General features: G+C 41.8%; 2 protein-coding genes and 1 long non-coding RNA gene across 7 annotated transcripts; 1 reads left to right on the plus strand and 2 right to left on the minus strand.

Moving 5' to 3' along the window:
• Positions 1-58,777: 58,777 nt before the first annotated feature.
• Positions 58,778-101,496, minus strand: dock4b (dedicator of cytokinesis 4b). Of its 5 annotated transcripts, none has more exons than XM_037243198.1 (52): positions 101,304-101,496; positions 89,874-89,957; positions 88,828-88,868; positions 88,440-88,592; positions 88,026-88,171; positions 87,689-87,773; positions 86,537-86,688; positions 84,995-85,076; positions 84,858-84,918; positions 84,629-84,761; positions 84,419-84,507; positions 82,640-82,765; positions 80,570-80,694; positions 80,070-80,232; positions 79,754-79,860; positions 78,717-78,870; positions 78,081-78,178; positions 77,933-78,016; positions 77,313-77,413; positions 77,142-77,223; positions 76,895-77,065; positions 75,809-76,001; positions 75,612-75,748; positions 75,071-75,205; positions 74,634-74,732; positions 74,348-74,442; positions 74,116-74,191; positions 73,901-74,001; positions 73,778-73,836; positions 73,552-73,700; positions 73,296-73,381; positions 72,685-72,711; positions 72,472-72,567; positions 72,329-72,389; positions 72,157-72,250; positions 71,671-71,819; positions 71,498-71,584; positions 71,313-71,417; positions 70,949-71,090; positions 70,684-70,850; positions 69,017-69,103; positions 67,727-67,903; positions 66,232-66,315; positions 65,198-65,317; positions 64,995-65,116; positions 64,083-64,203; positions 63,408-63,489; positions 62,486-62,598; positions 62,073-62,145; positions 61,200-61,316; positions 60,777-60,838; positions 58,778-60,559 (listed from the first exon to the last, which is right to left on the minus strand). In XM_037243198.1, exons 1-52 carry the CDS (start codon positions 101,338-101,340, stop codon positions 60,125-60,127), a joined length of 5,925 nt encoding a protein of 1,974 aa, XP_037099093.1. In that variant the 5' UTR covers positions 101,341-101,496; the 3' UTR covers positions 58,778-60,124. The 5 variants fall into 5 exon arrangements, with proteins under 5 accessions (XP_037099093.1, XP_037099094.1, XP_037099092.1 ...); XM_037243199.1 differs by having other exon boundaries at positions 64,083-64,194; positions 88,026-88,174; XM_037243197.1 differs by having other exon boundaries at positions 88,026-88,174.
• Positions 101,497-103,958: 2,462 nt separating this feature from the next.
• On the minus strand, positions 103,959-107,834 carry LOC119117326. The gene is made up of 2 exons (XR_005096492.1): positions 107,503-107,834; positions 103,959-104,808 (listed from the first exon to the last, which is right to left on the minus strand). It is a non-coding gene; the product is annotated as an uncharacterized LOC119117326 (long non-coding RNA).
• Positions 107,835-108,963: 1,129 nt separating this feature from the next.
• ifrd1 (interferon-related developmental regulator 1) lies at positions 108,964-112,522 on the plus strand. The gene is made up of 12 exons (XM_037243419.1): positions 108,964-109,197; positions 110,069-110,173; positions 110,232-110,313; positions 110,372-110,496; positions 110,561-110,718; positions 110,788-110,838; positions 110,903-111,081; positions 111,146-111,254; positions 111,513-111,647; positions 111,713-111,841; positions 111,911-112,006; positions 112,081-112,522. Exons 1-12 carry the CDS (start codon positions 109,167-109,169, stop codon positions 112,165-112,167), a joined length of 1,287 nt encoding a protein of 428 aa, XP_037099314.1. The 5' UTR covers positions 108,964-109,166; the 3' UTR covers positions 112,168-112,522.
• Positions 112,523-120,149: the final 7,627 nt, after the last annotated feature.

The raw sequence follows: 120,149 nt of genomic DNA on the forward strand, positions 1-120,149 counted from the left end.
GTCGATTTCATGTGTGTTCACAGACGTTGCTAGCAATTTTTTATGTATCTTTTAAAAACATTTGAACAGTAGTGTCTGATTTCAAATGAATAATTTGTAAACAAATCAAAAGTGAAAACAACCCAATCGTGGAGGACACACCGAGTTTTTTTTCTCCCCACAAAGCAATCAGGAAGAAATATCCGCGTCCGCGTCTGGCCATTTTGTGTCAGGATTGTTTACACCGATATTTTAAAGTTAGTCGAACGCAGCAAATGAACACAAATGGCGGCGCGCCGCCATCAATCATCCTGCCGGCCCACCGGTGGCTTTGAAAGGTAACTGCACGAGTTCACGCCGTGCGCAGCGTGCGCAGCTTGCAGGCGCCAGCCACTAAACAAGCCTTCAGTTCATTACACGCTTCCCTGCAAACTGTAACCACCATCCTGCTTTTGATCTTCATTATACTTTTGATAGATTCCTTCTGTTTCCCACTGATTTTTTTTTTTTTTTGCTTATCCCGTCCTCTAGTGCCTCCTTATTTTTCTTCCTCTGTCGTGAGACGGAACGACCATTTCTGACTGATGATAATTGAATTCCGCATAAATAATGACACTGGAGTATTTACATGGGAAATGAAGGCAGCGGGGTGGCTAACAATCGGCTAGTCTGCATAATGTACGCATCGGCGAGGATGTTTCTGGATTATAGCTTGTTGGAGTGAACAAAACAAAATAAATTGCATCCTGTTCAACGGGACTCTCCGATACTGCCATCTTCATTACTGTCAGGGTAACAAATGATCCCACCTCGAGGCAATGTACAGGAATGAAAAGATGCCATTTAGTTTTGGGGAAGGCTCGCTACAGAAGATCAGTGAGCAACATAGCAAGAAAAAAAAAATGTCTGAAAAAGACGTACAAGCCTTTTATTTACATATTCCGACAGTCGCGCCAAAAGAGACATCAGCAGAAACGAACATGGGTGATAACGAGGAACTGCTTTTTGATGTCAAGGACTGCCGGGGTCATTAGGGGGATCTTGATTCGGAAAATGTTTTTTTTCTTGAGAGGCTTTTAGGTCAGAGTTGTCTCTGCTGGCTTCAAACGGTTGGTGTCAAAATGGAGAAAAGAGCCACATAGTGGGATTAACTCCTTCACTGACGTAAAAAAAAAAAATCACTTTGTACTGAGTTAACAAGGTGAGTGAGGTAAAATCAATCAAAGAAACAGAATTACTCTCCGAGCTAAGAGGCCTGAACTATATTAGTGTCACATTCAGATAACATCTTTAAAATTCACGGTTTAAGCTTCCTTCACTCAAAACCATAGGAAACCTTTTCCCTCTCTCTCTCAACTCCATCATATGCTTGAATTGTTGTGCTTTTTTTCTCCCATCACTCCAACAGCTGTTATTTTATTTTTTTTGTCATCCGGCCGCCGCAGTGTGTTTTCATAGTCGAACAATCCAAAGTGGGTGATGTTCACGCTGCGTGATATTGAAGGCACTTCGGAGGTAGCGCCGGAAGTCTTAGAGTGACTGAACAAGCGAAGGGATGCGAGTGAGTTTTTGTTGCCGGGCGGAGATGTGCGGCTTCCCGAGCAAAACAAAGGGATATGTTTTCAAAATTGATGCCACCATTGAAGTGTGACAACTATTGATCACCGTGGGCAAAAATGGAGGCCATGCTAGCACAAAAATATTCCAAGGTTATAAAAGAAACTAGATTTTTTTATTTTTTTTTTAAACCCTGGCAATGGCAGCCAAAAGGAAATTCACCCTGTTTTGTTTTGATTGACCCCCCTAACCGAGCCTAATTTAAAAATCACTCTTTTCAGTCAAGACGTGCAAGTATAGGATGCGAAGCATCGATCGCCGCTACAGATCGATTCCGTTTTGTCGTGATTGGAAATTTCACCGGCAAATAGCCGCTGCCGAGGAGACAACAATCTAAAAAATAACGACGAGCATCAGCGGCGGGGAGAAGACAATGGCAATTGATCAGGCATTGGATGAGAGAGGTGGCATCGCTCCGATCAGATTCATTAGTTTTCCAGCCACTCTGACATTTCCATTTGCACACTTCAATTGGCAAAATAAAATAGCCGCTTGGCTCTCATTCCTCAGCTCCGTGCCGGGTAATCACTTCTGCACGGCATCATATATTCTCCCCCCCCCTTGCTTGCACCATCCCTCAGAGTGCAGCCTCATGGTGACCGAGTGCCAACGCATGTCATGTTTATAGCAGCGTTTCCAGCAGTCACTGGAATTTGATTCATGCATTTTGGATGTCACATGTACCAAATTAACCAAGGCATCCCATTTTTTTTCATCCGGTTAGTGGTTGTCACTGTTTCAATAGGTTGACTGGCTGATTACAAGATGGGAAGACCTGTGTTGCTAATTACTGGACACACTTTGGTCAGTCAAAATTTTTAAAACATTATTATTACTAGATATTTTTTGTTTTAGGATTTTTATGATTTGTATTATTTTTCATTATATTATTATTCTTTTAATATTTTCATTTTTTATTAGTTTTATTTTTTATTTTCAACTGACCAAGATTTTTTTTTTATTTTTATGATTTTTATGATTTGTATTATTTTTCATTATATTATTATTCTTTTCATATTTTCATTATTTTTTATCATTTTTATTTTCGACTGACCAAGAATTTTTTTAGCCAGCTGTAGCTATCGCCGTCATTCCTCCACACCCCTCCATGGAAACACGAGAAAAACATGTGCATGTTGTAGTGAGCCACGCCACACAGCATCCCTTCCTTCAGGCTGTGGTCACTCCTTTACATCTCCTCCCCCGGGGGAAGGGCTTCTTTTCAATTTTTCATTTCCTTCCCATCACATCTCCTCCCTCAGTCTTGCTCTCCCTGCATACCTAAACAAGTCCTTTTAAGTTCGGCCATCTCCTAGCATCATCATCAGTGTCGCCTCACCGGCCTATTGACTGGCATGCGTTCGCCAGGAGTCTCTCAGCCGTCCGTTCCATTTAGACGTAACTTTTTGACTTTTCCGCGTTGCGGGTCAAGCTGAGCCCCCCCCTCCACCCTCCCCCAAATGGAGCCTGGAAACTGAGGTAAATTAAACAAATTGAGTGACAGGCGGGATGGAAGTGAACCTCCGTGGCTGTGTGAACCCAGAAGATCTCCGGTTCGCTTAATGATGTCTTCTCCGAGCCAGACAGACACACATTGGCTGATCTCTTTCACTTTTTCCCTTTCTACACCCACAATCACCCAGTTTCCCTTCTCTCTCCATCTCGCTATACATTAATATTCCCTCTTCTCTCAGCTCCCCACTCCAACTTCTCAATGCATCCATCTTCAGTCTCCCAGACTGAGTCAGGAGTGAATTCATCCATAGGAGGCAACACATGGGTCAAACCCGATGATGCTCTCTGGCAAGAATGACATTTAATCAATCCAAATCTTATTCTAGAGATGAGCGGAAGTTTTTTTTTTCCACGAGCTTCGCCGTAATGGAATAAAAGAACCAGAAGCCCAGATCCCTCATCATCGGAGACACTATAGATTGAGTTGTTGGTGCATCACTTTTGAATGCCGCCTACGTTTCCTGGAAAATGCTTCCCTGCTGTATTAGATTTTAAACGACTCAATGGAAAATTTAAGAGTACGTCAGATATTTGAAGGGCTTAGATAAGAGAAAAATTGCGAGACTGCATCAGATGTGCCATCTGACGACAGATGGACATGCTTCACTGTACGGCAGAAGCTAGCTAAAAAAATAAATACACGTCTTCGTGCATTACCAGAGATTTAAATACGACCCATAAAATGTGTGGATAAAAATCACATTTCTGTCTCAGGGCTATAAACAGATGGAGATTGATGCGGCTTTGCCTATAATGATGATGACGTCCGACCGTTTGGCCGGGTCACGCACGCAGATGGCGGACACCTTGCGATTTCACTGGCGTGCTGCAGCGTGTTACATTTTGCACGATTCTCGCTGCGTCCTCACACAAAAAAAAAAATCCCCAAGTTTGGTGGGGGGTGTTGGATATCCTTGACAACGTGGATTACCAGAGCAGATGTCTAAAAAAAAATAAAGTCTTTAAACTTTGTGACTGAAGAACATTTTTCTTCATAGTGTGGTAGAATTTGCATTGTCTCCCTTGTGTACTTAATAATTTGTTCTTTGCAAGACTTCCTGCTCAATGTTTAGGTCTGTATACGCTCCATGAACAAAGATAAAACTATTACCCCATCTGATCCATCCTAAATAAGTATAACATCGCCGCTAAAGAGCCGTAGCCTGGATTTATTGATGTAGCACAACATGTTTCACCTTGTTCTCTCCAGACACGGCATGTACTATGAATAGAGAATTTTGGCTGAGCAACGTTCACAGTAGCGATGACCTTTGTTGTATCGATTCTGGCTGGGCTTGCACCCGGACATACCGCTAGCCCCATTGTGCGTCTAGCTAGCCTGCCGGCGTATACCCAACAGAGATATGAGACTTGGCCTTTTGTAGAAACAGAAAAAAAAAGAAATGTCCATATTAGGATGTGCGGCATGAGGCAGCAGATAGAAGATAATTGAAGAATGTCACATAATGGCTTCCCCAGAAGGCTTGTGTTATTTGAATATCCATCCATCTTAAACACGGTGACAATTCAGCGCAAAGAGATAGTACAAGTTGTAATGACAATTTAAGGGAAAATAGGCCAAAAAGCCCCAAGAGACAACTCGGAGAGATTCCAGCGGAAATGAAGAGTCAATAAAGGCCATTACGATGCCGATGCTCTGTGCTGTGATTACGACACTGGTTAACATCGTCGCCGATGGGGCACGACGAGACATTATGCATTAGCGTTATGATCGTGAGCACCATTTAACTCATTCACTGCTGGCCCAGTTAAAAATTTGACGTCTATAGTCATCAATGGGACACGGAAAAGGACACAGGAGGGATTTGATAAAATAATCGGAATAATTAGTAATTATCCCCTCGATATTGCAAACCGAATCCCGTTGAATCAAACTGAATCAAACCGAATCAATAGGACTGAGAACAATTTAACTCATTCACTGTTAGAAATTAGGAGGAGAGATTTGTTAAAATAATTAGAATAATTATTAATAATGATCCCCGCGATATTGCAAATTGAATCCCGTTGAATCAAACCGAATCAAATGGTGTGAGCACGATTTAACTCATTCAACTGCTAAAAATTAGGAGGAGAGATTTGTCAAAATAATTAGAATAATCATTAACAATGATCCCCTCGATATTGCAAATCGAATCCCGTTGAATCAAACCGAAAATTGCATTCTAATACGTCGCGATGGTGATTTCAACCGAAAGTGGGTTAAATGTGAACATAATGCCCTTAAAAGAAATCCACGATACATGTGGAGGTCTTCAATGAGCCTGTCAGATGTGTAACCAAACAACCCTGGCGCTAAGCTACTAATTAGTTTGATTCGTTTAAAGCGCTGTGGTTTGTTGTTTTGCAATTATCACTTCTGCTCTGCTCTTGCAGCGTGCCATCTGAAGCTCCCGCCCTCAAGTAACAACAAAAACACTGCTTTTTCTTTCCTTTCAAGCGCTCTCCTGGTGGAGAAAGATAGCAGGAACCACGGTGGCTTGAAATTAAACTTTTCTATCGAACAAAGGCAAAAAAAACAAAAAAAGTTTGGCCACATAAAAGGGGCTTGTCTAAGCCGTGCATTACTGAAAGGCGGTCACAACATATTATTGGGAGGAAATGGAAAGAAAGGAGAAAGAGATAAAAAAAAAGCTGAATGAATGGAAATTAATGGAATTAATCTGCATTGTGTTGAAGTCGCCTCTTGAGGAAAAAAAAAAAAAATCAATGGCGTTTTGGCTGCAAGAGATTGTTCATAGTTCAATACTCTGCTGATCAATAATGTAATAACCAACTGGAGCGTTTATATTTGTTTTGCAAGTTGGTGCCAAAGATTAAAGATGCTATTGTATAATTTCTAAAAGTAGGACTAATTTGTCAACGCTGGACATGTCAACTGGTTTTGTTTCATTAAATGTGATTTCAGTAGGCTTGGGTTATAGAAAGTTCCATTAAATGTAAATGTTAAAAGAAAAAAAAAAAGGTCAGGTCAACCTGAGGCCACGTTGATGGCTTGCGTTTGTGCGCAAATGGAAAAGGATAGAAATAGACACACGTGACTGGGGAAAAGGAATTTTCGATCCGAGAGCGAGTTTGTTGTGCGCGCTGGCGTTTTAGCGAAGAATAAAAAGCCGAATAATTCAAAGGCCGCGCGCTCCGTAGAGATGTTTGCATTAATAATATGCACAAGTTTAAATTAAAGATTGCCGCTGCTGCTTTTTTCCGCCCCTGACGTCCCCTCCTTTCTCAGTTCTAGGAAAGACCCAGAATCATACTTGATGAGAATACGCGGAACTGATGCGTTTAAAGAGCGTGGAGGATTTATTTTTATTTTTTTTGGCTGTGGCGTGCTTTTTATTTATTTTTTTCTCCGAAACGCTGCACGACGTCTATCATGATGGATGCTGAGGTTAATCAGGAGAGAGATCGCTTTGAGTCATGCAGTGCCAGGTTTCAAAACAAGGACCTGGAAATCCAGACTCGGAATATAAGGCGGCAACAAACAGCAGGACAGTGCACTGTGTCAAACCTAAGGCCCGGGGGCCAGATACGGCCCGCCACATCATTTTATGTGGCCCGCCAAGACAAATTGTGCATCAACATGTGTCGATACTAAAATTACAAATTGTCTTTAATTTAAAAAATATTTTTTGTTTCGTACTATACATCGTTTTAAAAATATTTGAACCGTTTTTACTAGTTTGACAGTAAATTTAAACAGAGAAGCAATAAACATTTTTCTGCCATCAGACAGAGATAACTCATGTTTCTTGTATCTGACCACTATTTATATTTCTTGATAGCAATAATCGATTGATACACCGTGCATGATTCTCAGCAGGCAGCTATTTATCAGCAATAAGCTAACAAATGAAGCGTTGCAACTCTTCTTGGTTGCTCCCAAGGCAGCCATTAATGATTTGTATTTCACAGCCATGCTCTTTCTCTCCTCGCGCCGCCCTTTCAAGACCCCTAACTCATCAATTGGCCTAGACGGGATTGGGAGTTGCGCCCCCCCCCTCCCCTTCCACCTGCACTATTCTGCCGTCATATGACCCGCGACCTGAGCATCCATCTTCTCCATGGTATGACAGGCGCCACGGTGTGCATTTCTTCCCGGAACATCATTTGCTTGCCGGGTGGTCTAAAGCTCAAGCGAGAGCAAAATAAAGTCCGCCGTGCTCGCGGCTTATTGCGGGCGACGTCGCTGGAGAGCAAGACTTGGAAGCGCACATCAAACGATGACACAATTTGGACTGATAATTATTCTCAGACAATTATTTCCATGTTGTGGAATGATGTTCCTGGATTTAAACTTTTCTCATTTGTCACATTTACACCAAATGAAGAGATCTAATCAACTTTCCCTGCTTGTGGTTAAACACGATATTTCCCCGATTATTCCGATTATTACTTTTCCATTTCCAATTATAAGGTCGCATTCTCTTTCGTTTGACCGAGTGCCTCTAATTCGGACAAATCGTCTTTTTGTTCTCTCATCTTAACTCATTCACTGCCAACCCAGTGAATATCTTTGACGTCTATAACCGTCAATGGCACTGAATGAGTTCATCTCTAATTGTTTCGCCGCTGATTGCTTTCGTCTTCTCATCGTTTTATTAATTGCATACATAACAGCCTCGACGCCGTCTTGACATTAAATTCATGCAAATTGGAATGTAAAATTCCGCACCACGCCGAGTCCACCGACATACTTAAGCGTCCGCACGCTGCACCATATATAATTTCCTTGAAGATGATTGGGAGCAAAGAAAGCGCCTGCGGCAAGGATGGCCGGCCAACTCATCAAAAGGTGCTTTCAGTTTCTCACAGTACACATGACGCAACACAAGGAGTCAATTAAGAAGATGCGTCGTCTGAATGTTGTTCCAAGAGTGCGCATTGGCCCCGGGGAATCTTTTTCTTCCGGGTAATTACGGCTAATGTCGCTTGACAGACAGGCGCGGCCATTTATGCGGCAACAATATCCACTAACACAACGCAGACAAAGACGAGCAAATTATTTTCCGGAATATTCGCAGCTGACACACATACACACACGCTCAAGTCACTCGGAGGTCACGGAAATGCAAATACTCGGCTCATCACAGCGGCACGCTGAAATTGTGCTGTGTTAGAAAGCAAGCAGAATTCATGTGTACAATACAAATAAAAATGTTTACAGATGACATCTTTTAGGCGGGGAAGTAATAATAAATGCAGTTGCATTAGTGTGCACACCCCTTAGGAATGGGAAAGTGGCTGTGTTCAGGATGCACTACATTTTTGTCAGTAGGGTAAAGTTTTTTGAAATGTATTACTTTTAATTTTATTATATTATATTTCATTTTAAACAATATATAAGTAATTGTAAAGAGATATTATGGTCGAATGTGCAACCAAGTTGGTCACAATGCGAAAACAGATTTTTTAAAAATGTTATTTTATTTTTTGTGAAATGTTGTGAGCACATTTTGGAGCAGATTTGTATTTTTTTTTAAATATATATTTATAGATATATTTATATACATTTTTCATTATAGATATTTTTTTCTTATAATAATAATTGGACAAAGGATGTTTTCTCGATTGTATTGTTTCTGAAATTGCTATTTAAAATATTGTCCTTTCTATTTTTATTTTGACTCTTTGACGCAATGTGACCTTTTGAAACCAGCATGACCTCCAGTAGCTTTCCCCCCTTCCATTCTCATCACTCCTTTCAGCTGTCTACCAATGAAACCATCACTACAAACCCCCCCATAGAATCCCACAGAGAGACAGTACTGCATTTTCTGCTGCTTTGTAGCTTGCGTTTTTTTTAAAGCAACATAAAAGCAGCGCCGGTTCCTCCTCTAACAAAAAGCTTTCAATTGCACTCTCGCCATCTAATTACTTCCAAAGTGCTTACAGGTCTTGTTGTACTGTACGACGTTCCCTTGGAGAGCAATAGGCAGCCTTCCTGTTTGCCTGCTGCATTAGCACTAGGAATAAGCACATTAGGCAATTTTGTGCTCTATAATAAGTGACTGCCGCACCTGAGGGATGTTTCGGAATAAAAAAAAGGAAAGAAAACAGCTTTCCAGCACAGATGTCTACCGTCCTTCTTTCCCGTCTGCTCTACGCTCGCTGATCAGTGAACACCCAAGAGAGATGAGTTTCATGATAGAAAGGCCTTGCTTTTGTGCCGGACACCTCTCGCCTGCTGATTGCTTGGCCATTTTACAATTACTGGAAAATATAGGACAGCTCATCCCTTCAGGAAATCATTTCTCTTAGATTCTCAGAGTCAGGTTGCTTGATGTCACCGTTGAAACAGAATCGAGCACATTTTTATGTTCAAGACGGAGGGAGCTGAAGCAAGAGCCTTATGATTTATTTATTTTTTTTACACTCGCGCACATCTTTGTGCGCTCCAGCTGTTCACCCAGATTAAAGTAGTTGAAGTCGAACAAATCCACTGTGCGATTGAGACTGTCGGAGCAAAAATAGGAGCCGAGCCGACAACTTTAACCGTACGTCGGCGAGTGTGTATTTTCAGAGCTAACGTGTCATTTGAATAAAAGTAAATAAATAAAATAAAAAAATAAAAATAATGGAAAAAATAAATAAATAAAACAAATAAATAATAATAAATACAAATAAATTAAATCCTTGAGCTCAAACTTGGAAATGATTGCAATAAAATTCATATGTTGCAATTACCTATAAGCAATTGTCTTCCTTGCCTTGTCATTAAGCCAAAAATGGATTTTCCTTTTTGCTATACAAAAGGCAATAAGTGTGAAATATGACATTCACACCTTGTAATGACTCAAATCAAACGACACACCGTCTCTGAGTGGCGCCCCTCACATGTGGAAATGTAGAGAACACCCGGCAATGTGTTCAAGGGCCTTGGCAATGCCAGGGGACTTCCACTTCATTAACTCCAGTAAGGGTCTCTGTTTGGGAGGCTCGGCGGAGAACAAGGTGCTCTGGCACGTGCACGAGTCTAATGAGGCGGAACCTTCGGGCTAGATAATGTGTGCGTGTGTGTGTTTGCAGGATAATCACCGTTCTCTGGATAGTGACAAAAAAAGATTTGATGGAGGGCAAGCCAGTTTGTGTTTATTTGTGTCGACCGTGCAAAGTATACTCCCTAGTTTGACCTACTAGTATATTTTGCTTTTAAATAATTTTAGCACCCTCTATGAGTAGCATTTTGTAGCCATTTATGCTAGTAATGATCAATTAGCTCAATGTAATTTTGCTCTTTAAAGTACGGAATTGGGATGAATATGAATGAATATATGATATAGGAGAAAAAAAAAGCCTTTGCAATGAAAACCTGTACTTTGTACGTGCCATTCTGAGGGAGTACACAAATTGGTGCTGCCTGAATAAAATATTTCCCAGGAGGCCCTGGGCTTGGTGCATTGCTGGGGGAAAGCCCGGAGCATCTTTTCAATACGGCCCTGAGAGAGAGCAAGGCGCTTTTAAAAGGAAACGGATGAATTGTCGTCCTGTTTTGACTCGGAGGGAACGCCGAGGTTTTTGAAACTGATCGTGCAATGTCTGCGTGATGAAACGTGCTCGTCCTTCCACGTCGGGTTATTCGCTCGCATTTTGTAAATAGCGCTTGGGAAAAAGAAAAAAAAAAAAGGTTTTATAGTTGATTCTTTGAAATATTCCTCATCAAATAACCATCAGCCTCCAGCAAAGATATGAAGGGGATGTCAAAAATCAAAGCGGGGAAAAATGCAACATTTCCTCAGGCTACATTAAAACTTTCAAAAACAAAATTCAAACACATTTGAGAAAATAGTATTAATTGATAGCAGCCACTAAAAAATGAAAACATTTGTTACTTTAATCAAGGTGACTAAGGTGTGTCTGGAAATGTGACAAGACAATCAGCATCCACTTTATCTCACATGTAATTTGTTCCCTAAATGAAAAAGGAGCAGATGGTTTTAGCGTGACGCCGTCACGGCGGGTCATCTCTTTCCAGGGCGAGCTTGGAAGTTGGATGCTGTGCCACTTCCTGTTGCGTGCTTAATTACACCGCCATACAAAAAGAGCGCGACCTGATCGAGGAGGGGCAGGAGATGGAGCAAGGAAGGGAGGTGGTCACAATGTCGACGGTAACGGCATCAATGTGCTAGTAAATGTTGGCCAGGTATCCTTGAGTTGAAGGTGCAAGTGATGTGTGTGTGGGGGGGACATTGAATCATAAGGATAGGCAACATATTCGGTTAATGGATGTGCCGCAAGAGGAATGGAAAGGCAAAGTAGTCATATTTTTTAAAATGATCCTTAATTTAAAAAAAGGTGACCACTTTTCATTTGAATATTTTAAATCATTTAAAAGCTGCCCTACATTGAATATGTATTTAATCTTTTTAATAAAAAAGCACTTCTAGGACCATTTTAAAAACATTTTTTTGTTTTTATTTCGAAAAATGAAAATGTGATATTGCTGAACATTTATTTTAAAATTTGAGGAAAATGGCACATTTATATTTTTTAACAATTTAATATTTGTGATGTGTACTAACAGTTATCCTACTTGAATTTATTATTATTATGATTATTATTATAATACGTGTTATTGTTATAGTATAATATATTATACTATAATTTATTTATTTATTTTTTATTGAGTGGAAGAAAAGTAGAGAAAAAAAACCATCACAAAAAAGGCTGCTAGCTAGGAGCGACGCAAGCCTAATCAGAAAGTCAGCACGTGTGAATGCAGATAAATAAAACACACTGCACGTGGCGGCGTATAAAACTTCCCCATCGCATTTTTGCACCTGCCACTTTAGAACCTGGCACAAGCACTGCCACCGCTTGTGTGTGTGTGTGTGTGTGATTATCCCATTATTCCTTTAAGGGCAAACATGCTAAACAAAGATTGCACTCCACATGTCATCCACGGTTGCAAACCTACATGGAAGCAAAAATGCATCACCTGACAACCAAACGTCTGTCCAAGGTATGGGGGCCATCTGATCATTTCATTCAGCCAATCAAACGGCTCCATCCCCCGTGTTTATTTAAAGCGAGAACACACGGCCGTGACAGGAAAACAACACACATCTCCAAGAAGAGGGATAATGAGGGATTTAAATGCAACTTCCTCTCAATGCACAATTGGGCTCAGGATAATAAAAAAGAAAACAAGGGACAGCCGGGGAGTCGAAGCATCTTGCTGGCTCATTGCGTGCATTTTTGGTGTTAATTTATACAAATGCCGTCTATTTTTACACCTCTTTAATGTTGAGTGGGTGAAAAATATTCAGAGTCACTCATGGAAGCAATTTATCATTTAGCCCGAGATATTAACGGGATAGCAAAGTTATGACGTTCAGATAAGTGAGAATGTCTGATTTGACTTCAAAATTACACAACTTGACCTCCACGTGGCGCTTCCAGTTTGACACACACAACTACACACACACACACACACACACACAACACAGCGGAAGCTCATTAAGGCCATCTCGGACCTGAGGCTCCATGACCACCGAAGGACGGAAGAACCCGAGGTTGTAGGAAGTCTCTTCATCTTTATGCCTTCATCTTGACTCTTAAGAAATACCTCCCCTGCGTTGTACGGTGGCGGCCATTTTTCTTATTATCTTTAGTAGCTGCGGGGTCCAAATCCCGCAATGACCCAAACACGCACACACTCCAGAAGTAATTAGGCTTAACAGGGATAATACATCTAGCAAGATGATACGAGAAGCCCGGTAAATTGCAGCCAAGAGGATACTTCATGAGGACACAAGTGTTGATAATAAATGGAAGGACCTGTCCAGAACCAACTGGGTCATTCCTGTGCAATATTTTAGTTTGGTTGTGGGGGAATTTCTTAGGTGCCAATGTTGCTCTGTGCCGCAATAATTGGATTGATAAAAAAAAAATTGCTGGGTCCAAAATAAGCTAAAGTAGGGAAAAGATGAAATATAAAATATTCTATATGTACATATATATACCGTATTTTCCGGACTATAAGGCGCACCGAACTATAAGACGCACCTTCAATGAATGGCCCATTTAAAAACTTTGTCCTTATATAAGGCGCACCGGACTATAAGGCGCACCATTAATGCATCATGTCAGATTTTTAATCCAAAATCAAATCATTCTCCATTTTATCTTTTTTATTTCAACTTCAGACGCAACAATAGTCTTTTTGATTCATGATTCATAGTCTTCAGCGGGCCACTTATGATTGATTTCATGACACAATGTTTGGGCCAGTTTAAATTTAGGAATCTGGTCCATATATAAGGCGCACCAGACTATAAGGCGCACTGTCGGCTTTTGGGAACATTTTAGGTTTTTAGGTGCGCCTTATAGTCCGGAAAATACGGTAATATAATAATAGAAAATAACAGAAATGCATCCAAAAGGGACTCAGCCAATATATACTTAGCGTATTGGATTGAGGATTAAATCCAATCTTCAACCCAATCTGCTGGATCAAAATAATTAACCCTAATCTTGGATTAAAACTAAAACAATCCGATCCAAATCCACACAGCTATTTTTTTCTTTGACTATTCTACAATTGACCACATTTACTGAACAGCAATCATACTCCATAGAGATGTGCCAGATGTCCAATTCTAAATTCAGAAATGAACTCGGTAGCACCTCTACGTGGGAGGTTATGCAAGAGCCTTTTCCTACTTGCAATTCTATTATCCTGCGCAGAATGCAAGCCAGCCCACACTTCTTGTTTAGTTGCTTTTATAGATTTTTTTTTCCCCCTAATGGAACTCACAACCAGCACCACCTGCCAAATTGTGGTGGCACCAAGAGAAGAGGCAAATAAAAACAGGTTGTGTGTGTTTGAGGCTGAATGAAAACAACTGTACGACCTCCTAAAACTCACAACAGTGACATTTTTTTTTATGCCTGTGGTTGAAATGAGGCAGGAGGAGCAAACATATTCAATTATTTTTTTTCATGTTCAGTTCAGCATTTTCTTTTTTAAGAAACCGGCTTCCATCGTAGCAGGAAAGAAATGTGCAAATTGCAGTTTGAGAGACATGAAGAAAAAATGCCAAGCTTGCTAAACAAATCTCACAAGGGGGGGCACTGCACACAGATCTCAACATCCCGCCATTATGGTGAGGGTTCCTTTTTACGGCCCTCGCTTTCCAAAAGTGACCACTGCACACTTGATTAGTGCTCAACTGAAGTGGGCTAAACAGAGGCCCAGTTGATGTTTATTTATTATGGAACAATGTACCGGAAAATACAGCTCGAGACTGAACACGCAAATGAAAATGAACCGAAAAAGGGCAAATAGGGTAAGTGATTGCGTTGCAATGGACAGATGAGAGTTTCGTGAACTGGGATTATTTTTTGGTACGTTAGCCGAGTAAGAAGTAGTGATGGGAAAATGAAGCTTCAAATTTGCTTCATGAACCGCTTTTAGTTTTGAGGCCTCTAGTTGAAATTAAGGGTTTAAGTCAGTCATTGAACATAACATAACATTGAACAAATACAAGTGGTTCATGAAGCTTCATTTTCCCATACAATTCTATGATAAATAAAAGGCTCTATGACAGAGTTAAAAGACCAATAACGCAACCATGCCACGAGTCTCTTATCGCTTTGGGGCCTGCATCAGACCGGAATGCGATAGGACTGTGACAGGGTGAGGCAGCGAAGGTCAGGACAAGGGTAACGACCGCCTGCAAAGAGTCGCCGGGCAGGGTTCAGGGTCAAAGATGATGTGATCAAGGCAAAACATCCGGCGATTTATCGCCTGTGTGAACACTTGCGGCATTGAAGGTAACCCGAGAAATTTGAGCTAGGGCAATTCGATTACCAAGAGTATTTATGCAGGATTAAGGGTGCTCGCAACGACTCGGTTGCTTTTAATTGGAGGAGACGTTCCATTTGTCTTCAATTGCCCTTTAATGTAATCTTGATGTCACACTATTCGGCAAGGTCACAGAGGAGTAGAATGCCCCTGCCAGATCCGTCACGCTCACATTGTCAAGTTAGGGAGACGAAAAATAAGCAGGAGTTGGACAGGCATGATGCATAGTGATATAAAAGATTTATGGCCTATTCCAGACGTGAAATCAAAGAGCCCTGTTCCGGCAATTCTGTCTAGCTCTTTGACCCGAAAACTACTTCTGTCTACTCTCTAGCTGTCATTGGCAAAAAAAATAAATACAAATAAACAGCACAACTAATAGAATATCGGATGATGTCATTGTCTGAGATTATAGCTATAATCACACAGCTGCAGAATAACAGAAGGTGTTTTATTATTCTTTTGTACATAAAAAGAGAAAAAATAAACCTGCTTTAAATAACCGTTATTGCCGCCTGGTAACAAACGCGGCTGGATATTTTTACATTTACGACACACACAATTTAGGAGTTTCAAGATCCTATACGCTCGTAATCACACCTTGGCTTAGCAGTTGCGTTACTATGACGACGATCTAAAAGCAAGCCTCATATTCCACGAGCAGACATTTCTCGCAACGGTTGAACTTTGGAACCGATTCTTCTTTGGATATCATTCATTCCATGCTACTTCAAGTGATCGCTAGCAGATGTAAGGAGAAGCGTACACACTGTACACAGTAAAGTGGGGTGACCAGGTGGGGGGGGGGGGGGTGACTTGGTTAAAGACGTTCTGGCAGTGGATGTAGGTTGCAACCATGGCAACTTGACATAAGTGAACTGAAGTAGCGATTTAACCCAAGCCACTGTTTTCATGGCCTGGAGGTAAAGTGTTCATTATAAGGTTGCGCCCATGAGACTTGAGTAGCATTTTTGTACAAAAACATAATAAAAATAAAATAATTACGTAATTTATATATAATATGATATAAATTGTATTCAATTTATATATAATTTTATTTCATTATTATTATTAGCTTGGTGTAATTCTGTGAAAATGTTTGCCGCCAATCACACAACGACGACACCGCAACTGAATTTCCATCCCAAAAAATAAAAAAAAATGGAAGGCGGAATTTCCGAGGAGTTTAGAGGAGACATTTCAAGCTCAATCTCACCACAAGGTCACAGCCTGCAGGCAGCAATAGCGTCTCTCCATCTCTCTGCCCCATTTAACTGACTGATGCTTTTTGACATGTCAGAGCGATGGAGCCAGTTAGCCTCCGGCACGCTTCAATTAGAAGCCGGACTTAAGGCGGCGGGGATCTTTGCACGCCACTGTTACCAGGACGCAAATCGATAAGAGGCGGGCGGGCGGTGTTCGGGAGCTAATCGAATGTAGCGTTTATTACAAATGATGCACTTCAAAGTCAAGTTTCAACTCACAGACAAACCGGATGTCTTCTAATATGACGATGGAATAAAAGTAGCTGAGGTGTGAGTGACACAGCAGCCGCACTATTTCAAAACCTCTCCGACAGGTCCATTTCATTGCAGCGGGTACGCAATTGGGCCGGGCCGGGCCGGGCCGGGGGATCCTATATAACTGCCACGGCTACCTTGCATCAGCCCTATGAAGCTGATTTATGGATAAGTTGCGTGCCGTTACACACGCCCTCGGGGATCAAGCCTATTGGATTTTGTCCGGCGCAATTAAACACTCACGAAAGGGGGCTTGCAAATTGCAATATGATGAACTATGAGATACGCATTTCTTCGACAGGTTGGGAGAGGTAATTCCCACTGCGGTAATTTGCATTGAGAAATTGTGGTGGGTTTGATGGAGGAGGAAGACATTTAGGCTCGGTAGACCTTGAGGTTAGCTGGATATCAATTTCTCCTCACGCAGAGAGGGTATCATTGTCTGGGCGGTCACAAAAATGACAACAGAGGGTGACATGGAAAGGTCCCGAGGTGAAGCTGGCTGAAAATATCAGTGGGATGTTTCTGACAGCGGGGGTGCAGAGAGTGACAAAAAAAATGAACTGTGAAGTACTGGAGAACTCTAAATCAAGAAAACACACACACAAAAAAAAGAAGATTTTTTTTTTTTCATTGAAACTAATAGCCCGAAATTTTTGCAAAATATTTCTTTTTTTTTAAATAGTTGCCAGCTCGACTTACAAATAAAAGAAATTAAAAAAACACCTTGCAGCTATTGTAAAAGCAGAGTTGTAAAAAACAAACTTGCTAGCTCATTGTATTGAAAACAAAAAACAATTTCGTCTTTTATCCGGGCTGTGTGTCACAACGCTTATTGGCCGCATAATAGTCCCGGAGTGTCTGCTGGTTGCCTAGCAACTGCTTCCAGCCAATGCCTGCCCCCCATCCCCTTTCCAAAAAAAACAAGTGGGTGGTTTACGTGTTAATTGACGAGTCTGAGTGGCGCCGGTGGAGGTTGGTCATGTTTGGATTGAATTAAAAACATGTTTATATCAAACAGGGACTCGCTAATTATTTTGCAAACTAAATTATGATGTTTTGACTTTTCAAGTATTAGTCGTTCTCGCTCTTGGCCAACATAAGACTGAGAGAAAAAAAAAAACACTCGCAGGTATATATGCATGTTACCGTGGCAACTAGAGTGGCAGATTAAGTTACAAATCTCTTTATGGCAGAGATTAAGCAACTTTATTTTGAGTGAATGTCTTTAAATGGTTGGTCGCCTCCAATGATGGAGAGCCATCTTGCAGATGTTCCGGTCACAAGTCGACGCCTGGCTGACCTTGCAAGGTATCCGTCTTCATGAGAACGCATTAGGAAATGACGGATAATCGCTTCCGCCTGGATGCGCAGCTGTATTCATTGCCGCCGCTGTTGTTTAACTGCAATCGAAATGAGGCGGTGGTAATTATAATGAAAAATTAAAAAAAATAAACTCCAGCTAACTGCAAGCGGTCCTACTAATTTGTGAGCTGCGAGCCAGAACCTGTCAAAATATAACGTTTGTAAATGTTTGACAATTTTCATTTCTAAAACAAATTTTAATTTAATTTAATTTAATTTACTTTAATTTAATTTAATTTAATTTAATTTAATTTAATTTAATTTAATTTAATTTAATTTAATTGGGACGTCGCTGCGTGAATGAAAATAAAGATTGCCAGGATCTATCGCGGGTTAATTTAAGACTCTTGTCAGGTAATTGGATTTAAAAAGAAGTGCAGCAAGAGTGTCATCCTGTCATCGGCGTCCAAACGCAGCAGCCGTGCGGCAGCGTCACGAGCTGCCAGTTCAATCACAAATGCTCAAGTCAGCCTGTTTCCCTCTCATATTTTGGCAGGCAAAAAAGGAAAAAAAAATGGCCTCCCGGGGGGGATCTCATAGCTCGCAGCTAGATGTGAGAAAGCTCGTGAAGAAAGAGAAGTTGATATATGCAGAAAGACGGTTCGGGAAGTTTGCATTCGAAGTCAAAGTCGATGAAGAAAAGCTTTTTAAAAGGATATCAAAATATATGATCAGGTTTTATATTAAAACTCCTGCAATGCTCTTGAAACCAAAACAAGTTTAGCAAACGTTAGGCATTGAAACAAAAATAATCTCTTAATATACCGTAATTTTCGGACTATAAATCGCGTTTTTTTTTCATAGTTTGGGTGGGGGGGCGACTTATACTCAGGAGCGATTTATATACATATATATGGTTTTTTTTCACTTTTCTGGGCATTTTATGGCTGGTGCGACTTATACTCCGGTGCGACTTATAGTCCGAAAATTACGGTACTGTCCTATCTACTGGAGAGAAAAATGGCAAGCTCTTATTTTCAAAACCCCGGGAGCTGGTGAGCATAAAAAAAAAAAAAAATCTAAAACCTTATCAGGTCTGGAGATACACTGAGGTTGGCCTGATAGTGTCATAAGCATGTTGGAAATAGTCAGCTCTTGCTATAAGTGAAGATTAGCATCCCAAGTATGTCTTTTTTCCCCCCCATTAAAAATATATACATATATATATATATTTTTAAGCTGAGACCTGCAATTTTTCCAATAAGTCTACATCTCCTTGGGATGGATGTCTTGATGAGCGAGAGGGGAGGAACAGGAGGCTGGGAAAACAGCATGTACAGCTGGCATCATCAGCCTGAGCATTGGCAGAGTGGCAGCGCTTTATTACTTGTCTAAGTAAATGTATAATTGAGTCGCCTCATCTGCGCTGAGCAAGAGCGACAGCCGGCAAATTCATTTGAATGCAAATGGAAAGGAGCTGAGTGGTGTACTGTACCTGCAAATATGTCCTACTTTTGTGGGAAATTAAATAATATAATAAAATATAATATAATAATAATATTTTAGAATATAATAAATAATATAATTAATATAATATAATATAATATAAAATACAGCTGGCATCATCATTATATATAATAAAAATGAATGTGAGAAAAAAAAAAAGAAAAGTCATTCATAATACTAACCGATAAAGCGAAACCTGTGCACAAAGGTTTTGGAACACCTTGTGAAAATCTAAGCCTGTCCTCATATTTTTATCCATAGCTTTGTAATCTGCCCCCTCCGAGGAAAAAAAAGCGGAACAGATGGCGTTTAATTTCCACCATGCTTCTAGCGTCATTAACAATGCTCTTGATTAATGGCCCACGTCGACCCCCAAGCCCCGCCTGTGAGGACCGCAGGAGTAGATGACCGTCTTCCATCACGCCAAGCTCCGAGAGGACACGCATGGGACTCAATTTCACCAGTGCTCAACTTAGAACTGGTGGTGTAAACATTGTGACTTTTCTAATCAGCATTTTTGGTACCAGTGCAGAAAGAAGTACATGTAAGAGGCGTGGCCCCTGCATCCTATTTCCTACCGACCCTTTCACTGTTTGCAATTTGGCGGCCGCGTAATCCATCATGTAGACATTAATTATGTAGCCCGAGTCTTCCAGGACAAAGAGTCTAATGAAGAGCCTGTCAACACAGGCAGAAGATGTGAGGGTTTACCTGAGTGGCTTGGGCGTGACACTGAGAAGGGAGTTTAGAGAAGCCGTGTTGCCATAATGCTTGCTCTCCCGTGAATACACAAGGGCCGACGTGTCAGCTTGAACTGACTCACAAAAGCGCCTGCGCAGAATTCAGACCTCAACCCGAATGAACAATCATCATCATCCGAGACTCCGGGTTTGGCCGAGCTCTGAAGCCCGCCAGGTAAGGTGTCAAGGCCCGTTGTTTGGTGGCTCTTATCGTCCTACATTTCACGGCGACCCTCCTCCCGCCATCGGTCCTGTCTCGGTGTTCGCCGGTGGAAAACGTATCATTAATGACAGAAGAAGGTTAGCCAATTTATCTTTCACAATTTGCTCTCCTTGTGTCCCAGCAGTGAGATCACAGGACACACACACATACACGACAAGGCGAAACAAAGGTCATCTCTATCTATCCGGCTTTGATTACGCTTTTCATTCATTTCTCGTTTATTTAGAGTCATACAATAGGCAAATTCCCATGAAAGAAGCAAAGACCAAAGTTGGAAGCCAATCATTTTTCAAAGGGCACCAAAGCCGATGGAAGAACGAGTCCAGCCTCAGAGCAATGCAGGGATGAATATGATGACCACGCCTTATGATGACTAAAATGCTTTTTAATCATATGAGGCCAACTCCAGCAGGTCATCAGGATTTAATCTGCTCCTCAAAAGGGCAGAGATGTAAAAACACTAGCCAGTGTTAGCAAACGTGGATGGGGCAAAAAAAATAAAAAAATCTTGTCCATCTACTTGCTTATAATAATTTTGCTCAGTTTTTTAATAAATAAATTATAATAAAATAATTCTTAATAATTTTAATTATAATTATAGTTATTTAAAAAAAAAAAAAATTCCTTTTAATAGGTCAGACATAATGGAAATGTTCTTGATCGTTTATATACACCAGTAGATTTATAGCAATGAGTTCATTTTTATCACATAGTGATTTAATATGCTCCAAAAATATTCAAGTTAAGCTGTGTGGAAAAAAAAAAAAATCCAAACACGGTCAAGTCCGCGTCGGTGGCATTTTACAACATCTATGAAATGTGAGTCTGCTGTCCATAAAAAATAACCACAGTAAAAGTAATATATGTAAATGATGGGAAGGTTTAGAGTGGCCTTAAGACAACCCATTTCATGACTTTTTTTATTTTTCCTCCACACATTTTGACATAATTGCAAGCTCTTAAATCTGATTACGACCTTTACGCAGAGAGAAAAAGTTCATTTTGACCTCCACGCAATGTGGCCTGAGGATTTAATAAGGACTGTTTGCTGCTGATCCAGCTGGGCAAAAGACGGACTTCTAACGGCGCCACACTGTCAAAAGATGAAGACGTTCCAGGATGAATTTTAACGCTCCAGCTGTGGAGGTAGGAAATCCACCATCTTTAAATGATTTCACTTCACGCCGCACAAGCGTGCTAGTCATTTAAACTGACAAGGCGAGAAAAGGTGATCCAGAAATCATTTGGAGCACATTAGAATGAAGCCAGGGGAACAAAAGTGAAACCAAGTCTGTTGTGTAGCTGGAGATGGCGGATGATGGTCTTGGCAGAGCTATTGGAGCAGCTGGAGCATCTGTGAGCAGCAGTTGGGAACATCTGTCTTTGTCGCTTTGCCCTTTGCAAACTCTCCACCACAAGTGTCCCTTTGATGGGCTTGCGATCTGAGCGAACCCGAAACGCCGATGCGGCGTGATGGGATTATTCCGCTGGCCGTGGTTCGAAAAAATGCCTTATTAAAAAAGTGAGCACTCCAATAACCATTTTTCTTTTCCACAAAGATGAAATGAAATTTTAAATCAATTACATTTTTTATTGTATTTATTGATTTCTATTTTTGGAACTGAAATATATATATGTTTTTTATTGTATTTATTTATTTTTATTTTTGGAACTGGTGCAGCAGCACACAAAAAGTATACAACATTTATTCTGTAGAAACTGATTTTGTAATTTGTACATTAATTATAACTGTGACTAGCTTCTAGAGATCTTTTTTTTTTTTTAATAAATAAAGTGCAACACAGGATGAGTGCATCACGGGTGACATATTTTGACGAAAAATCAATAAACGAGACAAAATAGCCCCTTCTCCCGTTTATTGGCGTGAAAACCTCTTCCAAGAGTCTTAGTCGTTTTGACTTATTGACTTCTTAATTAATTTATTGAAGCATTAGGATCTCATTAGAGCGCTTCACTTCATCGGAAGACCATAAAGCCCAATGACGCACGACTGTTGTCTATGTCTTTCCAAAGTGAACGAGTCAGGCAAAAAAAATATTGCTCAGTTCTTTCTTGGAAAAAATGGCTCCACAGAACTTGTAGCGGCAAAACTATGAGTCACAACAGCAGCTCGTTAAGACTACAAGCTCATTTGGGCTTCTCACGCGGCGCTTACTCACAGGTTACCATTGCGGTCATTGCTCAAAGCTTTTTCAGGGGGGGGGCGACGGTCTTGGTGGGTCCGTGTCAGCAATTTCCCGGTTTGTACTTTCATCTTGCCGTTGAACCCGCCTTGCAACAGGCAAAAGTCCAAACTATATCGCTCTCCTATGGCAATGGAACAGGAAAATTATATTGGACACACTGATGTTGGAGAAAGGTATACCCTGGCACTCTTTGGTCAATTTTATTGGATTAAAAAAAAAAGCTGTATGGTTCCGAAAGCCTCGGGCCCTGTTGGCAGACTGCAAACACTTTGTCCTGCCAAAACATCCATTCAGCTCTCCAAGTACCCCATTACAGACGAGAGGCACTTTTAAAATGCTACTTCTGAGTCACTTCCGCAAACTCTCCAAGTCGTCTCGAGATGATGGATGCAGTTAGCGTTGAAATAAAGAGTTTTGGTCAGGGTTGAGGCGTTGACCTTTTTCCAGAGTACTGGAGTTGGTCGAATATGATAAATTTTAATACATGAATAAGAGCTAAATACGAGCTAGCTTAAGTGGCGATAGTCCGCGTTGACAGAAGATTGAAGTGACGAGAAGATAAAAAAATGGAAAAAACGGTTTCAGTCAAGTCAAAAAGATGAAAAAAGACAAATCAAGGTTGTTCTCGAGTTCTCCTTTCTAAGCTATCCCGCACCACTTCGGGGCACCTCCCCTGCTGCCCCTCATGTGCAGTCATCCTCTTTGCTCTCCACAAGAACAGATGGCCCAGGTGAACATTTGCTCCAGTTTGCCTTCTGGATTCATTTTCTGCTCTGACAACTTTTCTCATTTACATTTGCAATTATGCCTCTTTTTTGCATAGCGGGCCTATTTGGCGCTTCTTTTTGAGCCTTGGCCATTCTTTGTGTGACCTTTGACAAGCAATCCCAGGCGAATGTTCTCCTGGCTGTGACCAGGCAGGGCATTTATAACAAAGCGACGTGAACGCCAGAAACAGCATGTCGTAAGAGTCAAAATGCAGCTATGCACTGGGAGACGCTGCCGGTTAAATTGCATTATCAGCGTGTGTCCCTTTAAAAGCTTACAAAGGTCAAAATGTGTCATTAGCAGTTATTGATGACAGTATTTCCACAGTGTGAGAAAGATTTAGCCAGTGTCTTAAAGGAACTTTTACAATAAGTTACGACACTAGTCTGGATTTTGCCAGAGAAACTTCAAAATACGACTAATAAATTACAAAAAATAATTTTAAAAAAATGTCATGAATATATATTTGCCTGAGCAACATCAAGCTTCAAAATCCAACTCAAAAATAAAATAAATAAATCTGTTGCCATCAATCAAGATGATCCAATTCATCAGTAACTAGAACAATAATGATATTTTATGGGCGGGTTTAGGTTTTTACGTCCAACGGTACATTTTCGTAGCCTGGATGCAACTGCCTTCATTAATTTGTTCTTTTCTCGTCTTGATCCACCGATGCAGTCTTGCGGCGAGATCATTAAGGCTGCACCTGCGAGCTCGTGTGACTGACAGTCTTAGAAGTGTAATTAGAACGCAGACTTATCGCGCTCTCCGTCGTGAATCAATACCCCGCCTCCCTCCGACCGCATTCGTCTCCGTGCAAAGCAATTAGTGGGAAAGAAATCAAAGTTCCATGATACAGCCTACCTGTCAGAGCGGCAGTGCGGGGGTCAGCGGCTGAGCGACATGAAAGATTACATATTTCAATAATACATTCAGACAGAATGATTCAGTGAGGGTGGGGGCGCTGAAATGAGGCGTCGGCGCCTTGTCACATTAGGGAACAGGTGTGTCACCGCAGAAGCTTCCGTCCCGTGGCATAAGGCCCTTATATTTGGCATGTCAAACGAGCAGGTGTTGTGTATAATTCATCTGTGTTTCCATTTTTCATGCTCGGGAGCAGGACAGTGGCTCTGGGAGTCAGCATTGTGAAAACGCTCAGTGTGCTGCACTGCTGAGACAAGCTTGCTAAGCCCTCAAAAATACATGACAGCCTTTAAATCCTGAGTCTCAAACTCGAGGCCCGGGGGCCAGATACGGCCCGCCACAACATTTGATGTGGCCCGCAAAGACAAATTGTCCATCAACTTGTATCAATATCAAAATTACAAATTGTCTTTAAAAAAAAAAAAACTATATTCCTAACATAATTGTTACCATTTATCTTTTTAAAATGTTTTTAAAATATTTGAACATTATCACTCATTAGATTCTTAAACTGTAAGTTTGAAGCAGTTCTGTAAAAGTCAAATGTTTACACTCTCAACAAATAATTCACTTCAGTTAAATAAAGAAACATAATCAAATGCGTCTCTGGAGTGCACAGACTGAAATGTATTCCGGCAATTATCACGGGTCCACTGTAATGCTAAACAGAATCACGCATTCTCTGATTAAGCGCTCCTAAATTTGACAAAAGAGCCAGATCACAATTACTTTGGAATTGCTTGGCTTTGTAATGACATCATACAAATCTCCACTTCCAAACGCACGCCGGCGTTGAGATTTCAATGGGATCAGACATTTACACAAACAACAATTAAAAGCTTAGTTTGTTCTCTGTGATTACCAGTGAGGTCGCCGGATGCATACAAAGCATATGAATAAGCCCCGCCCCCCCTCAGCAAGTCAGGTTATGTTCAATGCCGCCACACTATCGACTTAAACAAGGTGATACATCTCGATTGGTTGACATCAAAAGGCTGCCAGGGATCATCCGGAAAATAAACATGGCCGCCCTCCTCTACCAGTCACGTCTATTCTTCACGCTTCCAGCAGAGATGGGTCACTAAGATTGCGAGGTGCTGCCGATGAAGACAAATGGAACACCTGTGATAGGTTACGGTTGTTGCTGAGCCGCGTGGTGACAGGAACAAGCGTAAATGTCAAGGGGAGGCTAAAAGGACCCCAGTTGACAATTCTGATACGTTGTTTGGGATTCAGCGAGTTAAAACTATGACCTAGCTTGAGTAGGAGGAAAGCATCACTCTCACAAAAAACAAATTATACCAAACACTTAATATGCATGGTTATGTGTCAATTAATTGAATTTTACGATGCTCTTTGACGCTGTATTGTAAACTGCAAATGGACTTTGTGTCCTGACGCCGCTGTTTGTAAACTGTTAATTAGCCGGCCGTGACCTCCGAAGCCTCGCCGGCCGTGACTCATCTGTCTGGAATGCTAACTGCAATTTCTGTGTTATATTTCTCTGACACAGCAATGAGTGTGCCGCCCGCCGCTATGATGTAAAACAATAGCGGCGACCTAACACGGCAAGACCTCGGGATACGATATCAAACAAACAAAGCTATCTAATTTCCGGAAACGGCACACTGATCACTTTGTGCGTGGTCGGAATTGAATTTCTCGGGAAAGGGATATATGACATGGTGGGCAGTGTCCATAAATCATTCCTTGACATTGCTGCTTCATTCCCCAAAACCACTGTCTCAATGGAGGCTTGTTCCGTATTTGAATATAAACGATTATGCAGCCGATGCGACTGCAATCTAGATGCTCAGTCTGACCTACATCATGAATCAAATGTGCACTGCATGTCAACAAACAGCACAGGGACTGTTTTCAATATATTATATTTATAGATACATAAAATAATAAATATAGACTTGTTTATATATATATTTTTTTAAATTAATCTTTCTGAATTTCTGATTTTAGTGGAAATTTATTGATATTTATGAAGATCATTCCATCCCGTATAAGCGCTAGTGGCGGTAGCTGTCCGAAGTGCTGAACACAAAGGGAACGTGTCTGTGGTGCTGAACGCACAGGGAAGCAATCAATTTTATTCAGGCCTGTTTTATGAGTTTGTTTTGCAATTAATTCCAATACAAATGTAATGTCTGATTTTTGTTTGGACTAGTTGCTGCAATGGGAATTTATTGATATTCATATAAAATAAAATTAAAATAAAATATTTTTTAAATTAATTCATGAGTTATTTTTAAAATTATTTCTTCTGAATCCCAATACAAATATGTCAGATTTTTGTTTTCACTCGTTGCTGTAATGGGAATTTATTGATATTTATATAAAATAAAATAAACATTTATTTTTTTCATGAATTTTTCTGAATCCCAATGCAAATGTAATGTTTAATTTTAGAATTTATTTATATTTATAAAGATCATTCCAACCTGTTTTTTGTTAGAGAATAGGCTATAAGCGCTAGTGGCGGTAGCTGTCCGTGGTGCTGAACACACTGTATCTCCGCCATGTCACTAAGCCCATCTCCCCAAGGCAGACGGTGTGAGCACACATTCCTAAAATCACTCCATGCTGTCAATACAAAGATGCCTACCTGATGAAATACAGGCTCCTTTTTACTGTTTTAATAAAAACTCTAAAAGAAACATTTGGGGTAGGATATGTACAAGACAACAGCCGTGACCCATTCAGATGGGTGTCAGATCCATTGGCGCAAACATTGGCCTTTGTTATCAAACCTATCTTCCATCTTGGTGTATCTGTGTGGTGGCTTATTGGATTGGGGATGTCTGTTAAAAGGAAGCAGCTGACTGACAGCCCAGCACCGGGCAATCTGAGAGATATATTGTTTCCATCGGCTGGCTCGCTGCAGTCACACTGGGGAATGAAGACTGAGATCTTTTAAATAGTGCAAACACAAGAATTCTGCCTGTGCAGCAACAGTACACAAGCACAAGGCAGCAAACCTGCCAATGAAAACAAAGATAACATTCAAATCTACCGGCATATTTTCAAATGTTCCAACACGGGTGAAGTGAAACCGACAGCATCTTGCCTTTACGTTATTCATGACTGCGCACGGATTTTTATTTTCATAATTGAATTTTTCACAGCTACACTACTGTTGATTTTATCCTCACTGATTCATTAACTCGTCAAGAGCTTTCTCTGTGTCGTCGGCGGCGGGGAGAAAAAAAAAAAAAGAGTGTTTTAGTTTTATCTTTTCTTCCACCAGAAATACCGCTCTGTATTCATGATGTGAAAGAAAAATCATAACTAATCAAGTAGTGCAGAGAAAAGAGAGAAGTGGTTTTAATTTTGCGGCAAGACTTTAGCAATAAACAAAGAGTCGTTTTCTTAAAATGATTTCACTGCCTGATTTGACACGTGGCTTTAAATATATGCCTGCTCCTATCAGTAATTCAATTTTATATCGCTTCACTAAGGACCTTTTATGCCTTTATATAATATTCATTTCACACATTTAAAAGGAGGCCCACGGCCTTTGACTGTTCCAACAGTGTGTTCAGCGGTTAGGAATTCTAATTCTCATCTTCACTGACTTGAATGAATCTTAAAATGTCCCTCTGGTATTCGGGCATCAATTAAAGATGGCTGCAAGTTCAGTGCTCTGGCTTTTTTTTTTTTTTTTTTTTTTTATTAAGCGAGTCACTTTTCAAAGTTGACATGCGGAAAAATAACTTGCACTCTTATACGACCGTTGGCTTTTCTTTGGTCAAGACTTGAATCCAAAAGAAAGGCAGACTTAAAATCAGATGATCAAATCAGATATTTTTAAAAAGATGACTGTATTAAAAATTGCCAGCAATATCTTTTTTTTATTTTTATAAATAAAGACAATTTATAATTTTAGTATTACACAAGTTGATGCACAATTTGTCTCCGCGGGCCACATAAAATGATATGATGGGCTGTATCTGGCCCCCGGGCCTTGTGTTTGACACCTATGACTTCCATAACCATTTCCATCCAATGCCTTTGCTCACAAATTCAATTTAGTTAAACGTGAAGCCAACCAGGACCTTACATTTGTTCAACTCCTGAGGCTTTTTTTGTTCACAAAAGGAGATGACAGCTTTTGATGTTGGGGCCTTGTCTGCCTTCAGTTACACTAGCCACTCAAATTTAAAACCAGCGTTTTTTTTTTCTCATCACGGACAAGCCCGAACGCTTGTGCGTAGAATTTTCACCGAAAAGACACAAAGTGGAAATAAATGAAGATGGTCTGCAGTGGCAGCACTCTTCATATTGTCACATCCACTTTATTAGGGATGCCAGGTTCCTGCGAGGAGCAATTTACTTGTTTTCCCTTAGGGGGCCCCGCGACGCCGATACCTTCCGGTGCACCCAAATGAAGAAGCCTCTGCTAGCTGGGGGAAATTACCTCTCATTCCAGCTTTGCCACTCCCAGATCCCCTCATCTCCCACATAACCTCCAAAAGCGCCCAGCGTGCGGCTATTACCCAGCGACTGAGGCTTGATGATGGATCGAAAGGACGTCCCCGGCGCCAAATCCCTTCCCGGCTTTCCGATGTCTCTCAGTTGCTCAAAGGCTTATTTTTTTTGTTTTGGTAACCGCTATGGCTGTAAAAAGGTAGACATATCTGGAGGCATGAGGCCACATCCAATAAAGCAAAGTGATGAGAGGGCTTGTGACAGGCCATCACGCCATTTTGAGGATGGCGATTTATTCGCTCGGTTAAGACCGGACTCGGCCCAACGGAACCATGTGATGAATGGGTGGTGGGGTTCAACGTTAGAATTTGAAATTCTAAAAATGGCGAGTGTGAAGATGTTTTTTTTGGGGTGGCTGTAAAAAATGCAATTAATGAGGAATTCTTTTTTTGCTTCCATCGATTTCGAGCTGCTTTCCTCATAATCTTACAGTTCATCGACGCAATGACCATTTCAGCAAAGTCGGCGGAATTACCGAAATCAGCACAATCATAGGGCATTATCCGCTTAAGAATATAATTGTCCAAGTATTGGACTTTTTGAGTGGATTAACAAATCAGAATCTTACTTGCATCTCAATGAATGTCCAAGTAAACCTCAAAAAGCTTGAAGCGAGTCCGTGACCTTGTCCCATGTTTGGCACTTTCCAACTTCCATCGTCTGGCTCAAGGAGCAGACACTTTGAAAGCTACAGACAAAAACACTAATGGAGGAAGTCAGGGGGAAAATGTAAGTACTGTACTACTAATTGACCTGACACACACCTCCAGTGTGTCTCGCCGGTGGTGGCTTGGCACGACAATCTGACAAGCTGCAATGTCGCCGGCATTTTCTTTTTCCACAACCTTCTATGCATCCATGCTCTTTCCACATTCTATTTTTTTGCAACACATCAGGTCACATACAGCAGCCCATTTCAGAGGTTAGATTTTCGACCCGTTCCCCGGAGAGCTGTCCTCAAAAAGTCGCCTCCGTCACACTGCGTCCAAGTGCTCGAGCTGATATCAGACTGTGTCGCTTGACCCGAGAAGGTATCAAAAGCCCAACGAATGGAAGAAAAAAATGGAAACACTACAACAGCTTGACCAGATAGAGGCAATTTTGCAACAATCAAATCGGAGGAGCAATGATGGCAAGCTTTCAAAGAGAACCTAATTGTGATTTATGTTTCCATTCAGCCCATGCTTTATAGTGCAATCTCGTTCTCTACTTTCTATATTTTGGAAGGTAGTGAGAAGAGATTATATTTTTTATTTTTATTTAATCATTTTATATGTTTTTATTTTTTATTTATTTATTTATTTGCATATTTGAAATTCATATATCTTGTTATTTTATCAATGTTTTATTTGATTCATTTTTATATTTTTATTTGCATATTTGAGATTCATATTTGTATACTTTAAAACGCCTTAGCCCAGTTCACAATACTGAGGCATGGCGTATTTTTGCTCGTGCATCACCACAGCTCTCGGGCATAAGAGCAATGAGATGGCAGAATTATATGATATCTTTCCAACCAATGAGAAGCCAAACATTGATTTACGATACCTTGACAACATTGAATACTTACATACTACCTGGTTTTGTCATTGTAGCAGTGGCAGGTGGTGTATTTCAAACATGGGACTTTAGTGGGAATAAAAATAAAGGATTCAAAGTGGCATACACAGAAAGGTGATATTTTATTTAGATGTGCTTCTCGGTCTCGCCTGTTTAGTTGCAGGCGCGCCTGGTGTACTACATATTGCTTACTCTGAAATCCATTGTTAAAATAATCATGGACAGGCCAATGTTGAAAGAGCAAGCAGCAGGAATGTGATTACGGCCCGATACGGAGAAGCTTGTCAGATGGAATAACATCATTCTCAGCACTTCCCGAGCCACCAGAAAGTCACAACCCATCGGGCCTCTACCCGGTGAGATGCCGCGTTAAAGAATACATCACCGCGAGATCGGAGGGAGCGAACCTTTCAAATGGAAATACAGTTACTAAAAGTGTCGAGGAGCATAAGCAACAAAACCCGTTGATTTCCCCGATGAATTTCATTTAGATACGTTTGCGTTGAGAAAAATTGTATGCGAGAAAAACGATAAGCGAGGGAAACGGCAAAATGGGCGCTTCCTGTTCATTTTGGGGCACTTCCTGTTCACTTCCTGTTCAATTTGGGGCACTTCCTGTTCGGTATATTTCAAACATGGGACGCTTCCATCGCTCAGGTGCCTCACAAAACTCGAGCGGCTCACATCAAATTCAGAAAAACAGGTCTGGCACACGTTGACCTTTCAAACTAACGTATCGTCGCTTAACTCATTTGTATGCAGTGGACCATACACGTGTTTTTTTTTTAATCATCTTGGAATTACTACTGGGAAAACACAAAATAAAGAAATTGCTTTTAGCTGTTCCACACAAAAACAGACTGAATGCAGGCGATAGTAATTTATGGCTGTTGAACCAAAGCTGACTGATTTTTGAGTCTGGGCTTCTTTTTAGAATTGGTGAAATGACTACGTTGCTTAGACAACTTCCTCTGTGAATAGAAGGGGGGCGACATAATTAAAAGTGAATTGGAATTAATCGGAAGTGGTCATTTATTAAAGTCCGCCATGTTTTGCATTTAGCAGCGCTCATTACGGGAGCTCTTCATTAAAAGGCAAGCAGAATTCGAGAGTTGGAAGACAATGCGGCGCTGCTCGCTGCAAAAAAACGCTTTGCTCGCTGACAACCCTACGCCGCAAATAGCAATGGGTCCCCTGCTGATTATGTAAATAGCAGGAGATCCTAATCTACAAACACCATTAATCATGTCCATGTGGTGTAATATTTTTTTTTCTCCAAGATTCACATGAGGGCCTCAATTTAGGAGTGAAGCTAGTCAATTGCGTATCATTAGCACACCATGACGCGATAGAGTTGTTACTTGGAAGGCGGAGCACGGGTGGCCTGCGATACATTTATAATATTGATTATTAATCTTTGCATTTAGTCTGATTTTAGGGTTTTTTATTTTTATATATTTTTTTATTATTATTAATTTATTTTTTACATTTTTATAAATAACTTGGAGTTCATATTTTACTTTTTTTTAAATTTATGGATAATAATTTTAGCAACATTTTAAATATAGGATTGCTTTCTGGGTGTCAATTTTAAACTTTCGATAAATGCTAGTCTGATTAAATTAATTTTAATTAACATGAAATGAAAAGCATGGTGAGTTTAAATTTGCCAGGTACAATACAATACACGGTGCCAATACTAATGACACTTTTGCCTGATAATTGTGCAACTATTTATTTATTTTTTTAATTAAACAGTTGTGCAGCATCCTTTTTAATGGCTGTTTTAATAGAAATGCAAATTAATTGTGTACACGTTGCCCCTACGCCACATTGAAATGATCCCGGGAATTGGGATAATGAAGAATCAACGGAGCAACATATTGGATGTAGATGTTCATCAATATGGAGCTAGCGTGCGCTAGCGCATTCACGTCACAGGAGTTTGTGTTTTTCATTACGCTGGCATTTTCCATAATAAATAACAGCATTTAAAATGACGCTGCTCATGGGCCAACTTTTATTTTTGTTGCTTTGCAGAGAGCTAATTTGCATACATATGACTGGAACACGTCCTTTGGCACTAAAGTCAAGAAGAGTGCAGCGTCTAGATGCGAGTAGGAAATGATTCGCATTTCCGAGAAGACGGACGGCCCAGGAGAAGAACATTTGACTGCTTATCGTCCAGACATGTCTACCCTTTTTCCTGGGCCTGCCAATTGCTTCTCTCTTGATGGACAGCACTTCCCCACATGTGAATTTACATCTCTGTTGCCTTGCAGACAGGCTAATTTAAAAACATGCGGGGGATGAAAAGCGATTGGTGACACAGACGCTGATCGTCATATCGTCTTATTTCACAGATTTGGTGCCAATTAAAGACAGGAAGTGCTCAAATGTCAGGAGACTTGGCACACTTTAGGGAAAAATCTGACAGGCCTAACAGATTACGGTGTGCTGAAATTCGGGGGGAGGAAAACGACAATAAAAAAAGATCAGGAATTTAAATTTATTGCCTGATAATTTATGTGACATGATAAAACTGGCACGTGTAAATGAATAGGCCACAACTACGAGTGAGGTGAAGTCACACTGTTCAATTATCTTGATGTGTAAATGAGTTTTATTAGCGCTGTAAAAAGATTTTTTTCTTCTTCTTTTTTTTAATATAAAAATATAAAACATAAATAATATATTCATATAAATATATTTCTTTATATAAATATATATATTTATAAATTATTTATATGATATATTTGTATATTTAAAAAAAAAAAATATATATATATATATATATATATACTAGCTTTTGCTTTATCACAGATTTCTACTACATGTAATATTTTGACATACGCTGCTGTGGCAGTGGAGATAAAGTTCATGGCAAAAAACAAACAAAGCCTCGTCTTTAGTTGTCCCAAAATAAAGCCAGATGGTTTGCATGTTTGCTGATGTGCTGGTAATCCTGTTTCATGCTCTCCTGGAGAGGAGTCCCACCATTCTCCCCGGGCATGACAATCCCACCTACAGGAGTGTATCAGCAACCTCCGCAACACCACTATGACTGATGTGTTTACGCTTTTTTTCCCCTCATCACATTTAGCACCCCCTCCCCTTGCTACTCACAGGACTGACTCCTCAACATACACAACCAATGAGTCACAGCACAGTAAAAAAACAGAACTTGCATGATTTGAAAATATTTTTCTTCATTGAAGAAAGAAAAGTGTCAAAAAAAAAATGGTCCGAAATACTCATGGGGGTGAAAATGAGAAAGGAAAAACGGGGCCCTTACCTTGTGGCTTGATAGTGAAAAAATGTGTGGCAATGACATCAGGCTGGTGATAAATTAGGGGAAGCTCTCTTCCAACTGATGGATCCTCTGAAAGAAAGGCAGAAAGATGGAGAGATGAGATGGAGATGAAGAAGTGGCGGGGGAGAGAAGGCAAGGGGAGTAGCTGTCTATTGACGCTGCTGCAAATGTTCCCCTGGCTGCCTCTGACAAAAATGGATGATTTTTATTAAGAGCCTTGGCTTTGTATCTTCCATCTCATATATCTCCTCTAACAGAGGAAGGCCATCTCGGAAGCTGACATGGAAGACAAGTAGTGCGGGGCTTTTATTTGGAGGGCTTCGCTTGCGTGCATTTAAAACCATCTCGCTTCCATTTAAAAAAAAAAAAAGACATTTTTGGCCAGTTTCTATCAGATTGGACCAAGAGTTTATGGACATACAACCAGGAAGCCAAAATGAGAGAATATGCAAACCTTTGCACCAACCCAGCACCAATGGCGAGCTGAAAATCAAACCAATATGTCAAAGTTAAGAATTTACAAACACTCACCATTACAGTCCAGAGAAATCTTTACATGACTAGTTACAGCAACAACCAACAAACACAAACTGAAAACAAACAAATTACCAGGACAAGATGGCACACCTGGTCAAGCCACAAGCTGGTTGGTTGGGAAAGAAAGGCAGGACTGAACCAACCATGAAATGGGACAACAAATCTAAAATAAAAATACTAATCATGAGAAATTCAAAAATATCTAAGAAGCACAGTGACAAAAAAATCCCTTAATTCTTCACAATTTTAAATGGTTTGGACTGAGATTTGTTCCACTGGGGGCGTGGCCAAGAGTGGGTTGCTCCACCCCTGCTCTTGGGATCTCCATGCTAACCTTTGCACTAATGCTGCCCAATGTGAGTGACCCCAAAATAAATAAATTAATTAAAAATAATAATAATAATGCTGTCCAAACATAAATGGCTTTTTTGGGCATGAAAAAAAACAATTGTGCCCTTTCAACCAGCAATACACATAAGTAGTGTGAAGACAATTATTATTGAGTTGGACAGATTATTCTAAATTTGCCAAGTAGAAAAAAAGAGCAGTTTCGGAAACATAATATTTCCTCCCATTGACATTTTGCTGCAGACTGCCGGTCTAAATATCACAAGTGTTGTGTTTTTGCAGCTTTTATCAACTCGTCAATGTAGCTACCAATTGGAAGCTAATTCGTCGAGCATTACCTTGTGTGTCGGACACCTGTATTGCAAATCATCAGCAGGTAGTGCACAAGCGTTTTGTGTTTGTTTGACCAACGCGAGGGTTTAGTGAGCCCAAGACATGGAGTCACATCCGGATTGCACAAATAACTCACAGCAGCCTCTAACAATGTCGGCCCACGGTGGCTTAACCGCCTGCGTGGCTGTGAGCATTTGTCAGCTTAACGCAAATTGATGCAACTAAAGCTCCGTTTCCAGCGAGTTGCATCATATAGTTTGGCACAATCTGCAAAGGTAAACCCTCGGCCTGCCACCAAGGTGTGTAGGCGGGATGGAGATATCTGCGCCGTACAGTGCTACGAGTCATACACACACCAATATATTTTTTGAAATTGTATTCTGCTTTCTTCAGAACCCTGACCTGTTTTTTTTCCCATGGAAGCAGGAACTTTATTTTTATGTATTTATTTATTTATGTATTTATTTATTTAATTTTTTTATTTATATAAACAATTCTTCTACAAGGGGGAATCAAATGCCCAGTTGAAGAGTAAAAACTAGAGTGAGCCCAAAATACTGTTCTTCCTGTTTTTATTTGTCTTTAATCAAGTTTAGTGTCAAACTAAATGTGGGGCCATCTAGTGGCCAACTGTGGAATTACAGCGAAAAGGGAAGCAGAACAAAATACTTTCTTGAATTCTTGAATGAATTGCTTTTACTTTGCGAATATACAAACAGTAGTCGTTATTTAGATGCTCACCTCGTCCCGACAACAAGAACAAGATGACTTGCACAAACACACTTTCTTATTTCCATTCCATCCTGAATTTTTCGCAAACTGTTCTACACCCAGAAAGCAACCTTTGACACCCAGCTCAGCAACTCATCCTTCCTAGGGGGACTCTTAGGGCTCAGCTTCTTGTTGTGGTACATACACCTCCGCATACCAATGACAGCTGCCATAAACCACAATCGAACAAGAAAGTAGCAGCGCTACACACAAACACACACTTGAAAGGTGTGTGCAACTGCCACCGGAGAACAAACAGGGGACAAATCGGGTCTTGTGCTGATCAATAAAGTGTTCTCCGCGCCACCACTCTGTCACCTCCATTTCTATAAAAACAACACCGAGACTAGATTTGTTGCATCCAGTGAAGGATAATAGGTGATAACGTCGCCTTGGCAACCGTTCCGCTGCATACATGCCATAAGGGGCTCCGGCACTTGCTATTCACACCTGAATGTTTATTCTCATATTGGCAGACTGTCAGTGTAAACATCCTTCCTATGGCTGACAATAGATTTGTTTCTAGACACACACAAAAAAAAGATAATAAAAAAAGAAAATATTGAAGGTTTCGAGGGCGTCAATATAATAACGTCACTCCCCACGTTTGTATGAGTCATCTTGCAAGTCCCACATGGATGGGACCTTGAATGCATGAATTTCATCTGCTTTGAATGCAGTAAACACATTGAGTTATAAAACGTTATGGATGATTGGATGCTTCATCGCCCATGTATGATTATAGTGGTGGGATGTCGTCCCTCTGTTGTTCTATTAGGAACTCAATTTACTCTTTGCTTATGTTGTAGCATAGTCCATATTTCAACGTTGACACGCTATTTTTTTTAGGAATTGCTAAGTCCATTGCTTTGTCTGTAGACCTATTGTCATTTTTTTCTCATTATTTTCATGTATTATTATTATTTTCAATTATTATCATTTTGGAATTGCTAAGTCCATTGCTTTGTCTGTAGACCTATTGTTATTTTTTTTCTCATTATTTTCAATTATTATTATTATTTTCAATTTTTTTTTCTCTCTCATTTGTTTCAATTATTATTATTATTAATTTCAATTATTATTATTATTATTTTCTATTATTATTATTATTATTATTACCAGTGCTTATAAAATTGAGTAAAATATTTCAAATGTCACGATTACCAGCGGTCATTATTTTTGACTTGATTTCCCAAGATTGAAAACCAAGAATCTCGCATGCACAACATTTCAAATCCCCTAAATTCTCCCTCTCTTTCTAATGATTAATTTATTCACTGTTTGGAAAGTGAAAAATAAATCTTTGATGTATTATTTATTTAGTCTTCCATGTCATCAGGCTCTTTTCAATATAAGCCTCCATTGGAATTACTACTTGTGGAATTCCACTTTCATCCAAGCATTTATCAGGAAATTAAAATTAAATAATAAAAACCTCTACATGAAGTCAACACAATAAGGTTTGAAGACAAGGAGAAAAAAAAATTGCGAACATACAAAATGTAGTTTCCCCCCCGCTGTGCATCACAGCACTGCGGCTAGATTTGAACATTAAATGTTCTATCGCTTCAAAAATGAAAGGGAGCTGGCCAAACAGAAATTTGCTAAAGAGATTTTTCACAAGCCTTTGAAAAAGATCATCCATATGCTCTGAAAGGGAGAGTGACTCATAAAAGTGCTTAACTATTGAACAGTGCTGTTCAAAACACAAGCGCTGGATCCACATAAAACTTCAGACAACGCTCTCCTCGACAATTTCATCATTTTTGCTCTTCAAATTAATTAGAGGAGATTAAAAACAATGAAGTCGGAATCGGAAACGCAGTTTTTTTATTTTTTTAACAAAAAACGTGGAATTCATTATAGCGTCTGTTATCTTTGAAGCTAAAAACATCTTCGATCCACTGAGCCCGGCATGGAATCAGACAAAAAAAAAAAAATGTCTCTCTCAGTTTCTTGACAGTTAAATTATTTTAGAAACTAATGAGCTCTAAATGGCCAACAAAATCCAAAGAAAAGAAGTCACTTTGATTTGATGGGTCGATGGCGCCAGGTAAAAGCCTCAAGGACCAATTACTGAGCTGGTCACATGACAGCAACACGCATTGAATTATTCCTCCTGGCTAATAATATATTTGAGCTCAAATCCAATTTGGAGAAGCTTTAGCAAATCAAAGAAGTGAGGTTTGTATTTTATCTGCCACTTGTTTTGGTCTGAAGGACAGCGTCGAATAAGATCAAGTGGAATCCCACAGCGGCAAAAAAAAAAAAAAGGGACAGAAACAAAGATGGCAAGAGGACCAAAGGCTAGCAGGGGCTCAGAGAAAGAAATGAAAAATGTTGAAAGTTAATGGAGGTTGAGAAGTGGGATCAGGACAGAAGAGGGGAGAACAAATGGATTCCACGCCGTCCATTACAGCAACCGCCGTGCGCTGGAGTGCCGCGAGCCAAAATGCCCGATTTATTCCGGGCATAATGAGGCGCCGCCGACGCCCGATGCGAGGTTAAGTCGATAGGTAGCCCACATTTAAAGTAGCCGTGTCCTGTAATGGCATCTCCAGGCGAAAGATTCCAATAAAGCATCTCATCTGTCATCATAAAAATTTAGCTTGCCATTTTTTACCGCCACTCTATTTGCCATCCCGCCGGCTTCACACAAACAGAAATTTGGATCATTTCTGAGGACATTACTGAAATCCTGGAGACTTCTATCGACTTTACCTTAACCCCAAGATAAGCCTTCACCTTGAAATGTGATTATTTACATAACTCCAATTGCCTTCCTTTCCCGCAAGGAAGCAGGTCCAGATTTACGTCCTCATATGTACTTGATGTCACCGGGCTCATATCGATTACAGAACTGTACCAAGCAATTTAATTACTGCATCTAAAATATCTTGCCAAGCAATCATTAAGATGAGCCAAGTTAGCTGGAGGTATCTTACTGAACAATCCTGTTAAGGCTTTTAGTGCTTTGGATCACACTCCGTTATGCCACAATCCTTGACCCAGCCATTTGTCTTTTCTTCATTTTGTCCATTTCTATCCAACCGCAAGAATGTATCCTTAAGCTGGCCAAATAAAAGTCTATGGAAAGTATTGGTTTTATATTACAGAATGTAATGGCAAACATATTTTCCAAAGCCATATATCATAGGTGTCAAACTCGAGGCTCGGGGGCCAGATACGGCCCGCCGCCTCATTGTGTATCGACTTGTGTCAATCATAAAATAACAAATTGTCCTAATTTAAAAAAAATAAAGATATTGCTGGCAATCTTTAATACCATTCATCCTTTTAAAATATTTGAACCGTTTTTACTAATCTGTGATTTCAAAACTAGTATTTGTTGTGTAGTCTATACTACATTTAAGGTGCTGACAGTTTGACACCCCTGCCATATATCCAAGCAGATTGATGACTTTAATTGCGTGATCTTGCTGATTTAGTAACACTCTAATTGTTTGTGCCCAGGTGTACCCCCCAACACCTAACTACCTTGTTAATCTCAGTCATCAAGTGCAAAGCCATCACCGGCTAATGGTGCACGCACAGTAAATGGTAGGAAGGGCCATTATAAGCCATCCAACAAATCTCCGCTCACACAATCATTGTTCCTGAAAGTGTGGTGAAAAATCCGCTGGCCGCACCAAAAGTGTGACTAGAATTCACATCGGATAATCAGAAAGGACCTTCATTGATTAAAAGATAATTATCTGCTTAACCGCACCCAATCAAAGAGCATGAATATTTATGAGACAAACATCTGAAATAGTTTTTTTTCCACAGACTTTGTTCCAAACCTGAACATTTTAACACCATTGATTTTTGGATCATTTGTGCTCCTATTGCGTTTTGTTTGTTTCCGCGTTGTTGCGAGATTCGACTCATCCTTCTTTGCCTTTTAAAGCACGGGAGGAGGGAGGGGCTGACGATAAATCAAATCCGCCCGGTTACTGCTTTAGAGCTCCACAGGTCCGCGAGGACATTGCCCACTTCCTTGCATTAATCTTTTAATGGACTCTCCTCCCTTCTCTTTGGCAGATGCACTTCCCCTGACAGGTCAGCGACGATTGTCGGGGTCATTAGTCCTGTGATAGGCTGAACGATAAGATCAGCAGCAATGGCGACAAGGTGTGGGAGAGACCACTTTGGGGGAGGGCGGGGGGGTCTTGCAAGGTCGTTGCGAGAGCAGGAGACGGTCCATTTAGTACCCAATGTTTAGGTTGGTGATGCAGTGCTCATATTTCTCTTCTTGAATGTTTTATTCTTAAAATAGCTAATGGCAGAATTGCTTTTTTTGCAAAGTTTGGTAAACCTCAGCGCAAAACTCCTATTGCACTATTGACTTTCAATATCTAATTCTTTTATATGGCCTTCACATCAAGACTCAACTTTCTCATTGTTCCAGTTCACCTCCAAAAAAATAAAAAATAAATGCTTGGTCCGTTCTCAGAGGCGCTTCTCGCTCACAAAATTGACTCCAGACGAAAGCAAGCTGTACGATGTGGACAAATGGTGTGGAGTTGATGGTTTGATAGCGGCGAGATGTATTTCTTAATCAACGCCGGGGTGGAAGGCTAACACAGTAAATGTGGCCCACTACTCACAACAAGTCCCTTGAGAGATTATACCAATTGCCTTTCCTGAAATGAATTCAGTGACCTACTGTAATATGAAATTCATTTGCACATAGGCAGCCGCTGCCAGACAATAATGTGGGTGTGTGTTTGTGTGGGTGTGTGTGTGTGGGAAGGACTGCGGTACATTGTTGGCATATACCCCAATGCCTTGTGAAACACAATAAAAAATATATTAATAACTATGCACATTACAATCAATAACTATTGAAAGGAATATCTTATATTGGCAGGTATGTCAACTCACTGAGAATGACATTGACTTTTTTGCACTACAGTTGATAAAATGTAATATCGTAACACTAGATTTGCTACTTTTTATATTATACTTTTTAGTTATATTTTTTGTATTTTTATATTTTATGGATTATATATTTTTATACTTTTTATATACTTTTATGCAAATGCGGTTGCGGCCAATTGCAAAATGTTTTATCATAATGTATGACTGCGAAATTTTATATTTTTATATTACACTTTTTATTGATACTTTTTAATATTTTGTGTATTTTTTAAAAAAAAATTTATACTTTAATGCATGATGAAATTTTATTATTTATGGATTATATTTGATATTTTTTTTATACTTTTTACATACTTTTATGCAAATGGGGTTGCGGCCAATTGCAAAATGTTTTATCATAATGTATGACCGCTATATTTTTATATTACACTTTTTATTGATACTTTTGAATATTTTGTGTATTTTTCATTTTTTTTATACTTTAATTAATGCATGATCAAATGGCTTTGCGACCAAAGCGTTACTATAAGTACATTACGAACGTCTTATCAGGCCGGGGTAGTATTTTGCCTTTTTTCTTATCGTCACAACGGCTTTCAGAAGAAATACTGAAGCTTTTTCTTTGTTTTGCGGGGTAGCGTTTGAACAAAAGCCTCTTTGCAAGCACAATAGGCAGATCAAAACAAACCGTGCATGTCAAACTAAATGAGCTCGAGCATCGCTCGTTGAACTCTCACATGAGCATTCTCGCATTGGCGTTATTGTTTTAGATTAGACGAAACAAAAACATTTGGACTAATTAGTCCAAGGCCTGAATGATCACTAATTAGAATAAGTGCTTCAGAGGGAATATTTTAGAAGAGGAAGGCCAAGCGGGAGACGATAAAACCCTGATTGTTGTGTTTCGACGAATACAGAGACTTGGATATAAAAAAAGACATTACTGGTGTGTTGAAGAACAAAAGGCGATATGGTAAAGATGTATTTTTATTTTAAGTGACTATTTTTTTTATTTTCTTTGACAGCGATGAAAAATCGTTGACTCAACCAGCCGAGCCTCTTTAACCACGACTCCTTTAAACATCAAGGCAAGCGAGGGTGGTTTATTTATCTTGTAAACACACACACATTGCTAATTACACCACATATCACGTTAAAAGAATTCCACCTCCGTCAAAGTCACGGCGGCTCGATAGAGATTTTTTTTTTTTTTTGCCCGTCTTTTCTTATGCCAGGACAGGATTAAAAGCTGGTTATTGTTCAATCGCTTTAATGTCGCCCCTCTCTCTCTTTCTCTCCGCTGTCGTTTCAAGTTAATTAAATTTCTTCCGGGGCAATGGCGTATTGGCTGCCTGACAGGTAACATTATAAAGCGTGACCTTCCTAGAGTTGTTATCCTTTTGACAGCACAGATACTCTGTGGTCGGGAATAGATGCAAGGCTGATACTATCTGGGCATCCTGTCCTGTCCTGGGACGCCATTTTGCTGCAAATGTCACTTGCAACCTAAAGATTGTATCACGGCAGGTGATCAATATTCAGGATGAGCATTTAGGAAAAACTTCACGTTTTTTTCCATTTACCGTCATTTCTTGACTATAAACCGCACCTGTATATAAGCCGCACCAAATATATACTAATAAAATATATAAGAGAATAATCCTACAATGACATCGAAATCATGAAAAATCCATTGATAAGTCGCACCGGACAAAAAGCGAGTCGGGAAAATACGATAATTACAAAACGGTCATGTCTCAGCATTCGCACATGGTCTTGTGCCCTTCGCCCGAGTGATCTCAGTTGCCTCGTGTACGTTTGAGTGTGATGTGTGAGGACAAGCGAGCACCGTGTTCAATTGTCCATTCAGTGAGCTCAGCAGCGTGTGAAGGCCCTGTGGCCAGAGCACCAAACAATGACTGAGTGTCAAGCTTCTTCTCAGATCATCAAATGATGTGCTTTTATGCTCCTTGTGGACAACTCTTGCAATGATCTTTTTTCATTGCAAGGAAAAAAAATGTAAATCATCAGTGGGGAATTTTATTTTTTTTTGCTCCGGGGTTGTCACTGTGGTTAAAGCAAATCTAGAGCAATAAACATGGTGTGTTTGACTTGTTTTGATCTATATACTCTTTTTGGATAGAACTGTTCCCAAGTAACCACTTTTTTTTTTTAACAGCCTCGCTGGAAAGACTTGTGAAGAGTTTTGCAGGGGCAAAAGATGTCCATGAAGTGGAACTACAAGCCAAGAGGAAGTAGAATCCGAGTTTTCCGCCCCAAATAAAGAGTCACAGCCGAGGGTTTTGAACTCAGACAAACCCGAACTCACTCGAAGCGAGAGAAACAACACGTGCAATGGATACAAGATGTGATAATAAAAAAGGAGAAAAAAAAAAAAAACTCCGACAATCAATCCGACAGACGGGTTGCCGGTGACAATTTGTTCCTGAGAACACATGACAAAACAGAATGCGATGCTTTCAGCAATGGCTGCTGGCTCCAAAATGGAACTGAAAGTATGAAATTGTCTTCATGCTAAATTGCACATTTCACTGGCTCTGAGTGTGACTTTTCTCGCAGCTTAGCCAGGCAGACTTTCTAATCCTTTCTCAGTTCTTCTACAACTTCACATAAGGTAAATAAAAAAATAAAATGAACAGAATAAATAATAATACAAATAAAATTGGGAGAAACGGCTAGGTTGTTAACATTACATCATCTGCTCCCTTCACAAATATGTCAGATTGCTTTCATACGAAGATCTCGTGACACACTAGCAAGTCAGTGACAAATTGAAACAGTCTTGTGCTACATGTGCTAGACTCAAGTATGAATAATTCCCTTTGCCGTGGCGGCACGGCGAGTGGGACGACTTCAATCAATCTTTCGCTATCTGGAAGGTGTTTAATATGAATAGATAGGCATAGGGAACATGTTAGAGAACAACCAGGGAGGTTGTGAATTTAAAAGGAGGTCAAGGCTGCCTGTTTGTTGTCACGTCTGATCTCGCCGCGCCTTTGCAACTCCCGGCGGTCTCGACTTTCACTTGTCTGTAAACTTGTGGACTTGGTTTGGGGCTTACTAATTAAGCAGGTAAGTGTGTCTTGGTAAACACATGGCAGTGCACTTCAGCCCCTCTTGTGTCCTCAGAGACACCAACATGAGGAAGAATATTGAATTAGATGCACTACATCAATGGTGTCGAACCTGACGCTCGGGGGCCAGATAGGGCCCGCCAAATCCTTTTAAGTGGCCCGCAAAGACAAATTGTGCATCCACTTGGTGTCAATACTAAAATTGCAAATTGTATTCCATTTTTAAAAAAATAGAGATGTTTCGAGCAATTTTTATTGTATTCATCTGTACCCATCTTCACATAAATCATTTTTTGACTCAATAACCTCTTGTGATCATCACAACAGACCACAAAATTTTGTTTTCTTATCCCACCCAGATGGTTCGTTTGGTGTAAACCATTGTCCTCGTTCACCCCCCCCCCCCCCCAATCCTGAAATGGTTACTATTTATAGTCGTCCTCACCCCCAACCATTCATATTTTTTTCTCTTTGCCCTGGCAGGAAGATGGAAGCATATTTTAAGCATCACGCTCCTGAAACACAATTCATCCCCTGTCGAAATACTTCCCTCCGTCACACCTCCATCCATCTGCTTTTTTCCAAGCCCCTCCCCACTGTGATCCTTCTTCTATCCCATCCAAACCATCCTGACTCATCGGTGGCCAAGATTTTCTGCATTGTGCTGACTATTGATTTCAAGCACCCAGACACCGTAGACTAGCAACAATGCCAATAATCACCAGTACTAACCCATTTAGCATTATTGTCATTGGTGGAAAGCCATCGGGGATTGAGTGGGATCACTCTAGCAGTCTCTTAATGCAATGTATTGTGAAAAGGAAAGCTAGCAAGATGTGCCAAAGTCAACCAACACAACCTTGTTAAACAACGCTAATCTCCGCTCGTGGATTGATCCAAATTGAGGCGACGCAAAGGAGAAGTAAACACGGCTGCATGAGTGTGGCGTGACCTTCGGCGGCTAAACTGAGGGATATCACGTCTGACCTTCAAGACTGGAAAATTTGCATCAAGTAGATTAAGAGCAAACAATTCTTCCGAGGCATTCCAGCTACAAACGAGCCGACGTGTAAATAAAAAATGAGAGAATGAGGAATTATTTCAGTCACACGCATTCACAGGCTGGAATATGTCTAAAATATTTATGATTTTATGGGCATTACTATTGCGTTAGTTCATCACGTAGAGTTTAGACACCATTATCTGAAAACAGCAACAAAAGACGGGAAAAAAAATGCTGAATTTTAAATGTCACAAAGAACAAAAATACAAAATAAATAAATGATGAATAAATAATAAATACATAAAAAATCCTGAATTTTAAATGTCACAAAGAACAAAAATACAAAATAAATAAATGATAAATAACTAATAATTAAAAAAATAAAAATAACAAATACATGGATTCATAAAAATCACATACCCCACTTTGCTTGGAGAACTGTAATATTGATCTTTTTTTTTCTTTCTAATTCTTACATTAGTCACACACACTTCCCACTGCCCAGTTTGTTCTCAACGCTGCTTCGGCAAACGTGATCAATAGAACGCCACTGGCTTTGTATCCATCAACAAATAACAATGCAAGTAAAAATCAATGGCAACAGCAAAGTACTAGCTCACCAATTAAAGCCTAGCATAGCCCACAGGCTCCTTTAAAACAAAATCATGGACTGACACAAAAAAAGGGCTGATGAGTCTCACAGTGCGCACAAATGATTTTAAAAAAGTCACAATGATCATTAGAAACCAGAGGAGCCCATAAGTACATATTTCAACTCGATGGGAGGAAATATCAGGCAGTTCTGTGTGTTCCTTTTAGGAAGTCTTTATCTATCAGCGTGATCCTTATCCTCCTAATCCTAACACTTATCTATGTTCATGTTCAATTGCATGGCTGTTTGCACAAAACTGTGCAGCACACGCCTTTTCGAGAGGTTTGCAAAACCATTAGGAGAGCCTCTAATATTCACCACGTTACAGTCGACAAGCGGCGGGCAGATCGGCGCATTTGATTTAACCCGTTTCCCTGGCAACCACATGAAAAAAAATGCCCACCGAGATCTGTCATTTACATAGCCCTCCGGACGGTATTATGACTTAAAGACTCTGCAGAATCTTTTCAATGTGAGGCGTAATGAAAGTAAATACCGTTTTTTTCCGTGTATAATGCGCCCCCATGTATAATACGCACCCTAAAAATGGCATGTTGATGCTGGAAAAAAGCCTGTACCCATGTATAATACGCACCCAATTTTTTTTTTTTTTTTTGCTTTTTTTTTTTTTTTTTTTTTTTTTTAAGTCCCAATGATCGTCACACACGCAGGGAGGCAATGGGTCCCATTTTTATAGTCTTTGGTATGGTCTTAACTAGGCTGGATGTATTTTTTTTTTGTTGGCGTTGACTTCTCCGACTGCCCGTAAAGGCACCACCGCGATCAGATGAAAAGAGAGGAAAGTGACGTGCGGACATGTGAAAAAGGCGGCTCTGTATGGGAGAGACGTTGAAGAGGAATAAAAACACCCTTGGAAACCAAAACTTGCCCCTCGTCGTGACTCGGAGCCGCAACAAATGTTTCGGATTTGTGTAGGGTACATTGTGACAGCAAACGAGCAGGTGATCGAGCAAGCGTCTGATACGAGAGCATTGCGTTCGTATGGAGCGTGTTTGAAGTGAACAGCAGAGACGAAAGGAACATGGCAAAGTGTTGTGAAATAAAATATTACCTGTAATACGCATTTTGTTATTTGCTGATTGTATTAAACTATCACATTCATTGTCAGACAAGAAGAGAAGAGGACTATTATCCCTTCTTTGACGAAATGACCAGAGCACAGTACAAACACACTATTGTCGGTCAGTCCTGTTGTTGGTTTTGTTGTACCATGATTTTCTTAAAAAAAAAAAAAAAAAAAAAAAAAAAAAAAAAATTTAAAAAAAAAAAAATTTAAAAAAATTTGTACCCATGTATAATGCGCACCCCAGATTTTAGGACAATAAATTAGTTAAATTTTGCGCATTATACACGGAAAAAAACGGTACACACATTTTTTTCCCCGAGCAACGTTTAAAAAAAATTAAAAATTAGGCAAAGGTAGGACATGTAATCTTTCCCAAGCAAAATTAAATTCAAATTAAATAATTTAAATAAAAATAGAAAAAATAATTAATCAAATTAAATTAAAATAATTAGATTAGGCAAAGATAGGAAATGCAATTATTCGTCACACACCGCTATCATCAGCAAATGTTCCCATATTTCGCGTAAACAGAAACCCCAATAAAAAGGGGATGAAAATACCGACACTCTCCCATCAGACCTCAGCCCCAACGGGACGAGAGATTTGCGATGGTGGAGGGGGGGGCTCTGGGTTTTTCCACCTCCCTCTCCCATTAATCACTGCAAAGATCAACCTCGGATAGCAGACTGCAGGTCCAGGCTGGGGAACGAGACAGGCCGAAGGTGAGGGCTCCAAAGCTGAGATGATGGAAGGAGAGTGCTAGGCCGACCTGGGATCTTGTGTTTAAGTACCCTACGAGTAGGAATGGGATGAGGAGAGTTTGAAAGGTTGACGCTAAAGGCCTCAAGGTGCTTGACCCATTTTTTAATAAAGAGCCAGCCGAAGGGCATGAGCAGTAAAGTCAAAATTTCCACTTAACATTTTACCTTGTCAAACGTAATAATGTAGAACTGGCCTGTCAAAAGACACTTATAGAAATACATTTCTTTTATTTTTTACTGTAGTAATGTTTTTTTTTTTTTCACCCCGAGGAATTACCGTATTTTCCGGACTATAAGGCGCACCTGAAAACCTAAAATTTTCTCAAAAGCCGACAGTGCGCCTTATAGTCCGGTGCGCTTTATATATGGACCAAATTCCTAAATTTAAGACTATGAATCATGAATCAAAAAGACTATGGATCATTATTTTGTGATTATAGAGTCATTTGTTGCGTCTGAAGTTGAAATAAAAAAGATAAAATGGAGAATGATTTGATTTGGACTAAAAATCTGACATGATGGTGCGCCTTATAGTCCGGTGCGCCTTATAGTCCGGAAACTACGGTATGTGGTGTAAAAAAAAAATGTAATTCTATTTTTTTTTTCTCTGTGTCTCAGGAGGATATATATAGTATATACCGTATACACCGGAGTATAAGTCGCACCAGCCATAAAATGCCCAAAAAAGTGAAAAAAAAAACATATATGTATATAAATCGCTCCTGAGTATAAGTCGCCCCCCCACCCAAACTATGAAAAAAAAACGCGACTTATAGTCCGAAAATTACGGTACATATATATATTCATTCTTTTTTTTTTTTCCACGGATGGTGGCCTACCCTACAGGTCCCTATTTCATTACTTTAATGAATATCTGTGTCTGCTACCGACACGTTCTTTTCCCACCAGGGAGAATAAGAAGCTCTCATCAGCTCATCATAGCACAATGTGTAGCACACACACATCTTTTCTTCTCATCTACCGCTCTATACTTTCCACAAAATGGGAGGTGGTGGCGAATTTACTAAAGCGGAGCGAGGCTACCGCTGGTGTTCCCACGGGAGCTGGCAGCACGATGGAGCCATTATGGGGAAATGGGCTGATGCTTTTTAAGGGCCAAAAAAAAGGGCCATGCTTAAGCAAAGATTACCCACAATGAACTTCCACAGTCTTTAGAAAACACACACAAAAAAAAAAAGACAGCATCACATTGCCGCCTATTCTAATTTGATCAAGGCAAATGTCTCGCACAAACACGAGTTAGCCTTATTCACGAGCAAATTCAAATCAGCTATTCGGGTTCTCCTCTGCTTGGCTTGTTTAAGGACTGAATGGATCTGTTGAGTGGAGCCATTTTCATTATTCAGAGCTATTGCGGATCTAGAAAATGGCCCGGGCGAGTACATTACGCCGTTCTTGCTTTCAAGCGGCATCGCTCTCAACACCTGTCGCCAAATGGAGGGTTTGTTGTACTTGAAGAAAAAAAAAAAAATGGAGTATTAAAATTGAATAATTTATCCAAGCACCACGGCATTTCTTTTTACAAGCAGCCAGGCGAGCAGACGCCCTCTCGCTCCCTTCACCGAAGCTTATATTGGACACAAAATGGAGCAAATTAATGCAGCTTTCCGCTTGACTATTTTAGAACCATGTATCATACTCCCCCCCCCCCCCCCCCCCTGACATGATGGCCCATAATAAAGTTGTGATCTACTGGGAGTAATGAGGCACTCCGAGACCCAAGCACACTTGGCCGAGTTCATTACTAAATAACCTGATGATATGCGGGGCTACACTCCAGCGCAGTTTATTTACACTCAATGCAAACTAAACTGGCTTTTTATTTATGGATAAAATTATTGGGTCCACTTGCCATTACACAGAGAGATGCATACAATTGATCCAGCTGGAAAATTTTAAACGAACCCCACCACTCAGTCGCACACAGACACACAAACACACACATAGATACACACAGATACACAAATACACCCTTAGATACACACAGACACACACAGATACGCACACAGATACACAAACGCACCCTTAGATACATACAGACACACTCAGACAAAGACAGACACACACAAACACACACACAAAAAACACACACACACAAACACATACAGACAGACAAAGACACACACACACACACACAGATAAAGACACACACAGACACACACACTCACAGACAGACAGACACACAAACACACACACAGACAGACAAAGACACACAAACACACACAGACAGACAGACACACACACAAACACACACAGACAGACAAAGACACAAACACACACACAAACACACCCAGACAGACAAAGACACAGACACACACACAGACACACACACACATACACAAAGATAAAGACACACACAGACACTCACACACAGACAGACACACAAACACACACAGACAGACAAAGACACAGACCGACACAGACACTCACACAGAGACACACAAATAAATATACATCCAATTGAAACATACACACACACACTCAAACGCACAAACTTCAAATCCACCTTAATCTGAAAGACATGGCCAGCGCTGTAAATGCCAAATAACCATGACCAATGTATGCATACGATATAAGAGCTTATCTCAAGCAACAGCGCTTCCAGCGAGGCTCTGTCGGCAGAGGTTCATTTGAACCCGGGACATTTTTCCTTGTCAGAAGTACTAGGACCTATTTTTATCTTTGCTTCTTGTTTGATGAAGCCAAGGGAGGGGGGGGGCGAAGGGGGGCAGAGCACTTCATCCTTGATCCTGGCAGCCTGCTAGTTTTAAAAGGCATTCCTGTCCTTTTCTATGTCTAATGACATCGTCAAGGTGACCTTAACCAATACGTTCCATCATTTGTTGGAAGTTCCAACTTGGGTCTATAAACTTAATAGCTGGCTCCCATCAATTTCAAACAATTTACAGCTCTCATATACATGGAAAAGAAAGTAGTAAAACACCACAAAACAATATTGTATATTCACAAAGGATTTATCCCACTTTCTCCACAGCGCCAAGTTACTCTCTATTCCCTAACCCGTCTCTCGGGTTCTCCCCAATGCTCCAGGGTGCATTGTTCTTGGATATGGGCAGATTTAGAACTTGGTGGATTAGAGCGGACAGGACAGTCTCTGGTGGTTAGCGCCTTTTGTGGAGTCAGCCCAAAAATAAAAGTCCAAAGTCACTTGAGGATAAAAAAAAGAAAATCATCATGCAGTGGTCAGTTATGCTGCATGAGATATGTTCCAGCATGACTTTTATTACCTGATTTTATGTAGCATGTGCTCAATTCAAAAATAGCAAACAGGTGGTGCATCTAAAAATCTAAAAAAAATGACTAAAAACAGTCTAAAAACAAGTCTAAAAAAATCTAAATAAAAGTCTAAAAACAGTCTAAAAAAAGTCTGAAAAAAATCCAAAATAGTCTAAAAAAAAGTCTTAAAAATGTCTAAAATAATGTCGAAAAAAAGTTAAAAAAACAAAAAGTTCAATTTTCACGCAGCATATTGGTCAAAATTTACTGTCAACAAAAATTGACATCCTGACCCAGAACTGTCTATCTGCTTGTCTCTTTGCATTCCCACAATCAAAAATACCTTGTTGATTACCCAAGTTAACATCCAGCAATAGTGCTGAATCTTCCCGTCATCTCTTGTATTCTGCACTTAAGCCGCTTTCCTGCAAGAGTCGGGGATTAAGAATTTTGCTTGAGGCCCTTTCCACATATTACTTTGGTTAAAGATGACTTTGGAAGCAGAGAACATTACTCATTTACTTCTCTGCCTGTTTTAAGAGTTGAATTTCTGTGCTGCATTAAAAAAAATACACTTCTGGACTTGAGTATTTTTAGAAACACAAGGTATCTATTTTTTTTTTTAACTTGTTTTCTCTCTCTCCATCACATCAACATCTTTCAAGTGCGCTAAAGCAAACAGGAAGCGGTTACTTTCAGGTGGCACGCAGAGAAGCACATGCAAAAAAATACGCAAACAAACACGAGGCTAAAACAACTTGAGGTGGCAGACAACGCACCACAGGAAACGTAAGCACTATTCGCAGGGGATCCTCTGAAGCAAAAAAGAGTCCAACGTCTTTGAAAATACATCCGACTAGGCAAACGTTACCCCGGGCGGTGTGCTAGGCTGCTCGGGTTAATTCAACTTAGTTTGGTTTGTCGTTATGTGGCCGAACAACTTTTCCGAACGAAACTTTTTGTGGGTCCAATCATAAAATTCAGGTGTTTACAGTTTATATTTTCATTTTCACACAAATGGTTCACACCAAGCGCCGCTATGCTGAAAATAAATAGTGCGAGAGAATATGCTAAAGCCTTTTAAAAGCAAATATGGAGGAGAAACAATGGCTGTCACCAAAAGTAAGTGTTAAAGATTGCAAGAATGCTTAGCGTTAACTCGTCTCTCTTCACTTGCACCATCTGTAGCTTTGTACTTGTGTTAGCTATGTGTTACTTTGATTTTGTGTCTACTTGAATCACTATAATGGTAAAGTTAGTTTAATTTTTTTGTTTGTGAAAAAAAAATGGGAATAGGACTAAAAATATGGAATACTGAAGAAACATGGAATGATGAGGAATAAATAAAATAATAAAATCCAAATAATTTAACAAAATTAAATAAATAAAATAATAAAATGAAAATTATTTAAATAATAAAAACAATTGAAAAAATAATATATTAAATAAAATGCAAAATGATCGATGCATTCACACAATTAAGCTAGAAATAGCCTCAAGCTGTCTGCGTGAAACAAGATGTGTACACATCTGTGATTGCTTGTCCATGGATGATGTGGAAATGGGCACTATGTACACACTCGGGTCTTCGGCTACTAAATATTTCATTTGCGATAAACATTGCAGCCAAAAGACATCAAGCTGAGTCAGACAAAGAGAGATAATGACAAACTGGGTGAGGAAGGTTAAACCAATGTGTGGCTTCATTTAAATGACTTCCTGTCAGATTGCACATGTTTACACACCCATATGTGTGATGAGAAACAGGCCTACCAGGGACCAATTTCCCCCAGTCTGTTCCCAAGGCCTGTTCATTACCACAAGCGGCGGCGAACAATACTCCGCAGCCCGCCAACTTCATTTGCGGCCATTTTCCGTGGCAAAGCACAACACAGCGCCGCCGCGGCTCCCCGTAGTGGGCCGGTGCACGCCTGCAAAAGCAAGATTGGTTGAAGCAAGCTCACATGCTGTTTCTAAAGCTGAAGTAGCCTGGAATTCTCCCCTGGCCTCCATTTTTATCTGTCATGTTTCTTAAGAGGGACAAAATGAGCCAGACGAGGCAGGTCACGACCAATCAGATGGCTGACATAGCATTTATTTATGATGATTGATTTGATTTGACTATTTATTCTTACTTTTACTTCTCAAAACTCCAAAATATGTGTGTTTTAGGGTCTTGGCTTGCGCTCACCTTCCAAACACCTGGCTGTGGCCGTGCTGAATGGCAGATTTCCGAAGCTAATACACATCAGGAGCATTAGTATGCCTCGAAGGAGCCGTGTGCACTTTGTCAAGAGGAGAGGTGGTGATGTAAGGTTGGGGGGGGGCCGGGATAAATGTTTGCAGTTTGCTCACTGACCTGGAGCGTGCCATCCCCCCACATAGTAACACAGTGCCCCCTCTGGGCTGGAAAATGACCGCATAGACAGTATACAATATACAGCACTGAGTTCATCCAGGAAGAAAAAAAATAGAGAACTAATACAAGTCACTTCTATTTATCTTACCTTTAAAAATATTATATAATATGAATATAAAATGAATATATTTTAATGTTATTATTAATAATATGTGTGTAAATAAATATTATCAATATTTATATTATTTTATATTAACTAGAAAATTAATTTATTTGTGTGTGTAATAATAAATATTATTAATATATATATTATTTTATATTAAATGAAAAGAAATCATTTAAAAAAAATAATAATAAAATGTTGCATTCAGAATGTGTTCATCTTACAAAAGCGTAAAAAAAAAATTACATTTATGTTTGAATCCTGTCCATAACATTCCTCAAGATTTTCAGGTTTCATTCCACGTTATGTCGTGAAATTGTATCCTCAGTTAAACTCATTTGTAAATACGACAAATGGTAGAGCATTTGATTTAGATTTTCTTTCTGGAACAGGAAGAAAAAAAGTCTCTGTTATGCTATAAGCACTCCTTGGAACGTATCCTTGGAAAAAGATTTGAACGGAGAAGAAAGGAAAACAACTGGCGTAATCTTGTTTGGATAAGACAGATAGTTATCCAACGGCTTTGCTCCAATATTTAAATGAGTCAGATTTTTTTTTTTTATCTCGCCTCGGGGAAAGTGGAATATTCTCCAACTTTGGTATCGGTAAAATAGTAACATATTGATTGCATGTAAAAGTAGATATGTCATACATATTTTCCTCAAGCTCCTTTTTGGTAGTTTGTTTAGTTTACCTGACAGAGTGCCTCTGACCCTTTGGGTGTGTACACATATTTGTGTATATGTGTGTTTGTAACACTCCAGCTGTCTCTTCACATCCATCCACTCTGTGATGACTGAACTTCACAGCGCATCTTTGCTGCGAGCGGATACCTTCAGGGCTCCACCCAAACAGACATTTCAAACAAATCCTTCCTGGCACCGGACCCGAAGATGCACACAATGGCGGAAAACACACACCCGTTTCTCCGTCGATCGAAAAAGAACAATCTTAGTGGCTTTTTCCGAACATCGTAGTCACTCCAATTGAACGGATACAATTCCTCTAAGGCAGCACTTGTGAAATCTGCAAAGAGATGGATAGCTAAATAGCTAGCTAGAAATTGTAAATGGGCCAAGTGTATGCTATACAAATAGTACCGTATTTTCCGGACTATAAGGCGCACCTAAAAACCTAAAATGTTCTCAAAAGCCGGTGCGCCGTATATATGGACCAAATTCCTAAATTTAAACTGGCCCGAAGCATTGTGAAATCAATCGTAAGTGGCCCGCTGAAGACTATGAATCATGAATCAAAAAGACTATGGATCATTATTTTGTGATTATAAAGTCATTTGTTGCGTCTGAAGTTGAAATAAAAAAGATAAAATGGAGAATGATTTGATTTGGATTAAAAATATGACATGATGCATTATAGTCCGGTGCGCCTTATATAAGGACAAAGTTTTAAAATCGGCCATTCATTGAAGGTGCGCCTTATAGTCCGGAAAATACGGTATTTACTATCTAGTATTTTGAAATGAGAATAATACATAGTATTGAGTTAATGTTGAGTAAAGTATTTTTGTTTATCTATGTTCTGCTTTCTCTGGATAACGATCTAGATTGCAGCCCGCAAGACATTTCTAGCTCAGCGTTACCAAAAAATGAAGGGGATTTTGCATTTTAAGTGCTAATAAGCACACATGATCTCGCAGCGTGTGATGTTTGCAAGTACACCACACCTCGTAGTGTAAACCTGTGACTTCCCAGACCTATTAGAGCATTCTCAGAAAGGAAGTGTTGACAACGCAAGGATCGGCAGCAGGGTTTTTTTTTAACAGCCGCCTACCGCTGGCAGTTTCCGAGGTACCTCGATGGGTGGCGGGAGGGAAGCGGGTGGGAGGGTGCTTGCAATATGTCACGCTTGTACAACCCGATATCTCCCGTGATGAATACGCATCATAGCACTACAAATGCCGAATGTATGTCTGCAAAATAAATCACAAAGGCCTCTGTCCTCTTGAAATGGGTTCAAATATTTATATATATCTATTTTTTATTATAGAGTTTTTGAATTCTTTTTAAAATTATTTTTATGATAGATTTTTGCCTTCCTGTTTTACTGTATGAATGCTATTTTGACAATAATTAAATCATCTCCGAGAGGTCGACCAATCGGCACGCAGACTAATTATAGCTTCACAACAAACTGCAGCATCTCAGCCTGCAGCCACTGGCATTAATTGGCCACACGTCAGGAGAACACACACACACACACAAGTGATCTTTGCACTTGCTGATCTCTTTGTGGTACCGCTGCGTTTCTCCCCAACCTGAACAAAAGTGAAAGTTTTCACTTTCATTTGACTCGTCTGTGTCTCTAATTGGAACGCGCGAGGTCAGCCGCTGCTCCACTGGAAAACACGTCGACAACCGAAAAAGAAACAATTCCGTTTAATTAGGCTGCACCTTTCAGGCATCTGATGATATAGCTGTAATTTAAAAACTGGATTTTTTTTCTTTCCCTTTTTGCAACTATGGTGTAGCATGATGGCTCTTTCAGTGCTTGCTAACAATCAAGATTCAAGAGTTACATCACCTACCAAGCGTAACGTTCAATTTTAAAATGTATCGCCCTTAAATCGTTTGAAATTTGCAAAATAAATAACATCTTAGATTGTGCATTGGGATTACACAAAATACAATTAACATTTTCAAGGTTAGCGTCTCCAAGTATTGACCTCTGCAGGGCACGCACACACACACACGACTCATACCGTCTCGTTCGTCATGTCAGTGTTTGTTCAGCATATGCCTGACACACTTTGGGTGAAAGCTCGCTTCACATTCTGGTTCTTTCTTTTGGCGGGGGGCAAAAAAAAAAGATTATAAGAAAATGATGAAAAAGCGAGTAACAGAAAAGAAAGATGTGTTTCGTCAACATTTCAACATACACTAGGTAGAGAGCCAAAATGGGCATTTGGCTGGAATGAGTCCAGTCAAAGAAAGACCCAAAAACAAAATGCTTGAGCCAATAGTCGATTTTTGTAATTCCAGTCAAATCACAAAAAAGGACATGCACAAAAAATAAAAATTCAATGTCTGCAATTAAAACACATATGAATGCTACAATATATCCCAATGGTGTCAAACCCAAGGCCCGGGGGCCAGTTACGGCCCAGCACATCATGTTATGTGGCCCGCAAAGACAAATTACAAATTGTCTTCGCTTGTCGTGTCGCCTATACTGTATAAAATCCAAGGCGTTGACAGTCATCCCGGCCCTCCGAGGGACTCTATAACTTTGACACCCCTGCTCTATACTGTATGATCTGCTAGCATACACGATTAGCATCATATTTGGATTATGTCGGCTCACTAATGTGAATGCAAACACATGAGCTCTCCAGACTGGAGGACTAATATTGAGCATGACTGAGATGCCAATCCACTGTTGCCGTAGCAATGACAACCATGCTATTTTCTTCATCGCAGACCGTGTCAATTTAAATATTCTCGTACTTAAACCTAATTAGCATTTTAAGGGTTTATCCTTTTCACATGCTGGCTGTAAAAGTGTGACACGACGCCACACACAAACACCTGTGTCCCTTCATCTCCGCCACCCGCCGTTTCGTGTCTTCTCACGAAGGGCCAAGATGTTTTCCTTTTTGTAGCCTGCCAGCTAATGTCACTGTGCCATCGTCCTCAATTCTACCATCACACACACACACTGCGCTATTGTTGTGCGGCCGGCGACCAGAGCAGGCCGACATTTCATTATTTCTATACCACCAAGGAGATGATGGCTAATGTCAGGTATGTTGGTTGTAGGTCTCACGCCTTCCATTTTTTGTGGATGTTAGAGCAACTACTTTGAATTCAAAACACAAAAACTTGCCTTTTAAAAAGACATTTCCACAATGTTATACTTAATGAGCATTTCCAATAGCAAGAGAGCAAATTAGAAGCTTGTAGGTGGGGGAAAAGGAGAAACAGAAGCACATTAGCGAGCACTAATCACATTGCCATTTAGACCAGAATTGATTTCACTGGAATGAGAAGGACTCTTGGCTTCGGGGTCTCAACCGGGCTGGCGTCATCATTGGGACCTCATGGTTTTAATTCGATAGAAAGTGACACTTTCGAGGAGGGCAATTAACGTTAGGACATGCTAGGGAACAACTTGTCAACGTAGTCACCAAAACCCGTAAAGGAACAATCAGTTTGACTACCATGGAGAGCTCCAGTTATTATCAGGTACTTTTGTGTTATCATAAAACTTTTGGAATGAAAAATAAATAATGAAAAAAATAATAAAAAAAACCTGAAAAATGACAGAAATGACCATGAAAAAAAAAAAATGAAATAAAAGGAAACAAAATTACCCAAAAAATGAAACTGAGAGAGCTGAGAGACCCTCCAATCTGGTTTTACTGTAAATATGTCGCACTCAGTGGGAATCTTGGTAAAAGACAGCTAGCAGCTGGTGCTTAGCGGGCCCCAGCTCACTGATGAAGACGGATGGATTGGGCCGCAGCCCTGACGCGGTATGCCACCGACGCCCTTCCCAACTGTCTCCCCGTCCGCTCATGGACCACAAGCAAGTCTGAATTTATTTATTTTTTTACACACCATACAGAGGCCCCATTATTCCAACACATTATTCCAAAGTACTTTTCATATTTCTGTTTACACAATCCAATGATTTCAATGTTCCTTTATGTTCAGTTAATAAATCAAGGGGCATTCAACACATGGTTTTCTGTAGGAAGAATTGCTCCTGGTTTCCACTAACATCTTTCCTGCTCACAAATATATGTCATCTAAGCCTCCCCATTCACGCAACATCATTTCCCCGCTGCCTCTTTGTCTTGATCTGCTTTCAAAATGCACGGAACAAGCTTGTCTTCTTTTACATTTGGGGATGAAGCAACAGAGGACTGGCGCCAGTCAAAAAATCATCCTCACAACACCGTTAGAAACAAGCGGTGGTGTTTGAAGCTGGCAGGTGGGGGCGGGAGGGACCCCAATAATATGCAAGGAGAATATAGAGCAAGTCTGTGAGTGGAAAAGTCAGATAAGACATTTTCCATTGTCCCTGGAGAGATTTGGAAAAAAAAAGAGACAAACACCTTTGGGGTTCTCTGTGGTTGTGTGTTATCCAAAATGTACCCGAGGCAGCGGTGACTAAATACCCAGCGCTGTTTTCCTCACACCGCCAATAATTTCGTATCATTACTGGCTCTAAATGGAGGATATTTAGTGCTTTTATAATGGTGCCGCAGAAACATCACGCTAAATGTAATGACTACCCTGCAAAAAGTGCACAATATTTACAGTATAGTATTTAGAGTATACACTACCGTTCAAAAGTTTGGGGTCACAAAATTGTTTGGGTGACCCCAAACTTTTGAACGGTAGTGTAAATATTATTATAATAAAATATTATGAATTAAATATTATAAATTATATCTTATATTTGTATAAGATTATATATAATCTATGAATATAAGTATACATATATATTATAAGATTTTTTACACAGAAGATTATATATATAATCTATAAATAATTATCTAAATAAATATATACACTACCGTTCAAAAGTTTGGGGTCACCCAAACAATTTTGTGACCCCAAACTTTTGAACGGTAGTGTATATATATATATATAGACAGTAATAAAAAATAAATATATATATATATGTATTTTTTTTTTATTACTGTTTGTTACTATATATTACACATATATATATATATATTATTACTGGGGAATTAGCGCCCCCTTGTGGCTTTTTGTCCGGCGATGTGATACACTTAAAAAACTTAAGTTCCTGGAGATTTGAATAATAACCTTTTTTTGTTTGTTTTTTAAATCCTCTGCAGAATGAAAAACAAAGAAGGGATTATGGATATTTGATAGAAATGTATTTTCTTTAAGAAATTCATTTACACATTTTTTTGGCTGATGGCTCTTATTAGACTAAAAACTGTTAAAACTGTTTTTTTTTTAAGTACTTGCTTGCCCAACCAATATTTAATTTAAATTAACCTAATAACACAACAAGCAACATTTCCAGTGGGCAGTTTATTGAACTTGTAAATGTGTTAGGCGTCATTAAAGCATGACCTTTTATTTTTCTACACTCACAAAACCCATAAAAGTTTCCACATTTATAATAATAATCATTTGCTGCTTCAACATTACATTCAAAGCTGTAAATTGTTATAACTACATTTTGTTAAAAACACAGTATTTACATAAATTGCAATACACTTTTTTTTTTTTTTTAATATTTGGCTTACTTACATTAATCTCATCACATAATTTACAGTTTCTCCAGAACTGATTAATAGGAATATTTCATGTAAAAAAAAAAAAAAAAAAAATTCACAACAACTCATAAAACAACTACAAAATTGAGACGTACAAACAATACTAAAGCTAATCCCCTCCCCTCCCGAACCCACTCTCAAAAATGCATCACTGGATTCATAATTTAAGAATATTTGATACTTCATAATACTTTTTCATTTTCTTAGTGCGGTCAACAATAATCGACTTTTTACATTTGATTTTGGCTCCAATTACTCAGAGAACACAAAACAGTATTTATCATGATAGCATCAGAGAATTGTGCTTAAAATTACATTTGCTGAGTGGATTCGAGGACTTGGGGGCGGGGCTTCACTAATCACCTTTCAGAGTCTCTGCTGAGTTGAGCATTTCCTTGGCTTCTTGGCACTATTTGAAGGGGCGGAGAAAAAAAGTGTTCCGTTGTGCATTATACTTTGGCACAATACTTGTACCCCACCCGTTTAAGGTCATGCAATGTGGTCAAGGACAAGTCCAGCCTCTAAAGCATGCAAAATGCCAATATTTGCCAATGCGTTTGGTCCTATTTCGGTCTTCATTGTAAAAAGTGCAAAGCTGATTGGGGGTAGGAAAAAGTCTACAAAGGGCAGCGGGTTGTGAAGGAGACGAAAATATTTGCTGGTCTTCAAACAGGAAAGTTAAAAAAAAAAAAAAAAAAGTCAATTTATCGTACCATTGCTCATGTGGATATGACTATTTCGATTTTTTTAACTACACTTTAATCAAAGTGCATGCTCCTTTTTCAAGCACCATGTTAGCCATACAGTGTACAAATGTACAATTGTTACAAAAAAAAAAACGTGCAAGATTTCCAATACTTAAGGCAAAACAATTCTCATACAGTGTATGAGAAATGATAACGCCTATCAAAATTGTCCTTTAAAGTGTAAGCTATATAAAAACTGTTCACTTTTTAAAAACTGCCTGTCTTTTATAGGAGTGGAGGTACGGCAGCTGGGAGAAAAAAAAAAAAAAAAGAGTGCCCAGTAGAAAAGTGCAAATAATGCCAGTGTGTTTCTTCCCGCCACATTCCCGTCTACCTATAGCTGGGACACCTTCCGGGGCAGAGGCCTCGGCCTGGGGACGCGAGGGTCCGAGGTTCCGTCCAGCTTCATGCTGCCCGTGCGCAGCTGGTGAGGTTTAGGGGGGAGGGCGGGAGGGTCCATCTGCGGGGGGATGGACAAGCTATGGGGCAGCGGCACGGGTCTGCTTCGCGGGTTGTTCCTCTCGTAGACGCTGTAAGGCGGCGGCGTCTTGTTTTCTCTTCGCACGGGTTCGTCCGGGCCTGGCGTGGTGGCCATGGGCGGGGTGGGCTGCTCGCCGGCGGGCAACTCTGTCCCCGACGCCTCGGACACGCTGCAGCGGCTGAGCGAGGAGATGCCGCTGCTGTAGCTGCCCGAGAGGACGGGCGAGTTGGACACCAGGCTTGTGGAGTGGCACTCGGTTGGCGACGGGGTGAAGGGCGGCATGGTGGCCTAGTGGAGTGGGACGCAAACGCATTACTTCTTCCTGTTGTCAGTCCTGACTTAATCCAATTAGCTTTATAGTGAATCGAACCGCAGGTAGTCGCCGATTTACGAGCACATTCTGTTACCATCCGTCTTAATGTAATTTAGACGGCGGGTGCTACTGTCTTCTAAATCCGCAGCCGTGTTATTTACAATCCTATTAAAAAAAAAAAAAAGAACCAACCTTTTGCGGCGACCTGGACATGGGAATAGGGGACTGCGACCTCATGTTCTTCGCCGAAGAGCCTGCGTGGTAGAACAGCAGAGGCGGTGAAACGGAGGCCGCATTCAAATGTTTTTTTTGCGCCCACCAGCGCCGTGACGCAGCGTGACTCATGCAAACATCCACACATGCAGCTCAGAGACGAGGGGGCTTCAAGCGTGAATGAATCAAATGGTTGCCCGTGTTGTACTTGGGGCGGCCTTAAATGCTTTTTAGACATGTAACAGCTGCTGTCGCCTTTTGCAAAAAAAACAAAAAAAGGGCGGGGGGAGCTCCAGCATCGATGTAGTACAAATCCAGGTTAAAGACGTAAATAACGGCACAATTCTCAAATGGGACCGGTCAAATAAATATACATGGGAGGTGGCAGTCGGAATGGAATACCTGTGTACGGTGGCCTGGGAGGGATGGGAGGGACTAGCAGCTTGCCAACAGGGTCAGAGAAGGACACCACGCCCTCTTTGACGCTGTCCAGGCTCCAGCTACTGGGCGTGGGTCGCACTTTTGACGGCACACGGAGACATCAACATCACCATGACAACCACAACAAACGAAAACAACCAAAATGATGGAGGCATGCACGGCCATAACAATCATGCGTGTTGAGACGACTGCGTCAATGCAAATATGAGCATGCCAAGGGAACATTGGTGAAAACAAATAATATTATTAATTTAATTTATGCATTTACTTATTTATTATGATTGTTTTTATTATTATTATACTGAATCTAAAGTAGAATATTTCATAAGCTCATTTCTCGACGTTTCTGTGAACAACACGAGCTAACTCGAGGTATCCGCAATTAGAACGTGTCATCTCCACGCAGAAGATGCGATCGCAAGTTTTTCTGCAAATTGTCACACTTCAGTTCTTTGGCGTTAATTGCGGCGTAGCGTAGCTAAAGGTGTCAAGTCACCATATTGTGGCGGCACTTCCTCATTTGCACGCGCTACCGCAGCAAGGAAACATCATCTCCACATATCGTTGTTGCTAATTATTTGGGGTAGTTGCCAGAGGGGTAAAAAAAACATAACCCGGGGCTTTGCTGATAAATGTGAATTCATATTTATGAATTCCGCACACATCAGTCAACAAAGCCTGCAAATGTATGAGTCACGCAAATCCCCGCTCTAATGAGATATCTGGCTTCAAACACAATAGCGGTCGGAAAGCTCTTAAGTCAACACTTGAGGGTCATTCCGAGAAACCTCGCGAGCTTGACGACGGTGTTTAAAGTCAAGTGGCGCTTTTTACCTTTGTCTGGAGCCGAGAGGTTGGGGTCACTGCGAGGTAACGTGGTGTCCCCTATTTGATGAGGGGCGGCCCTCTGCGGACACACACAAAAAAAACATTCAAGATGGCGCCACAAAAATGTACATCACTCGAAAAAAAAAATCATCAATATTCCATTTCTTTCACAACCTGTGTGCAGGTGAAGTATGAGTGGGAGTTGAACAGCCTTGAGATAGCAAACATATATGTTGTTTATTTTCCTTTATAAATAAAAAGCCGCCGCCAAGGCTGAAGTGCGTACGCGCTTGGCCTTCGCTGTGAAAATCAAGCGGCGTATTCTTTCTGAAAGTTCTTTTTCAATCACCTTAATAAAACATCAGCCGACGCTAAATTGCTGCTAAATCTTTTAAAAGGACTGGAAAATATATGTTAACCTGCGCAGGGTCCAGAGGGTTGGGAAAGATGGCGCTGACGGGTCTCTCTCTCGGCGACAGGCAAGCGTTGCTCTCTCTGGAATGCTTGTGTTTCTCGCCCATCTGCGGCGAACCTGCAGTGGGCGGCCATGAGTCAGAAGAGGAGGCGTTCAGACTGTTACACGCCAAGATCGGAGTCCGATCCCCTCCCCGAACCGCAACATGATAAATAGTTCTCCTCCGACATTTGCCGCTTGGCTCCCAGCCAGATAAGAACACACAAGCGATAAGTCACAACGGGCTTTACTGCAAGCCACGGGGCCACGTTTATAAGGGCGCCGCCCGCCGCTCGCCAACGGCGAGAGTCCACGCGTCCATAAATGTCGGCGTATATTCACTCTTTTTATGATTTGGATCAGGCTGAAATATAGCGTGATAAAGGCGAGAGAAGATCTTAGATATTCAGCTGAGACTGTAATGAGGTCGGTCCAAGAGGTTGTCCCCCTTGTGCTCCGTGTTGCCCGCTTATTTTTCATTTGGCATTCCTTCCATCGCTCACTTCGGAACTTTTCATTCTCCAACCTCCCTTGTCGTAGTTAATGTGCAACGTGCGGTCTGGGCTGTCTATCTCGCCTCCAAAGCGGGATGACAACGTTTCCTATACGTGACTTGAAAGACAAGAAAGCAACCCAGGCGATATAGAACTCGTTTTGAAATATTTTAAAAAGACAATAAAAATTGCAAGTAATATCTCGATTTTTTTTTTTTTTTTTTTTTTAAGTGAAGACAATTTTAGTAAAGACACAAAAAGCGGGCCACATCAAATGATTTGGCGGGCCAAATCTGGCCCACGTGCCTCAGGTTTGAAACCACTGTCAGTCGGCCTATTTAAAGGGTGACAAGTATGCCGTTTGGTGACATGGATCAGTTCGTGGAGTCTCACCTCTGGCACTGGAGGGCGCTGAGCTGGTGACATTGGGCGAGGCGGAGTGGTTGGAGCTCAGGCTCGAGGTAGACGGACTGGGCTGGGATGAGAAACAAAGTAGGACGTTATCACCGTAAGCCATCAAACCGCTGTTCTTCTATCCCCACCATTGATGAGTTGTGCGAGAGAGAGTACGTCTGACGTCAAAGCCAGGCCATCTCGCCTGGCGTTCTCAAAAAAAAAAAAAGTACAAAGTCAAAATGGCTCAAGAGGCTTTAACGGGCATGGAGTGGCGCTTGAGCTCCTCCTCGCCTGGTGCCTGACAAGAGCTTTGCTTTCAAAGGAGGACACGACTGCGGGGCTCAGCGGCAACTGCGTTTGGTCCCAACTAACAAAATGAAAAAACATTTTGGGGAAAAACTAAAGCCATGGTGCAACATGAGCCTACAATTGCGACAGTATATGTGCATCCATGGTAACAGCTGTCAAAAAAAAAAAAAATCCAGGCAGTATAAAAAAGTTAAATAAATAATTTTAAAAAAAATTGTCAAAAAAAAAAATTCCAGGCAGTATAAAAAAAAAAAAAGAGCATTTTGAGCTCTCTTATTCCCTCAGACATGAATTTGAAGCTTTTTTTTAATGCATTGCGTTTCAAACTCAATGACTCGACCTTCGCCCGGTGCGTTCAAGTACCTGCATGTTGAAGACTTCATCCGAGCTCTCCGACTGCCCCGTGATGTTGCTGACCTCGTTGGACGCCTGCGAGGACAGCGAGGACGAGGAGTAGCGGTTCACCGCCGGGTAGCTGAGGAGACTGGTGGGGATGCAAAAAAGTGTCAAAATCCAAGAAGGAACAATCAATAAAATCCGATGTTGAGCTATTTTGGAAACTCACCAGGATGCAACAAGAGCCGCACAGAGAAAGAGGAAGAGAAGAAAGACAAAAATATAAATGGAAGGAAAATGGAGGTTGGCTTGAAATGGCTTATAAATATGAATTTCCGTGTCAAGTATGTGCGCCGCTGCCCCCTGGGATCAAACTGCCGAGGCAGAATGTCGCAGGGAGACAGCGCGGCAGGGTCACCCATCACACGTTTGAGGTGACGACAAAGTGTGGGAAGGTTTCCAATAAATGAGGGAAGAAGAAGTTACATAGTGATTTGTTATTAAAGCCACGTCTGCACCACTTTTTCTCGGTCATTCAATTTTCTTTCCAAACTAAAAATTTTCATTTAGAATTCAATTGTATTTAAAATACTTCAAATTTGAGGTTTTTTTTTTTTTTTAGTAAATTACATTTTTATTTTAACAATATAGTGACTGCTGATTTTACCTTAAAACGTTTACTTCAAAAAAATAAAAAAGATATATACCGTAATTTTCGGACTATAAGTCGCACCGGAGTATAAGTCGCACCAGCCATAAAATGCCCAAAAAAGTGAAAAAAAAACATATATGTATATAAATCGCTCCTGAGTATAAGTCGCCCCCCCACCCAAACTATGAAAAAAAACCGCGACTTATAGTCCGAAAATTACGGTAATCATCATTTATATAATAAAAATAATAAAAAATAATGTATATTATGTGCAAGGGTTTGGTCACCTTCGTCTGGCGACCCCTCTGCTGCCATCAGGGCTGATAATGCTGGGCACCGAATTCCTACATGTGCGTGGGCTTCCATTGGTGAAGTGCACCGGACTGGCACGCACATAAGGCGGGAACTCCTGCACAACAACAACAAAAAACTCAAGCTGAAACACTTTGAATTTCCCAGCAGAGGCCTCTGGCATAGAGGCGCTACCAACCTGTATGCCCAGACTGGATTTCATCAAATGGAACTGGTCCACTAGCTTCTTGTGCAGAGGCCTCATGTCCTGAGGTACGACCTTCTCGTGCACAGCCAGGCCGTATTCCAAAATATGCGCCTGCAAAACAAACACAGGCCTTGTATATTGGGGTGTTAAAAGCTTCAGGGGACTTAAGCACGCAGCTGTTTCATCATTCCCTCTGAGGACTTTGTTCAACTCTTCCCCCCCCCTCTAAAGTTTGTGCCAAAGAGGTCATGACGATGTGCAGTCAAGCATAGCGAGCTTCTTTTCTCCTCCTTCCTGCCTTGTTTGTTTCTTGTCCCCGTGACCTAGCCGTCCTCCCCTGTGGCCATTCTTCAAACATGTCTGCCGCCTTTGCCAGCCGTCTATGTTTCATATTCATATTCAACATAAGCCTCCTCACGCCAACAGATGTGTCCTGTTTTTGCACCTTTTTATCGGAGCAATTAAACATCCAAAAGCGGCGGATGTCAAGGTTCGCGAGTTAGCTTGTTTTGTTTGGATGTTATCCAGCGTCGCTCTCCATGGTGCTAGTTTTGTTTTTCATTATTATTATGAATAAAATAAATAAAATAATCCAGCGTGGCTCTCCAGCGTCAGCTTGTTTTGTTTGGATTCTAGCCAGCGTCGCTCTCCGTGGTGCTAGTTTTGTTTTTCATTATTATCATAAATAAAATAAATGAAATAAACTAGAAAAATAAATAAATAAAATAATAAAATAATCCAAAGTGACTCTCCATGGTGCTAGTTTTTTTTTCTATTATTATTATTATAAATAAAATAAATTAAAAACTAAATAAAATTATAAAATGTTGCCTACTTGTGTGGAATTCTGGAAACCTAGCATTAGCATCACGTGATTGGCCGACACTTGAACAAATTTCGCCTCACATGAGAGAAAGCAATGCTTATTTTTTATTCAAGCTGTTTTGTTTGTGTAGGTGGGAACGGGGGATGCTATATATAAATAAAAAAAAACCTGACTGTAGCTTTAATCTACTGTTACCAACCTGTTCAAACATGAGTTCTCTCAAGCGTCCGATCTTCTCTCCGTCCTCGGGGTGATTCATCACATAGTCCTTCACAAAAAAGGCCTGTGTGAAGACAAAACATCTGTTAGGCACAAACAGGAAACAGCAGGACGTTTTATTTTCTTCCCCCCTCCTTTACCTTGTTATCTGAATCCCCTGGGCCGACAGACAAAAATAAAGTTTTAAGAGCAAACTGACAAAGAAACAAACGGAGAACAATGGTGCAGTCTTCTTTTTTGTTGTTCTACAATGGATTTTTATTCATTTATCTATTAATTAAACAAGTGCCTGTTAAAAAGCAATAAAATAAAAAATCTCTTTTTGTTGTTCTCAATTTTTATTAATTAAACAAGTGCTAGTTAAAAATAAATCAAATAAAAACAAGCTTAACTTAATTGGGTCATACATATCAATCATTAAAGATCTACGAAAGTTCACCATCAAAAATAATAACTGAAAAGAGGCAGCAAAAATAATCAATAGACCTCGAGCTTTCATGGAAATTCCGAGGATTGAGTGACTAGTGAGCGAGTGGCTCAGTCAATCATTTGAAAAAGTCCAATTAGAACAGGGAGGATCTGAAATAAATAAGACAGCATCCCCTCCGCAACCTCCCGAAAGGGACTTGGGCTCGAATTAAAGCAATAAATCTGAATATTAATAACCGCAATTTTGCCTTCGTTTGTCGCCGAACGAACCTCCACAGCTGTCAATCGGAAACGCGCTGGGGAAATTAACCGAGGCTGGGCGGTGCTTGCCGTGGGCTTGATTCAATTTCCTGCAGCAAAAGAAGCCCTCGTGCAAACGCCGCTTATGAGGAAAAACTACTTCACTCAGTGTAAACATCTACGTGGAGGCCGCTCCGGCTCGACGCAAACACCCGCCCCGCTCAAGTGCCTCTCCGTGGAAAATCGGTTGCTATGCGACACGCTGCGCCAGTCCACTCACAGCGTCGAGGGCGGAAAAACATTTTCGAGATGGTCTTTTTCTTCCGTTTTGTTGAAACCACGGCAACGGATTTATTTATTTATTTTTTTTACTTTTGATCTCTCTACTTGAGACAAAATGAAAGCAGCTCCATCATCCATGCAGTCACTATTTTTTCAAAATATTTCCAAAAACATTTTTAAAATATAATTTTATAATTATATATATATATTATCATTTTATAAAAATATTAAATATTTCAAAAATATATTTTATAAAAATTTTAAATATTCTCACCCTTTTTTGCACTTAATTTTTATTAAAAAAAAATTATTTTGACTAGAGGCTAGCTAGTTTCGTATTCCTGATGGCGCACACCAAATAAACAGTCACCAGGTTGAGCATTTTCTTTCCCAATTGAGGTACTCAAACAGCTCAAGGACTCGTTTCATAGTCCCAGCCTCCATGACCGCCCCTCCATCAAACCTTCATCCATCCATTTATCCCCCCACCCACGCATCATCATCATCAGTCATTCCATCCGTACCTCTTGGTAGCGGGCCAGGCCCCCGTTGACGGCGGCGTCGATGACACCGTTGAGGCACATGGTGAGAGGGTTGACGTTCTGCATCTGACGACTCTGGCACTGCGTGATCAGCGTGCGCAGCTGCAAGTTTTTGTTCTCGATGACCTCGATGGCGTTCTCCAGTGGACTCACCTCCACCTGCAATCACAATTAAGATCATACTCAAATTGCAAAAGTCTACACCCCCCTGTTCAAATGCTACGATAAATCATTTCAGAACCAGACTTTTGATGTCATGAAATTCAATTCAAGTCGACTTTTGTGATTTTTTTCTTTTTTTTTTAAAGAAAAATAAATATCAAGCTGAACTCAAGTTGAATCTTTTTTTAGTTTTCCCCAGGTAACTCTTAACAGTACAGACTTAAGTCACGTGACTCAAATCTTTTATTATATGCCAGCGGTTAGACTGAAGTTACTTTTGGGCCTCTCGGGTGTAGTCGATGGAAGCTATCAATATCCTTAATGTGGCCTTTTCGATGGCAAACAACTACTTCGACTCAGCAAATTGAAGTCAGCAATTACAGGAGGTTCTTAAACGTGTGATCGCGTTGCTAATTTCCAATTTGAGCTCAGCGCGCCTTATGCTAATTGCTAATATGCGTCTTTCGCCGTTTTTTTGGGGACATTTTGCGGTTTAAGCATTGGGCAATGGCGGTGTGTTGACTTTAAATGCGACGCTGCGCGGTTGCAGAGTGATTACAGTCGTTTCAATTAAAAAGCCAACTGCCTGCGTGTACTGTTAACCAAGGAGTCATTTGCGGGCCACAAACCCAACACAATGCACTTAAAGACGATAAAATGCCTTTCATCACCTTTTTTGTAATCTTTCGATTTATTGTGTGTATAAAAAGCACAGCGGCTTGGAGGATGACGTGCAAGAGATAATTAGCATTGGGTCATCCTTGAATATGATGCTAAAAAAAAAGCTTTTGTACCGATGCCTTAATCCTCTTTAATAGAGCTTTTGCCAGCATCATATTTTATATGCTATTGCACCAGCGAGCTGTCATCACTGCTTTTGTAATCCACGATTTCACACCACGCTCTTAAATGTATCAACACAGAAATATGTTTCCCAAAGATTTGAAAATGGTCGTTTGTCATAAAAACAAACGCAATTAAATATTGGATGATTACATGCAGCCAATATGACATTATTGTTGTCCAATGCAATAACTCGGATCAATACGGGGGGCTGCGCTTTAAATGTCAACCTGCTAAAATTGGACTCTGAATGTCGTCGGTGCTCACCAGATCTCGTTTATCCACCTCGAACCACCGCGAGATACCGGGAAGACTCTGGACCAGTGTCAGGGTGGTCCTCTCCACCCACAGGCTCTGCAACAGCACACACAGGGAATCATTTACACACACACGCATTAGGAAAAACACTTCTCGCCGGCCAAGCGTCCACTTAAAGGAGTCGGTCTTATATCTGCGACCATCAATTGACATCGCGGCACTTAGCTCGTCGGCTAGCGTGCTCGTCAATATGCCCCACAAGGTCGCTCTGACAGCAAACCCGAAAATGCTATAAAAGCAACGGCGACTGTAAAAGCATCAAAAATAATGGAGATCGTAAAAGGGGCGAAAAATAATTGTCAATCCAAACTGTATTTATGAAACTGTATCATTAATCATGTATCACAATAACAGTTAACAATTATTTTTATTAGTCATTTTATTGATTTATTTAAAATTGTAGCACGTCTTGCTCAAGGACACTCCAGTAGCGAGCCCCGCCGATCGATGATGAAGGAGCCACTCGCCGACCCGCGTGACCTTCATCGATGTTGTGCTTTATTTAAGCCCATGAAACGTACATGAAAAGAACACGTTAATACCGTACGGCTTACAAATAGAAGCGTGACCTTTGGGTATTTTTCTCCAGCCTGGATAAAACAATCCTAGCTTGAGCGGACTTCATTAACTGTTGGAACGACATCATGTGTGTAGCTTTTGATGAATGCCAAATAAGATAACGTGCACAGAGAAGGCCGTGCGGGAGTTTCAAGTGTGTGCACGCTCATTGTTGCTAAGATGTGCATGACCGTTCCATACTATAATTAGTTCTACAGGACTCTGGATGAATAATATATGTGCAATATACACACTCATTAGTACCTGCGTGTGCACATTCCAAAAAAAAAAATATATATATATATATATTTTTTTTTGGAATGTTTTTTATTTTTATAATTTTTTAATTATTAAATATAAAAATATATTGTTACTTTATATATACGTATATACGTATATAGATAGATAGATAGATAGATAGATAGATAGATAGATAGATAGATAGATAGATAGATAGATAGATAGATAGATAGATAGATAGATAGATAGATAGATAGATAGATAGATAGATAGATAGATAGAGCTCGAGAGAGAGATAGAGCTCGAGAGAGAGATAGAGCTCGAGAGAGAGAGAGATAGATAGATAGATAGATAGATAGATAGATAGATAGATAGATAGATAGATAGATAGATAGATAGATAGATAGATAGATAGATAGATAGATAGATAGATAGATAGATAGATAGATAGATAGAGCTCGAGAGATAGATAGATAGATAGATAGATAGATAGATAGATAGATAGATAGATAGATAGATAGATAGATAGATAGATAGATAGATAGATAGATAGATAGATAGATAGATAGATAGATAGATAGATAGATAGATAGATAGATAGATAGATAGAGCTCGAGAGATAGATAGATAGATAGATAGATAGATAGATAGATAGATAGATAGATAGATAGATAGATAGATAGATAGATAGATAGATAGATAGATAGATAGATAGATAGATAGATAGATAGATAGATAGATAGATAGATATTAATATATAGTATATATATATAGTATATATATATATATATATATATACATATGTCGTATTCAATTACCTTGAACTCATTCTCCTTGTCTTTGGTGCCCTTGTGAAAGGGCCGATCGTATCGAAAGCGCCAGATGTGATTGAACTTGTAGAAGCTCTTGATGTTGTCGGGCACGCCGTCCCGCTGGAGCACATCCTGGCTCTCGGGGATCGGCGTTACGGCGTAGATCTGCAAGTCTGGAAAGGTCGCCCGCGTGTTAAGGGAAAAAAGCAATTGGACCAAAAATATTTGTTCACATTTACGGAAATGTTGGCAAAAGAGAGAATTTGGATACACTGCGCGTCGGCCTGGTAGATGGTCTGGTCCGGCTGGTTGACATGCTGCATGGCGATGGCGTGCGGGAACTCGTTGAGCATCCGTTGCTGGAAGGCCTCCAGCCTCTCGTAGTCGTGGCCACGGCACACAAACTCCTTATTCTGAGGAGGTGGCGAAAAGCAGTGTGGGCTTAGTTTGCCACCTGCTGGTGGTACGCTGCTACTGCACAGGACATTAGCATTGGAAAATACAATTCTCCTTTTGGGCGTGTTACTTCTTCAACAACTCAGCAGGACAAATAAATTAAAAAATATATATTGATGACATCACTAGTAGACATGGCGATAACTTTGGTCATACTCTACTTAAACCAAGTGATTTACCCGTAAGAAAAAAGGGAACTTCTTTCCGTAGAATCCCACCCTGAAGAATTCCGGCTCAAGCCTTTGCTGGTCCATGATCTTGTCGTACAGCGACGCTTCCATCATCTAACGCAGCAAATTGAAATGCATGAAAAGGCGATTAAGAAAAAATAATAATTATTATTTGCCGTGGGTTTCTTTCTCACCCTCATCTTGCTGAGGTTCCTGTAGTCATAGTAGGACTCGTACTGGTCGGCCAATTCTCGGCACAGGATGATTCCGTTCTCCCAACACTGATGACACCAAAAACAGGATTTATTTGGACGAAAAGTTCCTTACGGAATTCAAGGTCAACGCTGGCTTTCCACTGCTCGCTCACCTTGCCTCTGTCAAAGTTCTGGACAATGGTGAGATGCAAAAACTCCTTCCGCTGCCACTCGCTCTGCATGGGGTAGTTGAGGAACTCTCGCAGGGGCCTGTCCGACCACTCCAGGAGCTCGTCGTACAGCAGCAGGGTGTATGACGCCTCTGTATTGGTTAGGGGCTCGCCGTTATTTTTTGACAAAGTCTGGGCTACACAACTAACTGAGTAAAAAATTGTTCAGATATTTTAAAAAGGTGAATAAAAATGATCATAAAATTATAAATAAAAATTGCTCTATTTAATATATACTGATATACTATATTCATATTTTTTAAAGGTAATTAATAATAATCTAGTCATAAAAATTGCTCTATTTTTTTAAAAGTGAAGACGATTTGTACAATTTGTCAATGGGGCCACATAAAATGATGTGGCGGGCCGTATCTGGCCCCGGGCCTTATGTTTGACACCAGTGCTCTCATAAATAAAACTGGTGGTTACCTGTGTAGTTCTGCGCCTTGAGGTGCAAGTCATATAGCTTGTGGATGTAACGGATATACATTTCCTCCTTGTTCAGTTCTGTTTTGTAGAAGTTCTGCACAGCCATAACAAACCGGATGTCATTTTTGAAATCACACAAATCCAAATTCCCGTTTTTCGCCATTGTACTCACCAATAAGCTGACAGTGCATCCTATTTTCTTGCCGTCCACTTCCCCGAGCTTCATGCAGTCCCTGTGACAAAATTCAGCATTTTTTGTTAAATCGACTGAAATGAATTCAATTAATACATTTTGAAGCCAGGGTGACCTTTCACCTGTAATCCAGCAACCTCTCCATTAATCGGGTGACGGTGGCGATGAGGGAGATGCCGCTCTCCCGCCACGTTTCCCGCTCGATCTTCTTCAGCAAGCTGCCAAAAGACGAATGAGGTTAACAAAAAAAAAAAATGCATGCGATAGAAAGACACTGGACCCAACTGAGGAGCATTTTTGGACTCACAAACGACAAACCGAGAAGAGCGTCTTACCTCGGGTACGGACCAAACAGAGGAATTCTACTCCAGGCGGGAAAGCATAGGCGGGATAAATTAATACGATTAATACCGGCACGCATGCACACTCGGGTTAGTTTTGGGGTTAGTAGCGCTTTCAAAAAAAAATAAAAATACGTGTCAACGGCTCACTAAGGAGGACTGAAGGAGAAAATTTGGAAAGAAATGAGATGTACACGCACATTAAGCATGCAGGAGCACAAACCTGGAAAGACAAGGACGGAGTGGACCAAGACTGGACACAGTGTGTGAATATGCAAAGTGGAGATGAACTCTGACCCCCCCCAGTCACTCACCTTTTTATTATGGACCCATAAATACACCTTGAAGTCATTCAAAGCTAACAAAAACAATGTGTTTGTTTCTAGCAGGGCTTATTGGTTGCTAGGATACCAAAGCCATCTTCTCACATCTCTTTGTTATGAAGAGAAAAGCTCGATAGACTCGATAAAAAACATCTTTGGGTGATATTAGCCATGTAAACAGAGGATTGAGAATCCGATTCATGTTTTGTGAGGACCTTATGATTCTGTTTTGAATCGAAATGGCACATGTTGATCTGTCATAAATAAATTCGTCCAACTCACATGCTGTTGAAGAGCTCCCTGTACGTCTCGTCACCTTTGCCTTCTGACATCAGGCTGTCCAGTTTGTCGATTAGCTTTGCCTCCACCTACGTGAGAATAAAATAAAATAAAATAAAATAAAATAAAATAAAATAAAATAAAATAAAATAAAATAAAATAAAATAAAATAAAATAAAATAAAATAAAATAAAATAAAATAAAATAAAATAAAATGGCAGATGACTTCAAGTCTCAAATTGACAGCTTCGGAGCGTACCTGTTTAAAATTGCCGCTACGTCTCTGCTCCCAATCCATCATGTCGTGAAAGATGGGGATCATGACGTTCCTCAAGTCGGGCTGCGGCACCAGCGTCACCTCCAGGAACGGACCGATCATCGCCGGGATGAAGTTCAACTTGTGCTCCCCTGGAGACGTGCGGCAAAAAAATATATTTAATCCAACTTCGTATATTTCTACTGTCGCACTTCTGGAATCAGCTCACCTAGATTCTGCCACATGCTGAAGATCTCACAGCCCATCATCACCCTCATGTCGCCATACCTGCACGGTGCAAGAACACGGCGTGACGTGGCGTCGACGTGCCCACTTGTAATCCTGAACTTACTTTTCCAAAATCTTCTTCCTCTTTGAGGGAGAAAACGACTCCAGTTGAAGGCAGGGCTGGTTGATAAACAAAACTGACAAGTAGAAATACGAATCCCACACCTGGAAGAAAAAAAAAACCCACGCCTACACTGAACATCAGTTTGATTTAAGGCCCATAAAAAAAAGCTGCTTAGCGGCTTGTAGGCTTCTTTTTGATTTTTTTTTTTACCTTACCTTGTAGTCAAACTTGTCATTGAGAAAGTTTTTCCGCAGGGCTTCGGAGAGGTAGAGGACGGTGGTGATAATGACGCTGTAAGCAGCACCACAGAGAGTCACTCACAAAAATAAAAATAAAGAAAGCTCCGGAGCAGAGGTGGTTGGCCCTTGATTTATTTTTCTAAATAAAAATTGCTGTAGAGAAGCAACTTGGGAGAAAGAAAGTATAAAAAATATCTTTGGAGCTTACTTGTTGGTAACCAGTCGCATGACAGTCCAGTCTTTAGGGAACATCTCGGGTCGGATGAGAATCCTGAAGACCGTAAAGATCTGAAGGAGGAAGTCCTGCACCAAAAATAAAAAAACACTCCAGCCATTGTAGTCAACTTGTGTTGCAGCACCATTTGTGTTCCAATGGGGTTTTCCATTATATGTTAGCATTGAGCTAGCAGACCATTCTTAAGGTTGTTCTAAATCCACAAAGTGTCATTCTCTTACTTTTCCATTTAGTCTGACGGTAAAAATTGAACTCGTACCCTCAAGTCGTCTTTGCTGCTGAAGGCCTGCAGAAGCTGCTGGTAGTGTCTGTCGCTCATCTGTCGGAGCAGCGCCAACAAACATGCCACAAACTCCCCCTAGCGCACAAAAAGATTCGCTTTGTTTCATTTTTTTCGGCAAGGAAATAACTGATCAAATTCAGTGCCATTGACTAATTAATTAACTTAGCCGCAAGTTATGTGGAGACATGACACACATTTCCTCAAGGAGGCTTCGGGACATGTCAATGATGAGTTCATTGTTATTCACTCCCCCCCGACACACACACATATTTCCCGAGTGTGTGTTGCATTGTAAATCTTAATTACAGCCATTTGTGTTAATGATGTTGGCACAATTCTAGTGGCCACTGCAGTAACTTCATTTCAAATCTATAATGACTTGCCAAAAGGAGAACACACACACACACACATACAGTGACATCCTGGAATTGAAGTCTCATGGCAGGTCCGGCAGGTTGCGGTCGGTTGCTGATTTCCAGAATGGTCCTGAGAAGAACTCCCAGAAGACTTTCCACAATCAGGTCCACTTCTTCCGAGACCACCGGTTCCTGCCAAGAAAACACACACATGTTGAGAAGGTGGCAATAGAAGTTTGAAATAAGAATCCAGTGTGTGTGTGTGTGTTTGTGTGTGTCTGACAAGACAGACAGGTGACAGGCTTTGGACCGAGCCATAATGAGAAGATGCTCTGGGCTGGCCCATTGACTGTCACCGCTGTCACGTCGTTTTAGATCTGGTACCATGTGTGTGTGCACACACACAAACCCAAAAGAGCACTTGCAAAATTGATGGTTCTCATTAGCGCGCGGCGGCTAGCTCGCCTCGGACAAACAAAGCAATCTGCGACTGCAGGCTGGGAAATTGCTGTAAGACTAATTCCTACAGTTTTTTTGTTTTTTTTGCCTGGCCATTTATGACGGGCATAATTCACTTGTGCACCCTTTGAATACTCACAGAAGTGCCGTTCTCCTCCTTCTTGATGAGCGACAGCATGCTGGTGAGGATGCGAGCGCACATGACCAGGTCTCGCTGCTCCTGCATGTGAGCCTGCAGGATGCGGAGCACCACCGGCAACAGGATGCACCTCGATTCTAGAATAAAAATAAATAAATGGTCGCTTTGAAGATCAGCACCGTGATGAATGTCCTCACCTGGGTTAATGTACAGCTGGCTCTCCACCGTCTTGGCAAGGCACTGCAGCTTGACGGCCTCCAAGGGGCAGTCGGCGTGGACGATGGCGGGAAGGCTGCCCAGCGTCTCCCGCACGAAGCCGGCCACCTCGCGGACCGTGAAGATCTTCAGAAGCTCGCCGTAAACGGCCGGGAAAGTTCGGAGGAACACCGCCTGTGCGCAGAAGCGTGTCGTTATGAATTATGCATGCGTGGGGAAATTAAAGAGCCACTTTTCCTTAAGACTGAAAATCCTTTGCTTGACTCTTAGCAGGCAAAAGCACTCAGGCTACAGATGAGCCTATAATAGGGATTTAAGTGAGCAGACTCAAGATCACAAACCAATATTCTTTTTACATTTTCATATTAGTTCTTCCTTCAACTGAGATTTTGTAAAATTGAAAAAAAAAAAAGTGCATTCTTAATAATTACTAGGCAGGAGCGTAAACAAGTGATGCTTATTTTGATTATTGCTCTGTGATTCTGCAATATGATGATGAAAAATGTGGTTGGATAATGCTTTTGAATCATGATACTAAAAATATGAAATAATATAATAATAAATTATAAAAATATATAATAATAATAAAAAAATACTATTGTAGGATATGGAATGAAAATGGTTAAAAAAAAAAAAATGTTGGTCCAAATTGTGGAATGATATGGAATGACATGGAATTAAAAATGTGATTTTTTTTTAGCCACAGCAATTCAGTTAAGGTCCAATATAGCATTTTTTTCACACATGCCAGAATAGTACAGCGATAATCATTTCAGCGCCGAATTAATTTTCAAGCGCAATCGTTGGATATTTCTCCACTCAAAGAGCCGTCGCAAGCGTGTCATTTCCACCATCACTGGCATCCTCATCCTGTTTGTTTTGCTCTTTCTTAAAATCCGTCAAGGCCTCTCTGCCTCTTCTCCCAGCAGGGGGGAAAAAAAAACAAAAAACAAGAAGCCATAGCACAGTTTGACTCCAGCCCCGCTGGGAGCGTGAAACGATTCAATCGAAACTGCACGGCGAGGAAATGTGTGTGTCTGAGATGGCGACTCCAGATTTGCGCTTGCCTGTGTTTGTGCCACCGGGCTGGTGCCTTTATTTTCCTGCGAGAGGAAGAAGCGAATGGACATGAAGAGCTCGTGGATGCACACGCGGAACTCCTCCTCGTTCTGGCCCCCCGTTGCCAAGGAGAAGAGGCGGCGAGACTGGACGATATACTTGAAGATGTACTCGCTGGCCTGGAAAAGAAATGAAAAAATACCCAGACTTTACATCCCCTACAATAATCGTGATAATCAATAAATGGTCTCGTACCTTGAGGACCTGCTGAATATGTTCCTGATGCTCGGCATCCACAATGCGGTCCACGTACCACTTGAGAACTTTGATCAGGTCCCTTAGGCAGAATATTCTCAATAGTTACTCTGCTCTCTTGTGTAGCCACAAGGGGGCGCCCAAACATTTGGAGTTCTTTCTTCAACGCACCTGTATGACAGAGCTCCGGCAAAGTGGCTCTCAATGTAGGTGTCCATGACTGGCTTGAAGTGCTGAAATTTGCTGTCTTGGAGAAGGTTGATGATGTGGACCTGCCAGAGACAGCATTATATTTGTGATGATCAATTTATTTATTTTTTCAAATGAGTCTTCACATTTTGAGAACGCACCGATACCGAGCACCGATACTTTCGAGATCTGATATCGTACTCGATAACTCAGTAATTTTCCTGCTTTTATCATACCTTGATTAGTGATGATCATTCATTTATTATTTTTCAAACTAGTATTTTTGAGAACGCACCGATACCAAATACCGATACTTGTGATACCTGGTATCATACTCAATAGCGCAGTCATTTTCCAAATGTACTGATTTTGTCATAGATTTAAAAACTACACGGAAAGGTGACAATCGGATCCGGCAGATTTTTTTTTTCCATCGCTCTGAGCACCTCGCCGAGCAGAGAACATGTGCTCCGAGACAAAGATCTATCAGAGCAGCTCAGCGTGACGGTGCCCAGATTGCTTTACGGCGCTCTCATGTGTTTACGTCTCTCCATCTTCCCACAGCAGGTGCAGCGTTTTTATTCTTCAAGAAAAGCGCTTACCAGAGAGTCAAACACCTTGAGGCCGTATCTCTGGGAGCTCTCGTCCAGAATACCAAAAAGTGTGTCCAGAGTGTCTTGTAGGAACTACAAAAAAAAATAATACACGTTAAAGGTCATAAAGGTCAACCAGCTGCGATTCCGAGCGTACTTTGACAATCTCCGAGCCGTCGATCTCCTTCAGCTTGGAGAGGCTCTCGTTGATCCGTTCGGGGTGCGCTCGCCACTTCAACAGGTCCAGCATTTCTCCTGAGATGTAAAAAAAGCCGCGTCAACATGGCCGCCGTCTTCAATTACGCCGACCAAAGGTAAAAGCACATCTAAACAAACGTTTTCAAGTAAAGCCGCGTATTTCCCGGCGTCCCCCGAAACATGAATAAAACATTATTTCTCTTGTCTCTTCATATTGGATTGAACCTGAGGCGTCTATTTTTTTTTTTGGGTTGTCGCACACAAAGCGTTTTTCTACGCAAGAGCAAATTATTTTTACAGTCAATCAAAGGAAGTCACCGTTCTCTGTGAATTTCTTTTTTTTAATAAAAAAATCATCGCTGGAATTCACAGAGAAGAACGCAGGGACGCACCCGCTTTAAAAATAATTTCAAGATTCAGTTCTGGGTCACCCAAGTACGAAAAACCAAAGCAAAATGTTTTTCCCAGCTTTCAGCCTGCCATTTTATTTGTGACTATTACGTTCAATCCAGACTGAGCTTAACCACAATTCATCAGGCAAGCTTCCAATATGAAGAGAGGAAAGAAAAAAAAATGGCCAAAAAGGACTTTTCACCGTTTTGTGTGAGCTTGGTGGAGCAGAGGAAGCTGGTGATCCAGAAAGACTCCTTGGTGCCTTTCAGCGTCTGGTTATTGGACGGGATGTTGCTTTTGGAGAAAGGCAGTTTCAGATAGCGAGTGCAGTCCGCCAAGTTGGTGTTCTCCTCACACTGGACACATGAGAGAAAAAAAAAAAGTCAAAATTCCACCTATCGGTACCTGAAAGGTCACCTTAGGGAATCCGACGTAAGTTGGCGTTACGCAATCACACATGAGGGGGGGGCTGTTTTATTGATGGAGCGTGCGGTGCCTTAGACCGCTGGAGCTTCGAAAGCTTGGCACATTTTGGACTGCTGCTTCAGCATCTATTTTGGGGCTGACGAGAAACTAGGCCATGGAAGTTTTCATTGAGCTCTTCGGCAACTTGCATCTGACATTCGCCACGCCCCCCCTTTCCCCCCAACCAAGAATCTGACAATGCTACCAATGGCCTATAGTGAGCAGAGAAGTAAAAATACATTAAAAAATCAGACGTTGGGTGACTGTCGTGTCCGGCGGGCTGACAAATAAATCAATGCGGCGTGCGCGTCATTGTGCCTGAGGTTTACGCACACACACACACACCGCTTTTGCCTGCAGCCTGCAATTACGGCCCAAGCGGGATGTTTTTTTTTTTTGGGATGGTTTGTTTGCTCCTGGCTTTTGATGTGTCACCACTAAAAAGGTTTGAAGCGACGAGCGTGCGTCTTTAATACGGCCACGCCAGGATGCAGATGAGGTACTTTTAAAAAGCAGTGAGTGAGAAGTGTCACATGACTTTTTTTTTTTTTGACAGCCCATGGCGTTAAATAGAGAAAAGATGCACTGAGAAGGCGTGAATCACATAATCATACACTTTGCCATTCCATTTGGGAGGAAAGCTGCAAGATGCACACAAATAGCTTGTGTGCATAAATAGGGAGGCTTAAAATGAAATTACAGCCAAGACAATATAGAAGCTTTGTCAACTGAGTCAGTTTTTTTTTTTGCTGCAGAGGGCAAACAGGCCAGTACCTTATGGATAATGAGCTCATGGGTGCCATCTGGCAGAGTCCTTCCGTCCTCCTGCATCAGCGGTACAAAGGAGTAGCCGAACAGCTTCTTCTCTCCCTTCTCTTTTGCTGCGGAGAGAGGCGAACATCAGCTCAATATACAAATATATATATATATATATATTTTTTTTTTAACTGTATTTTCCATTTTTTTACATTTATTTTTTAATATTCTTATTTATTTTTTAATATTTTTATTTATTTTATACATATATAGTATATATTTATTTTATACATGATGTATTTTTTTCCGGGCATGCATATCCATGGCTTCTTACTGGAGCAATGTCGGAACTCGAAGCGCACGTGCGATCCCCGAAACATGTCCACGGGGATGGGCAGCTTGATCTGCTCCGCCCAGCGTGGACTATTGTTGTGGTACAGCACCAACGAGTGATATTCGTCCCCGCCCGGTTCCCCCGAGCCGGCGGCTACGTGACTCTGAAAGGAAAAAAAAAAAAATCCAGTGGTTTCCATGCGTTTCTATTTTCTGTCCGATACGGAAAGCAAAGAAGCAGAAGTGCTCGGAGATGAGCAACACGCTGGCGGTGCGGCTCTCATCTGGGTCAGCCATATTTAAATGAAGAATTTAGCTCTATAATAAGCTAGCATCTAAAAATAAGAAGCCATTAAGGGACAAGCTAAGTTAACTAAGGACTCAAATTGGAGGTGTTTACTGCTGAGAAGAGACTCATTGAAAATTACACGGGAAATTTTCGAACCAGACTAATTGGATGAAAGTCAATTTGCACTTATACGTAAATATTCATCTTTATACCTTGAGGATATGTCCATCAATGTCCAGCAAGTAGATGGTGATTTCTACATTCCTGGCAACGGTCTTCCCACCCTTTTCAAATTCTCCTTTCTCCAGCGTGACGTAAAGGTCATTTCTCATCTCTCCTGCAAAACCAGACATTGATTATAAAAAAAAAAAAAACAAGCAGTGTTACCAATGACCTGCCAACAGCTTCGAGACATTTTTGTCTGTGTGCGTGTCTGTGTGTGTACGTGTGTGTTAATGTATTCTGACAGGGGGTGGACAGCATTTACATTAGTAGCACTTAACGCTACATTTTGTGTTGTCGTTAAATCAAAGCCAGTGACCTGACATTTAGCGGCTATTATGTACATTTGAACTTAGACGTCAGTACCGAGTAAATTACAAAAAACAAAAAAAAACGGCTTCAACTCACTTTGTTTTTGCCCTTTTGTGTTTTATTATCACACGAGGGACACTAATCTAATAACACGGCCGATGAAGTTGAGTATATTCCCAAGGTCAGTTTTTTGTCATTGTTGACGGGACTAATGTAGTCACGTTAACAGGTTAAGAAATAAAGCTAATTGCCTCCGAGGCAAGAAAGGTGACTCTGCAAAGAGATTAGTTGGACTTGCATGTTCAGAAAGACGATTAAAAAAAATCCGTAAATCATATTAACTGTTACGGTTGACCCCCGTATAAAATAGAACTTTTATTAGTCCCGTGAATACATTTTTTATAGTGATAAATATATATATTATATTTATTTGTTTGTTATATATTATTATATATATAAATATATATTATACATTTATTTAATATATAGTTAATTGTATATTGCTATCTCGAGTCAACATTTATTGGCTGCTATTTACCGATTTGCCGCTCTTGACAGTGGTAACCATAGCAACAAAGAGCATCCAATACTGTAACCGCACAGACACAAATGGATAAAAAAATATATATCTATGGGCAGGTAAGTATAGACTCAATTACCTTGGGTACAATGGGCGAAAAAGGGAAGAGGAGAAGGTGTGGTTGGTAGGGGGTGGGGAGTTTGCAAAAAAAAAAAAATGAGCAAATGATGCAGTCGCCCACAGACGAGTGAGCGGGACGGTTTCCTTTGCCCAGAGGCGGACTTCCTTGGTCAGTAATGGAGAGGGAGAGAGCGAGGGAGTGAGTGGAAGGGGTTTGTAGTCAGCCAGAGACAAAGGGAGCCAACATAAATCTGAGTTAGTGAGGCGCTGGGGGAGCCGCAGTCTGCGCTTGCTCTTTATCTGTGTGACCAGACAGTGCACCTCGCTTATGTCAAAGGGAGGAAGCTTTACCCAGGAAAAAAAAAAAAAGACTTGTCCAGCCATGCTGGAAAAATATTTAAAATACATTTTTTTGGAGTCGTCATGTGATGCATGACAATAAGGTCATCTGCATCATTTGACAGGCACCTATCGACACTGTGTGCACTTGAGAATTATTTATGAATATTTAATCAAGTATATGTAATTTGCTCTTGAGCTGTGTGAGAAGATGTTGCCAAGGCAACCGCTGTAGCTATTAAAAGGCAGGTCAATGTATACAGATCATACGCAATACTGTGCTAGGGATGGCTAATTTTAGTTATAATAATTTTTTATACGTCTTCCAGTCATTTTGAAGTGCTACGTTTGTCGTTTCTCCATTTTCAAACGTGCCAAAAAAATGATTGGGCCTAATAACGTAATATAAACCCAACTAAGACACGTCTGCCATCTAGTGGTGATTAGTGACATTACAACTTCAAACTACAAAAGCTGAGTGAAATACTGCACATCTAAAAAGTCTCAATATGTGATTTGGGAGACTATAAACGAGCTAGGATATGATAAAAGAGTTTCTGTTGCCCTTCCGCCGCATGGGGCTCAGAAAATGACGGCTTTTTGGCTGCCGTTCAAACCTCAAGTCATGTGTTAAGTCGCTTAAAGTGGATTGAAAGAAGCAGCGGCCCGGAGCGAGAAGCGGATGTCCAGACGGGAAAACATTTATCCGCAAAAGCTTGCCCCCTTTACATCCCGTCGTGCTTGAAAAGCGACTTTACTGTTATCCCACCTGGCATGATGACATCAGAGAAGCCCAGTTTCCTAGTGATGGACACGCCCCTTGTGAAGAGCACCATGTACTCCCGCCTCAGCTGATCAATGTCCCCATGGAGGAGCTGGAGAGCCACGGCCAGCCCTGAAAACACAAGGAGGTATCACACACGGATTTTTGTTGCTCATATTAATAACCACTAACACTCACTGCGCACAAAAAAATAAATAAAAACACCTGTGACGCATTGGCAAGTTTTTTTATATTTATTTTATTTTATTTTATTTTATTTTATTTTATTTTATTTTATTTTATTTTATTTTATTTTATTTTATTTTAGAAATCACACCCTATACGAAGCTGCCCTTATGGGACCACTTGAAATGTCGGCATGAATAATAGCACGTGCAGAAAAGGTCACGCTTGAGGTTTTGTTGTCGGAGAGATGAAAACGCTATGAGAAGTCATGTGATGGACCAAAGAGATGAAAAAAAAAAAATTCAAGGAGGAGATAAATTGAGAAATAAATGTCTCATACATGTCGAATGGTTTTATAGGATGTACACAGGGCCTAAGGGGCGGAGCCACCCAAGGGGGGGCCAACTTGTTCCACGATCGTTTACATAAAACATTTTCTCTGTGTCGAGCGAGTTATTCTTTCTCCGACACACAAAAGCATCTACGCCGGCCCTCATTATTATTCGGGCTGACAAAAGCGTCCTCAACCCCGCGCTGGCCTCAGCCCACCCGGCCCGCCTCCTCGTCGAGCGGGTGGAAGGAAAGTCCAAAACAAAACATTTGAGCTTGCCTACGCTGGCATGGAGGTGAGAGCTGAAGCAACTACCTGGCCCTGACTCATCGCTTGCACAAACACTCTTATGAAACAACCGCTTTCAATGCACTGGAAGATTTTTTTTTCTTGCAACAGCCCACCAAAAAAAAAAAAAAAAAAGGGACAATCTCCGCTTCATATTCGGAGACACCCGATCTCCAAATACATCAAGATAACAATTTTGCCGCATCGCCTTTGAGAGAAGGCGGATGATAAATGATCATTGCCGAGTTCTCCTGCAGTCATTATTTGTTCGCCGGGGGAAGGTGGAAAGAATTGCTGACTAAGCACTTTTGGGAATTTGGGAATGCAGCTTCCCTTTTCACAGGTATCAAACTGCTCTGGAGTGAATGTGACGATCTGTAATCTTTGTGACATATATTAATTTTTTTTTTTTACATCTCTGGCCAACCTGTTGCCATGAGAAACGGCTGATGCGGCTGTTTTCCGTGTACTATTTATACAAAGCGTGTGAATGCATTTTGCAACCGCTGGCAGGCTTCCTGCGGCGACGACCATGTGAGGCTTTTCGATTGCTCCTCCGGAAAGAAGAACTTGAATCCGCACCAAACTACTCTGTGACTCAGACTGGCAGGAAGTGGACTGATCTCACGGCACCAGACTTATGATGACACAGGCAAAGAGGCCAATTGAAGAAATTGCAACATCAATTATAGCTTAAAAAGGGGATGTAAAGCTTCCTATTATTAACTCGAATGATTTAACTCCCACAGATAAATTTCTAACAAGCAAGTATAGCGAAAATCAGTAAATCGCAAATGGGATTAGATTAGAACGTAGATGTCCAACATAAGGCTCGAGGGCCAGATATGGCCCAGGACATCGTTTCATGTGGCCCACAAATTTTACATTAACTTTGTGTCATTACTAAAATGACAAATTATTTTCTCATTTAAAAAAAGAAAGATATTGAACAATGTCATAATGTGGACTGCGGTATTTACCTGTGTTGGATCCGGACAGATTATATCTGGAATTGGCCTTTTTGATGATGTTCTCGTGAATTTGGTACCACTCGCTTTCTGTGTTACACCTGAGACGCCACAAAGAGTAATAATCAGTTCAAAATAATAGGAATCATGAAATGAGAAAATCTTATCCGATTGATCTTGGAAGTGTGTTGTGGTGACGGGGGGCGTCGGCCGGGTACTTACGCGTAAACCTTGAGCAAGTGGTCGTCCTTGGAGTCGGCCGTGAGCAGATCGGCGATGCTGACGATGGCGCAGCCTAAGGGACGGCGGTACTGAACGCTACACTGGTTCTTCTTCTCCCCGGCGCCCATTCTCCCTGTGCAAAAACGGAATTAAATTGGATTAATTTTTAAGAAAATTAAAAAAAATTAACCGAGCCTTATTTTTTATATTTTTAATTTATTTTGCCCACCTATTCTTATGACGTGCACGACAATATAGACATCTTTTCGAAGATCGCTGCTCCCCAGATCCTGACGGGAATACAAAACACGGCTTTGACATACTCGGTTAGGGATTCGCAAAAAACGCTTGGCATCGTCTCCTTACCACAAACAGCGTGCACTGTCTCTCCGTCTTCTCCGGCGACTTGGGCAAGCCGCTCTTATTCAGCCTGACAAAGAACCTTTCACTGTACCAAGAAAAGAAAAGCAAAAATGGGATTAGCTCGCATCGCTGTGAAATATTAAGCGGCAAAAGAAAATGCTAGCTGGATAAAGTGGCGTTGTGACTGCTGCTGGGATGATATTTCAAATTGGTACAAATGACCAGAACACGCATGACGGACAAAAGCAGAAAGGACGGCTTGCATTTGGATAAAAAAATAAATAAAAAAAAGGCATCCTGCTGGGTCCCGGCAATCCGGTTAGGTGACTTTCACAGTTGGCGAGATAAGCGGAGAGAAACCCTTGTAATGCACCACAGAGCCTGATAATGTGCCAAATTGCTGACAAGGCGAATCTCGCAAGGGCACCAAAAACTCGACGCTGTTGTGTGATGCGTCCATCTTTCATTGCCGATCATTTCAAATCTACTTGTTGCTCATCATGAGAGATGAACAAAAACACTGCCCGCCTTGTTTCACTTTCATTTTTTTGGAACCAAGCCTTTAGGGAAAAAAAAATCCAGCTGGTCTTTTGGGTTTGCTTGGCGCTCGTGTTTGAATTAATTAGCCTTCAGATGATTTATTTAATTAAAAAAAAACTTCAAGCGTTTATGTCGGAGAATATTTTTTATCCTGACTTGGGAATTGGCCGCTCCCGAGAACTTTCCACGCCATTTATCCGACCGTACGCAGACAGATTCCTGTGCGTCAGACAGCACCTTAATTAGCGGCCTATTGTTAAAACGCGTCAATTAACAGCTACTCGTGTCCTCCCCCCATCACAGATGCCGCGTGTTGATCACCCGAGCTTAGAGGACCCCCCTCCTCCAACTCCAGTGGGACCTTATCTGGTTCTATCAGCGCTCGTATTAACACCACATGAATGGCCGGGTTCCTTTCCCTCTGGGCCCGCTCGGCTCTCTCCTGATATCGATAATTGCATTTGGACCCGTGCGCTCGCCCGTTGGAAAGGGGGCGGGGCTATTGTAGAAAGCCATAAAGACACCAAACGGGTACTATGGTGGCCAACGCAAAGAAAATGGAGCCGTGCAAGGCGACGAGCGGCGCCGTACTGAGACGACGGGTCGGACCCCCATCTGGTCTGTGACGTCGGAGTCAAGCGGTGAAATGGCGCTCTGCCAGGCGGCCATTGGAAATGTGTGTCTGTTTATTTGCGCTGCCAGACAGTGTGAGACAACGCTGGCGAGGCGCCATGGTTGGATTTTTTCCCCCCCTCCTCCTGGAACATCGACACAAACCTTAGCTGAATGACCTATGACCCAGGTTTTTTTTTCACTCTTAGATTGACCCAATGTCCTTCACTGATTATTTTTTCAGTGTATGACAGGAAAAAAAAAGGCCTGAGAGGCCTTCAAGAATTGTAATTATTCCTTAAAGAATAAAGAAAGAGATATAAAAAAGGGTTTAGCGGACTAGCGCTGGATGCTAATTTGTGGCGATTGACATTCAGCCACTTTGGTGAATACCTGAGCGGTCGGTTCTCTCGCCCGTCATATATGTGGAAGAAGACCTCAAGCTCCTCCCCCAAATTGGCACTCATCAGACTCTTAACGTGGACGAACAAGTGATGCGTGCTGGCGGGCGTCGGCGTCTCCTTCTTGCGATGCCGATGCTCCATCTGCGGCGCAAAAAGTGAAATGAGGGGAAAATGCAATCCATTTTGGAGACAGGCGTCGAATAAAAAATATTGACGTATACAAAGGAATGGATTTGTTGAGGGTAACAAAAAGCTAAATCTATAAGCTGAAAATCCTCAAATACAGGATGAGAGCAAATCAAACAGAGTTAATCCGATTGAAGGAACAATCTCCACAGCAGCCAATCACATTTTGCTGTGTTTAACAAATGACACTTGTGCTTAAATACGGAATTATGAATCGGTCGAGGACACGCTTTCATTCTCAAAAATCAACATGGAGAATCTGTCCTCAATGGCCTTTACTGTATAAATAAAGGTTGACTGAATGAAAAAATTAAAAGAAGCCCAAATCGCGTCTGTGATCGCTCATCATTCGTAGCCATGATGCTACCAATGGGTTAAAAGAGCTCATTTTGCATCTCCCCATTACGCGAGGTTAGAGTTCCCGGGGACCCGGGAGAGTCTTAACCCTTTGAACGGAAACTCGGGTTGCTTATGTTAAAATAAGTGCGGATTTGACATGTGGCGCCCAACGTGGGGCGAAGAAAACTGGCGATCCTGCTGCGTTTGCTTTTGTTTGCAACAACAAAAATGAAACAGATGGAGTAAGTGCTTCAATTACCCCCCGTGAGAGGAAAGTCATCTCACTTTGTGTGTGTGTATGTGTGTGAGCTACAATTTTCCCGACAGTGTATCAGAGAGGTGTGGTTGTCATGGTAACAGCGCTCTCAGAAGATGTGAAGGGGAAGCAAGGGAGCAGGTAAGTGTACATTTCCAAATCTATAAAGCTCCGGCTTTGACAAAACATACACGGATTTGACTGTACGTCCCGCTAAATGCTAATATTAGCCATAAATGTCCACATTCCTGCTAAACGCTAATATCGTTTTCCAATTTTTTTTCTGTTTGCACACAATTTGAGCAGGTTCAAGAGAACTTTTTGGAGTGCAATGGGCACGTCTCAAGGAAAAGCACTCACCAGTTTGTAGAGTTCCGTCACACTGATTTCATCAGGGTCCACCATGCTGAACTCCTGTCTAGGGACCAGGTCCAAACCCAGTTGTCTGAAGAAGAAAAAAAACAAGAGCTTCTTAGCCTTTATTTTCAAATGTCCCAGAAAGACTCAGACGGGATGTCACTAAATATAGAGTGAAGGATCCAAAGAGAGTGATTAATCATTTATTTAGCGCCGGTGTGGCACTGAGGGGAGGGCGATTGAAAAAAACAAAAAGACAGGTGGAAGACAGAGTGCACACCGAGGAGTTAACGTGCCAAGAAAAACACAGAAAAGGCAGAGCAAGTGTCTCGGAACTCACTCGTTGCCCCAGTCCAAGCGGGCCGTGATGTGCTGCTTGACGTCCCGCATGCGGTCGTGGGTGAGGTGGCCCACCAGAACCTGCCTCCTCAGGTCCAAGATTTCATTCATCACGTGCCACAGCCGGTGGAACAAATCCCCCTCGTTCTTCTGAGGGAAGAAGCGAGAACGCTCAAACAATCTGGCGCAAATTATGAAACTTTCATGTGAGCCGGAGACTGAATCCAAACTTTGAAAGGATTTGTGCAAATTAGCTTGGGCGTCCTGCTGCTTTTCAGCCTCAAATGTCTGATGTGTAAGGATTCATCAGCGGCCCAGATAACTTCACGGGTCACAATACGACAAATGAAAATGGCTTTTGGTGATTGAAATGAACAAAGAAGCAAAAAGCAAAAGGCTGGAAAGGAATCGGTACCACATAGAGCTGTTTCCACATGGCCCCCCAGTCGCGCAGCGTCGAAGTCATCTCGGTGATGACCGAGTCCTCCACGGGGATGACGGTCTCGAATTGGCCTTTATTCTTGACGTGGGCATTCTTCAGGTGGATGTAACTGGTTGGGAAGATTCCCTGGGGGCCCACGACAAACATCAGGGTTAGCGTTCGGGCTAGCGTAGCCAAATGCTAGCCAGATTTTGTAGAATCCAAAATTAAATTAAATTAAATTAAATTAAATTAAATTAAATTAAATTAAATTAAATTAAATTAAATTAAAAAAATAAAATAAAATAAAATAAAATAAAATAAAATAAAATAAAATAAAATAAAATAAAATGACATGAATAGCTCTCCAAAGGCTATCTACCTTGACATTTGGATTCTTCAAGATGAATCCTCGGTACCAGCCTGCAGAAAGCAAGCGCCATTGGGTTATTTTCATCATACCATCGAGACATCACATCGTTTCCCGCAACATGGCACAGCATGTGTGGTAAATATAATGTCAATATTCTGTATATTTTTTTAAAGGGAGCAAGATTTTGCAGGCTTGTTAAGTGAGTGATGTCATTTTCCTTTCACCGCTGCCGTTAGAGATGAACACGCCTATCGAGACGGCAACACATCTGGAAGCGACAGCTGACTATTTCAAGATCTGGATCAACGTTGTGGAAAAACGCAGCGAGTGCTGTTCAAAGACAAAATCACACCGCCGGTGCGTGTCGGCGTCAACACTTTTGCAGTGTTTTGAAGTGTCGGCGGCGACGTGAGGCAAAGCCATTAGCCCGCCTCTGTAACTGTCACGCCGCTTGTCACTCAGCATCCTCGCTGTTGATGATCTCGCCGCTGCTTTTGCCTTCTGGGCAAAGTCTTCCATTGGCTGGGCTATTGTCAACTTCCTAGGGATGTGTGTGTGCAAGGCCACATTCCTCTGACTGACTGCCTGTCTGTCTCCGTGTACAAACAGGAAGAGAAAGTGAGTACAAGTCGAAAGGGTAGAATTGGCTCGGTTAACCTGACAACCGCACGACCGAAACCTGAACAGGAAATCTGGTTTGTAAAGTTGCATTGCGCTCGATGGCTTGCAGAATGTATGTACCACCTAATAATCCCCAAAAGTAGATTTTCCATCATTACAAGAGGAGCTCAAGTGGAATGACAGCCAAATTGTGTACGTGGGAGCAAAACAGACTCGGCGTGGGCTGGACGGCTGGAAAAGCAGTCAGCTAGCTCCCTTGAAAGAAAACAGCAGCCAGTGTGATTTGACGCCGTCCTTAAAATGAGAAGAGCTGTTATGAGGTTTGGGCATGTGTGATGAAAAAAAATGAACAATAAAAATCTTGGCCCAGCTTCAATTGAGTCGTTATTGATAAGGTCGTGCGTCCGCTTAATGTTTGGCGTGGGAATACCAACCTTCACATTTTTCCAGGATCTGCACCGTGTCGCCAATTTCCAACGGGAGGCCGTGCTGGACGGTGCCTCGGAAACTGGCCAGCACTGCGGACAGCAACAACAACAAATTCAATATGTGCATTCTTTATGATTGGATTCCCTGCCTGAGTCAGAAAACAGACAATCAAAGCAGCTCAGAACATTTTTGGTCTTTCAATAAAATCTGACGGGAGGGAGGGAGGGGGCGGGGTGAATGGTGTGACAGAGATGCAGTGTGTCAGACGGGTGTGCGCAAGGTGAACATGTCAACGCTCATCTCCATCACCAGCCATGATGCTGTCACACTGGCGCTTCATGTCAAGGTTGTCAGAGGAGATAAGCTCATCTTTGAACAAAAAGGAATCGCTACCATGCTATTGGCCCATCTAGGTCCTGAACAGAATTGCTAAACATGAAAGAAAAAAAACGGAACAATTCAATGATGCAAATTGAATGCATGTCATTCAAATTCAGTGTTTGCTGTCACATCTTTCAGCTCATTAAATATGCAAGGTAGGTGTCAATGCCTCAACACCTCAAGCGTCAGTACCGAGTGTGCAGCTTTATATTTAGACGTGTTGCGTGCTAGCTTGTGCTTTGGCTGTTTGAGCTCAAACATTTCAAAAAACGAATGCCTAACTACCTAAATTACTTCCAGAACAAAATTAGAGTGATCGTCCGAAGGTGTAGCGCCAACTATTGGCAAGGAGGGCTTTTGTTTTTGTTTTTTTAGGATAAGTATCAGGATAGCGTCACAAGTACCCTTGAAAAAAAAACTGAGACGGAATATTTCAGCTGTGCTTGCATTTTGGTGGGGTTCTCGTGCTTCCCGCCGCTCTGCAGAGGAAGTGGTGAGGCCGACCGACGAGGCCTCTCGTCAGATGGCTCTAACAGGTGTTTGCCGCTTCCACTCGAAACCCCGGCTTGTCAAAGCACATTAAATTGGGCTCGCTCGTCGCTCCTTCAAAAGAACAAACGCAGCCGACGTGCAACGGCAGTGCGGAAAAAAAGCCCATTCAAAACGTGTAGACTGATTAAAGGAGGCAGGAGTACCTGATCATATTTTACAGGCAGATTAGATTAAATTCAGGAGTATTAAAAAAAAAAAACAGACATTCCACTCATCTTAAGGGACATTTTGACCTCCTTAGCTTGACTCCTTCTTCTCCCTGACTGATGTGACAATGATTCACGCGCGTAATCCTCTCCCACGTGTTCATTATACAGCATTTATATCATTAATATGCTAATTTGCTAACGCAGCAACCGGTGGCGCTCCCCTCGCCGGCATCGCTGCCAAATGCACGCTTCATGAATATTCAACTGGGAATATGCAGAACGTGTGAGCATTACGAAACACGCCTATAAACACTTGCCGTGACGCACTCAAAACAGCAAAAAAGAGGAAGCGGGACTTCTTTCCCCGCTGTTTCGCAATATTGTAAGTGCAAACAAACAGAAGTGAAATACATCGAATGGTAAGAACAATCATCTTTGCTTTCTGTTGCGCATGTTCACTGGGTCAGACCTGACATGTAAAGCGGCCAAACCACCAGATGGGTACTTTTAGTCCGCCGATGTGACATGGAAACATTCCGACTCAAACCAAAACTAGCTGAGCTATGCTTTGTCTCGGCCAACGCTGTGAACACTGTTTCCCAAATCAAAGGGCCCTTACGCATTTATCTCGCACTCTGTGGTGAAGTTTAAAAAAAAAAAAACTTTAAATACATCCCGCGACCGTAATGGCCTTATAAGTCTGGGACTGCGGTTAGCGACGCAAGTTGGATGACAAACTCTCCAAAAACACAAGGAAGACCATTTTTAGTGCGATTGTATGAGTTAAGGTCGTTTTGATATAAAAAATCTGGACAGAAACCGTTTGGGAAAACAGTCGCGGCAATGTTACACTAGCTTAACAAGCTAGCACAAATGGTGGCGTCCCAGAAAAGCATTCGGTGGTGTTCAACACATTTCTCAGCCTCCCGCAAACAAATTAGCCTGACGCCACAAGGTTACCAAAGGTCAGGCGCGAGCTATTGCTCGTCGCTAGGAAGGCCTCGAACGCCGCAAGATTAACCAAACCACCAAATCACACTGCAGAAGCGCAATCTTACTTACTTTTTGGAAATAGCAACACTTGCACATGCTAAGATATTCTACAGGACGCAGAATGAATTCGATATTCTATCAGGTCCATTGGTCCTGTTCCTCTGAACATAGGTCAGTGAACCGGATCACGTTAATCTGCTTGCTAAAAGCATCCGTTCGAATTTGCTAAGATTCCTAATCCCCCCCAGAGCGTGACATCATCATCACTTTCACACATTTATGAAGAGAAGCATCCAAAAAGGAAGTGTGATCCAATAATTGAGTCTGGATTAATGTTCGGTCATCATCGGCATCTGTCGCCTCTCCGGGGGCGCCGCAGATTTTCAGTTTTCCGGCTCAGGTCGGGCTGACCCCCCTACGCACCTTCCCGAAAGAGGAAAGCAAAAAAAGACGCAGGCGACTAAACATCTGCCTGGCTCTGCCACCCAACTGTTAAAAGTAGGCGGCGCATTCGGACTGACAGAAAAAAAGCCTCTCCACTTTCTTTAGCAAGTAGGTGGCAGCGACCTCCATCTGCACTTCAGGCTCTCTTGAATCACATTAAAACAAATTATGCCGCATGCAAATATAAACACGCAAAAGTGGCGTCACGTCTCCGAGTGTGACCTTGCTTTGTGAGACACACGCAAAATCTGACAGGGCTGCATATTTTACCGTCTCGCCGAGTTTCCATGGCTTCGGGCCATAGCAACATGAGTTAGCATGATCAAGTTAGCGTGATCATCACTTAGACTGGCAACGCTTTCTCCAAACAATTTCATCTTTTTTTGCTTGATGTCAAAGACAAACGCCGCAAAGCCGCAAGTTCCAGTAGAGCGCAACCACCGAGACAGACACAAGTCGCTGGGAATGCAAATGAGAGGAAGACGGCCAGCGCCAAATTTTTTATTGCACGTCTCGTCAAATGTGGCACGTCAACCACCGAGAGTCTCATTTAGCCTAGTTTGCCGCAAACAAGCTCAAAGACAAAAAAGGGGAGGCGGATGAGAGAAGCATCACAAACAGCTGAGCGTTGCTCCCTGCGGATCCGAATCCCAAATTCTGTCTCGTCGTTATCTCACACATTGGCTTTACATCCTGGCCCAGTAGCCTTCATTCAGCGAGATAAAAACAAAGCCCTCAGTGAGAGGCAGACTGGATAATTGTGTGTTTTTGAGACAGTCAATGAAAGACTGCAGTGTTGGAGGTCTCCATTGAAGTGGATGCGGGTCTCGATGTGAAACGCACGGATTGGGCGTGGGAGGCCGAGACGCAGAAGGAAGTCCCGATTGATAAGCGCGGGCTCGCCTTGACAGACGGCGCTAGCCTCGGAGCGCGGCCAGATTGACTGAAGACAAAAACAGGGCCTCCACTCAAGGACACACAGATGGCAGGTGCTTCACAAGTACAAGCCAATGGAGCGGACCTCATTATCGGCCAGGCCCGTCGGCCAGTTTGGGCGGATTGGAAAGTGGTAGTTTGCAGGACGCTCAATGTCAAACATGAAGTCGAGAACTACAAAGTCACAAATGTCAGCTTCTCTGTACTTTTGAAAAAAAAGCGCACCCTTGAGAACTTCTTCAGGGGAGCTTTCAAAAGATGAATGGTAATAAAAAATTGCTAGCAATATCTGTATTTCTTTATTATTTTTTATTTATTATTTATTGTTTGTGCCTTCTTGTTTTTATTTTGTGTCGTCTACTTGTATGTCTCGTCACCGTGGGATAGAGGAAACGGAATTTCGGTTTCTTTGTGTGTCTTGACATATGAAGGGATTGACAATAAAGCTGACTTTGACTTTGAAAAAAAAAAGCACAATTTGTCTTCAGGGGCCACATAAAATGATGTGGTGGGCCGTATCTGGCCCCCCGAGCCTCAGGTTGGACACCCATTGTCTAGTGACAAGGTCAGATTTTTATGTTATCCAGTAAGTAATTAAGCAAAGACCGCAGAAACCTCCCAAAATAGTTCATTAGCCAAGACAAAGATTCCGTGAGTGGACCCGGGCAACAATAAAACAATAGCCGGAGTTCTTTACTAGGGCTATTTCTCGTCAAGAACAATGGCCAGATGACAAAACAGTGCCAGCGGAGACGGACGAGCGAACGAGCGAGCGAGGCGGGATCACTCAGCCAGCCAGCCCGAGCCTCGGAATAAAAATAAAACGTTTTCATGTGATATGCGTTGGCCTCTTCATGAGCCACAACATATGGAAAATGAAGGAGCCAGTGTGCGGCTGCTGTGTCTACACTGGCACGGCTTCTCATTCTTTCCTATAAAAAGGAGCCTGGCGGCTTGGATTCTGCGGTTTGTTGTCTTGCCAATGCTACCAACATCTGCAAGAAGTGGAGATCAATAGAAGTGCACAACAATAGATTTCCAATCACCAGTGTCGGTGCAGTTGGACGAGAAAATGTCTCCGTACTTTAGTTCCCGATTTTATTTTCAGTCTACAAACTTACAGGGAGGTTCTACTCAATCCCTGAAGGGTTGGACTGATTAGTCAACCTATCGAGGGGAACCACTGGCCTTCACGTCGTCTGGCATTCCAGCAGGATAAAGAAGGTTCAGCTGTCGTCCAGGCTATTTTACTGTACCCAGGATTCTGTCGGTGGATGGTGGAGGATTGTTCCACGGGGGGGGGCGAGGAACTTCTGGCATGTCTGGTGTGGATGATTATCAGAGACAATGAGGTATTGGAAAGAGTCTTTGTAGAATCCCTATGGATTGTGGAACATGTATCAAATCGCCCAAACTAGAGAGTAAGACGGATTCATAATGGCTTTCTTCCTGTTAGGCACCTCGGATTCAATTGAATCCCAATTCCCCGGTAAATCCGGTAGATTAAATTGGACCTGGATATATAGTGGCTATAGTCACGTTGACAAAAATCAACGTAAGGATGAGGGGGAAAAACAAAACCGTCCCAGTTTCGCCATTTAGGTCAGTGACGGTGGATGGTGGTGATTAAATAAAAGTATTCCCAAAAAAAAAAATCTACAGGAGGGAGATGTAGATGAAGAGGAGGGACGGGCAAGGCTGGAGTGATTAATTTCCTCTTTGTTTTTCTCCTCCCACCGTTGTACAAAGCAGAAAAGGTAACCTCATTTATGGGCCCATTCTACGCCTGGCACTCGCTGGAGGGAAGAAAGTATAAAACACGCTAATGAGCTGTGGAGAAACACAAACATGGCCGCCCGGCTGAGAAGAAGAATACTTTGTCCGTTGACAGCCCGTCCTATTATTGTCTCCTCGTTCTCCTGGCCTTGTTCTTGGTTGATTTGTACCGGATACTATGATGCAAAACTCGTGGATTGTCAATACCGACCCAGACAAACAGAAATTCCCACAGACGCACTCCAGAATCTTAGCGGAAGTCTACCCGGCTAATCGTTAGCCACGTTATGGCCCTGAATCTGTATTCCTCGGTGACCACGGTGATGCTAAGGTCACTGGTGCATTAGGGCAAAGAGGATTATGGCTACAGTCCAGATGAGGGTCCCGGGGGAGCTTACGGGTGGGCCCATCATCACTGATGATGTCTGGAAACTCATCCAAATCAATCATTCATTCCCATAACCGCAGTTGATCTCCAACGAGGCAGTCGGGAAAAAAAAATGTAACCTTCCGTATATTCCTTGAGCATGCCGAGCGCTAATCCTACAAGAGGTGCGGTATGATCCATTTGCGGGTCACTATTTATAGATTCTCCACGCTCATTAGGTCAGCACGGCAGAGCAGAAGGCTCAAAAAGGTCCAGAACGGGCCATCCCGTTCATTTATCTTAGCATTTCAAAGGGCGATAGAAAAACAAATAGGTCTCATTTCACCGCATAGCTTGAAAGCAGCCAGCCCTTGAGGTGTGAACAATGTCCACCAGGGAAGGAGTCCAGTTTCAAAGAAGCACAAATCACTGACTTGCTTTTTTTTTCCTGCTCTTTAAGTGAGCATGAAAGACTGAAAGCTGATCCAGAGATTTGCCCGCATCAAGGTCAAAACGGAGCCACTGACACGCCATTAATGCGTCAAATAAAAAGGTAGCCGAAAGATTTCCATTATTGATCCATGTCAAATTAATTTTTGTTGCGGGATCAGAGACTCGTAAATATTGTTCAAATATTTTAACAAGACAAAAGGTTATTCAAATTGCTTGCAATATCTCTATTATTTTATAAAAGTGAAGACTATTTGCAATTTTAGTAATGACACAAAGTCAATGTGGTGGACCGTATCTGGCCCCCGGGCCTTGGGTTTGACACCTAACTCATTCGACAACAAACTGGATTGGCAGTGAATGAGTTAATCGTGAAGATTACTCTAAGTGAAGAGCTATTTTTACATTTCCAGCCCCCCCTCGGGTTGGGGGGGGGGGGGGGGGGGGAGAAACCCCCACAACCCGATCTCTCTCACTTGATCAACAAAGCCATCTGTCGTCAAACAGAATCTGGCCATGAATCCCAGTGAAACGTGGACGTTTGCTAAGTGCCACATGCTGGAGTATTTCCATGCTCGCGTTTGTATGTATATTATCTGGGGCCAGCTCTCAACACAAATTGCTTGTTAGCAAGAATAGCCGTGGGGCCTCATCGGGGGTAGGAAAAACCAAGGGATGGCGGAGGTTCCTTTTCAATTGTCATATTTTCTGCCATACTCAAGTCTCCGTACGCCATGCGGTGGTCAAACAAAAGGCTCCCACGGTGGTTTCCGCTCGCCCACACAAAAGGGGATATGTTTCAGCTACTTTTAGAAGCAACACTTGACGCTTAGAGGTCCTCGGACTCCCACCCCTGAGGCCGGGGAGTGATTGAAGTCGGAAAAATGAAGACGCCAGGTGGACGCTCGGTGAGGTTAAGCTTGTGGCGAGCGGGGGGGGGTCACTTCAAGCCAAAGTGGATTTTTTAAAAAAGGGAGTGAGATTGCCACGGGACTGACATAATATCAAACAAAATGTAAATAAATGAGGAAATAATAATTGCTAGTTATGAGGCTTGTAAAAAATTCTTTTAAGCAGGAGACATGAAGATGCACAAAAGAAAAAAAAATCCAGATTTTTTTTTATCTCTGTGTGGCAAAGTGGGTCGCGACAGGAGATTTAATCAACCTGATCAATTAAAGCAGTAGCACTCAACATAATGATTTATTTAGACGATTAGTTGTTTGCAATCCTTTATCTATATATAATATTATATTATATTATATATATATTTGTGTGTCATTTTAACTCCTTGGACTGTGACTTAAACAAAAGCTGAAAAAAAAAAAGGAGCTAAGCTTCATCCATCGCTAATCTCATTTAACAGCATTTGTATACAGAAAAAAAAGGGACAGAAGAAGCGTAAAAGAAAAAAAAAAAGCAGTTTACAGCCGTTTCAAATCTCATTGCAGCGTAAAACCCGCCTCCAAAGAAAGCATAACATGTTTTGTAAGATTTGAGAGTGGCACACCAAAGATTCTCTCGCGGGGTTGGAGATGCTCTCCTAAGCCGCCGCCGCCGAGCATCTGTAGTGCTTTATCATTTCCGAGACGTGAGATCCACCGAGGCTTGTGCATGCGATGGTGTGCGGGCTACAAATAAACAAATTATGCGCAAGCAAACACGTTTTGGAATATCTGGGACAGATGAGGATGGATTTGAAGGAGTACGAGATAAAGAAGGATGAGGCTTGAGAAGGTGGGGGGGGGGCAGAGTGTGAGATAAGGGTCAGGCTAGTACTACCTTGGAACACGCAAGACCCAGGCAGGAAATGGGGCAGGAGGAAACAAGACTTTTTCGTGCTCGACTACGGAAGCACGTTTTGGATTTCTTTTCCAAATTCATCCAACCCTTTTTGCTTTTGCTGGGAATTTTTCTCTTTGAAGTAAAACATCGACCAAAGACGGAATTAAGGGTTGAAAAGACAAGTCAAGGTCAAACGGCAGCTTTCTTAAGCGCTATCAGTCCAAAGACCTTTCGGGCCTTCTGGCTTACTTTGGAATTAATCCTGACAAACCCGCTGACCTGAACGGCACGAGAGGGCTTGCGAGTGAAACTGAACTTCCACGCTGAGCTCATGCCGTTTCCTATTGGCATTATTGGCACCATTTAGGTCACGGTCACTAAAGCAGGTTGAGTATTTAGCGGTACCATAGTTAGGGTTAGTTTTGCATACATCTCTGCATACCTTATAATTGAAAATAAATAAATAAAATTAAAAATACATATATTTATTTATTTATTTCATATAATATAATATAAAATAATATATCTTATAATTGAAAAAAATAAAATAAATAAAATTAAAAATATATATATTTATTTCATATAATATAATATAATAAATGACAAGTACATTTGTTTTGTTTGAACTAACTGCTCCCAGCTAGCTCGGACACTTGTATTAGCTCTCCATATTACATGATCACATCTCTCCCTTTTTTACGAGAATATTAATGATGAATCCCCCACGTTGACTTAAGTAACTTGAGCAGCTGAGCAAAAAAAAGCTTTGACTAAAACCAGCAGTATGGGGAAATGGAAGCCTTGAGGTCATTACGATTACACTGGGTCACACACACACACACACACACACATTAATCGATGTACACTTCCTTTATGGTCAATACGGGCCGGGCGGGATTACAGCCGCAGGGAACGGAGAACTGACACCACGCCAACGTGTGCAATCATTTTTTTTTATACAATGAATGAGGAGGAAAAACAAGTGTCTCCCGGCGCCTCTCACCTGCCAATCACAGTGATTGGCATCGGCAGGCACCCCAATTGTTGTTTTTTTTTGTATGAAAACTTCACACCAATCATATTTCCCCATTTGGCCCATTTTCCACTAACTAACACATCCCATTAACCTCCAGTTCACACATTGATATCGAGAAGTAGCACCACAGCGGGACGTTTTGGAAATGTCCTTGCCAAATTTCATGATTATTCTCCAAAAAAATGAATCCAGGACTCATATATAAAATATGGATGCCACTGGAGTGGAAAAGCAGCAGGAAAGCCCGTGTCAGCCCCCCCCCCCCTCCCTCCGGTGGCCTGTCATAACATTATGCATAGCTGTGGCCTAATGTTGCATGTGGGCTTGTCTGTGTCACCGCCAACAATGGGATAAGCTAGCGAGAAGTGGCAAGGAGGGGAACCTCATTCCTCGCATTCCATTCATCTCCTTCTTCCTTACATCTTTGTGTTGACAGATGCAAGTAAGCGTTCACATCAATTGTAGGGCGAAATAAACAGAGCGTGGATAAATTGAACAACGAACCGGCAAGGGCATTTTCTCATCTTTGCGTAACAATGCCTTTCAATTATTATCCAGTGTGTCTGCACAAAAAAAAAAAAGGACGGCTGTAGTTGAACACAACAATTATAGGATGTATTTATTTATTTATTTTTATTTACTTTATTTATTTATTTTTATTATGGGATTTATTTTTTTCCTAATCCATTGTCTTCAACATCTGTTCAACTCACAAGAGGGAGTGGGGGGGCGGGCCGCCGACATGTCCCATGTTGACGTTGGCGAAGGGGCGCCATCTTTGCAGATGGAGATGAGGCGGCAGGCGGGGAAGCAATTAAAAGCTGCTAGGCTTCACCTCAACACACTTCACCTCCCCCCAAAATTCTATCCATACCTCGCTTTGGGGTTTTGCTGCATTACGGGATTGTGGCGAGAATGGTGGAATGGGAACAACCTGCTAAACCCCCTGTGGAGTCCAAGGGAGGGGGGGGTTGGGGCAGAGCGGGTGCCCCTTGACAATAAACCCGCCCTTGACACGCGCCAGCACCCACAGTGACATCCCCCCATGGGAGGAGGAGGGGGGGGGGCGGGGTCTCCTTCCCAGCTAGGCCTCCGGCGACAAACAAGCAATAATCCGAGAAGGCTCTTGTTCCGTTTGGAGATTCCGACGTAGCTTATAAATCATCGTTCATAACGCACGCAGACTTTTGACGCACGCCAGCTCGTTAAAATTGTTTAATTATGCGCTTGTGATGAGCAATGATACGCTTGATTGGTTCTAACAAAAGGTCTTAATGAGGAGAGGAGGCGGAGTCTGTCTGGCGGCATAATGTGACTTGAGTGACTTATGGAGGAGATACGTGTTTTCATATTTGATCCAATCTCGAAACTCAACTTTGAAAGGTTCTGTACGACCTCGTCACCTACCCGCATTGATGCCCTGAAGTCATCCGAGATGCCAACACATCTTCAGACGTGTTTTTGGTGTTTCACAACAGGAAAACACCGGTTCCTTCCTCAAACAGAAAAAGGGGACCCATACAAAAAAAGAAAAGATGTTCTGCTAGCAAAGAATGTTTCAAAAATGAAATTGCATTTATTCAGGCAGAAGGGATGGAGTACTTTTAATCCAATTAACGGCAGATTGAGGGGGACAATGGTGACTACCCAGCCTTAAATATGAATATCCTCCCTCTAATCCAGCCCAAGTGGACTTTGAAATTGGATAGTCTGCAATTAAAATGTGGATCCTACAGACTGGATGGAGGATCTGTGGACCGTTTTTTTTTTTTTCTTTTTGGCGCCAGGAATAGGAAGTTAGGGGGAGAAGTCCAGAACGTTGACTGTACTAGTTGATTTTAGGTCACGGTGGTAAGGTAGCCTCAAAGTGCAGAGGCAGGACAGGATGGAGGAGGCAAAAAAAACAAAACAGAAATTGATTATGGGGAATTTTAGGAAGCATCACTCCCACACTGCAGATTTATATCTCAAGGGAATGTTATTATGAGACCTTTAACACGCTCACATCTCAATGATCATGTCATTGTGAGGAAGAGGCGGAGCAGGAGGAGGGGGTGGAGGGGGTAGCAAATAGGAATTCACACCACACAAGCAGGAATAAAAGACTGTGTTACCCCCCCCCCCCTTCCAGCTTCCTACATTTGGTTTGTGTAGGCTTGTTTGTCTCACTTGAGTATTTGAATCACAACCTGAAACAATGCAGTCAAGGATGCTCGCATCTTAATGAGAATCTGTGCTTCTTCCTTGAAAGTAAATCTGCACACAAGTGAGTCAATGAATAAAAGAGACAAATATTTAAGATGCTGTTCATTTAGCAACCCGTGGGGGGCGGGGGTGTGAGGAGGAGGAGGGGGGGGGGGGGGTCACAGCGACAACACTGTGCTTTGCAATGTGGCAGTCAACCTCTCATCATTAGATCGGATGCTTTCCATTGTTTGTCGGGGGAGAAAAACAACAAAAACATCCCCTCATAATAAACAATCAAATGCAAAACATCACCGCGTCAGTCAACGCAGCGCTCGTATTGCACTTTGTCATTCAACAACACAAAATGCAATAAACTTACCGACGCCGTATTTTTCCTGCTCCGTAGGTATCCACATATTTCCGGCGGGTGCGTTCAAGTTTGACGTGCAAATAGCGGCGCCATCAGATGCATTCTACTGGCGTGCTTTCCTCCGCTCCGTAGTCGGAGTCATTGTTTGGATTTGCAAGGCGAGAATGCGCCGCTGCCACGGCAGCCGCAGCTGGTCGAGGTACGGAGTGTGGTGCATTCAGGTATCATCGGAAATCTAGCTACTACGCGGACGTGATTTGACAGTTGAATCTGACGTGGTGACTCTGATTTCATTTGGACTCATTTATCTATTTAAGGTTAAATTTGTGGATATAATAACTAGTGGTGAGTCAATAACGCGGATGTTCGAACTTTATGGTGTTTTTCAAAGCGTGATACGTTTTCCGTAATTATACAATACTAGGCATTCAACGCGAACGACATTGTAATTCAAACTTTATTTTACTATTATTATCTGGAATGACCTCAAAATAGTTTCATTTACGTTCAAGGTAAAAGTTAAGGTTTTAAACGGTTTAATACACAAATGTCCGAGGTGTATTTGAACGCTCCTGCACGACCAACACAGCCAGAAAGGACCGCGTTGCATTGTGGGTGTTGTAGTAGCATCCGGTGACGTCAATGTGGTTAGGAAGCGGTCTTCCCATCATGTCACATTTAATTAGAAAGAAAGAAAGAAAGAAAGAAAGAAAGAAAGAAAGAAAGAAAGAAAGAAAGAAAGAAAGAAAGAAAGAAAGAAAGAAAGAAAGAAAGAAAGAAAGAAAGAAAGAAAGAAAAATAAATGTAAGCACAAATTGATAATATATTATGCATTAAACTTAAAAAAAAAGTTGTGTGCTCAAAAAAAGACAACAAAAGTTGTGCTCACTTTGTTTTTATTTATATTTTGACAGTGTACTTGTGTACCGCTACACATCTCATTTCTTGCTCGAGGTGCATAACATGACCTTGACCAAGACCATGAACACACACACACACGCGCCCGCAAGCACACAGCTTGAAGTGGGACAACCGATGCATGAAAAATGGATGAGTGTCTATGAAGGAAGCTAAAAAGTGGAGAAGGTTGCATAGCCCAAATGAAAAGGCGGCTCAGTGTGTGTGTGTGCATAAGGAAGTGAGTTTGCACATGTGCGTGCCTCTATGTGGGTGAGTGCATGTGCACCAAATGTCACACAATTTTTATGAGCAGGCTGTGTCCTCACTCCTTAATACACCCAATTCCACTCAAATACACACACACTCTCGGGTTCTCATCATCTGTTGGCTCACAGTTTGAGTACAAAAAAAAATTTGAACCGTGTTCTGAAGCTCATTCCTTCTGCTGTGCACATTAATGATGCTTTCAAAGTGTCAAACATGTCGCTCCGTCCCATTAGCGCTTATCATGTCCATTTATACGTCTAGTTTGTCGTTTCATTGGTGAATTATGAATGGAAAAAAAAAAAAAGAGCTCTCGCATGCTGGGAGCATCACGGCTTGGTTGTCACCCGACTGTCTTTTACAGTCTTGCACAAAAAAAGATTCCAGTGGGCATTTTTAATTAAAAGAAACCAGACTGAATGGGATTAGTAGTACAGTACATGCTGCCTCGCTTCGGTCATTCTGATTGGAGTTGTGGGGGTAAATTGTTGAATTGTAGAATGTTCTACTCCGCATATGAATAAATCATAAGCTCAAGAGGGGGGGGGGGGGTAGCACAGTAAAAGAAAAAAAGCCCGCAGATTCATCCCGTGGAGGACCAGAGAGGTGATCTCGTTTCCAGCAAGCGCCAAGTGATGTTTTGCGACTGCGAATCAACGTGTTGTCAACATAATGGCAGTGCAACGAAGGGGAAAGAAAGCGAAACGTGAAAACAGAAGTGGGACTTGCTACTCCTGAGAAATAAGAGGGAAAACATTGTATGATTTAAAAAGACTTTTCCCCTGCCGTGCGGTTATAGCAATAAAAATACGAAAGGGTACTCAAGATTGTACCTTGAGGGACTCCTTCTGTTCATAAAGGAAACATAGCACATCATGTGATCATCTGTTTGAATAAGAACAAAATATTATTCCTACACGGCTTTGTTTTTATTTACATAACAACTATTGATTTAAAAAAACAAAAAGATTTGCCACAAAGCAGGAAGTGTGGGTCGAAAAAAAACATCCCACAGCTTGGACGCAGCAGGCAACATCCTCACTTACAAAAGCAGCAGGTCTCCAGATATAAACATGGAGGGAAAAAAATAAAATCTTCATAATGGACACGTTCTGGACTTCCCTCTAAAACGGTGCCCCACTTAGGGTAAGTTACGATGGCCACGGACATGTGAGAGCAGAAGCTCACGTCGGATTATGTGCATTCCTCGTTAAGCCTTTGAGCGATTCAAACATCTAAAAAGATTTCCGCCTCACGTGTTTGTGCATCAAAAAGATGATTCGAAATGTATTTTTTGTCACCTCGCGGCACCGCCGAGGGGATTTTTATTGGACTTCTAAGAAACAGGAACAACTGAGGCGATTTGCGGTTTGCTGAGCGTTGATGTCACAAAATGGGCTAATGAAAAACTGCAACTGGACCGGTCAAGCGCTTTCACTTGTGTCATGTTACCACTTAAAAAGTCATAAAAAGCAAAAGCCTCTTTTTTTTTCTCTAAGGTTTGCTTGGTGACATGCTGCTCCAGATTGAGTGTGTTTTTATGACTCACACACTCCGTGCTGTCGCACTCTGTGGCTGCAAAATTATAGTTTTACACCACCTGGACCCCCCCCCCCCCCCCCCCGCCCCGAAAAAAAACCCCGATTGTGCCCGCAAGTGTATGACAGATGGCATTCATAAATGACTTTGCAAGATCACGTTCAACGCATCATGTCCAATTTCTACACCGGAGCCGTAGAGCGAAACGATTTTTTTTTTTTTTGGGTGGAGTCAATATTACACGATTATTTTTTTTCAATCTCCTAGACAATGAATGGATTTTATATCTAAGGTTATCACTATTCTTAGAATCGATTATCTTATTTTATTTATTTTTTATTGTACTTTATTTACTTGTTGTCGATGAATCGATTAATTTTGACATATCTCAGTTGATATAAAAACGCATTACAGTGTTGGATTTAAAGTGATGGCAAAAGTCAAGTGTGCATGGGAAAATACAATACTTTTGGATCAGCGATTCCCCAATGCCAGATTGATCTTTGGTATAAATGGACTAAAGTGTATCTAAATAAAGAAGGAAACACTGAATCATGCGGTTCCTTTTTTTTTTTTAAGCTGAGTGTCGTGAGCAGCGAGCAGACAAGCAAAGTTTTGTTTCTTGGTTTTAGTCACGCGTCTTACTCATAGGTGCAAAAATCACAGTGAGTGGCCAAGGGCCCGAATGACACACTTGCTCTTTATCTGCCCGGGCTTTTCCATCGGCACCTCGGCCCGGTGGGTGTTGGTGCCGCTCGCACCCTCGCCTCCAGGCCGCTGCTGGCGTGAGTGGATCTTTTCAGGCCTTTCCCTGAAACACATAATTATCATGACACTGTCAGAGAGGCATTTATTTCTCAAGATGAGCGGCCCGAAATATTTGAAACAACCCACGGTGTAATATTTCATTCGGTTTGACGGACAGATAAGCCAAGTTGGCTTAATGAAATCCGGCTGGTGATCCCAATCTGTGATTTCCTTCCTTATGCGATTAGCTTGGTCGTTATATTGCGTCGATGATGACGCGCGTCGCTCTGGTTCGACAAGTCAACGGGATGCGGTTGAGTTAATAAAAACATTTAAAATACAATCAAAATAATAATAATGAAATGTAATTGTATGTTGTAATATCAGCATTCACCACTAGGTGGCAGACATGGTTACGCTTAAACTGCCTTATACTAAGGATAGTAATTCAATAATATGAAAGTTTCACTCCGCATAAAAAATTTAAAAAATGCAAAGACTGAATCGGGTGGAAGGAGGAAGAGACGAAAAAGGAGGAGCGGGATTATGTCACTGACGGATGGATTGCTGATTTGCCGCAACGGCCAGACAAGACAAACAAACAGATTTCCATGCTGGAAAAAAGAAAAATCTGGCAAATGTCAGGCCGAGTGATTTGAAACTCAACCAGAACGTGTGTGTGTGTGTTTTTTTTTCCTGGCAGTATCCAGATTTGAGCACAGATGAACGGCTATACTGTGAAAGATGGGAGGGAGCGATATTTGGAGTTGTTTGGCCTTGGCAACGCCCTGTGCCCGCCGGGCGCTTTTGAAGACGGTTAGCAGCTTCACGTACGCGTGGATCTTTGATCTGTCTGCATACATTAGCTGCATGGAATCATGTGACGGGGGGGGGGGGGGGTGAAGAATTCTGATGGAATCCTCTGAAGACAGGTTGGGGGTTGACTTGATGGGTTATATTTTGGTGCAGTCAAAAAAAAAAAAAAAAGTATTAATCGTCCTTTGTGTCTTTTTCAATCAGTGATAATATATTCTAATCATAATAATAATTCACAGTTGCTGATTTACAACTTATTCCTCTATTCACTTTGTACTGAATTCTGATTGGCTAATTCTTTGTTTTTGCATCATATATGATTTTAGCATGCTTTATTTCAAACACTCGGAGTGCAACAGGTAAATTCAAGAGTGTGGAATCCCCCCCCCCCGCCCAGCGTGCCTCGCTGCAGGTTCACAGGAGGTTCCTGTGGCTTCAGTGGGCTGCACCCCCCGTGGAGCTCAGTGGGTGCTGACCTATTGCAGCCAAAATATCACCACGGACGAAAGCGGGGTGCATCGGAGTGAGCGGAATATAGTATGGCCGGGTTGGAGTGTGGCAAATATATTACCTGGCTGTATTCATGCACTTTCTATTATGCAAGCCGTGTTTACGTAAGATATTAATCAGTGCCAAACTTCCCCCTCTTTGTGGCCTAGAGGGTTGCCAGGCAACTCCAACAAGGTCTACTTATTGGTGTCCCTGCGATTTTCTGTGCCAAGCACACACACACATTTAAAACTATGTTGCATCATTTGGAGAGCCGATTTGGTTATCTGCTCATCAAGTAGCGAAATAATCAAAAGGGTTCTATTTTTGGAAGACAATGCTGGATTTTGTGATGATTTGGCAGAGTTTGGATTGAATTTAGCTGTGAGCTCTCCCACAGCGGCGCAGACCTCCCTATTCCTTTCTAATGTCAGAAAGAGTTGAAATTAGTTACAACATCCGTTTTGCTGATGCTGCCCTAAAAAGTCGTGGGATCTGCCACACCATTAAACTTGGAGCCACATTGTCTGTGCGCCATCTTCTTTTTTTAGCCACACGTCCTCAAACATTAGCACGCCGCCGCTCGGACGCGACATGATTTGCGACGAGAGGATCGGCCATGCCGCTGCCAAAGTGGCGAGCTTTGCAAAAAATAAAAATAAATAAAAAGCTGCGTTGTGTAAAACGCAGCCTTCCACCCTGTGACGGAACAATCATCGCACTGTGCCGCCCCGTCCTCACACTGGCCTTCTTCTGTATGTTAAATGCAGCTGTAGTGCACAGAAGCCGTCCTTATAAGCTCACACAAAAAAAAAAAAGCCTCGTCTCCACTCCACAGACATACAATTTATTTTTCGACATTTACTTGAACACGAGGTTGAAAGGGTCACATTCAAATACAAGTTCAATTTGGCTGTGAGGACCTGCGAACACAATTTATCGGCCACAAAAGAGGACGGGGGGGTAGAGGACATCCCTTGAATAGAAAAAGGACTTTTTTTGGGTGCTTTTTTTGGAAGGAAATGGAACAGAACCAGCTGTCTGGTAGCATGGCTCACGACGGATTGGAAACCCATCTGTCTTTGGAAGTGGGCAAAATGGATTCCCGCAACGGGAAAGAGACAATTAAAAAGGGTTTGTTTGATATTTGCAGGTAATGAGGTGGCAAATAATCAGCAATGTGTGTTTAATCTAGTTAATCGGATGGATGCTTGACAATATCTTATCGGGGGTTTTTTTGGGCGCACCTCAAAGGTGGCTTAATGGATTTTTCACAAGCTCCAGATAAGCGAGAAAAAAAGCTCTCGATGCAGATTTTTCGACGAGAAATTGACGAGCGTACGATTTGGAAAGCCACGCGGGCAAATAGCGTCTCTATTCAAAAAAACGGGAGTGTGATGAGGTTTGAAGTCAGACATGAAAAGGTAGAGCGAGTCGGGACTTTTTGACCGACCTTTCTTTCTCCCTCGCTCCCCCGCCGCTCGACTCCCTCGGCTTGCTTTGATCAATTAAAATCCATGTCGCCAATCAGGAGAAAGGGCGTTTTGCTGACAAGGGCCTCCGTCACCCTTAAAAGATGAAGAGGTGGGTAGATAAAATATGAAATCATACAAATTAGTAGAAAGAAAGCCCATCAGAACAATTATAAGAATTGAAATAGCAACTCCTGGCTCACAGAATAACACAATGACTTGTCATCACCGTTGTTGCCGTGGCGACGCAGAAATATCAATTAACTCTAATATGGGCAGACTTGCCTGCATACCTCTCATATTGTGTTAGCATAAGCATAACCGCTAACAGAGAGTCGCCTGATCTAGAAGAGAGATGTTGAGTTGTAATAACAGCGCTCAGCACTAGATGGCAGACTTTGCTTCTTCGTCAATTTGTAACAATCATGCGTAGTGATGTTTTAAATGATTGCTCATGGTTATAAAATGGAACAAGTGAGTCACTTCAATTCAACATGCGTCGGCCTTTAGGCCTCAATATTCCTTCCCTGACAACCGATGCAGCCGCGGGGGCCTCGCCAGATACATTATTTAAAAACGACGGAGCGTGGCGATTAATATTCACGTTTTTTTCGATCTATCGTGGGCTGTCGGCCAAAGCGCCTCACGCCGCCATCTCACTCCGCTACCTCGGTGCCATCATCGGTATTCCTTTGGCATCAAGTTGGTCGGGGCCCGTGCCCACCCATGCGACGTGCACGGCATGCCGAGCGGCCGACACACTGGGCTTCTCTGTGTTGCCTCTTTCTTGTGGCAGGTGATTATCCACTCACATCTCCTTCACTTCCTAAAACTTCAGATAAACAGACCACACTTTCTTAAGACCGCACGCATAAATCCTACTTTTGCAATCCAGCCTGGTTGCAGTGCCTGTTTATTAACCAGTGAGCATAGTGAAATTAAATAATGCATCACAGAAACCTATCTGTGGGAATTTCACTTGCTCCTTTGCAACTGGAGCTGGGCTGTGAGGCAAAGCGATTTGAATTTCAAACAGAATGGCTCCCCCTAGTGTGCCATAGACAGTTTTGGAGAGTCCTCTTGCAGCCTCCTTTAAAATGTGTCTGATGTAATCAAGCAGTTCATTTGAATCACTGTAACAATTAAATGCAATCATGCAGGCCTTGTTAGTGACACGTAAAGTGATTAATTCACCGATTATACTTTTTGGGTGTGACCCACACTTGCATAGACATAATCTCCTGTATTACTTTACACTGCACCGCCTCTAAAAAGATAAAGTCAAATGTGTGCACGTTTTCAAGAGTATGCAAATGCAACTGTAGTTACAACGTGAGCGTTGTACGAGACGCCCACAAAGTGCGCACAAATACGTCACGCGTGCGCACACGCGACTGTGATCCTGTCCCCCGATTGGTCAGCCTTGCCGGTAAAAACTGGTGGTGTCGCGTGATCAGCGCAGCACTGGTGTGTATGAGAGGAAAATGTATCGTCTTGGACAACAGTGTACCTCCCAGATCGCTTTCAATTGCCTTTTCTTCACGGTGCCGCGGGGTTACTTTCATTTTGCTAGACAACACAATAAAAGCTGGTCGTGTATTGGCTGATTTTTGATCAAAAACTGAAGATTTTGAAAGCAAAGAAAATGCGAAAGGCCAAGAAGAAGAGCAGCAGAGGTGAGGAAATCGGGCCTTGTTTTGGCCTAGCGTTGCGCGATGAGAGTTGTAGTTTTTGTGGGGGCGCCCGGGCATTGACTTGCGTTGAACGTGTCTCTCGCGCGGACTACAAACATGGAGTCGTATTCGTCCAACTCTATTTTGCGGCTATTTTAGCAGCTAACACAAAGCAGTAAAAACGTGCGAACACACGACGTGGGTTAATGTTTGATCGTTTTAACATTTATAATATTTTAAAGCCCGGGTGTATTTATCCAGCCAGGGTTAAACTTTGAGTTTTCCTTTTTTTTTTTTGCAGCATTTTGTCAACATCCGTTAGCTAAGCATCAGTTAGTTTTGTACCGTAGTTAAATGTTCCGATTTTATTTCTTCAATAAAGAGTAATCATATGTCTTGGAGTTGCATTCTTTTAAATGCTTTGGATTATTTCTGCAGTTTAAAGGCGTTTAGGCCCTGTTGTTGTGTCGGGACTGAATGCGGACATTATTTGCTGGTTGTTTTGGGCGTGTTAAAGGCGGTGCTGGCTTCTCCCCTCCATAGATCAGCTGTTCAGTACACGTCAACACTTGCACTCAAATGGCCGACGTGTGCTAAAGTCCCAACATCACGCTTCTTGCATCTTTTAACATATATTCTGGAATGTCCAGTAAATCATTTGCGCTCTTGCCCCGTCAATGCATTTATGACCCAAAACTGTTTGAACAGCTTTTAAAATAAACCGGACTGACCCCGGGCATGTTGTATAATCAGCAAACCAGCAACATACGGGGGAACAGATTAGATAAATGTAGTGTTTGCGCAGGTACCTGTGCTGTGCCAATATTATGTAAGAAGTTGCAGCAGACGTACTGTAGTTCTTTTTCTTCTTCAGGGGTGCAGCATGGAAACGTGCAGCCTTTCAGCGACGAGGACGCCTCCGTTGAGACGCTCAGTCATTGCAGCAGCTTCAGCGATGTCACCAGTGTGGCTGATGAAGGTGAGCGTGAAATATTAATCATTGTGTTAAGAGTACTAAGGCTGGGTTATTTTCTAAGGTGGCGAGGCCAGCGAGGATGCAGCCCAAGAGGATTTCCAGTACAAGCTCAAGGGGTTCATCGACAGCACAGTGGACAAGAGGTAATGGAGTTGTCGCGTTGAAAGGATGAGCCACGGTTAACGTTTGGTGTTTCTTCAGCGCTAAGACCAGACGGGGGGCGCTGGACGGGCTCAAGACGGCAATGGCCACGCGCATCTTGTACGAGTTCATCTCCGAGCAAAGGATGACCATCACCGATAGCATCGAACGCAGTCTGAAGAAAGGTAAGGCGGTCCGGAATGGAAGATGCAAACATCGGGGTGAAGTTTAACGGGTCGCTGTTGTCAGGGAAAGGTGAAGAGCAGCGGGCTGCGGCGTCGTTGGCTTGCCTGCTGTGCATCCAGCTGGGCTCTGGCATCGAGAGCGAGGAAGTGTTTAAGACGCTCAAGCCTATTTTCAAGAACATCCTGGCCGACGGCTCGGCAAACATGCAAGGCAGACAGGCGGTCGGTGGCTCTTCTTATCGCTGTGAAGGAACTTTTGGAAAAGAAACTCAAATGAAGCTCTTGTTTTAGGTGGCGACAAGTTTGGGCCTCTGTACGTTGGTTGCCGAAGATGACGTTTTGGTAAGTTGATTGATTTGATAGAAGTGACATCACACCGTTGACCTCGTCCTCTTGCGTTCTCAAGGACGTGTGCGCCACCATGGAATGCTTCGAGAACCTCTTCAGCCGCTCCTACGCCAGGGCGGACGGCACGTGCGCCTCCATCAGCGCTCCCGTCAGCCAGCTTCACACCAACGCTCTTCTGTCCTGGGCCTTGCTCCTCACCATCTGCACCGGCAGCCAGCTCAAAGACATCTTGCACAAGTACGTCATGACGGCACTCAAGACGGGAACAAATTGAGAATAATTCCCCACGTTTGTTGTTCAGACATCTGCCCAAGCTTCCGAGGTTGCTGGAGAGCGACGACGTCAACATGAGGATCGCCGCAGGAGAGACCATCGCGCTGCTTTTCGAGCTGGCCAGAGATTTGGACCCTGTGAGCGGCTTGTGCTGAATGCTTTCAAAATGGCAGAGATGTTTACAGTTGGAACAAAAACTTTGTGCAGAGATAACAATGTCATAGAAATACAAATTTGCTAAGTCATTAATATAAATGGCAAAAAAGAGGGGGGCCCTAAGATAGGACCCTGCGGAACCTCTCTTATGGAGAGTAACATTGAGAGCGCACATTTAATACACTTTGACCTATTTCATTTTTTTCAAAATATCAACCAGAACCTCAAATGTCTTCTAGGAGTTTGAATTTGACGGCTGGGACGAGCTGTGTGACAAACTGAGCGCGCTGGCCACCGACTGCAACAAGCATCGCGCCAAGACGGACAAAAAAAAGCAGCGCTCCGTGTTCCGGGACGTGCTCAAAGCCGTCGAGGTGAGTCTGAACCCCGACGCTTGAGCCTCGCATGACGTCGAGAGTCTAATCTTGGTCTTTTCCAGGAGGGCGACTTCCAGTCGGAGAGCATTCGCTTCGGGACAGAACGCATGACCATCGACAGCTGGCTCAGGAAGAGGATGTACGACGCCTTCAGGGAGTTTGTGGGCTCGGGAATGAACTACCACTTGCAGGTGTGTTTGTTTGTCGCCGCCGTGATGTCACGCCGTCATAAATCGAAACCCGCCGGTCCACCCTCGCAGGCCAACGAATTCATCCGAGACGTGTTCCAACTCGGGCCCCCAGTGCTGGTCGACTCGGCCACGATAAAGGCCATGAAAATCTCCCGCTTTGAGAGGGTAAGCCACAAAATTGCTGTTTGATCGCAGCCGGACCAAATGTTGAAATAAAAAAATGGCTTCCCTTTTCACAGCATCTTCACAACTCGGCCGCCTTCAAAGCTCGGACCAAAGCCAGAAGCAAGTTTAGGGACAAGAGATCAGATGTGGGCGACTTCTAAGTATTTTTTTTTTCTTTTTCCTGAACAACTTTACAAATATTCTTTGCTTATAATCACTTGTTTTAACATGGGTGTAACGTTTTGGGTAATTTCTACACCATTTGTAACACTACGTGTGTATGGTAAGCGCATTCACACTCATTGTGATATTGTACATATTTGTCAGATTTCAATATTCCAGTAAAGTTAGATTAGTACTGATGGTATTTATATTTTCGTCCGCCCTCTTTTGTTACGTTGCGCTAGCTAGCCGACCACGAGAAGTTTCAATGTGTACAACCTGGGGTTGCTATATTTTGCATTGGGTGTATGAACAAGAAAAAATACGGTGATAATAAAAGTGCAAACAAAAGGATTTGACTTTTTTTTGACTAACGCATTCACCTTGGGAATAATAGAATATTCACCCCCACTGGCAGAAATGTCAAACTATCCCGTATATCTACAAAAAGGCTTGTCAAATGAATTTCCCCAGGATTGCTGGAATATATATTTTCGCTTTGCTTAGCACGTTTAAAGAGCGGAAACCTTCCACCGAGAGAAGGTCATTGTGAGCCAATGGCGTGTGTGTGAATCTCTTTTACGACTCGATATCAGAGTGAGGAATCTGCCCATAAAGGGTACCCAGCAGAACATTGTGCACCCCCACTTCCCTCTATCCCAGACACACTTGTGAACTCCCCAAGGTTGTTGTTATTGCAAGATTGTCAGGGAGGCGGACAAAGTAACCATGAAGCGTGCTATCAACAATTAGCCGCAGCTATCCTGTTAAGTAAACAAGATGGTCCTGATTGGATTGGCAAAAGAATGCGAACGAGCTATTATTCATTAGCAATGGGGCAGTAAGAGCTGTGTCGTCGTTGGCGATCGGTCGAATACGGTTAGGAAAGTCATAACCTTGGTAAAAAAAAATGATTTGAAATTTTGGGATATATTTAAATATGTATTTATATTTAAATATTTATTTCAACATATGTATATTAAATATTTATTTTAATATATGTATATATGTAGTATTTATAAAAAATGTATTTATTTATAATATGTATATATTATATTTTTCTATATATAATATAAAAATGTATTTAAAATTTTCAGTGAGCACTGCAAGTGTCAACTCCATTGCTGGCCAAGTGGTGGCGCTTTGCCTCCATCTGCCTGGCTGCTGCAGCAGCGTCCCTTGCATTGACACTAATCATGTCTCCACTTGAAAATGAACATGAGTGATACCGAGCACCCAGTTTGGAGGTTGAAAATATTCCATTACACAATTCTCAAATCGACCCACAACAATGGCAACCCTCGATTCTACCACGACAACGCAAGCGCACCCCTACAAATGATAATCCCGTGAATCGAATAACAAGAAGCGAGCGTACATGCGTTTCATTCATGTGCGAGTGGAAACGGAGCATATGGAAGGTGCTCGCAGCCTTGAAACACGGTGCAGCGATGCACATTTTGTCGTGCCGGGCGCAGATGCAATGCAGCCCCCACACTGTGTGACTCATTGCTGTTATGAGCACACACACATGAACACATGCAGACACATCATACCTCCCACTCCTGCCCGCCACACCCCCGTTAACGCAACCCTCCCTCCTTCCCATCCCGTTATGTGGGCCACTGATGATGGCAGACCCCCATCAGGGCTGACAACTGTTCTCCGGATGAGGCCTTAGTAATGCACGTTGGGTACAAAAACTACTGGTAGCGCCCCGGACTTAAATGAAACATTTATTTCTCTGCCAACTTTCAATTTTCCCTCTGTTTTTGGGACACGTATCCATTCATTTTTGCACCTCGCTTTGGGTAAAGTAGTTTCGCAATATTGTCAAATGAATGAATAGAAGAAGGTCTAATCATCGTTTTAGTCGTACTGAATATTCCAGGTTGTTTTGCCACTCGTAAATGACTTGCAGAGTACATCGTGTCTCTCGGGTTGCCGGGAAACCGGCACCAAGTCAAAAGCACTCAGCCAAGACATGGAAAAAAAACATTTTTTAAAATATTTTTATAAATATATATATATATTTTTTTTTTAATCTATGTATTTATTTATTTTATTTTTTAAATTTATCTATGTATTTATTTGTATTTTTTTAAATTTATCTATGTATTTATTTGTATTTTTTTTTTTAATGTGGGGAAAACTTGTCTCCGTTGCTCATTTGGATTCTTTTCACCGTTGGCTCCAATCTAAACTCCAATTGAATTACATTCGTACGGGCCAAGGGGGACATCAGCTGTTGTAACAATCAATTTTCCTTCCGTTCCCGACTCGGATGAATCTTCCGCTCAATCTTAATTATGCGAGCGCGCACCTTAGCGTGTTTCAAGGCTGACACGCATGTGTGTGTATAGATTGGATGCTCGTAAGGACTTCATGAGGTCATCAAGTATTATGCCACCCGCGAGAGAAACTACAGAGATTGGAATGGGACGTGGCGTTGTGTGTATAGTATGTGTATGTTCACACACACACACAAACACCCGAGCTGCATACAAGAGAGTCCAGACACGTTTTATACGAGGCGCTACGAGCCAAACACACAACACGCAAAGACACCCTCCCTCTCATTCCACACATCGCACTGCTGTTTCTGCTTTGCCGCGGAGGTTGTTGCCAAGGCTCGGAATGAGCCACTTGATTGGTCGAGCGGGCTCATCAGTGTGCAAACTCGCCGGTAGGATTGGCTGCTCCCCGTAAAGGAAGCTCCTCAAGATGCTTTCGCTCGTCTCATTATCGCCGCACGCGCGATTTAATTAGCACGTCCACGCTTCTCTTACTCCCCTTTATCGCTTTTTTTTTTTTTTCCCGAGGTGAAATGAAAAAAACAAAGGCGACCGTTCCGCACTTGATCATACGAGTGATGGAGGGAGACTCAAATCGAGCGGCCTTTTCGCCGTCAGCACTTGATAGCCTTTGATAAACAAGACAAAACATGTCCCCGGCCTCAAGGTGAGCACGCTCGCCGGTTAGCAACAAACGCAGGGGCCGGCGACTGCGTGCTAGCCCGAGCGCCGCGATGCACGTACTGAATTTAACAAGGTCACTCGGGGCGGGCTGTGCACGCAAGGAAAAGATCTGCAAAGAACAGCTGGAGAAAAAAAAAAAAAAACATTTTGGAATGTGGATGAAACCATTTTGTGCGAGCAGACTGAAAGAGCAACGGTTAAAAGTCAACGTCACAAATCGGGTTCACTTTTTGGCACGGCCGTGTCTGGCCACGTCGCCATGGCAACCCGGGCTGAGAAAGCTCTTTGAGAGATTTATATGATCTGAGGCGAGATTGGCTTATCGTTTTCCCTTCAATCTCGCACTTCTAGGCCGACAAGCGACCTTTTAAAAAAAATCGACATATTAATTTTAAATGCATTTTATACTGATCCTCGCTCTTCCCGGAATAGAACATTAACATAGCGCCTGATAAGGGGCCTCAAGAAGGGCTTATGTAAAAATGATATGAAAGGAAAATGATAAAGAATACATAAAATCAGAATACTTCAAGGCCTTCAGTTGACCTCAGCAGATTTCCAGATTACCGTCAACAAAATTGGTTCTGCGGCTACGTCTGAAAAGGAATGAAATACAAGCCTGGTGTTTTTAGGTAGCTGGAACATCGCCTGAATAAAAACAACGTAATAAAAATAGATAAACTAAACTATGTAACAAAATGACAAATACAAAGGCGGGTACGCTTGACATTGACGGCTTGTAAAAAAAAATGAAAAGCGGCAAATTCTCACCGTTTTTTGTTATCGTCAACAAGCACGCACAATAATAAATACGATTTTCCAATCGGGAATCCCAACGCCTTAGCCGTGAATCACGCAACTTCTCTCTCAGTCTCACCACTTTTCTCCAGACAGAATTTCACGACGGCTTTGTCTACTCGTAAGGTGCCGCGGCTGCCGGTAATCTCGGTGATATATTCTCGTCTGTCACAACAACAAACGCCCGGTCCTCGCCGGAGAGATAACGCCGGCGTCCGACTCAATCGGGGCGGAGATTGAATTTGTAGTCTATATTAGTGCCGTACTGATGAGTCGAGTTGTGCCATCTCAATATCTGTCTGTCAATTTTCTAATACTATGCCGACTTTAAAGAGGAAACCGTGCCATAGTCATTTTTTCCATTTCGACCTAGCATGTAACACTTCACGTCGGCGGCCATTTTAGCTTTCGGAAGGATGCAATAAACACACAGTAGTGTATTTATCCACTGTTGTTTTAGTTTACACTCCATTCACTATGACAGATACCGGGCCACAATGCGAGATGAAACGTGTCGAGCAGCTTGTATCTGCATATAGGGAAATAAGGCCAGTGGTTCGTTTCACTGCTCATTAGGCAGCGATGCTACGAGCAGAAACTCACTGGAGCCTTTACACACTAACAAGCAAACTACAATGCAACACATACAAACGTTGCACGAGGGTGACTTATGGTCAAAAAGTCAAAGAAAGAATCTTTTAGAAGAATCTTTTGCTGAGCCTGCTTTACTGCTGCTGTTACCATGGTAACTGTGCAGCGCTAACCTGGCGGACGCAACAGCTTTGAACGTGATGACAATTTCATTAAAGAGTACACAAATTTGTCAAATTGACTCAAAAAAATGGACAGGAACCAAAGAGCAATAAAAACAAAAGCACTTGTCCCACAGTCATGAGCCATCTAAAGTGCCTTCAGTCACACTACTGCGACTTCTAAGCATCTCTATGACAACCAAACCTCGAAGCGAGGCTGAACGGCGCCGTTATAAATAACAAGCCCATTGCATACATTCCCGCAATGTGTGTCAGTGTCACTCCCCTTCATCTATTAACCTCTGGTCAGGTGGTCGACAACCTGAGCCTCCCCTCAAGCAGCCTCACCTCACTATTAATGCCCCCTCTAATTAGTCTTTAACCTGGCTTTGATCGGCCATCTTGTTATTCAACCGCCTTGACTTCTTTGCCCTTTGCAAACAAACGGCAAAATCATTCCTTCCCACGCTGGTGATTTACAGTCATCGCCGGCAAAGTCATTTGCAGATGAAAACGAGACGAGAGTTCTTGCTCTGCAACTCATCTGGCCTCGTCCTTCCTCCTACATATGAAAGTCGTAACTCAATCCTTTGTGACCTAGTCTCGGAAAAACATGGCCGTCTCGCTAAAATTGATCCCGGCCACGGACGGGTGGATGACGGATGAAACTTTTGAGCGAGATAAGTAAACGCAACAAAAACTTTTCTAGCGCTTGCAGCTCTGCACATCAGTCCTCAGATACCTCCAACGAGTGGACATGAGCCGCAGGACACGTGTAAAGCCTCGAAAGCAAACATGGGCGATGTGCTCGAAAGACACGAGGTCGCAGGAAGAGGAGCTCGCACAAATACTCGTCTAATAAATGCACACATCTTGCAAAATAAAATGGTTGACAGTCGACAGGGGGGGGGAGCTATCGATCCCTTGCCGAGGCAGGTTTCTCCGATTTGGGGGCCGGTTCGACTCAGCAGAGTTTTCGCCACTTAACCTTAAATCGTTCGGAGCGGGAACGCCCTTGAGGGGGATTTGAGCAACGTTGGGAAGGTCGTACAGGAGGAAGGGTGCGGAGCGGGAAAAAAGGAATGCCGGGAAGGTCACTAGGCAAAAAAACGATGAAGTCATCTGTATTAGATTTTGTGTGGCTACAACGAGGACGAGAGCTGGCGACGCGCCCGCACCTCCAGCCAGAGCTCCTCCCTAGCATCAGCACTTAATCACTTGTGTGGATACACACGGAATCTTAATCAATAGTCAGGGCTCGGGAATTTAGAGAGGCTCTTAAAACATGTACTTAAAAGGAGAATTAATGAACAAATACAGTGGAACAACTATTTTTTTAAGCTACTTTTGCTTGGCACGTATAATTTCGGGGAAAATATTTTTTAAATAGGATTCAAGTTCTTCACTGACACTATTTACATTCGAATGAATAGACAACAAAGAGAATTACATTTTGTGTATTTTAAAAAAAACGCACACTTTCAGTTCACTAGCTTAATGCTAATGCAAACATAGGAAAAAAATACTTTTGGTGTACTTCACAGGTTGGCACGTATAATTTCGGGGGAAAATCTTTTAAAAATAGGCTTCAAGTTCTTTACTGACACTATTTACATTAAACTAAATTGAAAACAAAGATTTTGTGTATTTAAAAAAAAAAAACAGTTTTTAGTCCACTAGCTTGATGCTAATGCTAATTAGCATCTGTGTGAACAACACTACGGCACGTGCAAAATACCTTTTCTGCCAAGGCAGGGGTGTCAAACTCTTTTTTTTTCGCGGGCCCCATTGTAGTCATAGCTTCTTTCGGAGAGCCATTTTGACTGTCAACCCAAATAAATGTATGAGCACCTCATATTATATACAGTAAAAGCTACAAAACAAACTGACAAAATAACTCGAGTCAAAACTGGTCAAATATTTAAAAAAAAAAAGAAAAGATATTAAAAGTGATGACAATTTGCAATTCTAGTAATGACACCAATTTGATGCACAATTTGTCTTGGCGGGCCACATAAAACGATGTGGCGGGCCCTATCTGGCCCCCGGGCCTTGAGTTTGACACCTGTGTGCTAAATAGCCCCTGAAAGAAAAGAAAGAGGAACATGCAAGACTGAAGAAACTATTACGCTCGTCCTCATGTTCTTTTGTGTCTCGTCGTCGACATGTCTGTCAGACATAAAAAAAAAAAAAAAAAAAGCCGATAATCGTTGGCAAAAGTGCTGAGTCGGACGCTTCCTCCGGGGCTTGCATCCACTAAAGCACTGATGCAACAAATAGGCAATGTACTCCCCTGGCGGCTCCCGGACATCTCCGCCAGCCTCTGCTGGGATGCACTTTTTAAAAGCAAAATGTACGACAAGCAGGGCAGCACTCATCACAACGTCGATAGCGAGTTGTACAAAAAAAAAATGAAGGGAGGCAGAAATACAGCACGACAGAGGGAGGGGAAAAACAAAAACAGACTAAGCTGAGTTCTTCGCATAAATTAGTATGATTGATTGTAAGGCGGCGCGGGTCAATCAGTGTTGTTTACAAAGTTAGCCGCCGTGGTCGAGCGTGCGGCGACTCGCGGCTTGACCGTAGATTAGCGACGATATTTATGGCTTCAAAATGTAGGGCTGGTCTCATGGCAACAGGGACAAAAAAAAATGTTGGAAATGTGGAAATGGAGTCGAGCGTGAAGCTACTCGGTCATGCTGTCATAAGCCTCCATTACGAGGACCGCCTAGCACGTCCGCACGTATAAATCACCTGGCTAATATGAAAGTAGCATGCTGACTGACCAGCGGAAACACCCGACGCTGTCTTGCGGTCCAGTTGACCCCAAAGCAATTTCAGCCCGGCGCTTCCGAGAACAAGCGTTATTCCGAAGCGTGATGAAAATGAATTTGCGACGGGGTAATGCTTCACTTTGCTAGCAACTACTTTCCGGGTCATGCGTTTTCCTCCCGGAGGCTGCTCCGGCGCCAACATGGTCGTTTTTACTTTCAATTCAGCACATGGGGAAACAAACGATTGACACTTTCCAAAACGGGCAAATGAATGTCTGACTGCAAGACGTTTTAATTAACACAGCGAGAGTATGTTTGTGTATGTCTGGAAGGCCATTGCTGCGATGAATAAACAAGAAAAGGGGGGAAATGTGGTTTTGAAGTCATTTTGCCGTTGATGCACTCTGCAGAGAACGCAATCACCGCTGTGTCCAACTCCGCTCGGAGACAATCAATAAAAAGCTTTTATTCCACATGGTGGCTAGCCGCAAGCGCCGGGTAGTAGCGCTACTCCCACTCCTTGCACCTCCACCCATGGGTGATAAAAGTCAGTCCCCGATGTCCCCCATCTCCAAGTAAACATCAATGATGAGTAAATAACGAAAATGTAGACCGCAGGAGGGGGGGGGGCAACCCGTGTCTCTCATTTTCTAAATTGGAATTTCATTAATCTTCCGCT

Source organism: Syngnathus acus, chromosome 23 (genome assembly GCF_901709675.1).
Source record: "Syngnathus acus chromosome 23, fSynAcu1.2, whole genome shotgun sequence".
Classification (NCBI taxonomy): Eukaryota; Metazoa; Chordata; class Actinopteri; order Syngnathiformes; family Syngnathidae; genus Syngnathus; species Syngnathus acus.

Coding starts and splice junctions, on each gene's coding strand:
- ifrd1 (XM_037243419.1), top strand. CDS start 109,167: ATGCGAAAGGCCAAGAAGAAGAGCAGCAGAG. Junction 110,314..110,371: donor GACAGCACAGTGGACAAGAG/GTAATGGAGTTG, acceptor GTGTTTCTTCAG/CGCTAAGACCAGACGGGGGG. Junction 110,839..110,902: donor TTGCCGAAGATGACGTTTTG/GTAAGTTGATTG, acceptor TGCGTTCTCAAG/GACGTGTGCGCCACCATGGA.
- dock4b (XM_037243197.1), bottom strand. CDS start 101,340: ATGTGGATACCTACGGAGCAGGAAAAATACGGCGTCG. Junction 84,508..84,628: donor CACTTGCTCAAGGTTTACGC/GTAAGTACCCGG, acceptor GTGGCGTCTCAG/GTGTAACACAGAAAGCGAGT. Junction 63,490..64,082: donor ATGAAGTCTTCAACATGCAG/GTACTTGAACGC, acceptor TTCTCATCCCAG/CCCAGTCCGTCTACCTCGAG.